A 144,179-nucleotide genomic window follows, 5' to 3' on the forward strand; every position below is an offset into this window, starting at 1 on the left:
GACAAGTGGTGGACCTTGGAACCAAACCCCCATGTTAAACCTATCATGGTCACTCCAACTAGTAAGAAAGAATAACCTTTAAGATGTATCCTTATAGGTTGGACAAGTGGTCGACCTTAACACCCACATATTCTTAATAAAAGTGGTGAATCTTGAGACCAAACCACTCAGGCTACTAGCAATAATAGCTTGGACAAGTGGTGGACCTTGAATGTAAACCCCTCATCTACGAAATATCGTGGGTTTAATGTATTTCGATGGAGCCTAGCATCTTGGAGACATGGTGCATCTTGCTTCTCGTCATGTTTCAATGGATCCTATCTTGGACAAATGGTGGAGCATCCTTCTCTCCATGTTTCAATGGACCCTAGCTTGGACAAGTGGTGGACCTTTGTTTCTCTCTGTGTTTCAATAGAGTTAGCTTGGACAAGTGGTGGACCTTGGAAGCAAACCCCCTTGTAAAACCTATCATGGTCACTCCAAGTGGTAATAAAGAATAACCTTTAAGATGTAGCCTTATAGGTTGGACAAGTGGTGGACCTTAACACGCGCATATTCTTAATATAATGACATAGAGTGGAAAAGTGGTGAATCTTGAGACCAAACCACTCAGGCTACTAGCAATAATAGCTTGGACAAGTGGTGGACCTTGAATGTACACCCCTCATCTACGACATATCGTGGGTTTAATGTTTTTCGATGGAGCCTAGCATCTTGGAGACATGGTGCACCTTGCTTCTCCTCATGTTTCAATGGAGCCTACCTTGGACAAATGGTGGAGCATCCTTCTCTCCATGTTTCAATGGACCCTAGCTTAGACAAGGGGTTGACCTTTACTTCTCTCTATGTTTCAATAGAGTTAGCTTGGACAAGTGGTGGACCTTGGAACCAAACCCCCATGTAAAACCTATCATGGTCACTCCAAGTAGTAAGAAAGAATAACGTTTAAGATGTAGCCTTATAGGTTGGACAAGTGGTGGACCTTAACACCCACATATTCTTAATAAAAGTGGTGAATCTTGAGACCAAACCACTCAGGCTACTAGCAATAATAGCTTGGACAAGTGGTGGACCTTGAATGTAAACCCCTCATCTACGAAATATCGTGGGTTTAATGTATTTCGATGGAGGCTAGCATCTTGGAGACATGGTGCAGCTTGCTTCTCGTCATGTTTCAATGGAGCCTATCTTGGACAAATGGTGGAGCATCCTTCTCTCCATGTTTCAATGGACCCTAGCTTGGACAAGTGGTGGACCTTTGTTTCTCTCTATGTTTCAATAGAGTTAGCTTGGACAAGTGGTGGACCTTGGAAGCAAACCCCCATGTAAAACCTATCATGGTCACTCCAAGTGGTAATAAAGAATAACCTTTAAGATGTAGCCTTATAGGTTGGACAAGTCGTGGACCTTAACACGCGCATATTCTCAATATAATGACATAGAGTGGAAAAGTGGTGAATCTTGAGACCAAACCACTCAGGCTACTAGCAATAATAGCTTGGACAAGTGGTGGACCTTGAATGTACACCCCTCATCTACGACATATCGTGGGTTTAATGTTTTTCGATGGAGCCTAGCATCTTGGAGACATGGTGCACCTTGATTCTCCTCATGTTTCAATGGAGCCTACCTTGGACAAATGGTGGAGCATCCTTCTCTCCATGTTTCAATGGACCCTAGCTTAGACAAGGGGTGGACCTTTGCTTCTCTCTATGTTTCAATAGAGTTAGCTTGGACAAGTGTTGGACCTTGGAACCAAACCCCCCTGTAAAACCTATCATGGTCACTCCAAGTAGTAAGAAAGAATAACCTTTAAGATGTATCCTTATAGGTTGGACAAGTGGTGGACCTTAACACCCACATATTCTTAATAAAAGTGGTGAATCTTGAGACCAAACCACTCAAGCTACTAGCAATAATAGCTTGGACAAGTGGTGGACCTTGAATGTAAACCCCTCATCTACGAAATATCGTGGGTTTAATGTATTTCGATGGAGGCTAGCATCTTGGAGACATGGTGCAGCTTGCTTCTCGTCATGTTTCAATGGAGCCTATCTTTGACAAATGGTGGAGCATCCTTCTCTCCATGTTTCAATGGACCCTAGCTTGGACAAGTGGTGGACCTTTGTTTCTCTCTATGTTTCAATAGAGTTAGCTTGGACAAGTGGTGGACCTTGGAACCAAACCCCCATGTAAAACCTATCATGGTCACTCCAAGTGGTAATAAAGAATAACCTTTAAGATGTAGCCTTATAGGTTGGACAAGTGGTGGACCTTAACACGCGCATCTTCTTAATATAATGACATAGAGTGGAAAAGTGGTGAATCTTGAGACCAAACCACTCAGGCTACTAGCAATAATAGCTTGGACAAGTGTGGACCTTGAATGTAAACCCCTCATCTACGACATATCGTGGGTTAATGTTTTTGGATGCAGCCTAGCATCTTGGAGACATGGTGCACCTTGATTCTCCTCATGTTTCAATGGAGCCTACCTTGGACAAATGGTGGAGCATCCTTCTCTCCATGTTTCAATGGACCCTAGCTTAGACAAGGGGTGGACCTTTGCTTCTCTCTATGTTTCAATAGAGTTAGCTTGGACAAGTGGTGGACCTTGGAACCAAACCCCCATGTAAAACCTATCATGGTCACTCCAACTAGTAAGAAAGAATAACCTTTAAGATGTATCCTTATAGGTTGGACAAGTGGTCGACCTTAACACCCACATATTCTTAATAAAAGTGGTGAATCTTGAGACCAAACCACTCAGGCTACTAGCAATAATAGCTTGGACAAGTGGTGGACCTTGAATGTAAACCCCTCATCTACGAAATATCGTGGGTTTAATGTATTTCGATGGAGCCTAGCATCTTGGAGACATGGTGCATCTTGCTTCTCGTCATGTTTCAATGGATCCTATCTTGGACAAATGGTGGAGCATCCTTCTCTCCATGTTTCAATGGACCCTAGCTTAGACAAGGGGTGGACCTTTGCTTCTCTCTATGTTTCAATAGAGTTAGCTTGGACAAGTGGTGGACCTTGGAACCAAACCCCCATGTAAAACCTATCATGGTCACTCCAAGTAGTAAGAAAGAATAACCTTTAAGATGTAGCCTTATAGGTTGGACAAGTGGTGGACCTTAACACCCACATATTCTTAATAAAAGTGGTGAATCTTGAGACCAAACCACTCAGGCTACTAGCAATAATAGCTTGGACAAGTGGTGGACCTTGAATGTAAACCCCTCATCTACGAAATATCGTGGGTTTAATGTATTTCGATGGAGCTAGCATCTTGGAGACATGGTGCAGCTTGCTTCTCGTCATGTTTCAATGGAGCCTATCTTGGACAAATGGTGGAGCATCCTTCTCTCCATGTTTCAATGGACCCTAGCTTGGACAAGTGGTGGACCTTTGTTTCTCTCTATGTTTCAATAGAGTTAGCTTGGACAAGTGGTGGACCTTGGAACCAAACCCCCATGTAAAACCTATCATGGTCACTCCAAGTGGTAATAAAGAATAACCTTTAAGATGTAGCCTTATAGGTTGGACAAGTGGTGGACCTTAACACGCGCATATTCTCAATATAATGACATAGAGTGGAAAAGTGGTGAATCTTGAGACCAAACCACTCAGGCTACTAGCAATAATAGCTTGGACAAGTGGTGGACCTTGAATGTACACCCCTCATCTACGACATATCGTGGGTTTAATGTTTTTCGATGGAGCCTAGCATCTTGGAGACATGGTGCACCTTGATTCTCCTCATGTTTCAATGGAGCCTACCTTGGACAAATGGTGGAGCATCCTTCTCTCCATGTTTCAATGGACCCTAGCTTAGACAAGGGGTGGACCTTTGCTGCTCTCTATGTTTCAACAGAGTTAGCTTGGACAAGTGTTGGACCTTGGAACCAAACCCCCCTGTAAAACCTATCATGGTCACTCCAAGTAGTAAGAAAGAATAACCTTTAAGATGTATCCTTATAGGTTGGACAAGTGGTGGACCTTAACACCCACATATTCTTAATAAAAGTGGTGAATCTTGAGACCAAACCACTCAGGCTACTAGCAATAATAGCTTGGACAAGTGGTGGACCTTGAATGTAAACCCCTCATCTACGAAATATCGTGGGTTTAATGTATTTCGATGGAGGCTAGCATCTTGGAGACATGGTGCAGCTTGATTCTCGTCATGTTTCAATGGAGCCTATCTTTGACAAATGGTGGAGCATCCTTCTCTCCATGTTTCAATGGACCCTAGCTTGGACAAGTGGTGGACCTTTGTTTCTCTCTGTGTTTCAATAGAGTTAGCTTGGACAAGTGGTGGACCTTGGAACCAAACCCCCATGTAAAACCTATCATGGTCACTCCAAGTGGTAATAAAGAATAACCTTTAAGATGTAGCCTTATAGGTTGGACAAGTGGTGGACCTTAACACGCGCATCTTCTTAATATAATGACATAGAGTGGAAAAGTGGTGAATCTTGAGACCAAACCACTCAGGCTACTAGCAATAATAGCTTGGACAAGTGTGGACCTTGAATGTAAACCCCTCATCTAAGACATATCGTGGGGTTAATGTTTTTGATGGAGCCTAGCATCTTGGAGACATGGTGCACCTTGATTCTCCTCATGTTTCAATGGAGCCTACCTTGGACAAATGGTGGAGCATCCTTCTCTCCATGTTTCAATGGACCCTAGCTTAACAAGGGGTGGACCTTTGCTTCTCTCTATGTTTCAATAGAGTTAGCTTGGACAAGTGGTGGACCTTGGAACCAAACCCCCATGTAAAACCTATCATGGTCACTCCAAGTAGTAAGAAAGAATAACCTTTAAGATGTAGCCTTATAGGTGGGACAAGTGGTGGACCTTAACACCCACATATTCTTAATAAAAGTGGTGAATTTTGAGACCAAACCACTCAGGCTACTAGCAATAATAGCTAGGGGTAACCATTAAGATATAGTCTTTCAAGGGGTGAGAAACAATAACCATTAACATATAGTCTTATAGGTTGGACAAGTGGTGGACCTTAACACCCAAATATTCTTAATATAATGACATAGAGTGGAAAAGTGGTGAATCTTGAGAGAAAACCACTCATTCTACTAGCGATAATAGGTTGGACAAATTGTTGATCTTGAATGTAAACTCCCCATGTACAAAATAACGTGGGTTTAAGGTATTTCGATGGAGGCTAGCATCTTGGAGATATGGTGCAGCTTGCTTCTCTTCATGTTTCAATGGAGTCTATCTTGGACAAATGGTGGAGCATCCTTCTCTCCATGTTTCAATAGACCCTAGCTTAGACAAGTGGTGGACCTTTGCTTCTCTCTATGTTTCAATAGAGTTAGCTTGGACAAGTGGTGGACCTTGGAACCAAACCCCTATGTAAAACCTTTCATGGTCACTCGAAGTGGTCAGAAAGAATAACCATTAAGATATAGTCTTATAGGTTGGACAAGTGGTGGACCTTAATACCCAAATATTCTTAATATAATGACACAGAGTGAAAAAGTGGTGAATCTTGAGACCAAACCCCTCATGCTACTAGCGTTAATAGGTTGGACAACTGGTGGACCTTGAATGTAAACCTTCCATGTTTCAATAGAGTTAGCTTCGACAAATGGTGGAGCATCCTTCTCTCCATGTTTCAATGGAGCATAGCTTGGACAAGTGGTGGACCTTTTGCTTCTCTCTATGAGAAGAATAAAGTTAGCTTGGATAAGGGGTGGACCTTGGAACCAAACCCCTATGTAAAACATATCATGGACATTTCAAGTGGTGAGAAAGAATACCCTTTAAGATATACCCTTATAGGTTGGACAAGTGGTCGACCTTAACACCTAGATCTTCTTTATATAATGACATAGAATGGAAAAGTGGTGAATCTTGAGACCAAACCACTCATGCTACTAGGGATAATAGCTTGGAAAAGTGACTGGCCTTGACGTTAAACCCCACATGTAAACAATATCGTGGGTTTAAGGTATTTCAATGGATCCTAGAATCTTGGAGACATGGTGCAACTTGCTTCTTTTCATGTTTCAATGAAGCCTATCTTCCACCAATGAGGGATCATCCTTCTCTAAATGTCTCAGTGGAGCCTAGCTTGGACAAGTGGTGGACCTTTGCTTCTCTCTATGTTTCCATAGAGTTAGCTTGGACAAGTGGTGGACCTTGAAACCAAACCCCCATGTAAAACATATCATGGTCATTCCAGGTGGTGAGAAATAATACCCTTTAAGATCTAGCCTTATAGGTTGGACAAGTGGTCGACCTTAAAACCTAGATCTTCATAATATAACGACATAGAGTGGAAAAGTGGTAAATCTTGAGACCAAACCACTCATGCTACTAAGAATAATAGGTTGGACAAGTGGTGGACCTTGAATGTAAACCCCCCATGTACGAAATATCATGGGTTTAAGGTATTTCAATGGAGCCTAGCATCTTGGAGACATGGTGCAGATTGCTTCCCTTCATGTTTCAATGGAGCATATCTTGGACAAATGGTGGAGCATCCTTCTCTCCATGTTTCAATGGACCCTAGCTTGGACAAGTGGTGGACCTTTGCTTCTCTCTATGTTTCAATAGAGTTAGCTTGGACAAGTGGTGGGCCTTGGAACCAAACTCCAATGTAAAACCTATCTTGGTAACTCCAAGTGATGAGAAAGAATAAAGTTTAAGATATAGCCTTATAGGTTGGACAAGTGGTGGACCTTAGCACCCAGATATTCTTAATAGAATGACATAGAGTGGAAAAATGGTGAATCTTGAGACCAAACCACTCATGCTACTAGAGATAATAGGTTGGACAAGTGGTGGACCTTGAATGTAAACCCCCCATGTTCAAAATATCATGGGTTTGAGGTATTTCAATGGAGCCTAGCATCTTGGAGACATGGTGTAGCTTGCTTCTCTTCATGTTTCAATGGAGCGTATCTTGGACAAATGGTGGAGCATCCTTCTCTCCATGTTTCAATGGACCCTAGCTTGGACAAGTGGTGGACCTTTGATTCTCTCTATGTTTCAATAGAGTTATCTTGGACAAGTGGTGGACCTTGAAACAAAACCCCCATGTAAAACCTATGCTGGTCACTCCAAGTGGTGAGAAAGAACAACCCTTAAGATATAGCCTTATAGGTTGGACAAGTGGTGGACCTTAACACCCAAATATTCTTAATATAATGACATAGAGTGAAAAAGTGGTGAATCTTGAGACCAAACCACTCATGCTACTAGCGTTAATAGGTTGGACAAGTGGTGGACCTTGAATGTAAACCCCCCATGTTTCAATAGAGTTAGCTTCGACAAATGGTAGAGGATCCTTCTCTCCATGTTTCAATGGAGCCTAGCTTGGACAAGTGGTGGACCTTTGTTTCTCTCTATGTTTCAATAGAGTTAGCTTGGACAAGTGGTGGACCTTGGAGCCAAACCCCCATGTAAAACATATCATGGACATTTCAAGTGGTGAGAAAGAATACCCTTTAAGATATACCCTTATAGGTTGGACAAGTGGTCGACCTTAACACCCAGATCTTCTTAACGTAATGACATAGAGTGGAAAAGTGGTGAATCTTGAGACCAAACCACTCATGCTACTAGAGATAATAGGTTGGACAAGTGGTGGACCTTGAATGTAAACTCCCCATGTACAAAATATCGTGGGTTTAAGGTATTTCAATGGATCTTAGCATCTTGGAGACATGGTGCAGCTTGATTCTCGTCATGTTTCAATGGAGCCTATCTTTGACAAATGGTGGAGCATCCTTCTCTCCATGTTTCAATGGACCCTAGCTTGGACAAGTGGTGGACCTTTGTTTCTCTCTGTGTTTCAATAGAGTTAGCTTGGACAAGTGGTGGACCTTGGAACCAAACCCCCATGTAAAACCTATCATGGTCACTCCAAGTGGTAATAAAGAATAACCTTTAAGATGTAGCCTTATAGGTTGGACAAGTGGTGGACCTTAACACGCGCATCTTCTTAATATAATGACATAGAGTGGAAAAGTGGTGAATCTTGAGACCAAACCACTCAGGCTACTAGCAATAATAGCTTGGACAAGTGTGGACCTTGAATGTAAACCCCTCATCTAAGACATATCGTGGGGTTAATGTTTTTGGATGCAGCCTAGCATCTTGGAGACATGGTGCACCTTGATTCTCCTCATGTTTCAATGGAGCCTACCTTGGACAAATGGTGGAGCATCCTTCTCTCCATGTTTCAATGGACCCTAGCTTAAACAAGGGGTGGACCTTTGCTTCTCTCTATGTTTCAATAGAGTTAGCTTGGACAAGTGGTGGACCTTGGAACCAAACCCCCATGTAAAACCTATCATGGTCACTCCAAGTAGTAAGAAAGAATAACCTTTAAGATGTAGCCTTATAGGTGGGACAAGTGGTGGACCTTAACACCCACATATTCTTAATAAAAGTGGTGAATTTTGAGACCAAACCACTCAGGCTACTAGCAATAATAGCTAGGGGTAACCATTAAGATATAGTCTTTCAAGGGGTGAGAAACAATAACCATTAACATATAGTCTTATAGGTTGGACAAGTGGTGGACCTTAACACCCAAATATTCTTAATATAATGACATAGAGTGGAAAAGTGGTGAATCTTGAGAGAAAACCACTCATTCTACTAGCGATAATAGTTGGACAAATTGTTGATCTTGAATGTAAACTCCCCATGTACAAAATAACGTGGGTTTAAGGTATTTCGATGGAGGCTAGCATCTTGGAGATATGGTGCAGCTTGCTTCTCTTCATGTTTCAATGGAGTCTATCTTGGACAAATGGTGGAGCATCCTTCTCTCCATGTTTCAATAGACCCTAGCTTAGACAAGTGGTGGACCTTTGCTTCTCTCTATGTTTCAATAGAGTTAGCTTGGACAAGTGGTGGACCTTGGAACCAAACCCCTATGTAAAACCTTTCATGGTCACTCGAAGTGGTCAGAAAGAATAACCATTAAGATATAGTCTTATAGGTTGGACAAGTGGTGGACCTTAATACCCAAATATTCTTAATATAATGACACAGAGTGAAAAAGTGGTGAATCTTGAGACCAAACCCCATGCTACTAGCGTTAATAGGTTGGACAACTGTGGACCTTGAATGTAAACCTTCCATGTTTCAATAGAGTTAGCTTCGACAAATGGTGGAGCATCCTTCTCTCCATGTTTCAATGGAGCCTAGCTTGGACAAGTGGTGGACCTTTTGCTTCTCTCTATGAGAATAAAGTTAGCTTGGATAAGGGTGGACCTTGGAACCAAACCCCTATGTAAAACATATCATGGACATTTCAAGTGGTGAGAAAGAATACCCTTTAAGATATACCCTTAAGGTTGGACAAGTGGTCGACCTTTAGACATAGACATAGGGTGGTGAATCTTGAGACCAAAACCACTCATGCTACTAGGGATAATAGCTTGGAAAAGTGACTGGCCTTGACGTTAAACCCCACATGTAAACAATATCGTGGGTTTAAGGTATTTCAATGGATCCTAGAATCTTGGAGACATGGTGCAACTTGCTTCTTTTCATGTTTCAATGAAGCCTATCTTCCACCAATGGGGGATCATCCTTCTCTAAATGTCTCATGGAGCCTAGCTTGGACAAGTGGTGGACCTTTGCTTCTCTCTATGTTTCATAGAGTTAGCTTGGACAAGTGGTGGACCTTGAAACCAAACCCCCATGTAAAACATATCATGGTCATTCCAGGTGGTGAGAAATAATACCCTTTAAGATCTAGCCTTATAGGTTGGACAAGTGGTCGACCTTAAAACCTAGATCTTCATAATATAACGACATAGAGTGGAAAAGTGGTAAATCTTGAGACCAAACCACTCATGCTACTAAGAATAATAGGTTGGACAAGTGGTGGACCTTGAATGTAAACCCCCATGTACGAAATATCATGGGTTTAAGGTATTTCAATGGAGCCTAGCATCTTGGAGACATGGTGCAGATTGCTTCCCTTCATGTTTCATGGAGCATATCTTGGACAAATGGTGGAGCATCCTTCTCTCCATGTTTCAATGGACCCTAGCTTGGACAAGTGGTGGACCTTTGCTTCTCTCTATGTTTCAATAGAGTTAGCTTGGACAAGTGGTGGGCCTTGGAACCAAACTCCATGTAAAACCTATCTTGGTAACTCCAAGTGATGAGAAAGAATAAAGTTTAAGATATAGCCTTATAGGTTGGACAAGTGGTGGACCTTAGCACCCAGATATTCTTAATAGAATGACATAGAGTGGAAAAATGGTGAATCTTGAGACCAAACCACTCATGCTACTAGAGATAATAGGTTGGACAAGTGGTGGACCTTGAATGTAAACCCCCCATGTTCAAAATATCATGGGTTTGAGTATTTCAATGGAGCCTAGCATCTTGGAGACATGGTGTAGCTTGCTTCTCTTCATGTTTCAATGGAGCCTATCTTGGACAAATGGTGGAGCATCCTTCTCTCCATGTTTCAATGGACCCTAGCTTGGACAAGTGGTGGACCTTTGATTCTCTCTATGTTTCAATAGAGTTATCTTGGACAAGTGGTGGACCTTGAAAAAACCCCCATGTAAAACCTATGCTGGTCACTCCAAGTGGTGAGAAAGAATAACCCTTAAGATATAGCCTTATAGGTTGGACAAGTGGTGGACCTTAACACCCAAATATTCTTAATATAATGACATAGAGTGAAAAAGTGGTGAATCTTGAGACCAAACCACTCATGCTACTAGCGTTAATAGGTTGGACAAGTGTGGACCTTGAATGTAAAACCCCCCATGTTTCAATAGAGTTAGCTTCGACAAATGGTAGAGGATCCTTCTCTCCATGTTTCAATGGAGCCTAGCTTGGACAAGTGGTGGACCTTTGTTTCTCTCTATGTTTCAATAGAGTTAGCTTGGACAAGTGGTGGACCTTGGAGCCAAACCCCCATGTAAAACATATCATGGACATTTCAAGTGGTGAAAGAATAACCTTTAAGATATACCCTTATAGGTTGGACAAGTGGTGGACCTTAACACCCAGATCTTCTTAACGTAATGACATAGAGTGGAAAAGTGGTGAATCTTGAGACCAAACCACTCATGCTACTAGATAAAATAGGTTGGACAAGTGGTGGACCTTGAATGTAAACCCCCATGTACGAAATATCGTGGGTTTAATGTATTTCAATGGATCCTAGCATCTTGGAGACATGGTGCACTTGCTTCTCTTCATGTTTCAATGGAGCCTATCTTGGACAAATGGTGGAGCATCCTTCTCTCCATGTTTCAATGGACCCTAGCTTAGACAAGTGGTGGACCTTTGCTTCTCTCTATGTTTCAATAGAGTTAGCTTGGACAAGTGGTGGACCTTGGAACCAAACCCCCATGTAAAACCTATCATGGTCATCCAAGTGGTGAGAAAGAATACCCTTTAAGATATAGCCTTATAGGTTGGACAAGTGGTGGACCTTAACACCCAGATCTTCTTAATATAATGACATAGAGTGGAAAAGTGGTGAATCTTGAGACCAAACCACTCAGGCTACTAGTGATAATAGTTTGGACAAGTGGTGGACCTTGAATGTAAACCCCTCATGTACGAAATATCGTGGGTTTAAGTATTTCAATGGAGCCTAGCATTTTGGAGACATGGTGCAGCTTGCTTCTCTTCATGTTTCAATGGAACCTATCTTGGACAAATGGTGGAGCATCCTTCTCTCCATGTTTCAATGGAGCCTAGCTTGGACAAGTGGTGGACCTTTGATTCTCTCTATGTTTCAATAGAGTTAGCTTGGACAAGTGGTGGACCTTGGAACCAAACCCCTATGTAAAACCCATCATGTGCATTCCAAGTGGTAATAAATAATACCATTTAAGATATGCCTTATAGGTTGGACAAGTGGTGGACCTTAACACCCAGATTTTCTTAATATAATGACATAGAGTGGAAAAGGGTGAATCTTGAGACCAAACCACTCAGGCTACTAGGATAATAGGTTGGACAAGTGGTGGACCTTGAATGTAAACCCCACATATACAAAATATCATGGGTTTAATGTATTTCAATGGAGCCTAGCATCTCAAAGACATGGTGCATCTTGCTTCTCTTCATGTTTCAATGGAGCCTATTTTGGACAAATGGTGGAGCATCCTTCTCTCCATGTTTCAATGGACCCTAGCTTGGACAAGTGGTGGACCTTTGCTTCTCTCTATGTTTCAATAGAGTTAGCTTATATTAGACAAATAGTAACCTCGAATCTCTCCAAGTTGTCTAAAGACTTGAGCTGGGACAAGTGGTGGACCTTACTTCCCCTTCCCTTAGTTTACTAGCTTAAATGATCACTATTGTATACTGCTTAGATCTAGCTTGAACAAGTGGTGGACCTTGTTCCACACAAACTTAATCCATTACAAAAAAGTATATGATAAATAAAATTTGGTTTTTTTTTTTTTTTTTTGTTTATTTAAATTCAGGAAAGATGGCTCCATAGAAACAGGTTGCAAGGGTTGCTGTTCAGTTGACTATACTTGCAATGGTCTTAGAAATGGTATTTGGACATACATGGTATGAGAGGGTGCACAATTTCATAAGGAGCATCTAATTTATTTGCAAAAAGGAGAATGACCAGTCATAGTTTGAAAGATGTTGGACAAGTTTGTGGAAGCACCTGTCTCTGTAGTTGATAGTTCATCCAAGTGGAATGCATTGACATTCTAGTTCCAATGAATCTAGAATTTCAACTATCTCCAGGAGCATATGCATTTGGAGCGCATGTCTAGAAACAAAGAAGAGACAATGTTTTCTCGAGGATGGAAGTTTGCAGAATCAAATCCAAAATATCACACAATCAACTTCAAAGCTCCATCATTGCCACACTACAACGAAAGAAATGAAAGCTTCACGACCACCATCCACAAGAAGCAAGCAAAAGTGCAGAAAGTAGAAGCTAAGCGAACTAGTCCATTTTGGATGTAGACAAGGCATCTTTGGCATCCTCATCAACAGAGGGTTCAATGTCAAAGATGAGAATTGTGGATCCACATGTTAGAAGCTGAGGCCATGAAAGGACAAGAAAAAAGATACAGGTGGAATGAATAAGTACATAAATTATTTTCCTTTCCAATATAGGGAATTTGATATCCCTATTCAAAATTGTTGGCTTGCTCCTGATCACTATAATGCACGTATTATGGATAAAAAAACGCTGAAAGTGTGTTATTTGGATTTTCACGGAGTACGACCAAGCCTGCAGCATGTGCATATTTGATGCCTGTTCGAAATGCAAAATCAAAGAAGGGGACTCCTTTGGCAGTAGAAGAGGTAGAGGAGCAAAAAATTAAAGATTATCATTATTGGATTCTTGATGGGCAGCATTCAATCTATGCTGCAAAAGTTTTGCTTCACAATGAACAAAACAACAAAGAGATCTTTGAAAGACTGATTAGCGTGTATAAATTTAGAAAGGCTCGCATTGTTGTGAATGCTCCTCCATTTGTTGCAACTGCTATATCTGCCATTGCAAATGAGGAGGCTCAGGCATTGTATGTCAAGCAACCTTACAGCCAAATATTGAGACATTTACGGAGTCAATGGATCTTCTCAGGACGACCACCAAAGGCAGCAAGTGGAATTGCAGAGGGACATGCATCTCGTGCCGGATGGGATGTAAGTTATTTTCTTTGTCTTTTTGATAGTGTTTAATTAACAAATCTTGCTCAATAGTTTAATTATTTCTCTATTTCTTTTTAGGCTTTTCTTCGATTGGCAAGAATGAGTGCAGCAGCAAGTTGGATTGCTAAACAGGCACACATGGTCACGTACTCTGATTTAGTTTATGATTGCTGGATAGAAATCATTGAAAATCTAGAAGAGGAGAATAAGAAACCCCCAACAACTGTATTTAGATACCTTTGTGGCCTTGAGGAATCAGAGGTAAAGACTATTCAAGAAGAGATTAGAGATGAGAAGATTTTACTGTCAAAGAGTGCAAAGGATGGTGATGCAACTGACATGTATGATCGAATCAAGCAGTTGAAGCAAGACAAATTGATTCAAGATGCACTTCTTGAAGGCTTCAACAATTTGAATGAGTCTTCACCATGTAAAGACTGGGAGGAGGTGGTCAAAATGTATAACATCAATGATGTTGTTTATAAAACAATTTTAATGCTATGCGAGGAATGGATCAGATCTAGTTTGACGCGTGGAACAAAGAAAATGGCTTTTCCAGATGGAGCAATAAAATACATGCAATGGGAAATTCACCTTCAAAAGGAGAAAACTGAGCCTAGAGATTTGCCATGGTCAATCTATGTGGTGAGCCTACAAATGGAAGGCAATCTCTACTTGATGCGCCACTTCAATAATAAAGTGCCTATTGGCTTATGTGTTTTAGATATGACAAAAAACGTTGGAGGCAATTTGAAGTGGAGTGAGGAGACATTTAACAATGCTTTGGATGGGATCTTGGCTATTGCTGGAGGGTCAACAGATCCTGGATTTGTCTTTCTTGCATTTGTGGATTTCACTAACTTCACAAAATTGCAATGTGCCTTTGACGCCATGGGAGATAATCTGAGCTACCATTGTTGTGGTGCATTGCATCACTTTCCATCAGCTCCTTGCAAAGGAGAAATTCAATTCCTAACAGTTATTGCCTTCTTGGGACAAGGCAATGCATTTGAAGACCTGAGAAGAAGATTAGAGGAACATCCCATGCCAATTGATTGTTCTCTTCTTCAAGTAGCAGATAACGATATGTCAGATTTGCAATATTTGGAGGCCAAAAAAAGAGCTTTGGTCAAGCACTACATTCGTACATATTGTTTTGAAGACCGCAAGCTTGTTGATGTTTTTGGTGATGGCTCCTTGGTTGCACAAGAAGGAATACAACAGAAAAAAGAAGTTATCTGCTTAATTGATAGTGTGGAGGAGGCAAAAAGCGTGGAGACCATGCTGCTAGACTTTGTTAAGTCTCATGAAGATATAGAAAAATGGGCTGGACTTCAACAATCCACTTCGCAATCAGGCGACATTGTGCCTGTTACAGAGGAGTGCTCTCCACAAAGAGAAGAAGAACAACAACAACACCATCCTCTGTCAATGGAGGACTTTTTGGAAATGGAGACACGTATGTTTTGAGTTTCTTGTGCATGTTAGTGTTTCTTGTTACTGATTTGATACTCTTAATGTTAGATTTTGCTTTATATAGTATTGATTGAGTTTGTATTTTGTATCTCAAGCATTCAAGGTTTGAATGTAAATAGTAAATTACTTGAGTTTTTGAATGGTGGATCTGTAGACTAAAACTATAACATTTAATACTCACAAAGACTTAATTACTTAAGAGCTTGAACTCAATAAGTTTTGGACCTTTTATCAATACCCCCTTGATATGATACATTAGATCGTAGCATGGTTAAATGGTGATGCTTCATAAATTGAACCTAGCTTAGACAGGTGCTCGAGCCTAAATTTAAACTAACCTTGCTAGAAGGGAGCTTATGTTTGGACTTTGAGAACTAGCATAAGTAATCAATTAGAGCATAGATTAGACATGTGGTGGTGGCCGGCCTTAGAGACCAAAATCTTAATGAGCTTGGAAAGGTATTTAAGTACTGCAATTTACTTAGTTTTAGTACTCATTAAATGCATAGCTTGACAAAAGGTGGACCTTACATGGATCCTAATTTCAAGAGGTGTGGTAGACCTTCAAAACAAGCTCATATAGCTTGGACATGTGGTAGACCTTGCATGAAGACTAGTTTAGTCAAGTGTGGTACACCTTGTAACCAACACCCATTTGTTATATTAGCTTGGACAAGTGGTGGACCTTGCTTTTATGTTTCAATGGAGCATATTTTGGACAGGTGGTAGACCTTGTTTCTCTCCATGCTTCAATGGAGAGAAACTTTAGCTTGGACAAGTGGTGGACCTTGTTTTTATGTTTTAAAGGAGCATATTTCGGACAAGTGGTAGACATAGTTTCTCTCCATGGTTCAATGGAACCCACCTTAGACAAGTGAAGTACCTTGAAACCAAACCCCCATAATACAACCTACTAAATAGGTTGGAAAATTGGTGGGATATGAAACCATCCATGATAGAGCATAGTATAGGTGAAAACGTAGTGGTCCTTATATCAATTACCCATGCATAGCTTGGACAAGTGGTGGACCTTGATTCTCTCTATGTTTCAATGGATCCTATCTTGGACTAGAGATATATCTTACTTAGTTCCATGCTTCAATGGATTGTAGCTTGGATAAGGAGTGGAACTTCAAACAAAACTCCACAGCATAGCATATATTAACAATTCATGGGTTTTATAGAGATTGTCTTGCCTATTTTGGAGAGTTGGTACACCTTTATTCTCCATTCTTCAATGGATCTGAGGTTGGACAAGCGGAGCTGGAGAAGTGGTCAACCTTAAAATGAAACCTCCCATGCTACAACCCATCATAGATCGTATATGTAGTGGACCTTGAAACTCTTTTATGTCCCTAGCTTAGAGAAGCATTGCACTCTTGATTATCTCCATACATGAAGGCAAGGTTGGACAAGTGGTGGACCTTCAAACCAGAATCTCTATGCAATAATAGGCAAGTGGTGGAGCTTGTTTTCTCCATGTTCCAATGGAGCCTAGCTTAGACAAACAATGGAGCTTGCTTCTCTCCATGTTTCAATGGATCCTAGCTTAGAAAAGTGGTGGAGCTTTGGTTCTCTCCATGTTCCAATGGACCATAGCTTAGACAAGTGGTAGACCTTGAAAAACACCCCCCGTATACAACATATTATGGGGTTTTCATGTTTCAATGGCTCCTAGCTTGGACAAATGGTAGAGCTTGCTTCTCTTTATGTTTCAATGGATCCAATCTTAGCCAAGTGGTGGACCTTGAAACAAGAATCCCCCCCCCCCATGTACAACGTATTATGGGTTTTGAAAGCACTGGGAGAAAATAATAGCTTTGATAAGTGGTGGACCTTGCTTCTCTCCATGCTTCAATGGAGCCGAGGTTGGACACATGTTGGAGAGAAGATGGTTGCCCATGAAATAAGACCATGCATGCTATAATCAATCATATGTTGTACACATGGTGGACCTTGCAATTGTTTTATATGCCTAACTTGGACAAGTGGAGGACCCTTGATTACCTCCAGATATCAACAACAAGCCAAGTTTGGACAAGTGTAGTACCACCAAACCAGAATCTATATGCTACAATAGAGTATAGGTAGGACACGCGATGAACCTTGATATCAAACCATCCATGCTACTAGAGATGATAGGTTTCACATGTGGTGGAACCTTGTATCAATGTTCTATGTGTAGTTTTTGACTAGTGATAGACCTTGAAACTAATCCCTCTAGGCTACAAGAAAAAAGAGATGGATGAGGAGGCTAGACTACTTTTGTTGCATCAATGCATCCCATGTTACCACATATACTATAGGGTTCTTGGATAAGTGTTGGATCTTGTGTCAATGTCCATGTCTAGCTTGGACAAGTGGTGGACCTTGGTTCTCTCTATGCTTCAAATGGGCAATAGATTGGAGACACAGTGGCCTTTTTTTTCCAATGATTTTATTTTTTGGAAACCTTGGAGGCACCATGTAAGAGGCACTCTAAGTCTTCCATACAATGGACCTATTGGACTATAAAATAATGATATCTTTCTTTGATATTGTCATTATTTTATGCATAATATTTTCTTCTTTTTGCAGACACAAAGGAGTTAAGTGATATAAAAACTAGATGTATTTCACACTATGATTGGCATGAAGATCCTTTTGGGACACCAACTTTTCCTATTCCCAAAGATGTAATTTTCCATATTAACGGTGTGGATTTTGAAGTGCGACTTTCATGTATTGAAGGAGCTGGTTATGGGCTATTTGTGCATACTACCCTGGAAAGTGGTTTGACTATTCTAAACTATGGAGGGCATAAGTATAGATTTCAAGACTGGAAAAAGATATGCAAAATATTTCCAAGAGCTTATAAATATTCTCTTCTAGAGGATCCAAACATAGAAGAAGAGGAAGATCAATCATACATTATTGGTTGTGTAGAAGAAGGAAACATGTCGGGCTATATAAATAGTTCTCACAGTACAAATGTATGTCCCAACGTACGCTATACATTTGATCCAAATTTGCCACCTTGGCATAAATGCACCTCTTCACACATCAAGTCAGAAGAATATGGCCATGTATGCATTGAGACTATTTGTCAAGTTGAAGCAGGAGAAGAGTTGTTTGCTGACTATTACTTTACTTGACATTGTAAAGTATTGTACATGGATGGAAATCTCAAGTACATGCATCATTTTCATTTTTCATGGATGAAATCTCAAGTAAATATAACATTTGATTATTGTTTAGTTTATGCTCAACGAGAATCTAGAGTGCTCTTATGCTTTGTGTGTTGTCTAACATATTTGACTACCTTGGCCATAGAATCTTGATTCTACTCTAGATTTGTGATAAATCTTACCAAAATTTAATCAATGTCTAGGTTGGACAAGTGGTGGGGCTTCAAACATTACTGTCTTAAACAAGTGGAGTTATCTTACTTGAATAAGTGGTGGCCTTTGAATCCAAATCTAAGCCAAATCTCTAATTATTTTCTTGTAGTCTAGGTTGGACATTTGGTGGACCTTGTATCCATGTTTCCTCAACAAGGGTGGCTTTTAGTTTTCACTTTAAGTACTCATCTTTAATAAAGTGTAGGATGGAAAATGTTGAGTTAGTAGATTGTATTTTAGACAAGTGGTGTTTGGTGTACGAATGCTGAAAATGGTTGCAAGGATTCTAACAACGACTTTACCTTAAATAAATTTCTTACTAGGAGTTCTACATATAAATATGGTGAATAAAATTCTAGTGGTTTTGAGATACCATTTGTGTGTGTGTTTTCTTAGATTCACAAACTGGGATGGATAATGCTCCTATGGTTCAGTCAACAACTATAGAATCCATAGATTCTATGGTTTCTAAAGTGCCCAAGATGGATGATATTTCTATACTAGAGTCTAGTGTTGTGCAACTTGAGCAAGCTTCCAATAATGAGAACCAAGAAATCGATGCTTCAAAAATGCAACATACATCAAAAGAGACTGAAAAGTCCACTCACGAGCTATTGCCAATTGGTACTACGTCATGTAGCGTAGATGTTGAGAAATCCATGCTTACAATTATATTGGATTTAAATGGTCTATTGTTGAAACGTTCCCCTCAACCATCCTCACACCACAACTCAGTGCAAATGGATTCAAAAAGATATATTATACTCAGGCCAGGTTGCATCCAATTCTTGAAGACTATTTTACAAAGGTTTAATGTTGCAATTTGGTCGACAGCTACTAGGAATAATGTGTATCAAATCCTTGCAGCACTAAACAACTTAGCTGAGGATACATTGCCTTTCTTTGCAATTTGGTCGCAAGATGTTTGCTACACCGCTCAAACTCAAAAATTGTTTAGACCCGACAATCCAAACGTTGAGGCAATGTTCAAGCCTCTAGCCAAAATTGCCATGGGGTTTGAATGTGATCCACAAAGAACAGTGCTTATTGATGACTCTCCTTACAAGGGATGTATTTCACCAGCAACAATTGCATTTTTCCACCATAATTTGATGCTGAGAAGATGGTTGACAATATGCTCTTGGAGGAGCTACTGCCATACTTGATTCAGCTTGATGAGAGAAGGGATGTGCGTGATTTAATTGCTTCTAATTGTCATGGACAACCTATAGTGACAAATGATAGTGAATACAAACAAATCATGGAGTATTGGAAGCAGAAAAATGATGTTTGGTCAGCTAAGGTGTTCTTTACAAGAAGAATACCACCTGCAAAAGGTGACAGAGATGAAACTATCATTGAAGATGCAAGTGACACAAGCCACCACAATGAAATGAGAAGAGCCCAAATACAAGAGATCTTGGCAAAGGAGCGTACACCCATTGAAAGCATGAAGGCGTCACAATTGACCACTTTAGCTAGGCAATTGGGTTGTAACACAAAAGGAGTTTTGAAGGCAACCACAACAAAGGCTTATATAAATAAGGTGAAAGCTGAGAACAATCTTCTAAGGCTGGATAGAAAGCAACCCTAAGGTACTAGTGACATGTCATATATTCTTGATACACATGCTTGAACACTCATGTGCATGGTATCTAACAAATCTTTCTTTTTATTCCTTCTTGCAGGATCTTACAAAGGATACTACTAGATGGAGCTCAATCAATAGAGATTTTGATATTTTTGCTCAAAATAATGAAGCAGTCACCTACATTTTTTGTTTATCAATTTCTTGAGAGACTTTATTTTAGTTTGTAATCATCAAACGAAATGAAAAGTATCCTTCTTATTAAGATTGTTGATCTTTTTCTTGTTCAAACCTTTCAATTGTGATTTATAGTTTTGTTAGCATGAGATTGTGCTTTTTTAGTTTGAAAAAAACTGTCAAAGATCCAAGTCTTTTTGGCTTTACTTAAGTTATTAATTGTGAAAGATCCAAGTCTTTTTGCTTTACTTAAGTTATTGATTGCCTATGTAATAGTCCTTAAAACAATATCGGATGGCTTTCTTGCTCCCATGTCTCACATTGGTCTTTAGGTAAGACAAGTGGTGACCTTGAAAGTATGGTCTCATATCTCGATCAAGTGAAGAGACATGAAGCTTAAATATCACTACTATGTATCTAGTGTTAAACTCCATCGAGACAAAGACTAGATAGCCAAATTGCAGTCGAGTTTAAGTGAAAAATCCATTTGAGCTAAGGTAAAACTTATAGTGCCTCATTTTTCTAGGATTCTACCCCATCAAGGAAGTTAGAATCTAGCACAAACCAATTAAGACTCTTTTGGAGCCTAGATAGGACAATTCGTGGAACTTATGAAACTTATTATTGAGTTAGAGTCTAGTTTAGATAAGCAAAAGATCTTCAAACCAGCACTTGACTTTCTTACTATTCAATATTCAAAGTCCCTTGAGGCTAACAAATTACATACCCACTTGTAACCTAACTAATGAGTAATTATATAGATCTAAGCAAGTATATATAATGAGTCTTCAAACTAATAATCCAAGGGAAGAGAGTAGCAAGGTCCACTACTTGTCCAAGCTCAGCTCTAGACAACATAGAAAGATGCTAGTTCTACTAATTGTCTAATTATAGGCATGGAGAAATGATAGAAGGTTGACCACTTGTCCAACCTATCATCTCTAGTAAGATGGGAGGTTTGGCCTTAAGATTCACCATGTAACCAACCTATACATCATTGTATTATGAAGAGTAAAAAAGAAAAGCTCCACCACTTGTCCAAGCTAGTTCTAAAATCCACATGGAGATAAGCAAGCTCCACCATTTGTCGAATCTCTCTTCCATTAAAACATGAAAAAACTCATCTATGTTGTATAGGGGGACTTTTTTCCAAGGTCCACCACTTGTCCAAGCTAGGATCCCTAGTAGCACGAGTGGTTTGGTCTCAAGATACACCACTTGTACACTCTATGTCATTATATTAAGAAGAACTATGTATTAAGGTCCACCACTTGTCCAACCTATAAGGTTATATCTTAAATGGTATCCTTTCTCACTACTTGAAATGCCCATGATATGTTTTACACGGGGGTTTCATTCCAAGGTCCACCACTTGTCCAAGCTAACTCTATTCAAACATAGAGAGAAGCAAAGGTCCACCACTTGTCCAAGCTAACTCTATTCAAACATAGAGAGAAGCAAAGGTCCACCACTTGTCCAAGCTAACTCTATTCAAACATAGAGAGAAGCAAAGGTTCACCACTTGTCAAAGCTAGGCTCCGTTGAAGTATGGAGAGAAGTAACCTCCATCATTTTTCCAAGATAGGTGCCATTCAAACATGGAAAGAATCAAGATCTACCATGTCTCCGAGATTCTAGGCTCCATTGAAACACCCTAAAACCATGATATTTTGTACATGGGGTGTTTACATTCAAGGTCTACCACTTCTCTAACGTATTATACCTAGTAGCATGAGTGATTTGGTCTTAAGATTCACCACTTATCCACTCTATGTCATTATATTAAGAATAACTGGGTGTTAAGGTCCACCACTTGTCCAACCTATAAGGGTATATCTTAAATGGTATCCTTCACCACTTTTCAAGGTCCATCACCACTTTTCCAACCTATAAGGTTATATCTTGAATGATATTTTTCCTCATCACTTGTAATGTCCATGCTATGTTTTACAAAGGGGTTTTGTTCCAAGACCCACCACTTGTCCAAGCTAACTCCATTAAAACATAGAGAGAAGCAAAGGTCCACCACTTGTCCAAGATAGGCTCCATTGAAACATGGAGAGAAGGATGATCCACCATTTCTCCAAGATAGGTTCCATTGAAACATTGAGAGAAGTAATCTCCACCATGTCTCCAAGCTAGGCTCCATTGAAATACCCTAAACCCATAATTTTGTACATGAGGGGTTTACATTCAAGGTCCACCACTTGTCCAACCTATTATCCCTAGTAGCAAGAGTGGTTTGGTCTCAAGATTCACCACTTGTACACTCTATGTCATTATATGAAGAAGAAATATGTGTTAAAGTCCACCACTTGTCCAGCCTATAAGGTTATATTTTAAATAGTATCCTTTCTCACCACTTGAAATGCCCATGATATGTTTTACATGGGGGTTTCATTCCAAGGTCCACCACTTGTCCAAGCTAACTCTATTAAAACATATAGAGAAAGAAAGGTCCACCACTTGTCCAAGCTAGGCTCATTGAAACATGGAGAGAAGGAACCTCCACTGTTTCTCCTAGATAGGCTCCATTGAAACATGGAGAGAAATAAGATCCACCATGCCTCCAAGTTGCTAGGCTCCATTGAAATACCCAATACCCATAATTTTTTGTACATGGGGGGTTTACATTCAAGGTTCACCACTTGTCCAACCTATTATCCCTAGTAGGTTTGGTCTCATGATTCACCACTTGTCCACTCTATGTCATTATATTAAGAGGAATTAGGTGTTAAGGTCCACCACTTGTCCAACCTATAATGTTATAGCTTGAATGGTATTTTTTCTCACCACTTGTAATGCCCATGACATGATTTACATGGGGGTTTTGTTCCAAGGTACACCACTTGTCCAAGATAAATCTATTGAAACATAGAGAGAAACAAAGGTCCACCACTTTTCCAAGCTAGGCTGCATTGAAACATGGACCTTAATACCAAATTATTTCTAGTAGCATGAGTGATATTTTGTACATGGGGTGTTTACATTCAAGGTCCACCACTTGTCCAACCTATTTCCCTAGTAGGTTTGGTCCCAATTTCACCACTTATCCACTCTATGTCATTATATTAAGAATAATTGGGTGTTAAGGTCCACCACTTGTCCAACCTATAAGGTTATATATTGAATGGTATTTTTTCTCACCACTTGTAATGCCCATGATATGTTTTACATGGGGTTTTTGTTCCAAGGTCCACCACTTTTCCAAGATAACTCTATTCAAACATAGAGAGAAACAAAGGTCCACCACTTGTCCAAGCTAGGCTCCATTGAAACATGGAGAGAATGATGCTGCACCATTTATCCAAGATAGGCTGCATTGAAACATGGAGAGAAGCAAGCTTTACCATGTTTCCAAGCTAGGCTCCATTGAAACACTCTAGGGGGTTTTATTTCAAGGCCCACCACTTGTTTAACCTATTATCCCTAGTAGCATGAGTGGTTTGGTTTCAAGATTCACCACTTGTACACTCTATGTCATTCTATTGTGTTAAGGTCCACCACTTGTCCAACCTATAAGGTTATATCTTAAATGGTATCCTTTCTCGCCACTTGAAATGCCCATGATATGTTTTACATGGGAGTTTCATTCCAAGATCCACCACTTGTCCAAGCTAACCATATTCAAACATAGAGAGAAACAAAGGTCCACGACTTGTCCAAGCTAGGCTCCATTGAAACATGGAGAGAAGGAACCTCCACCATTTCTCCTAGATAGGCTCCATTAAAACATGGAGAGAAGTAAGTTCCACCATGTCTCCAAGATGCTAGGCTCCATTGAAATACGCAAAACCCATGATATTTTGTACATGGGTGATTTACATTCAAGGTCAACCATTTCTCCAACCTATTATCCCTAGTAGGTTTGGTCTCACAATTCACCACTTTTCCACTATATGTCATTATAATAAGATGAATTGGGTGCTAAGGTCCACCACTTGTCCAGCCTATAAGGTTATCCCTTGAATGGTATTTTTTCTCACCACTTGTAATGCCCATGACATGCTTTACATGGGGGTTTTGTTCCAAGGTTCACCACTTGTCCAAGCAAATTCTATTGAAACATAGAGAGAAACAAAGGTCCACCACTTTTCCAAGCTAGGCTCCATTGAAACATGGACCTTAATACCAAATTATTCCTAGTAGCATGAGTAATATTTTGTACATGGGGGGTTTGCATTCAAGGTCCACCACTTGTCCAACGTACTTTTCCTAGTAGGTTTGGTCGCAAGATTCACCACTTGTCCACTCTATGTCATTATATTAATAATAATTGGGTGTTAAGGTCCACCACTTTTCCAACCTATAAGGTTATATATTGAATGGTATTTTTTCTCACCACTTGTAATGTCCATGATATGTTTTACATGGGGATTTTGTTCCAAGGTCCACCACTTGTCCAAGCTAAATCTGTTCAAACATAGAGAGAAACAAACGTGCACCACTTGTCCAAGGTAGGCTCCATTGAAACATGGAGAGAATGATGCTCCACCATTTATCCAAGATAGACTCCATTGAAACATGGAGAGAAGTAAGCTCCACCATGTTTCCAAGATGCTAGAGTCCATTGAAATACCCAAAACCCCTGATACTTTGTACATGGGGGGTTTACATTCAAGGTCCACCACTTGTCCAACCTATTATCCCTAGTAGCATGAGTGGCTTGGTCTCAGGATTCACCACTTGTCCACTCTATATCATTATATTAAGAAAAATTGGGTTTCCATATCTAAATGGATCTTTGCTTGGATAAGTGGTAGACCTTGAGACCTAAATACCCATTCTACACTAGAGCATTGGTTAAGCCTTATACACTTCAAGAATACCTTTAACAACAAGTAGTAGTTATTAGTTGACTTAAGTCTAGTTGAACTCCATGGTATTGAGACTAAGAGAGAGTGTAGCATAAAAAAGAGTCAGGATTTTAATTTGACTTTCTTTCTATTAATGAGTAGATCATAGATGGATTTTGGTATCTAATAAAACCTTAGGGTAGACAATGTAAAACTCATGTCTATTGTTGTTTTTGCATTAAGTGTTCTTGTTCTTTAATTTCAGAACCATTACAGAAAAATGGATTGGCTATATGCTGGCATAAATTGAAGAAAACTATTGAATTACCCATCCAACCTCCTCCAAGACCTTGTCCAAGGAATGAATCACCTCTTTATCACCTACCACTTGCTTTCAAGGACATCAAAAGAGTACTTATCTTGGATCTAGAGGGGTTACTTCTCAAGACAGTTGAAATGAAACATGGAGATTCTATGCCATCTTGGGCTCAACACATGCGACTTGTGGAGGACAAAGATGAAGTTTATCATGTGGTGCGACCAGACGCACAAAGTTTTTTGGATTTTTGTGCTGAATACTTTGAGCTATGGATATGGAGTTGCTATAACTTAACAAGGGTGCAACGCATCACACAAAAGTGTTTTCCTGAGCAGTATACCAAGTTCAAGGTGTTTATGAGTAACAAAAATTGCCAAAATCCAAATATCATGTTAGGATTTACAAGGGTTTATCACAAAAATCTGAGTGATATTTGGAAGATATTTGAGGATTTGGATGCAAACAATACCTTAATTTTTGATGACACTCCATATAGGGTGATGTGGAACATGCCAGGGACATATCTTATATTTCCAAAGATGTGGAGGCAAACTTCCGAGCAACTTCAAAACTTCTTGCAGAGAACCATAATTCTATGGTTGGTAGGATGGTTGTATGCAAGAGATAAGAGAGTCTATACATACAACACAATTGTAAATCAGTATAGTGATTCTGAGACAAATTATGTCCTTGGTGTGTACTTGTCAACACGAAAGCATTGAATAAATATGGCTATAAGATGCTTTTTTAATTCTAGTGTGTATCTTTCAACATTTGTATAATTTGATATAGTCTTTTTTTTTTTTTTTAAAGGTGTGTCAATTTTATGAACACTTGAATGGAGTGCACCCTACTCTAAGGGGACTTCAATGTACTATTAGAGTGCATCCTATTGTAAGGGGACTCTGATGTATTGCTAGAGTGCACCCAAATTTTTGGGGACTCATTTTTTATTTGATTGGGGCCTATGTTGGGTCATATAGTAAAAGAAATTCATTTTTTGTCAATTCATATCGAGGTTGCATTTATTTGGAACTATGAAAGAATTGATGTTTGATGTCAAAATAAAACTTGTAAGTGTGGATCAGAGAATTCATGGACTTTAAATATGTGAGAGGGATCTTTTTCTTGGGCACAAATGTTTGCTTCAAGAATTTTGTCATTACATACTTTATGTGAAAGAGTTTTAGAACCTAAAAGACTTTGAAAACAAAACTATGGAATCTAAGTGCATGTATTCTTGAATGGCTTGAAAGTTGATGTATACATGCATGTCGCCTTGATGAAGATTTAGATCTGACAAGATGGAAAGATATAATTCTTGGACGTTACCTTTGTCAATTTGGTAATAACATATTTAACTTTCTTTTAATATGGGTGGAAAATATATTATTATGTGCATTTGGAACCTAATTGCTTGACCTTCAAACCAAGATTCCTATGTTATTTTTTCATATACTTTTTTGTACTGAATTAAGATTGTGGATGCAAGGTCCACCACTTGTTCAAGCTAGATCTAAGAAAGTATATATATTGAGTCTTCAAACTAGTAAACCAAGGGAAGAGAGAAGCAGGGTCCATCACTTGTCCAAGCTCATCTCTAGACAACATAGAGAGATGTTATGTCTACTAATTGTCCAATATAGTCATGGAGAAATGATAGAAGGTTGATCCACTTGTCCAACCTATCATCTCTAGTAAAATGGGAGGTTTGGCCTTAAGATTCACCATGTAACCAACATATACTTCATTGTATTATGAAGAGTAGAAAAGAAAAGCTCCACCACTTGTCTAAGGTAGTTCCAAAATCAACATGGAGAGAAGAAAGCTTCACCATTTGTCCAAGATAGGTTACATTAAAACATGGAAAACCTCATATATGTTGTACATGGAAGCTTTTTTCCAAGGTCCACCACTTGTCCAAGCTAGGATCCATTAAAACATGGATAGAAACAAGGCTCCACAACTCGTCCAACCTTTATAGCTGCGAAGTGTACCGGTTGTCTAAACTAGGCATGGGAAAATAATAGAAGGTCCACCACTTATCCAATATATTATCTCTAATAGCATGGGAGGTTTGGTCTCAAGATTTAGGAATTGGCTGACCTGTATTTCATTGTATTATGATGAATTTGGTTTTAAAGTCAACTACTTATCCAAGCTATAAGTTTATATCTTGAATGGTATTCCTTCCCATCACTTAGAAAACCAATGATATGTTGTACATGGGAGGGTTTGTTACAAGGTCCACCACTTGTCCAAGCTAGTTTCATTGAAACATGGATGAAGACAAGCTCCACCATTTGTTAAATCTAGACTCCATTGAAATCTAGAAAATCCATTCTATGTTGTACATGGGGTTTTTGTTTTAAGGTCCCAACACTTGTCCAAGCTAAGATCCATTGAAACATGGAGTAAGTAACCACTCCACCACCTTGTCCCAAGCTAGGCAACATTGATCCAGTAGTTGTTTAATTTTTGAAAGATCCACCACGTGTCTAAGCTAACTCTATTGAAACATAGAGAGAAGCAAAGGTCCACCAACTATTCAAGCTAGGCTGAGCAAGCTCCACCATTTCTCCAAGATAGACTCCATTGAAACATGGAGAGAATCAAAGGTCCACTATTTCTCCAAGCCAAGATCTAGTTGTCCAACCTATAAGGTTATATCTTAAATGGTAATCTTTCTAATCACTTGGAATACCCATGATATGTTTTACATGGGGGTTTTGTTCCAAGATCACCACTTGTCCAAGCTAACTCTATTGAAACATAGAGAGAAGCAAAGGTCCACCACTTGTCCAAGCTAGTCTCCATTGAAACAAGGAGAGAGAGCAAGCTCCATCATTTCTCCAAGATAGGCTAGCATGGATAAGTGCACCTTGAAACCAACCTTCCTATGAGGCAATAGAGCATATGCTACATATTTTATGTATGCCCCATGCCTCAAATTAAGAAGTTATAGATTAGAAGTGGACCTTGCTTAAATGTCACATGCAATAAATTAAGGAAAAATAGCCAAGTGGATTGTATTCCTCAATGGATCCTTGCTTTCACAAGTTGTGAACCTTGAGTCACTTTTACATTAACTTGGACAAGTGGTGGACCTAGAAACCAAGCTCTCCATGTTGAGATAAGTTGTAGGTAGGACAGTAGAACATAGACAACGATAATGGATGCAATATACTCCTCTCCTAATAATCCAATTGATTGAAACCATGATATTTTAGTTTTTTTCATTGTGTATTGTATGTGCATAAAGTGGAATGAGACCTAAAGAAAACTCAAATTTTTGACAAAATCTCTATATTTTATACATGATATATTGAAAGTTGTCCAACCTGGGAATTGGGATTTTCCCACTTTACCTAATATGGTCTTTTTTCTATATCTTCTTTGATCTTCCTGGTAAATGTTCCATTATAAGTGTATGGATTTTGTCTACTTGGTTTTGCATCATCTCTCATAGGTATGGTATGTTAACAAATTTTTGGATCAACACCCTTGAGATCTTTATAAGACCAAGCAAAGATATCTCGGTATTCTTTCAGTAAGCTTATAAAAATCTCTTCTTCTTCTTTAGTCAAGTCGTTTGCAATGTAGGCAAGTCTAGTTTCTTCTCTTGGTTCGGTTAGATCTATCTTCTTTGCATTTTTAGGTCCTTCATAGGACTCACCGTGTTTTCCTAGTTTCTTAACAGGTTGTTCAACTATGATCTTTCGGTCTTGGATAGTATATTTCTTGTAATGGGATGGAACACTCATTACATCTTTACTCTCTAACTTGGTTGTTTCCATTTCAGTGGTATACATCTCCTTTAGAGCTTTCTTCAACTCTTCATATTTCTTCTTTTGTTCAACTCATGTCATGGATGAATCATCCTCCTAGTATTTAGGTTCTAATTGAGTTTCCTTTCTCATTTTTCGTGATGTCTTTGATGTTCCTTGTTTGTTTTCTGGAGGATATCTACCTATAATTTAGTCTTTGACACAATTATGTGCATCCATCTGCATCAGAAATTGTGTTTTACAAGAAACTAATGGCATAGGTCTAGATTTGAAGTTTTTGATGTCTCTTTTTCTTCTATACCATTTCTCTCTTCTTGTTTTTGGGTTTGGAAATTCAAAAAACTTTTCCTCCCCTCATTTTAGGAGTTTTTATGCTCCAACATATTCTTCTTCTGACCCAGAATCATCGAATGTAGCTCAATGTTCTTCAAACTCATCAGTAGCATCATAATAGAGGCCTTCAAAGACTTATTTAGCTTTCAATAAGTCCTTGGGTTCATGAACTTCATCTTCAATGTGAAGTGTTAAGATAATTTGTATGGTAATAATGTCATAACCATCCTCATTGCATAATTGAGTAGGCATAGATGTATTCACACATCCATTGTTGCCAAAATTTGAGTCCATTCAAATGGCTCAAACAAATGCTCCGGAAAGGATTCTAGTATATATGCTTCATCTGTGCAATCCCTTTCTAAGATACATTCTTCTCATTTTGAACTCCCATTTTCTAAGGCTCCACACGTCCAAATAGGTGTGTCTTTGTTTAATCAAGATGAAGGCTTTGATTCAGCTAAAGAGACTGAGTCAAATTCTTGTATGGGCGTTTTTCTGAAATCTCTATAAGTGTGATCTTTCAAATTAACCCTTGTGATCGATCTCACTTGCTTCAAATACATGTAATTGTTCCCCCAATCCTAAATCAGTTGTACTTTTTCCGCATGAATGTTTTTCCCAAGATTATTTCATGGTTAAGTTTCTTTCCAAAGTCCGCTATCGGAAAAGTATGTTGATAATCAATTCCACAGGAACTAACTATCACTTTTTTCAGCAGTCCTAGGGGGTTTTCTATATGTCCATCCACCAATTGTAATTTCATTTGAGCTTTTCCAATGGATGGTTTTTCCCATGATTCCCATATTGCTTTTGTGGCTATGGCTATGCTTGCCCCACCATCCAGTATTGCCGTGGTTTCTACATCATTATACCTCACAAGAAGGGTTGTGTTTCATTCTTACTCCTCGTAGTATTCTTCGACTTTGTTCATAGGGATGGATCTAATATCATTGTTATCCAATTCATGTTTCAATTTTACCAAATTTGTCGAGATTAGCCCCTCCATCTCACACCAAGTGGCTGCATCTACCTCATCTCAACTTGTGCGTGAGAGGTGCATAAAGAGACAACTTGATATTTTGCATAAAGTTCAAGAAATACCACAAGTAAGAATGATTTATTGTCACAGACATGTGCTTGAAAAACTAATCTTGTAACCTTTTTGAAATTTGTTGGTAGATTATGAGTGTTTGTCATAAATTTTGGTGGTAGACATCCACACTCTTAGCGAGGGGTCACATAAGCAAAAACCTTGATTCTCACAAGTCACATTTATTTTTTAATGCTTTTATTACATAATGACACCTCTTTGATTCTTTCCATACAGTGTGAAAATTTTTCTAATTAAAATAGCTGCATCATTATCTCACACAGTCTCTCCCTCAAACACAGTTTCTCGTCTTGTGTGGGCTGATTTTTCTACGGGTTTACGAGTGGTAGATGTAGATGTAGATGATTGTCCCCCATGAAACAAGATTAGCACGTGATTTATACATGCCACACTGAGCTTTGCTTCCTTTTTCATGGCTGATGAGGGATGGTTTGTGTGTTTGAGGCTTATGGATCACCTTCCTAAAATACACAAGCTGGGAAGGAAGGTTGGGTTGGTCATGCATTAGACAATCTCTCTTCATGTGCAATCAAGTTATTTATACAAGAATGTAGAACAAGTGAGTACATACATCTTAAATCTTAGCTTTCACCCATGTGTATGTGTCTATACTATAGAGATGATAACAAGAGACGTTTTTTGTAGCTTTCACCCATGTGTATTTATTTATACTATGGAGATGATAACATTGTCATTATGCAACTTTCACCCATTTTTGTGTAAATGTAGCTTTCACCCATGCGTAATTGTTTATACTATGGAGATGATAACATGATAAGTTTTTGTGTAATTGTTTATACTATGGAGCTGAAACATTGGCACTAAGTATGTTCTATCGAGAACGTTGTAATCTTCCTCTAATTGATCGTGAGGCAGGTGAAGAGGTTACAAGAAAATTATTCAATGCTCAAAGAAATATCATTGTAGAGAACAAAAAGAAGAGTCCATTTCCACACACTTTGGTACATGGACACTATATTCGAGGTGGTGCAGAAAGGTCTCCTATGTTTTTTAGGTGAGATGGGAACTCATCATATTTATTTATTGTTGGTTTAAAAACTTTCTTATCATAGAAGATATCTTTTTGAAATTTATTTTTGCCACAGATGGTTAGTGCGGACTTTCACGGATGAAGGAGATGCTATTTTGGATATTTTTGCTGCATGTGGAGACCAAGGACATGCATTCAAGAGCTGAAGAGGCATTATCTAGGGATAGAGGATGATGCTAAGCTGGCTAAAGCATGCCTTGCAGATTTTGCATAAGATATGAGAGGAAAAAAATGTGCTTTCTAGCTACCTTTTTTGGATTGAAAAACTACTTGTTTTTGGTAACAAACACTCTTTTCAGGCAACTTTAGATTTTGTACCTTTGAAGGTTTTCATTACCTTTTTCTTCTTGTGTGTGTATTTAGTCATTCCTAAATCTTATAGTTACATGTATGTGATGGTGGTTATTGTGTGACTATATGTTTAGCGTGGATAAAGACCTTTTTCTTTACAAGAGACTTGCTTTTGTCTTAGTGCTTATGTTTGTGAAGGATAATTAATACCTTTTTGGTTATATTTTTTATCTATGTTGAGTTATTCCTTGATCTTATTTCCTTGCATATAGGATGGTAGTTGTTGCCTTGGGGCATTCGGATTTGGAAACAAAGGTTGTGTTTATCTGAGGAGAGTTTTGTTTATATTTTGGCTTTTGTTATTTGCAATATGAGGTTGGCTTGGATTTTGTTGGGGCTCCCAATTATACTAAACATAGAGCTCAGTAACAAAATAAATAGAAGTAATTGATTTGCAATGAGAAATGTCCTTGTTCTATTTATCAAATTTTTATTTTAGCGTTATCCCTCAAAGTGAAGAAACTAATGCTAGGTTGCACCTAGTTCACTCCTTTAGGAATTAGGGATGGCATATGGAAAGGAGAACATACATGTCATCCCTCCTCATGTGTTTAGACTGGAGAAAAGCTAGCACAAAAAATCCAATTGCCAATAAATTGAAGTAAGCTCACAAAAAAATATCCCCCCGTCCTTCAAGCATTCCTCCACTAGAATGGATAAATTTCCTTGGCCTATCTTTATACCACCACAAGTAAAATCTTCATTGGTTGTGCACACACAACCAACATCAGTAATTTCATTGTCAAATATCATGTGCACATTCTCCCTAGATTGAAATTCCATACTGCAAATGAGAAATACTAAATTTTTGAAAGAAAAATTAAGTAGAAACTATGTCAAAATTACATACAAAAGAATGTTAAAAAAGTCTCTAAATCCATAATTTACGTATTACAATAGACTATAGGGTAGTGTTGGACGGACACGCTGCGACGGACATTAGCACAGCAAGAACTCACCTAACAAGATTTGTCAGCTAAGGACGAAGCTCAACCCGCAGGTGCGTGCAAGCAAGCATAAGGTGTCAACCTACACTCGACCGACTCCTAACTAATTCCTACAGAGGTCTCTACCGAATGTCTAAGTCACAGCCTTCAAGAGTGCATAAGAGGAAACCTCCACAACGCTTTCTAGAGCCGAACAACCATCAAAGTACAATCTCAAAACACCACAGAACTTGAAGGAGACCCTACTATCACCAATAGGTCGCTCTCCCTAAGGTTTATGAACCAAAACCCCAACCCAAAGCACCCGGTGCAGAATCACGTAGGATGTCTGGCCGAAATTTGCAGGTCTTTGTTTCCAAAATCTAAAGTGTCTAATGTGTAGCTCTACTCAATGTGAATGCGTGGATATGCTGCAATGCAAAATCGGACAACGTATGCTCACCAAATCACCAGATGAAGCTCTCATCGGGGGAAACACGCTGCACTTCTCCGCACTCGATTCCGACCACCGGTGCACACGTAGCGTCAAGATGAAGCTCACACTCTCTCTCGTACACAGTACACTCACTCACAGACTTCAAAACTCCTTTTTTTAAAATGACAAAAGGTTTTTCCATTAAGGTCAAAAAGTGGTATATATACCTTACAATTCTCAAACCCTAAAGTTCCAAATCAACCATCTACTCAATCTAACTATCAAAACTGGGATACAATCTGGAAACTTCTGTAAGCCCCAATATTTACAAGGTGAAAAATCACGTTTCCTCAATAAATGAAATCTTACAAAAAATGATAATCTTCTGAGTAGTCAGTTTCCACGGGGTCTGTCCAGCTTCTAACACTCCCCCCCTCCTTGCTCATGTCATCCCCGACATGGCCATTGAGCTGCGTCATCATCGTATGTTTTCACGCATCTTGATCAGTGATTCGTATAGTGCATGTAGATTCATCATTGTTGGGCCAAAAATATCAGTGTTTATTGTGAAGAAGCCGGTGTAGAACGCTTCTTCAAAGTCCTGGAGGTCATAGGATGGCAGAAACATTATCCTTTGATACAACGCATGTATCACCTCCTTGGAAGGCTGACCAGACAGATCATAGGCACATCTGTAAGTATCTTGATTTTCTTCATCATGATGCACGTAAGTTCAGGTGACCCAGTGAACAATTTGATGGCATCCGGTAGGGTTTTCACCATGTATTGGACACTTATTCTCTCACCTGCCTTCAAGCCCGGCAGCTTAGGATAATTCAGCCAAGTGGGTTGTCTCCTTTGTAATATCTCCTGGGCCTTCCACGTCCTGATCCTTGGTAGAGGACAAAAGCTTGGGTTGTCTCTGATGTTTTTGGGTGCCTCTACCAAATGGATTAGGTACTGTGGGTACTTTGTCAGCCACGCCTTCCTCCATTTTGGCTGAGAGTCAACTATTAACCTGGCTCCTTCTAGCTGAGAGATATATGCATTGTAGAGTGGCACTATTGGCTCTTCTCTAATCCTCTTATTGATGGTGGCGGCTTAATATTTTAGCAAAGGATATGGGAGAGAGGGCTGAAGCCATTTGCACCTCAGGTTGCTCGCGTCAATATTCTGGATGGTCATGGACTTGAAAACCCTTTTCTCCCATTTCAAGGCTTCCTTAGTCGTTTCTCTGATCTCCACCTCTATTGCTTTACGCAACTTTTCTTCCTCTTCCTGTGTCAGATCTTGTGGCTCTTGAGAGGATCCTTCTAGGATTTCCTCTTGCATAGGTGTGTCCATAGGATCTGCCACATTTTCTAAATCTATGCCCTCAGTGGCCGCTGGCCCTGTGCCTTCTTGCTCTCCGGCTTGCTGTCCTCTCAGCTCCTCAATCTGCTTTAGGAATTTTTGTTTTTTTGTTTTAGCTTCTTCTCCCATGTTCACGAGGAGGTCGTTCAACTCGGCGTTTATCTTGTCCACCTCCTCAAGCTTTCTTCTGATACTTTCTAATTCCTCTTGCATGTTTGGTCTTCTTCCATTCGTGTTTGCATAACAATTGACCCTTCTGCCATCATCAATCAAAGAAAATGTCTTACCGTCGAGGGCCACTACCACCCTAAAAAACCACATTTACCTCTTTTGTACAAACCGTTTAGCCAAATCGGTGTACCCTTTGATGCAACTAATACACTACTGATTGATGATACTCCTGAAAAGGGAGAACTAAATCCACTGGGAACAACTATCTCACCACCTTCTTTCGAGGGGCATTCCTTTGATTTTTACCTTGAAGACATTCTGATTCCATACTTACAGAAATTGTATCTCAGTCCATTGTTCACGGATGAGTTTGTACTTTCTAATGAATTAAGATGACTCTTCTATCATGTCTTTGTCTTGTCTAACATTGAGAGAGAGAGAGAGAGAGAGAGAGAGAGAGAGAGAGAGAGTGAGAGAGAGAGAGAGAGAGAGAGAGAGAGAGAGAGAGAGAGAGAGAGAGAGATTTGACATGCTAAAGAAATGTATTTCAAGAACACTTATATTCACAGGGCACAATTGACAAATGAGCTCAAAAAACTTCATGTATTGAAAGTCATTCGTGTACACTTGGGTTCACAAGAATCTCTGTTACATTGACACTATTTCAACCCGGCCATCCAACTCTTTGCACAAAATATCTTTTTCCCTTCACCGTATCAGCTTACGGCCAGCTAGGAAAAAGGAAAAATCTGAAAGGTCCCTGTCCATTGACTCTTCAATTATTTCATGTCGCAACTGCAGAAGACTGTATAGCTCCCTTATTGTAACCACCAACATTAGGCCATGCTCTTTATCAATCACTTCCACATCCACAGTAGGATTATCTTCCAAACCTGCAGAAACCTAGTCCATACGAATGTACTTACCTTTGAGCATTTGTGATCGCATATACCAAAAGGAGACTAACAGTGATTGGCTTGCAATCATGTACTTGACAACTAGAGTATCAAGCACGACCTCGCACCGTATGCCAATCTCTTCCTTTACATACCATCCTCTGTCAAGAAGTTTGTCACAGGATGACTGCTAAAATGACTTGCACATGAACATAGTTTTCGTAACACGGATATTGTAGCTATGAAACAACTCTATGAAGAGTGCAACATGACAAAAGTTTGCAATTCTAACCAGTTTGGTGGGAATAGAGCTACGTAGAGACCTCTGTATATCCTTGTAGAGCTTACTTCGCATTGCCTCCACCATTGTTTCCTCGGGAACTGGCCAGTCCACAGTGTTCCAATCGGTTGGTAGAGGTAGTTTCATCATCATGCCATTCTTATTCCCTGAGATGAGTTGGTAGAAGTGGTCATAGAAAAATATTCCTTCATCAGCCAGGCTTTTGCTGCTCCTCCCTGAATACTGTAGAGAACCAATGTGGGCATGAACTACAAGGAAGAGGCCTATTATGCACTCCACAAACTCCCATTGCTCATAAGAAGAGGGATAAACATCTGCAAAATATATAACAAGAGTTAAATTAAGAGTATCAATAAGTAAAAATGACAAATCTAATGTAGTTGAGCTGTGAAGAATGGAGACATTGCTCATAAGAAGAGGGATAAACGTTGCAAAATATATAAGAAAAGTTATAATGAGAGTATCAATAAGTGAAATGACAAATCAAATGAAGTTCAGATGTCAAGAGTACTTACAATTGCAATGTGGTTGATGTATATCTGATACATTTCCACCGTTTGCTATCACGTCTAGATGGGTAAACACATGCTGAACAAGAACTTCCTTTACAGATCTTTTGCCGATTTCAACTTTGAAATCCAACACTCTGGCCTTCCATGTTGAGCGGTAAACATTGATACCACTAGACCTCTTGGGTCTTCTTGGCTGCATGAGGACCCATGAACATTTGTTTATCCTTTCTCCAACCCATTGGTTCTCTGCCCTTATTGAAGTTGATATTGTAATTGAGGATATGCTACTACTTGGCCTTCTAGGCAAAGTGCAGCTATTGGTTGTTGGTGTGAGAGACAATAAACACCTAGAGCTTCTTGGGCGAGAAGACGTGGAAGCCATAGCTCTCAGAGAAAAGCTTTAGTGGAGGGAGATTCACTTTGAAAGCATTCTAATGGAGGGAAAGTGTTTTAGAATTCCAATATCTTGTGCGGGCTTAATGGTCACCCTCCAGTACGTTAATGACCATAGGAGAATATCAGCAGTGGGACCACTGGCAAGCACCTAACAGCTCGGTAAAAGCAAGGAAGTTACGATGCCACAATCCTAGATTCGTGAAAGTTTTTAGGCTATTTTCCTATTTTTTGAGTCTTTCCACGTACTTTCCTACGTAACATAGCCCTCCTGCTCATTGGACGTGCTCTATTTTTCTCTCTCTTCATATGGCCCTCCAAATGACCTCTGAAATTTCCTAATGGTACTGTTTCTAGCATGTTCAAGGTGGTTTTTGCTCCTTTGCTCGGGTTTTTAGGGCAATCGGGAATCAATGAGCAACTCCACACTCGATGCAATATGCGTTGACTCTAATGATTACATCATGAGGACAGTCTCTTAGCCAATGGTCTCCATCCACCGCACTTGTAGCAAGGTCCCTTGGGTTGTTGAGGTGCTCCTTGAGCTCCTCTTTGTTGGTATGCATGTCTCTGTCCGCCCATGCCTCCGTTGGCTACGAACAACAATGTTCGTTCATCTAAGCTATATCTCCCTTGTCTTGCTGCATGTGCAGCTGTTGGTGGTCCTGTACTTCCTATCATGCTCCATGGTTCTGGTGTCAAGGGTGCTTCCGGTGGATAAGAGGCAGATTTTGCCGCATATCCATTGGGATCTTCATAATATGTATGCATAGGCACCAAAGCCTTATCCTATGATTCGGTTATGGTTGGTGTGTATCTTATACCGACTGGTCATAATCCTGGTAGGGGTGGTTGTTGCCCCAACACCGATTGTGGTCTTTCTACACCTACAGGTCCTGGTAGGTTGCCTGCTTGATACCTAGGCATGGGTGGAACTTGAGGAGAAGCTACCTGAGCTTGGGGAGCATAAGGTCTCTATCTCAAATATCCCTTGTTACAATAACATTCCTCGGTCCCATGGTTTGTCCATTTTTGTTCAATAGCACACCACTTGGGCTGTTTAGCCTGAAGTTTGGCGTACGAGTTAATCTTTTTTATCACTTCATCTACAAGCAGCTCTTGGTTTATAGCTATTTCACCTTCTGGTGATTACTTAGAAGACTTGCTTCCACTTTGTTGTGAAGATGAATCGTCGTCAAGGTCCTTGAACTCCCCCTCTTTGTAGACCGCACAATTGTCCACAAGGTAAAGAGCCTCCTTGGTCAATTCATTCAACGTCGTGCTCCTCTTCATATGTAAGTCTTTCTGGAGATCCGCATTCCTTAGTCCTTGGATGAATATAAGCATAAGTATGGACTGAGTTGGCAGTTCTTCCACAGGACAGAACTTAACATATCGTTTTAGTCTTAGGGTTGCCCTTCCTACAGATTCCCCATATTTTTGTTTGAATTTATGGATTTGTGAGACGGTATTATGAGCGATCCCCCTTTGTGACAATTCCTCGATAAATTCGTCAAACACTTCCTCCATAGACTCAAAGTCTCTACGCTCTACAGAGTCAAACCAAGTGGCAGCATCATCCTCTAGGGTTAGTCCAAACCCTGCAAATTGGGTAGGGAAGTATAACACCTCTTTCGCTCTAATTACACGCACAAAGGCTGCTACATGATCTCTTGGGTCTCTGTTTCCTGTGTATTTCTTGTTTACCCATTTTTGCACTTGAGAAGGTCTAATTGTACGATGGTCTACAAACCTCATCATTGGATCTCCACGTCCTAATCGATATACCTCCTCAGGTCTTCTGTAGTAGGTTGGTTCCTCTCGTAGTGGTGCTTCTAAGCCATAATTTCTAACAGTTCTCGCCAGAGATGGTTCATCTCTTTGAACTCGTTCTATGGGTGGACCTCCAGGCTCTGTTGACCCTGAGTCTTTTGCGTACTCTCTCCTTGATACCTTGAATAGAGTGGTGATTCTTGCAAATCCCTTAGCCCTCGTGCGTCTTGATAACCATCTCGATTTCGATATTGCTCCATTGTTGTCGACTATCGAAGCTATGCCTGCAATGATGGTTGGTTTGCTGGTTGGTTTTGGTTGTTGAATGTCTGCGGTCGGGTGGAATGTGAGGTAGCGTCATACTCTTCAAAAAAGGGATTTGTCGACTTGCTTGGGGTGTAGGTGGCTCTTGGAACTTCCTCTGGGGCATATGCTGATGCTCTTGGACCTGCTACGTTTTCTACCTCCTCTGGAAGAATACGTTGGTATTCTCGCCCGTATCTATCAACAAAAACTATACGCTTCCCCATAGCAGTTTCATAAGAGAATAAGTAAAGAACCTTGTCTTTGCTTAATTCCTTTAAGTATGGTTCTTTGCTGCAAAAGTAAGCGACTATACCCTCACTCTCATGCTTGTAGATTCCCACATTCTCATTATAAGTTTTCTTATCATACATAAAAATAGCTCCGGTCCGATCAATGTTTGGTGGTGGTTCTTGAGCTTCTGAAACCATTCTCCCTTTCGCCACATTATCTGCATATCTGTTGTAATCTTCAGGGTTACTGACTATCACATAATGGTTTCCCTTTTCGTCTCTGAATCTATCTCCGTCATCATAGACTCGGATTATTTCCAATCTCTTAGCTGGCCTCTCTTCGATACAAATGCACTTGCATCCTTGATAGTTAGAATAGACTAGGGGTCCCCTCGAGTTTGTTCCCTCTAAGAAGATCACAGTGAGCTTGGAATCATTCAAAGGATTTAGGGAGGTGCTTTCTCCTAGCATTGGTCCGTCAAAGGTGAAACCTCCTGGCTGTTGACTACCCATCATGAAGAAAGATTTGTCTGACAAAGTGTCAGTATCACTACCTTCCTCAATAATCGGTGCTAGTGGATCTAGCCTTGCCTGAGTTACACTCTCCTCGGTGGACACTAAGCTACCTTGGTCACCTGCCACCTTCTGGTCTCTAAAAATGTATCTTCATTCATCAAACTTATCAATGAAATTTATCACAGATCCAACCACTCACCTGGCAAAGGATCAGTCTCCGCACAACTTCTTGCTTTGCTGCTGAATATACCTGTACACAAGCGTTTGATTTCGGCAATCGAATCAAAGCATTTATCTTCTAAAGGTTATCTTAGTAATGATTGGTATAACTGGAGAGTTAATCTCAACCACTACTGTATTTTATACACTGCCAATGTTCTGGATTAGGTTTGCTAATCTGGAACTGTACTTCCCTCGGATGTTGGTCAATTTACGTGAAAAAGTTTGAATTCAGTCTTTGCTCCGTCAAATGGACAAACAAGGTCCAAATTCACTTCTAAAAGAAGTTTTGGAACCCTTAAGCCAAATGGAATCTCACAGTGTAAGCCCAGTCAAATTTTCTCTTCAATAGGCCCCAATAGACACCCTACACATAGGATGTCTCCTGCTTTGTTTTGCCTGGATTTTTGCACTATGGATTCCCCTTGATGTGCTGAGTCCACAACTGTTTTTACTTTTTGATTTGGACACCTATAAGCAGGTCAATGGATCAGAAATATGTTCCGACAGCCTGTTGCTGATCTTGATCAGTCTAAGCACTCCAATTTGGACCAAAATTGACTAGGAGGCTTGCCTCAGGCTATACAACACCTTGCTATGCCCAATGTCAGTATCTAGCTTTAATTTCTTGCTTTAGACATCCTACGCGTAGTATGTCTTTTTCATCATAATGGCTTCAAATTCAAAACACAGGCTCCCCTTGAGTTGCTGACTACTTTGGTATGCTCAAAATTAGGTTTGGAGTGAAAAATCACACAGTAGACATCCTACATGTAGGATGTCTTTTTGGCGTGTTTGACCCCAAACTTGACCCACTGCTTCCCCTTGATGTCAGCAACCCAGTGGTATGCTTAGATTTTGGTTTGGATTTCAAAAGTCCCCAAATTTAGCTGTTCTTGCCTTTTTCAGTCAAAAGTGCTAAAGTCTTCTTTGAACCCAATTTTCTCGCCCAAATGAGATGAAACCCCTCTCAATCACTCAATATATCATGCAAGTCATGCTCATGCAACCATCTTATGGTTTTGGTCTTAAAATAATGCTTTGGGACAATTTGAGTAGGATGTCTGGCAATTTCAGTCTATCTAGCCTTATCCTATCGAGATATGGTCAAATTTCCACTTTCTAGTTGAAAATAGGGTAAACCCCACCTTCTGAACACACTGGTCAACTCAAAATCCCAAAATTCCCACCAAATTAGCGTGTAGACATCCTATGCGTAGGATGTCTCCTGGCTTGAAATTAATTTTTTGCTTGACAGAAATGCTCCTGATGCTCTACAGCTCTATCAGAAACACTCACGGTAACCTTTGGACTTCACTTCAGCTTTCAAACACACTTTTGCGTCTTTTTGCATCTTTTACAAACTTGTGATGAATTTACCAAGCAAGTATACATACATAATGTGCTCTATATCCTGAATCATGATGTCCTACTTATTCTACTCCTACTCATCATATGAAATGGTGATAATGGTGTTTTGGTTTCTTTCTGGCCTCCCCAGACTCTCAAGCTCTCCTCTCACAGCTTCTACCACTCCAACTCCTACTCAAGAACTCAACTAATACCTAAAACTGTCTTAGTCTACCTAAATCTACTAAGTGGATGGATCTAGGCCAGACACACGCTTCCTAGACTCCCTCTAAGACCTAGAGAGTCCTCCACCCTCTGACTCTATCTAAATGTAAAACGAGACTCTTGTCAAGCCAAAAGTCCCTAGTATCCTCAAGGACTCGTCTCGGTCACCTACCTAAGGTTTTCGTCCTCGCCAACGGCGCCAATGTTGGACAGATACGCCGCGACGGACGTCAGCACAGCGAGAACTCACCTAACAAGATTTGTCAGCTAAGGACGAAGCTCAACCCGCAAGCGCATGGAAGCAATCATAAGGTGTCAACCTACACTAGATCGACTCCTAACTAATTCCTACAGAGGTCTCTACCTAATGTCTAAGTCACAGCCTTCAAGAGTGCATAAGAGGAAACGTCCTACAACGCTTTCTAGATCCAAACACCCATCAAACAATCTTGAAACACCACAGAACTTGAAGGAGACCCTACTATCACCAATCGGTCGCTCTCCCTAAGGTCGATGAACCAAAACCCCAACCCAAAGCACCCGGTGCAAAATCACGTAGGATGTTTGGCCGAAATTTGCAAGTCTTTGTTTCCGAAATCTAAAGTGCCTAATGTGTAGCTCTACTCAATGTGAACGCATGGATATGCTGCAATGCAAAATCGGACAACGTATGCTCACCAAATCACCAAATGAAACTCGTAGAAGGAGCTCGCAAAACCGGACCGTATGCGCACAATGTAGGTGTCGGCGCGTAGCTCTCATCAGGGGCAACACGCTACACTTCTCCGCACTTGATTGGGACCACCGGTGCACACGTAGCGTCAAGATGAAGCTCACGCTCTCTCTCGTACACAGTACGCTCACTCACAGACTTCAAAAATCCTTTTTTTAAAATGACAAAAGGTTTTTCTATTAAGGTCAAAAAGTGGTATATATACCCAATTCTCAAACCCTAAAGTTCCAAATCAACCATCTACTCAATCTAACTATCAAAACTGGGATACAATCTGGAAACTTCAGTAAGCCCCAATATTTACAAGGTGAAAAATCAGGTTTCCTCAATAAATGAATAATTACAAAAAATGATAACCTTCTGAGTAGTCAGTTTCCGTGGGGTGTGTCCAGCTTCTAACAGATAGACAAGTGGTGGCGATTGCGAACAAATACTCCATGATACTTTAGGTTGGAGAAGTGGTGGTTGGAAATGCAATTGTTAGGCAAATACTTGGGGGGAGCAATACATACTGGGTCTATTCACCTTTTCATTAATTAATTAACGTTGAAGATTTCGTCGACCCTAAAAGCCTAATGCATTTTAGCATCGAGATGTAAGGTGGAGGCAATGCACACATGCCACTGCTCCTCATTCCCTACCCGACCACCTGGAAATCTCCATGGTTCAAACACACACACAGAGTCGGCCCTCCTCCTTTGTCCGCCCAGCTGGGGCTGTCCTATTGCACGCGCACTTGATGCATGCTCTGAACCTCCCTTGCTTGCCTTAGTCCTACCATGCAGACCCTTCGCTCACTGCATCCCTCACACATGGCCTCCCCTGCAGATGATGAGAGAGAGAGAGAGGGAGAGAGAGAGAGAGAAGATAATCTCCTTCTCCCTCACAACCTCCGTCCTTATCCACCATCGCCTACACTCGTGAGTCGTGGCCTTACTAGCAGATGAACCCGACAAAGAGAAACTCAAGGGAGAGGCGAAGCGCGGTGCTGTATACCAGCCCAAGCCAATGACCGACCCCACACACAAAGATCTCCCCGCTCCTCTCCCTCTCCTCCATGTGCCATCCTGTCTGTACCTTTTCATAAGAAGAGTGAAACTATAATTTGAGTTGGTTATTTAGGCTTTGGAGACAAACAACTTCCTTTTTTTTTAACATAACTCACTCTCTCCGCCACTTGCGATAACCCTCCTTTTCACCCTAAAAAGCCTAAGAGGATCTTATGAGATTTCTACAAAAAGAAATGGGGAAAAGATTAGAGGCACATACTCATGTTAATGTATAACATAAGCTCAAAAGGAGGGGTTTTAAAATGTAAAAGTTTTAGGAAATTTAACAGAGAAACATTAAAATAAGGATTTTTTATATACCATTTTGGAAAAAAATCCTAAAATAAGGGGTCATTTTACTCATTCACACATGTTAAAAGAGGGATTTTTTTAATACCCCATGAATGCACATTATATAGGGGGTATTGAATGATGAACCCCTTGAGGGAGAATAATCCATGATACTTATGGTTGGGCATATAATGGAGCTTGAGAGCAATGAATGATTGATATTAAAGATGATATATTGGAGATATGATGGCCATACAATGTATCTATCTATTTGTATGCTTAAATATAGCTTAGTTTGGACAAGTGGTGGACCTTGTGGCACTTTATGCTTCAATGGAGCACAACTTGTACAAGTAGTGGGCAAAAGATGTTATGACCCTCTATGCTTCAATGAAGCTTAGCTTGAACAAGTGGTGGACCTTGTGGCTGTTTATGCTTAAATGAAGCTCAGCTTCAATAAGTGGTGGACCTTATGGATATCTATGCTTGAATGGAGCATAGCTTGGACAAGTGGTGGACATTATGGGCCTGTATGCTTCAATAGAGCATAGTTTGGACAAGTGGTGTACCTTGTGGACTTGTATGCTTGAATGGAGAATAGCTTGGAAAATTGGTGGGCCATATGGATTGCTAAGCTTCAAATGCGCATACATTGGACAAGTGGTGGACCTTGTGGCTATCAATACTTCAATGGAGGCAAGTGGTGGAGATTATGGCTCTATATGCTTCAATAGAGCATAGATTGAACAAGTGGTGGACCTTATGGTTATCTGTGATTGAATGGAGCATAGATCGATGGGTCTTATAGATCTCTATGCTAGAATAGAACTTAGCTTGGACAAGTGGTGGACCTTTTTGCTCTCTATGATTGAATGGAGTATAGCTTGGTGGACGTCATGGATTCCTATGTTTCAATAGAGCATATATTGATCAAGTGGTGGATTCTCTATGGTTGAATGGAGCATAGCTTGGACACATGGTAGACGTGATAGCTCTCTATGTTTTGATTGTGTATACATTGGACTAATGGTCGGCCTTATGACTCTATATGATTCAAAAGATCTTAGCTTAGACAAGTGGTGGATGTTGTGGATCTTTACGCTTGAATTGAGTTATGCTTGGACAAGTGGTGGACCTTATGGTCCTCTATGCTTGAATGGATCATATCTTGGACAAGTGGTTTAGCTTATGGCTCTATATGCTTTGATAGAGCGTAGATTGGCCTTGTGATCCTATATGATTCAAAAGAGCTTAACTTAGACAAGTGGTGTACATTGCTTCAATAATGGACCATGTGGCTTTCTCTACTTCATATTGAGCTTAAAATTTTGACCTTTCATCAATTGTCCATGCCTAACCTAAATGTTGGACATTGTGGCATGGATTATAGGTTGTGGCATATGGAAGATCTTGAGATCAATGAATCCATGTTAGTAGAGATGGTAGATTGGAGATATGATAGGAGCTTGGCCATAAAGTGTGTCTCACTTTGTTTCATCAACTTCCTTTGAATAGTTTGCACAACAAACAAAGTAAAAGGCGTTAACCTTAGGCATTTGAAAATCTTGGAAGCCATTTCCTAACAAAGTAAAAGGCTTGAACATAGCAACAAATCAAGCAAGAAAGAAAGTGTGTGTGTGATGCACACACACACATTCACATAACTTTATTCCAATAAGCAAAGAAGTGAAACCATTTTTTTTTAAAGAATAGTGTGCACAAGGATGTGTTCATACACTTGGGCAAGGGTGTGAAGAGTTGATTCTAGAGATAGAGAGAGAGAAATAGCGAGCAAGTGAGAGGTAGAGATTAAGTCCGCCTCTTTTGGCGCATGCTCAGGTACTGGCGAGTAAGCCACCCAGCATCGACCCAATTTTGTTGATTTTTTTGATGATTTTTCTCCCTCTTCTTGACTTTATTTTTTGGTGACTTGACATCGCTTTCGACACCGATCGACGACTATTCCGCTAGCCACTCCTGACCGATGGCGGGAGATGACATTTGACACCAATTCTCACATTTTGACATTACTCTCATTACAAACGGATTTTAGAAATCTGACCCAACACCGATTTCACACAACATTTTTCCATGATCAACAACTATACTTGCCACACGCATGGGTGAGATGCCTCTACCATAGAGGAGTGACACCCGACATCGGAACCGAGCACACGATCGTGCTGTACGGTACAATTTTTTACTACGACACCTTTGGTGGCTATTCGACTAGCATATTTTTTCTCAGCAACAACGGAAATCAGCACATAGCAACATCGACATGCAGGTTACAGGTTACAAGGGATTTTCAACCGATTTACACACAAATTTTCTAGGCTTTCAGACACAACACTTTCACAGTCAATTTAACTGTCTTTTTAGCAGCAATTTCTCAGTAGACAGATGCTCTTTTTTATGAGCACATCTAGTGCTACTGCAGGGATCACTTTTATTGCATGCAACAGTTCTTGGCGCCTATTTGAGTGCGGTTCACTCATGTGCGTTCAGTTGCAGACACTGCACACTGTACTACGTGCGGAGTCACTTTGGCTATTTTGGCAATTTTCCCGATCGTTTTTGAGACTCGGACCGAAAGAGCCCTTTTTGAGAGTGTGGCTAGTCCATTTGTGTCTGCATTAGCCTTTGGAGGGTCGATAGCGTGATTTTTCTTTGAGCTAGGGTGTGCTCAAATATTGAGACACCTTCATTGATACAAGAAGCTGGAGTTCCTCACTTTTGATACCCTCGTCATAGGAAATGCGTTCATATGCTTTTGATGCCGAGTTGGCGATCACATTGGCAATGACAGGATCAGTTTTTTTATGCCAGTTAGTGCAGTTGGCACATCTATGTGTATTTTGAGTTGAGTTTTGACTCCTCATACAAAAAATACTTTGCCAAAATTTTTGCAGCTTCTCGCCATAGTTTGGCACGTCTCAAACCCTCTTGTCAAGTGATGGTGGCTTCTTATAACAAGGAGGAGTATTTCATTTGCAAGTTGAATGGTAGCAACTTCACCTTTTGGAAAGAGTGCATGAAAGATGTTTTGACAAACAAAGGCCTATCAAAATCGTTGAAAGAGCATGGAGAGGATCATGACTATATGCAAGCTTAGTGGGAGCTTTTGGATGCGTGAGGCATGGCTACGATACGTCTACATCTAGCAGAGTCATTGGTCTTTACTATCATAGAGAAGACAACAACCAAGGAGCTTTGGGATAGCTTATGTTCAGGAGGAATCCCAATCCTCGAGCGAGTACTTCCGAGCGGACATGAAACCGAGCGAGCATGAGCAATGAAAAAGATTAGATCAAGATCTCAATAGTCACTCTATAGAGTATAGTGTAGCAAAATAACCATGTTGCATCTCAAATAGTCTCAAACAAAAGAGCCATTCTCTCCCTTCAATGTGTTCACACACATTAAAATATTCTCAAACAAAAAAGCCGTACTCTTCCTTTAAGGTGTTCACACACACATTGATACACAGTCATATCCTTGCTCGGAACCATCTTGTTGAGCATATTCCAAAACTCTATTTGTGCAAACTTATTCTCCATGGTAAATTTACATGTTTCAGTTTTCATAAGTTTGTGTACAAATAGATCAAAAGATGGTAACTCAAATGCCACATGTCCATCATAATGCATAGCTAGCTCTTGAACTTGAATGATATCCTTTGCTTGCTTAAGTTTAGTGAAATTACCTCTATGTTTCTAACATGTAAGTTTAACAAGTTTTGGAAAAACGTTTTTTTCGAGCACTAGTCACTCACTCTTAGCTGCCGAGTTTAGTGAATTTTCAGTTTCTTGTCTCTTGTTCACTCGCACACACTCTCTCTCTCTCTCTCTCTCTCTTTTGAAAAAACTTTAGAAAGACATTAAAACAATATCAGATACAAGCCCGTCCAAAAGACTCAAAAGTCCCTCAACATCCATCTTATTGATGGCTTCAACTACAGTGGCAATGCTCGTAGCATGCGTCTTCTAAGAGTTCTATGATAGAAGTAAAAATTCATGAGCCTTCTTCCTCTCCTGGCTTATGCACTAATTAGACACCTCTTCACTTCGTAACAACAGAAACATTGGTACGCTGATTCTGGTTCTTCATATCCTCCTTGCGTCTAAACCTTTGTGGTGGCTCCCAAACTCTTCTTCTTGTGCCGGATCTCACACGGACAACATGAGAGAGAATGGTGCATGAAATGCAGTACTGCATATGGCACAAAGCTTGGGAAGTGTGTACCCATAATAAACAAAATCATATCACAGTTCTCACAGAGACGCCCTATAGCGATGCCCGGCTGCTTGCGATTCATTATTAGATCAGGGCAATGCTTCACCATGGCTACTCGTGACTGTCCGCGTGTACTGAGAGACTCTCTCACTCTCTCTCCCTCTCTCTTTTTTTTAATAAAAAATTCAATAAATCTTAAAACGATGGAGACTGTACAAACACAGTGGGCTCCTTCAGCGGTAACAAGTAAATGCAGGCCGCATAAGCCTTAGACTGTAGGGGTATTGGCAGGAGTAGTGGGAGCGGGCGCGCCGGCAGTAGCATACCTAGTAGCGTTTGCATTGACGCCTGTAGTAGCAAGCGGATCATTGCCATAATTCGCCCCTGGGGTGTTGCTGTTGAGAGGCTCTGTGGCAGCAGGTCTACTTGAGTTATGCACATCTGCCATGGCAGTGTTCGCAGCTGCATGCAGGCGGTCAATGTCCGCCCGCATATTTGTCATCTCAGTGGCATTCTCTGCTTTCTTCTCATGCTTCACTTCCTTGGCTACTGCTTCCTTTGCCTCCTTTCTTTCGTGGGAAGCCTCGCGGCCGGGTTTGTCATGGGCCATAACCTTATCAAAATCCTCGTAGTCCTAGTAGACACACGAACTCAAGTAGAGACCGCAGTGCCAAAAATGTCAAGTGTTACTATTTCCATAAAAAGGGCCATTACAAAAAGAATTATTGTAGTTTCCTAAGAGATCAAAAAAACATGCAAAAATATAACTCTTGCAAAGGTAAAAGTACGGTAAAGATTGAGGAGCTCAATGTGGTTGAGTCTCCCATACCTGTCACTACAGTAAAGGATGCTCCTCCTCCAGTGATAAGCATTATGCCAACACAGATTCATGCAGAGGTGACAAAAAATCCCTCAGATGTTCTCATTTTCATTTTAGATCTCACTCCACATGCTTTGGTTGCACAGGATGAGGGTAATGCACATAGTTGGATTCTTGATTCTGGTGCAAGTTTTCATGTGACACCACATAGAGAGTGGTTTCCCTCTTATGCATTCATGCATGGCATAGTCAAGCTTGGTGACTATGGGATTTACATTATTGGCATTGGTGATGGGAAACTTCAAATGCATAATGACACTACGTTTTTGTTGCAGAATGTCAGACATGTTCTTAAGCTTACATAGAGCTTGCTTTCTACAGGGCAATTGGATAATCTTGGCTACACTATAGTTTTTGGTAATCATTCTTGGATGGTCCCCAAGAACAACCTTGACATGATGAAAGGTCGTAAAAATATATCCGTGTACCTATGCTTGTTTTAAGCATCAATGAAAGCTCTATCTATGTGGCTGAGCTGCCGTCTACTGAGTTGTGGCATAGCCGGCTAGGGCATATTAGCCAAAAGGGAATGAAAACACTTCATTGTTTTGGCTACTCACTTGTGTTAGATTACAAGAACTTTCCATTGTGTGAGCATTGTCTTTACGGCAAACATAACAGGTTCACATCTTTACCATTGAACAAGAAACTAGGCAAACCCCTAGATTTAGTGCACAGTGATTTGTGTGGCCCAATTCCACATAAAACTCTAGGGGGGGAAACTACTTTCTCACATTCATAGACAATTCTAGCAAAAAGGTGTGGGTGTATCTCCTTGAGCATAAGGACAAGGTCTTTTCTACATTCCAAAAATTCCTTGCCATGGTTGAGGACCAATCAAGAAAAAAGCTCCAAGCTTTTTGAACGGACAATGGTGGAGAATACGTCTCCACAAAGTTCAAGGATTTTTGGAATCGAAGAGGCATTCATCCACTATTTATTGGTCCATATACAATTGTACAAAAAGGGATAGCTGAAAGAATAAATTGTACGATTCAAGAGCGAGTTATCTCTATGATGTCTATGGCAAAGCTTACTCTAGAGTTTTGGGGAGAAGCTTCTCTAACAGCAGTGCACATCATCAACAGGTCACCTGGTTCCTCTCTCTCTCTCACACACACACATACACACACACACACATAGTGGTATGTAGAAAAACACACATAGCCTACAAAAGTATAGCCTCTCCTTTGGCCCCTATTCATGTACACACTTTCCTTTTGTATGTGCCAGCAAGATCCTCCTGTGTGTGACAACCATTGACTTCAGACATGCACACAAACCAACTCCAGTTAGGGGCTATCCTACAGACAAGCTCTTGCTACACTCTAATCTTCTACACACAAACCAAAGGGGGCCACACTATTTCCTACATACATGCACATGACACTGCAACTGAGGGTTGCCCTATAGAAAAATGAGACAGAAAGTTACATCTCTCTCATTCTCCGTATCCTCTCTCTCTCATCATCCATTTATATATATATATAGACATACATACATACATACATACATACATACACAGACACACACACACACACACACACACACTCAATGTGCTACTAGATCCTCCCTCAAGTGATGGTAGCCCTCCCTCGCCAACCTATGTGTGATGTTCTCAATTGAGACCATCACCACCACCTCTCTCTCTCTCTCTCTCTCTCTCTCTCTCTCTCTCTCTCTCTCTCACACACACACACACACACACATATGAAGTACCTTTTGACACATTGGTGACATCGGTTCTTCTTTATGGATTTCAAATGTTGGGTGGGAGAATCTCAAAGCTTACTTGGAAAGAGTTTGAAAATGTCCAAAATCATTTTCATACAAAATTTCTCCAAGTTAAGACACAAACACCATATATGCTCTTACTTCCTAAGTGTGGATCTCTTCCAATTGAGATTATAGGCATGAAAGGGTTGTGGAGTACATGATAAAGATGCATCAAAACCCCTCACATTGACTTCCTACTGAGATTATGGGCATGAAAGGGTTGTGGAGTACATGATAAAGATGCATCAAAACCCCTCACATTGACTTCCTACAACTGCATGGGAAGCAAGCAAAAAAGTTTAAAAGATGCATAAAAGCAAGATCTTTGAGCACAAGATGGATGCAAGACATAAAGAAGTGGTTTTGGAGATGGGATGCATTACACTTGCTACATGATGTCTCAATAGACTCCCAAGTGAATGAATTTTTTTAACAATACCAATGTATTACGGCTTGGGAGCAATCCAATGGGTCACACTTCCATGCATTACACCACCCATATTGCCCCTAGCTATAAAACCATGTTTTTTGTTGAAAGAAAAACAAAATTACCCTTACATGCTTGAGACTATCCCTTTGTCAGTGATACACACTATTGCAACCATTTGGATTAGCTCCCACTCCCTTCGATGCGAGAAAAGGCATTGGGGCAATGGAGAAGAGTCAAATTGATTGTGCACATTGTGCTCATTGCAAGTTCAAGAATCTGAGTACCACACACTACTAGAGTGCTCAACTTTTGGTCACATCCGAACTTGCTTCCGTCACATTTTTAGCCATCATTTAGACCTATACACTTTCCTCTCCCAACCACAATGTGGGCTCTCTTCATTGTGGCTCTCATCACCATAGCTTTAGAGCATTGAGAATCACTGATCAGCCCCACACATACTATATCACATGTAGCTGTGGTCCATAGTTCACATTTGACCTTCGACGACGATGTGTGTGTGTATGTGTGTGTGTGTGTGTGTGTGTGTGTGTGTGTGTGTGTGTGTGTGTGTGTGTGTGTGTGTGTGTGTGTGTGTGTGTGTGTGTGTGTGTGTGTGCACGTGCCTTCATGCACACACATGGAATCTCTATCTCTCTCCCCACTATGCCTATCCTTCATGTGGCACCTTGTAGCCTGCTTTGGTTTGCATTATTGTTGCAAACACCCTCCCATAGAGCTACAAGCAAAAAAATAAGGTGAAAGTTCACTATGGCCTACATAATAAGAAATTTCTTTGCGAGCGAGAAAAATAGAAAGCGTGGCCTCCTCTACATGATCTACTAACAAATCTTGCAGATTCTCTAGCTAGAGGTTGAGCTGTTCGTTTCTTTTTTGTAGATCTTGTTGAAGGGCCATTAGTCTCTCTTCAACAGCTAGGGAACCTTCTGATATGTGTAGTATTTGCCTTTGTTCTAGCCATAATTCCCACAGAAGTCCTGCAACTTTGGGCCTCCAAGACTTGTATATCCTCATTGTCTACTCCTGCACTTGATTGTGCAGACCTTGGGGTTGATATAAGTCTTTGGATTGTCACATCTTGGAGCTATAATTTGTATTTTAGCTCCATTACTTCATCTTTAGTCGCCTCCAGTCTGTCTTTCCTCCTTTTCTTTTCTTCATGTAAACCCTTGACTTTGCTCGAGATCACTACAATCTATAGTGTAAGTGTATATCATTCTCTCTCTTCATCCCTTAGATTTTAATGAGAGTTTCAAGATATCATCCTGCTTTCTTAGCTCTTTGATTTGATGTTTGTAAAGTCCTTGTGATGCTCTCATACTCTTCCTGTATATTTCCTTCCCTGGTGTGTAGCATGTTGTTTTCTTCGGCAAGTGTGACAAACCGCGTTCTGATCCTATCTAATATTTGATGGGTGTCTCTCACATCTTCTTCTTTTGCACCTATTATGTATCTTGCTGATGGTCTAGGGAGTGGGACAAAAAATGGAACTTGGTGTCCCATGCTTAGCAATACTCCTACCAAAGGAGGTCTCCAAGCACGCTCCACTAGTCTCCGTTGTTGTATAGGTGAAATTTGTACCAACCCTGGTACTTTAGGTTCTGGTGGTCTTCTTTGTGTGTCTTGGTCCTTAAGCTTTTCTTCAGGCTTCTTTTTGTCTTTTGTAGCCCATGGTAGTATAGAGGTGGCATACACAGCCGCAAACGCATCCTCATCCAGCTGTCAGGAGGTCTTCATAGGTGCATCTCTTGTTCTGTTGTTTCACTTCTAGCACCAGTCACAGATCCTGATCTCTTCTTTGGTGGATCCTTCTGTTGAGATGTTGGTGGTTCAGGGCTTGTCGGTTGGATGTGTGCAAGGGGAGATTTTGGTGGGGTTGAACTCCGTTGTTTGTACTTAACATCTTCTTTCTCTTGCATTTGCAATGATTTAAGGGGTAATTACCACCTCAGTCTTCTAGCCATCCAAAGCAATAATCACTTCTTTTTCAAACTTTTGAATGGAGCTGGCTAGCTTGTAGACCCTGTATGTATCCACACCTGTGGTCTTGTTGCAAAGAAATTATGCGGATTGGCCCTCTCTAGGTGGTTGAGAATGCCTTCCTTGCTGGCATACTCACTAAGATCTCTTGGGACCATGGGCACATCTATTGTATTTCCCTGCAGATCTATGAATGTATCTTGGTATAGTATGATTCCTTCAGCTTTTAGTGTGGCTTCACCCATCCAAGCTTTGGTCAATTTCAGTGTTTTGTGAGGGATAGTGTAGGGTTCTTCCGCCACAATGACGTCTTTCAAGGACAACCTCTTCTTCTTTTCTCGTGATTTGTTGGCTTCCATTGATCCTGCGGGCACTCCAAGTGCAAAAGTTAGTGTTGTTCATAAAATCTGGTATTTTCTCAGTTTCTAGATTTCCAAATGACTTCAAATTTCAAACACAAGCTAATTAGGGCCTAAGGGTGCTATGCATGTGATAAAAAATGCATTTTGGATGCAAATTCATGTTGTGAGACATCATACATGTATGATGTCTAAGTGCTCAAAATGGATTGACTTTTCATATGTGCATAGTCCATAGTATGTACATCATGTATATATGCTTGGATTTCAATTTGGATGTCATTTGGACAAGCTGTGACCACTAGAACCCCTTTCAGACTTGGAAATTGGATTATGGCTTAGTTTTGAGCAAATGAGGTTTAAAATGGGGTGAAACTTGGTAGGTACTCTCATACTCATGTGGTAAAGGCTTAGAAGGGGTCAAGTTAGCTTTTAGGTTTATCTCAAGCTAGTGAGACATCGTACACATATGATGTCTATTTTGTCCAAAAGGGCTCAAGCTTGTATTGGAACTAGGCTTTAGCATGGTATAGACTCCTGTGGCATCAGAAATTGAATTGGAATTACTCTCTTGTGTTTAAAGCCAAAATTCAGGTTTAGAGCAAGAAAGTGCCAAGACCTGGGTTTAGATGGATATAAAGAATAAAAACTTGATGAAACTTGATATGTGGGCTAACAATAATGGGATAATGGCATTGGAAGAGAGAAACCCCCCCACATTGGTCATTATGGCCTCTAGAGACAGCCTCTATTGAGATCTTGGGTCCAAAATTGATCTATAGTGTCCCCAGGTGATAGGTAACACTCTAATCATCTTAGATTTTGATTTGAAGATGAGTCATGTGGTTGGGACCATGTAATGTGTCCTTTGCCAAGAGTTTTTGATTTTGGTGGTCACAACCTTGACTCAAACTTGTCCAAATTCAATGCATGGCCTTTATATTATGTGATGAACATGCTCATGATAAAAGATGTGGAGTTTGGCATCTGTATGAGAGAATAAACAATATACACATATGATGTTTGTTGATGCAAAAATGCTTGAAAGTCATTGGGTAAGATGTGTATAGCATGTGCATGGTGCCCATAACCCCAGATTTGAATTTGAGCTTGAGAATGGATGTCAAAATCCATATAAAGGGTTTTTGCATCTAGATTTCCACCTTTTGGGTAAGTGGAGGTCAAAAGATGTCCAAATGTTATGAAAATTTTATGGGGAGCTCATAATGATGTGTATAAAGTGTTAGAGTTTCCAAAATCACAGCATCATGTCAATTCAAGGGGTCTAGACATCATAAGCATATGATGTCTATGTTGGCATTTTTGGCTCAAACTTGGTGTAGAGGTAGCTCATGATGTGTTTATGCTTTAATGTATGCAAATATGAATTTGTACTAGTGCTCATGTGCCCAAGTCCATAGAAGGGGTATAGGACACTTTGATCTGGAAAATGATGAGGATGGTGATCAAAACATCCCCAAAAAGGTGCCCAAACTTGGTGTAGATGCTATATGTATCATACTTTACAAATTTGGATGCCCAAAATGTTAACATAAATCCTCTGTGATAGGTCTAAACACTATACTAGAGAGATTGAGACTTTAGAGCCAATTTGGGAATCATCAATGTCTTAAAGATTTGGCCATATGGACAAAATCTCACACTATTTTTTGAGGCCAACTCCTTCCACAAGGTGGTACTTGAAAATCTCTTTCAAGCGTCTATGTTTGGAAAATGGTCATTTGAGCATAGGGGTATGATGTGCAAGCTATGTGCGTCACTTGTGTGAAATTTCACTTGGTTTTGAGCACTTTTGGTAGGTCTAAGGTCAAATTGTGGGATAAGGCCTAGACTTTGTGTTTTTTGGGCATTTGACACCCTAACCAGGTCCAAATCTTCTTAATTTTTTGTGTATTTCATGTTGAGAGTATGCACAATATGGTGGTGAATTAAAATTGGTAGCTCATGTGCAAAATTTGGTTGCGAGACATCATACGCATATGATGTCTGTTTTGATAAAAATAAGCTTTGATGCTTTGAAGTGCTTTGTGTTTGTGCCTTAAGCCCTAATAGCTAGTTTTCATCTTAAAAAGTTAGTTGTTAGCTTAGAAACTCCTTGTTTGGCATTTCGGTCTTTGAAAGGGATTCCTTCACTTGGAGATGACTTTCAGTGGTGATTTCTCTTGAGATCAATCTCCTAGGCTTGTTGATGAAAAAGGGCATCTTTCCATGGCTTTTGTGAAGCATTTGGCCCTACCAATACCCTTTTTGGCGATTTCTTGCTCAAATAGCATCCTTTTGGAAGGATATGGTTGGCGACAATTTTTCTTATTGTCTCACCATATATGTTGGTTGTTGGTGACATGTCAATGATGTCGGTGTTTGGTGGCAAACGGGCGCACCGTTTGGTCGTGAAAGTCAAATGACACTTTGCGTGTCCGAAGCCTAGCTTGATGTTTTGACCAACTCTTCGTAGTTTGACTTTGGAGGAAATTACATATGCTTGTAGGCACCCTCGAGGAGCACCTATTCCTGAAATTTGGTAGTTACATTCTAGCAACTTTCTTTTGGGTCGACTGCTGCAGACTCGAAGAAATTACATTTTTTCCAAATGGTTTAAATCAACATAGGAGGTCATATACGTGCTCCTCTAGCCTAGGGGTTAACCCCCTATCAAGTCTCATAGCTATCGAGTTAATGATTGTTGCGTTGCAGCCCCATTTCGGTCCTTTCCTGAGGATGCCCCATTGCCGTTTCGTAGGCTTTTTCGATGAAGTTAGTGTAGAGCAAGGAGAGGACATGGTGAGGAGACATCCTTCATATATAGAACCAAATGGTGTCCTTTGTGTGTCATATGAAGCCATAGATAGTCCGCGCACTATAGTTCTCTCTAGCTCTCTCTAATTTGTGAATAGTAGAAATGGGAAAATAAGAGAGGCCAAAATATCTTATATTCGGGGTCCTGGACTACTTGTCATGAAATTTGACATGTGCTCTTATCTCATTGTGAATTGCACTTTTGGCCTCAAAAATTTCCCATTTGGACTCCGTTTGACCCATTTTTGGATAATTTGCCCTTTCGTCCAAAAACTGGTCGGATTGGGATTCCGCTACTTTTTTCCATAATTGTTTCCACGCTTCACCATATGATGTCCTTTGCTTACTAATTAGTCTTGTATTTTTCTTTTTTCATCTTGACTTCAACTCACCCACCTTTTCTATTTTTCTTTATTTTTTACAAGAAATTAGCAAAAATAAAAGAAAAATTACTAAAGTAACTCAAAAAATACCAATAAATCCAAATAAATAAAAAACAGCACAATGAACCATTACGTACGGTTATCTATAATATTTTTGGCCTAATTGCTTTGTTTTTCTCACTTTTATGCATGAAAATTGTTATCATATATACACACACACACATGTAGAGGCTCATACTGGTGTTTGTCCTCATGTCTCTGTAGAATCACATTAGATAAGGGCATAAATACTTGGTTTCACCAAAATTTTACAATCAAATGCAATCAAAACCCATAAACATAGAAAACAGTGCCCTTTTAGTATTTTGCTTGGTCTGTTGCTCCCCCTCCTAATCGGAGTCCTCCCGGATGACGGTGTATCATTGGAGGGTAGGTGGTGTGCATAGGTTACCAAGAAATTCTAATGCTGGACATTTAGTGCGTCTCTATATGCATACTCAATCAAAGCATAGGAAAAGTTAATGCAGTGCAAGAGGAGGGTAAAAGCAATGTGCTTATTGGCATATGATGTTCAGGTTTCCTGTTAAGTTAGTAGGTTAAGAAGATAGTGGTGAAATAACAATCGTTCTAATTTTGATACTCATTATTTGATTGACAATGGTTGCTTTGGTACTTTTAATATGTGTTTCTAGTGTTGTTGACAGTCTTGTTTGAATCCGTAACTCGCATGTGGCATTTGTGTTGGTCTTTGTTCAAGCACCCAAATTTTTGTCTCGTTCTTTTGAGCTTTTGTAGTTGCTTGGGTACCCAAAATAGTTGTATCTTTGGTTGTGGATCATATGAATTTGCTCTTGGTGTGATCTTGTAGGGAGTTCCTTGTTGTGCTGCTTTGGAATCTAGATTTGCTCTTGATTATTGTGTGCAACAAGCAATTTCCTCGGCACCATACTTGATTATACCTTTGGTTTGTTGTCGTAGTTTTTCATTTGTCTTCATCAAGGTAGCTTGTCATTGGTTCGGCTTAACTTGTGCAACCGCTTTCTTTTTTACCCAAACTTGCTTCGGTGCTTTTTGTGACTACCATGGTGACTGCTAATTGGTGGTTTTACCGAATAGATTCTTTGGACTATTCTTGTTGCTCGGATTTTCAGTAGTAATGTCCTTGATTTTCTCTTTGGAAGCCATTTTTTATGTGTTGTACATAAGGGTTGGTTGCCCTTAGCTTATAGGTTTGTTACCAGTGGTTTGTCATTTTTTTGTTGCAACTAAAACTATTTGTTTTCTGGTTGCATCTGAATATGGATTATATCATAACTCCCATAAATTTTTACATTGTACTTTTGTTGCCATGGTTGGCCCAATAACAATGGATGCTTGTGCTGGCTTATCTTCTACCACATAAAACTTATGCAAATAGATATATTGATTAACCTATACATGTATCACCATCCATCACATTGCTTTGATTGAGTGCTCTAAAAAACTTTTGAATGCCTTGATGTGTCGGGTGAAGCTCTTAATCAAGTGCTAGCTACCTATATAGGTTGTACAAAATGAGATTTCCTTCCTTGAGCTATGGAATCTAGGATTTCCTTGGCCTCCACTTGATGACCTCCAAGCTTGATTTTTATGGTTGGATCCACGGTATGCCCCTCTTTGACTTCGATCACTTTTATTACATCGATCCATAGTGGTGGTCCATGTTGTTGCTGATATTGTAGAAGCTTCTATTTTTCCATGCGCTCCCTACCTTCTTCTTGAGTTTGTTTGACCACCCACTGCTTTTCTTGAGATTGTTTCTTTTTCTCATGTAGTTGTTGAAGCATGCTCTAGGTTAGTGGTATATAATATTTTTAAGGTGACAACCACTAATCCAGTTTGGCATTGCTTCACCCTTCAATGTAGAAAGGTCGACGATTCCACTTGGTGATATATCAGTGATCATCAAGGGTCTTATCCCTTTCTTTTTAAGTTTTTTTGCATACTGTTTCAATGTGAAAACCAGGACATAGTCTCCTTTTTAAACTCTTTCGAGCATACATGATTATCAAAAACTCTTTTCATCTCCTTTTTTGAGCGTAGATAGAGGCTATGTCCTTCAAGAAAAGCTCACCCAATTTCTCAAGGTCATTGAATCTAGAAGACAATTCATGGCCTATCCATCTAACTCGTTTAGCTGCTCTTAGAGTAGGGACCATCTCAAGTGGCAAACTCGCATTGATGCCAAACACCCTGTTGTACGGTGCTGTCCCAATTGAGGGTTTTTAAGCTACCCTATAAGCCCAAAATGTGGGCGTATAACTATTGGTCCCAATCTGCTCTTGGATCAGATACTGTTTTGGTCAAAACCATGCATATAATCTTATTGGTAGCTTCAGCCTGTCCATTAGCCTATGGGTGGTGTGGAGCATACTTACTGTGAACTACCATGAATTTTTCCAAAATATTTTCAATAACATCATTGAGGAAATGTGTGCCATGATTATGACAATTTCTATAGGTAGGCCATATCTAACAAATTCATTTTTGGATAGAAATTGTACAGTGGTCCTTGCATCATCTTTCCGTGTGGCTTGAATTGGAGCTGATCTCTTGAGACAGCTTATTCTAGTGTTAGAAGATTTCAGCTACTAGTGTTAGAGGATTTCAGATAGTAGACTGGACAGAAATCAGAAACTAGACTGGAATCTAGATACTAGAATAAGAATCAGACTTATGTACTAGAAATAATGTTCAGTCAAATTCAGAGTACTAGACAAGAAGTAAGTGTAGCTGAAATATCTGCCATGATTGGGATTATAGATAGAGATTACATTGAATATGATATGATTTCGAGAAAGTACAGTTGACAACAACTTCCAATGATTCTCAAGTACAAGTGTAGCCAAAGTGCTAACCCAAATGATAACAATTGCCAACCCGATTACAATGTAATGGGCCCTATTTATACATTTTGGGTTTACTGTAGTAATTACCATAGTAACTACTAAGCAATTTGCTACCCATCTCCTAAGAGAACGTTCCCACATAGTGAAATTATCCAGCCATCTACATCCTTCCCTTCTTTCTTGAATTTTGGCAAGATTCCAAAATTTTTGAAAAATTCCCCTGTCTGATTCTGATGTGATACTGAAATATCCATCATCTGGTTCTGATGTTGGGGGTCGGGTTTGACCACTGACAGGGTGGCCATTCAAAGATTGTGAGAGGCAGCTGAAAAGGCCAAGGGACTGCAAGAGGCAGCTGAAAAGGCCAAGGTAGAGCTCTCATCAGAACAAGGTAGAGCTCTCATTGTCTACCTTCCAGCTGAGGAAGAAAATTCGGCATTGAATTCGGAGATGGAACTACCCAGTATCCTTCCATTGGACTGTCTTCCATTTTCCCTTTGACCTGGAGGGTGCCTGAGAAGTCCGAGTACTAGCATTCTCCTTGTGAATCAATCGGTAAATGGCCTCCTACTCAAGCTGATCCCGCCTTTCTGTGGTCATCTCTACTTCATAAGGCATGAGGGAATGATAGGTTTTTGTGTCAGGATCATAGAGTGTACGCCTACCCTTGGTAATCCTGGTTCTGGCCAGCTTATGACAATGCGAAGCAGTATGGATCCATCTTTCTAGAAGAGGCTGATTAGTTTTGACTCGAGCTTTGAAAAGAATCTCAGCCATCTCCCTATACTGTGGTGCCAGGCCCGCCTTAGCTTCAATATCCTTTTCAGGAAATTTAGAAGATTCGACAGTCATTAGGAAATTTCGAAGGTCATTTGGAGGGCCATATGAAGAGAGAGAAAAATAGAGCGCGTCCAATGAGCAGGAGGGCTACGTTACGTAGGAAAGTACGTGGAAAGACTCAAAAAATAGGAAAATAGCCTAAAAACTTTCACGAATCTAGGATTGTGGCATCGTAACTTCCTTGCTTTTACCGAGCTGTTAGGTGCTTGCCAGTGGTCCCACTGCTGATATTCTCTTATGGCCATTAACGTACTTGAGGGTGACCATTAAGCCCGCACAAGATATTGGAATTCTAAAACACTTTCCCTCCATTAGAATGCTTTCAAAGTGAATCTCCCTCCACTAAATCTTTTCTCTGAGAGCTATGGCTTCCACGTCTTCTCGCCCAAGAAGCTCTAGGTGTTTACTGTCTCTCACACCAACAACCAACAGCTGCACTTTGCCTAGAAGGCCAAGTAGTAGCATATCCTCAATTACAATATCAACTTCAATAAGTGCAGAGAACCAATGGGTTGCACAAAGGATTAACAAAGGTTCATGGGTCCTCATGCAGCCAAGAAGACCCAAGAGGTCTAGTGGTATCAATGTTTATCGCTCAACATGGAAGCCCAGAGTGTTGGATTTCAAAGTTGAAATCGGCAAAAGATCTGTAAACGAAGTTCTTGTTCAGCATGATTTTACCCATCTAGACGTGATAGCAAACGGTGGAAATGTATCAGATATACATCAACCACATTGCAATTGTAAGTAATCTTGACATCTCAACTTCATTTGATTTGTCATTTCACTTATTGATACTCTCATTATAACTTTTCTTATATATTTTGCAACGTTTATCCCTCTTCTTATGAGCAATGTCTCCATTCTTCACAGCTCAACTACATTAGATTTGTCATTTTTACTTATTGATACTCTTAATTTAACTCTTGTTATATATTTTGCAGATGTTTATCCCTCTTCTTATGAGCAATGGGAGCCTATGGAGTGCATAATAGGCCTCTTCCTTGTAGTTCATGCCCACATTGGTTCTCTACAGTATTCAGGGAGGAGCAGCAAAAGCCTGGCTGATGAAGGAATATTTTTCTATGACCACTTCTACCAACTCAGCTCAGGGAATAAGAATGGCATGATGATGAAACTACCTCTACCAACCGATTGGAACACTGTGGACTGGCCAGTTCCCGAGGAAACAATGGTGGAGGCAATGCCAAGTAGGCTCTACAAGGATATACAGAGGTCTCTACGTAGCTCTATTCCCACCAAACCGGTTAGAATTGCAAACTTTTTTCCTACTGCACTCTTCATAGAGTTGTTTCATAGCTACAATATCCGTGTTACGAAAACTATGTTCATGTGCAAGTCATTTTAGCAGTCATCCTGTGACAAACTTCTTGACAGAGGATGGTATGTAAAGGAAGAGATTGGCATACAGTGCGAGGTCGCTCTTGATACTCTAGTTGTCAAGTACATGATTGCAAGCCAATCACTGTTAGTCTCCTTTTGGTATCTGCGATCACAAATGCTCAAAGGTAAGTACATTCGTATGGACTAGGTTTCTGCAGGTTTGGAAGATAATCCTGCTATGGATGTGGAAGTGATTGATAAAGAGCATGGCCTAATGTTAGTGGTTACAATAAGGGAGCTATGCAGTCTTCTGCAGTTGCGGCATGACATAATTGAAGAGTCAATGGACAGGGACCTTTCAGATTTTTCCTTTTTCCTAGCTGGCCGTAAGCTGATACGGTGAAGGGAAAAATATATTTTGTGCAAACAGTTGGATGGTCGGGTTGAAATAGTTTCAATGTAACAGAGATTCTTGTGAACCCAAGTGTATACGAATGACTTTCAATACATGAAGTTTTTTGAGCTCATTTGTCAATTGTGCCCTGTGAATATAAGTGTTCTTGAAATACATTTCTTTAGCATGTCAAATCTCTCTCTCTCTCTCTCTCTCTCTCTCTCTCTCTCTCTCTCTCTCTCTCTCTCTCTCTCTCTCTCTCAATGTTAGACAAGACAAAGACATGATAGAAGAGTCATCTTAATTCATTAGAAAGTACAAACTCATCCGTGAACAATGGACTGAGATACAATTTCTGTAAGTATGGAATCAGAATGTCTTCAAGGTAAAAATCAAAGGAATGCCCCTCGAAAGAAGGTGGTGAGATAGTTGTTCCCAGTGGATTTAGTTCTCCCTTTTCAGGAGTATCATCAATCAGTATTGTATTAGTTGCATCAAAGGGTACACCGATTTGGCTAAACGGTTTGTACAAAAGAGGTAAATGTGGTTTTTTAGGGTGGTAGTGGCCCTCGACGGTAAGACATTTTCTTTCATTGATGATGGCAGAAGGGTCAATTGTTATGCAAACACGAATGGAAGAAGACCAAACATGCAAGAGGAATTAGAAAGTATCAGAAGAAAGGTTGAGGAGGTGGAGAAGATAAACGCCGAGTTGAACGACCTCCTCGTGAACATGGGAGAAGAAGCTAAAACAAAAAAACAGAAATTCCTAAAGCAGATTGAGGAGCTGAGAGAACAGCAAGCCGGAGAGCAAGAAGGCACAGGGCCAACGGCCACTGAGGGCATAGATTTAGAAAATGTGGCAGATCCTGTGGACACACCTATGCAAGAGGAAATCCTAGAAGGATCCTCTCAAGAGCCCAGGAGATATTACAAAGGAGACAACCCACTTGGCTGAATTATCCTAAGCTGCCGGGCTTGAAGGCAGGTGAGAGAATAAGTGTCCAATACATGGTGAAAACCCTACTGGATGCCATCAAATTGTTCACTGGGTCACCTGAACTTACGTGCATCATGATGAAGAAAATCTGCAAAACTCTTTTAGCAGTATTTGAGACATTCAAGCATGGCTAGATGACAGACCAGGTTACAGACAATATCTTCTTCTTCCAAGATACTTACAAATGTGCCTATGATCTGTCTGGTCAGCCTTCCAAGGAGGTGATACATGCGTTGTATCAAAGGATAATGTTTCTGCCATCCTATGACCTCCAGGACTTTGAAGAAGCGTTCTACACCGGCTTCTTCACAATAAACACTGATATTTTTGGCCCAACAATGATGAATCTACATGCACGATACGAATCACTGATCAAGATGCGTGAAACCATACGCTGATGAAGCAGCTCAATGGCCATGTCGGGGACAACATGAGCAAGGAGGGGGGGAGTGTTAGAAGCTGGACACACCCCGCGGAAACTGACTACTCAGAAGATTATCATTTTTTGTAAGATTTTATTTATTGAGGAAACCCGATTTTTCACCTTGTAAATATTGGGGCTTACAGAAGTTTCCAGATTGTATCCCAGTTTTGATAGTTAGATTGAGTAGATGGTTGATTTGGAACTTTAGGGTTTGAGAATTGTAAGGTATATATACCACTTTTTGACCTTAATGGAAAAACCTTTTGTCATTTTAAAAAAAGGAGTTTTGAAGTCTGTGAGTGAGTGTACTGTGTACGAGAGAGAGTGTGAGCTTCATCTTGACTCTACGTGTGCACCGGTGGTCGGAATCGAGTGCGGAGAAGTGCAGCGTGTTTCCCCCGATGAGAGCTACGTGCCAATACCTACATTGTGTGCGTACGGTCCGGTTTTGCGAGCTCCTTCTACGAGCTTCATCTGGTGATTTGGTGAGCATACGTTGTCCGATTTTGCATTGCAGCATATCCACGCGTTCACATTGAGTAGAGCTACACATTAGGCACTTTAGATTTTGGAAACAAAGCCATGCAAATTTTGGCCAGACATCCTACGTGATTTTGCACCGGGTGCTTTGGGTTGGGGTTTTGGTTCGTAGACCTTAGGGAGAGCGACCTATTAGTGATAGTAGGGTCTCCTTCAAGTTATGTGGTGTTTTGAGATTGTACTTTGATGGTTGTTCGGCTCTAGAAAGCGTTGTGGAGGTTTCCTCTTATGCACTCTTGAAGGCTGTGACTTAGACATTGGGTAGAGACCTCTGTAGGAATTAGTTAGGAGTCGGTCGAGTGTAGGTTGACACCTTATGCTTGCTTCCACGCACCTGCGGGTTGAGCTTCGTCCTTAGCTGACAAATCTTGTTAGGTGAGTTCTCGCTGTGCTAATGTCCGTCACGGCGTGTCCGTCCAACACTACCCTATAGTCTATTGTAATACGTAAATTATGGATTTAGAGACTTTTTTAACATTCTTTTGTATGTGATTTTGACATAATTTCTACTTAATTTTGCTTTCCAAAATTTAGTATTTCTCATTTGCAGTATGGAATTTCAATCTAGGGAGAAAGTGCACATGATATTTGACAATGAAATTACTGATGTTGGTTGTGTGTGCACAACCAATGAAGATTTTACTTGTGGTGGTATAAAGATAGGCCAAGGAAATTTATCCATTCTAGTGGAGGAATGCTTGAAGGACGGGGGGATATTTTTTTGTGAGCTTACTTCAATTTATTGGCAATTGGATTTTTTGTGCTAGCTTTTCTCCAGTCTAAACACATGAGGATGGATGACATGTATATTCTCCTTTCCATATGCCATCCCTAATTCCTAAAGGAGTGAACTAGGTGTAACCTAGCATTACTTTCTTCACTTTGAGGGCTAACGCTAAAATAAAAATTTGATAAATAGAACAAGGACATTTCTCATTGCAAATCAATTACTTCTATTTATTTTGTTACTGAGCTCTATGTTTAGTATAATTAGGAGCCCCAACAAAATCCAATCCAACCTCATATTGCAAATAACAAAAGCCAAAATATAAACAAAACTCTCCTCAGATAAACACAACCTTTGTTTCCAAATCCGAATGCCCCAAGGCAACAACTACCATCCTATATGCAAGGAAATAAGATCAAGGAATAACTCAACATAGATAAAAAAATATAACCAAAAAGGTATTAATTATCCTTCACAAACATAAGCACTAATACAAAAGCAACTCTCTTGTAAAGAAAAAGGTCTTTATCCACGCTAAACATATAGTCACACAATAACCACCATCACATACATGTAACTATAAGATTTAGGAATGACTAAATACACACACAAGAAGAAAAAGGTAATGAAAACCTTCAAAGGTACAAAATCTAAAGTTGCCTAAAAAGAGTGTTTGTTACCAAAAACAAGTAGTTTTTCAATCCAAAAAAGGTAGCTAGAAAGCGCATTTTTGTCCTCTCATATCTTATGCAAAATTTGTAAGGCATGCTTTAGCTAGCTTAGCATCATCCTCTATCCCTAGATAATGCCTCTTCAGCTCTTGAATGCATGTCCTTGGTCTCCACATGCAGTAAAAATATCCAAAATAGCATCTCCTTCATCCGTGAAAGTCCGCACTAACCATCTGTGGCAAAAAGAAATTTCAAAAACATATCTTCTACGATAAGAAAGTTTTTAAACCAACAATAAATAAATATGATGAGTTCCCATCTCACCTAAAAAACATAGGAGACCTTTCTGCACCACCTCGAATATAGTGTCCATGTACCAAAGTGCGTGGAAATGGACTCTTCTTTTTGTTCTCTACAATGATATTTCTTTGAGCATTGAATAATTTTCTTGCAACCTCTTCACCTGCCTCACGATCAATTAGAGGAAGATTACAATGTTCTCAATAGAACATACTTAGTGCCAATGTTTCAGCTCCATAGTATAAAAAATTACACAAAAACTTATCATGTTATCATCTCCATAGTATAAACAATTACGCATGGGTGAAAGCTACATTTACACAAAAATGGGTGAAAGTTGCATAATGACAATGTTATCATCTCCATAGTATAAATAAATACACATGGGTGAAAGCTACAAAAAACGTCTCTTGTTATCATCTCTATAGTATAGACACATACACATGGGTGAAAGCTAAGATTTAAGATGTATGTACTCACTTGTTCTACATTCTTGTATAAATAACTTGATTGCACATGAAGAGAGATTGTCTAATGCATGACCAACCCAACCTTCCTTCCCAGCTTGTGTATTTTAGGAAGGTGATCCATAAGCCTCAAACACACAAACCATCCCTCATCAGCCATGAAAAAGGAAGCAAAGCTCAGTGTGGCATGTATCAATGACGTGCTAATCTTGTTCCATGGGGGACAATCATCTACATCTACATCTACCACTCGTAAACCCGTAGAAAAATCAGCCCACACAAGACGAGAAACTGTGTTTGAGGGAGAGACTGTGTGAGATAATGATGCAGCTATTTTAATTAGAAACATTTTCACACTGTATGGAAAGAATCAAAGAGGTGTCATTATGTAATAAAAGCATTAAAAAATAAATGTGACTTGTGAGAATCAAGGTTTTTGCTTATGTGACCCCTCGCTAAGAGTGTGGATGTCTACCACCAAAATTTATGACAAACACTCATAATCTACCAACAAATTTCAAAAAAGTTACAAGATTAGTTTTTCAAGCACATGTCTGTGACAATAAATCATTCTTACTTGTGGTATTTCTTGAACTTTATGCACAATATCAAGTTGTCTCTTTATGCACCTCTCACGCACAAGTTGAGATGAGGTAGATGCAGCCGCTCGGTGTGAGATGGAGGGGCTAATCTCGACAAATTTGGTAAAATTGAAACATGAATTGGATAACAATGATATTAGATCCATCCCTATGAACAAAGTCAAAGAATACTACGAGGAGTAAGAATGAAACACAACCCTTCTTGTGAGGTATAATGATGTAGAAACCACGGCAATACTGGATGGTGGGGCAAGCATAGCCATAGCCACAAAAGCAATATGGGAATCATGGGGAAAACCATCCATTGGAAAAGCTCAAATGAAATTACAATTGGTGGATGGACATATAGAAAAACCCCTAGGACTGCTCAAAAAAGTGATAGTTAGTTCCTGTGGAATTGATTATCAACATACTTTTCCGATAGCGGACTTTGGAAAGAAACTTAACTATGAAATCATCTTGGGAAAAACATTCATGCGGAAAAAGTACAACTGATTTAGGATTGGGGGAACAATTACATGTATTTGAAGCAAGTGGCATCGATCACAAGGGTTAATTTGAAAGATCACACTTATAGAGATTTCAGAAAAACGCCCATACAAGAATTTGACTCAGTCTCTTTAGCTGAATCAAAGCCTTCATCTTGATTAAACAAAGACACACCTATTTGGACGTGTGGAGCCTTAGAAAATGGGAGTTCAAAATGAGAAGAATGTATCTTAGAAAGGGATTGCACAGATGAATCATATATACTACAATCCTTTCCGGAGCATTTGTTTGAGCCATTTGAATGGACTCAAATTTTGGCAACAATGGATGTGTGAATACATCTATGCCTACTCAATTATGCAATGAGGATGGTTATGACATTATTACCATACAAATTATCTTAACACTTCACATTGAAGATGAAGTTCATGAACCCAAGGACTTATTGAAAGCTAAATAAGTCTTTGAAGGCCTCTATTATGATGCTACTGATGAGTTTGAAGAACATTCAGCTACATTCGATGATTCTGGGTCAGAGGAAGAATATGTTGGAGCATAACAACTCCTAAAAGGAGGGGAGGAAAATTTTTTTGACTTTCCAAACCCAAAAACAAGAAGAGAGAAATGGTATAGAAGAAAAAGAGACATTAAAACTTGAAATCTAGACCTATGCCATTAGTTTCTTGTAGAACACAATTTCTGATGCAGATGGATGCACATAATTGTGTCAAAGACAAAATTATAGGTAGATATCCTCCAGAAAACAAACAAGGAACATCAAAGACATCACAAAAAATGAGAAAGTAAACTCACTGATTAGAACCTAAATACTAGGAGGATGATTCATCCATGACATGAGTTGAACAAAAGAAGAAATATGAAGAGTTGAAGAAAGCTCTAAAGGAGATGTATACCACTGAAATGGAAACCGAGCTATTAGGTGCTTGCCAGTGGTCCCACTGCTGATATTCTCTTATGGTCATTAACATACTGGAGGGTGACCATTAAGCCCGCACAAGATATTGGAATTCTAAAACACTTTCCCTCCATTAGAATGCTTTCAAAGTGAATCTCCCTCCACTAAAGCTTTTCTCTGAGAGCTATGGCTTCCACGTCTTCTCGCCCAAGAAGCTCTAGGTGTTTACTGTCTCTCACACCAACAACCAACAGCTGCACTTTGCCTAGAAGGCCAAGTAGTAGCATATCCTCAATTACAATATCAACTTCAATAAGTGCAGAGAACCAATGGGTTGGACAAAGGATAAACAAAGGTTCATGGGTCCCCATGCAACCAAGAAGACCCAAGAGGTCTAGTGGTATCAATGTTTACCACTCAGCATGGAAGGCCAGAGTGTTGGATTTCAAAGTTGAAATCGACAAAAGATCTGTAAAGGAAGTTCTTGTTCAGCATGTGTTTACCCATCCAGACGTGATAGCAAACGGTGGAAATGTATCAGATATACATCATCCACGTTGCAATTGTAAGTACTCTTGACATCTGGACTTCATTTGATTTGGCATTTCACTTATTGATACTCTCATTATAACTTTTCTTATATATTTTGCAACGTTTATCCCTCTTCTTATGAGCAATGTCTCCATTCTTCACAGCTCAACTACATTAGATTTGTCATTTTTACTCATTGATACTCTTAGTTTAACTCTTGTTATATATTTTGCAGATGTTTATCCCTCTTCTTATGAGCAATGGGAGCCTGTGGAGTGCATAATAGGCCTCTTCCTTGTTGTTCATGCCCACATTGCTTCTCTACAGTATTCAGGGAGGAGCAGCAAAAGCCTGGCTGATGAAGGAATATTTTTCTATGACCACTTCTACCAACTCAGGTCAGGGAATAAGAATGGCATGTTGGTGAAACTGCCTCTACCAACCGATTGGAACACTGTGGATTGGCCAGTTCCCGAGGAAACAATGGTGGAGGCAATGCGAAGTAAGCTCTACAAGGATATACAGAGGTCTCTACGTAGCTCTATTCCCACCAAACTGGTTAGAATTGCAAAGTTTTGTCCTACTGCACTCTTCATAGAGTTGTTTCATAGCTACAATATCCGTGTTACAAAAACTATGTTCATGTGCAAGTCATTTCAGCAGTCATCCTATGACAAACTTCTTGACAGAGGATGGTATGTAAAGGAAGAGATTGGCATACTGTGCGAGGTCGCGCTTGATACTCTAGTTGTCAAGTACATGATTGCAAGCCAATCACTATTAGTCTCCTTTTGGTATATGCGATCACAAATGCTCAAAGGTAAGTACATTCCTATGGACCAGGTTTCTGCAAGTTTGGAAGATAATCGTACTGTGGATGTGGAAGTGATTGATAAAGAGCATGGCCTAATGTTGGTGGTTACAATAAGGGATCTATGCAGTCTTCTGCAGTTGCGGCATGACATAATTGAAGAGTCAATGGATAGGGACCTTTCAGATTTTTCCTTTTTCCTAGCTAGCCCTGTAAGCTGATGCGGCGAAGGGAAAAAGATATTTTGTGCAAAGAGTTGGATGGTCGGGTTGAAATAGTGTCAATGTAACAAAGATTCTTGTGAACCCAAGTGTATACGAATGACTTTCAATACATGAAGTTGTTTGAGCTCATTTGTCAATTGTGCCCTGTGAATATAAGTGTTCTTGAAATACATTTCTTTAGCATGTCAAATCTCTCTCTCTCTGTCTCTCTCTCTCTCTCTCTCTCTCTCTCTCTCTCTCTCTCTCAATGTTAGACAAGACAAAGACATGATAGAAGAGTCATCTTAATTCATTAGAAAGTACAAACTCGTCCGTGAACAATGGACTGAGATACAATTTCTGTAAGTATGGAATCAGAATGTCTTCAAGGTAAAAATCAAAGGAATGCCCCTTGAAAGAAGGTGGTGAGATAGTTGTTCCCAATGGATTTAGTTCTCCCTTTTCAGGAGTATCATCAATCAGTATTGTATTAGTTGCATCAAAGGGTACACCGATTTAGCTAAACGGTTTGTACAAAAGAGGTAAATGTGGTTTTTTAGGGTGGTAGTGGCCCTCGACGGTAACACATTTTCTTTGATCATACAAAAAGGCAAAATTTGACGTGTGAGCGCCGCATACACCGCAAACTATTGTAACTAGTGGCGACAAGTTTTGCCTTTGCATTGAAGACCATATGACAGCTCTGAAGCGCGGAAGAAGAAACTAAATAAATTCTTTGGTTCCTGGACGAACCACGACTCGACAAGTTCCCATCCAAAATGTTTGCAAATCCTCAAAGGGTTCTGTGTCACCCAGAGGCACGCGCATCAGCAACAATCCATTGAGGTCCAAGATAATCAACCTCTGTAAAAGTTGACAAGTACATATAAGTAGTTAGAATCTAAACATATTTTTCCATACTTGAATAGACATTACCGGAACAACCGTATCTACAGGTAGCAAGGGTCCATATTGGGTCTCTGTAGTGTTGTTGTCGTTGTTGCTCTCCTCTGCTTTAGCTTCATCATTCACATCTTCATCAAGGGTCTCCCCCATGGCTCTTTCTGCCTCATTCAGGGTTTCCTCCAAGGTATTTTCCTCTGCCTCGGTTGGCCGGCTTGCATCATCCATAACCTTGTGCTCATCCGTATGCCTGCTTTCCTCATCCATCCTTGCCTCATCCGTATCAGTTTGCTCATCCCTAGGCCTGCTTTCCTCATCCATATCCTTTTGCTCATCCGTAGGCCTGCTTTCCTCATCCAGGGTTTCATCCATAGGCTCTTTTGGCTCCTCCACTGGCTTACTTGGCTCTTTCATTGTCTCCTCCATAAGCCCCTCTGGTTGTACACTAGCACCTTCCATATGCTCATTTGACCTTTCTTCATCCTTGGCTCTTTCATCTTCGGCTGATATGACCCCCTCAACCCGTTGTGATTCCACTGTATCTGATGCAGTGGTTTGTCGTGGTGGCACATCATGTATTGTCATATCAATTGTGCGGTCGTCCAAGCCGCTATCTTCAGGTTCTCTGGGGCTCGACATAGTAAGCAGGTGTTGTATTAGACTTACCCGGTATCTTTGCAAATATCATATGTGTAGTTTTTTAAAGCACTCTGCAAAATTGAAAGACCACATGGTGAGAAGTCTTGTATAAAGAAAACCAAAACTGACTGAATGCATTGCCAAATGGTTACCTTAGTCATGAAAGGCTTTAATGCAAAGTAGCTTTGCAGGACATATTCTGCATGGAGAAGACATCTCCAGCCGCAAGAATTTCCATCGATTAGATTTGGGACGGGTACATCTTTGATTGGGGCCTTGTATAGTTCATACCTTCTACATAGCTTGCCATAAGCAAGCAACAACCTCTTTATACAACTGCACAAAGCAGTATCAAGATGTTAGCTTGAGGCTTCAAATTTACATGGATATCTATAAGAAACACTTTTTGATACATAACACTTACAGCCTAATTTCAGGGTGGGTTCCTTTTATTGAATTGAACACCCACAGTGCTGGTTGGTCAACATCAAGGCATATGAGACTCCAGTGATGGTTGTTCTCATATGGAAAGATGATGTCAGTTACTTCTAGCATAGCACACTGGAGAAACCAACTCTCAAAGGTCCCAGATGGATTGTTCTTCTTTCTAATAATCACTGACATTTGTGGATCAAGAAGAAACACCTCCATGTGGCTGTGCATGTATGGAAAGCACAGTTCTATGCAGCTTCTTGGTTACAGCGATTCAGATTGGGCTGGTGATTTTGACACACGACATTCCACAAGTGGCAATTGTTTTTTCTTGGGAAATGCATGTATATCTTGGCTAAGCAAGAAGCAACCCACAGTGGCTACATCAACTTGTGAAGCTGAGTACAGGGCAGCTTTCATGGCAACAGTTGATTGTGTATGGATACGCAGGTTATTGGCAAATCTTTGTGAGTGTCAACAGGCACCCACTACCATTTTCACTGACAGTCAGAGTGCTATGGCAGTTGCAAGTTATCCAGTATTTCATGCAAGAACAAAGCACATAGAGGTTCACTACCACTATGTCAGGGAAAGGCTATGTAGACATGTAGTAGTGTTAGTGTGTATACGCGCTTCACCAGGGGCACTTTTCTCCCAGTGGGTTTTTCCCCCTGGACATCTGGTGTGAAAGGATACCTTATCTCTTAGGGTTTCATATAAGCTTTGTAGCTCTGAGTTTGTATACTCTATTATTCTAATACAGAGAGATAGACTACAGAGATCTCGTACACAAGCTCTGTGTCTTCTCCTTCTCCATCTTCTTCCTACTCTGAGTTGCTGTCTTCCTTCTGTTTCCTGTTTCATCATCTTCAACATGTGCGGTGGGAGTTGACTTTTGATCAAGCTGCAGAGAGTATACCTGAGTTAGTAAACCTATGATCTGAGTTTTCAAAGTTAGCAAGATAGTAACACTTACTTAAGACAAGCATAGATAATTGTGTCTGAGATCTGAGCATCTGGATTCAGCAATAAATTAATGTCCACTTTTTCCAGAGCGAGCTTTCTGGCTCCATCTACAAATGGTATCTCTTCAAGCAAACCATCCTTCATTGAAAGTAGAGTTTCTTTATTGCTTGCCTCTATGGACAGGGTCACATTGTATTCTGTTTTCCTTTGGGACTCCACTGCTACTTTTGCTTTCTCCTTAAGCTCTGCTTCCCTCATGTCCTCTGTTTGGCGAGCAACCGTCTCTGCCCTTGGCCCTTGTATTCACATCATGTGTGACATCTACAACTGTGAGTTGTGGGCTCTTTCGCGCAGGTAGCTCAGGGGGTTATAACAAAATTTCCCTCATTTTCTTATCCCTACAGACATTGGGGACCAGTAGTTTTGTCATACCTCTACCTTATCCTTTTTAGTGTCTCACTATCTTGTCCATTACAGTCACCATGGGCATGGGCTGCTACAATGGTCCATGTCACTGAAGTACTTGAGTAGGAAGTCTGTGCTACTTCTTGTAGAGCCATCAATGCCACCACCTTCCCCACTATTTAGTGCCCCAGGTAACTTCTTCACATATGGACCTCACCATCCTCTGAAAGGGCAACTTTGGTATGCACAAATCTACACATTTCCTGTGGCCTTTCAAATTTCTCTGAAAAGTCCCAATGCAGCTCTGTAAGTTCCTTCACCCTTGGACCTTTCAAAATTTTTATTTGGTTTTCCAGGTCTCTTCTTTGGGTTGCAGATCTGCTACTTTGCCTTAACTGATAATCCTGGTCCCTTGCCCGCCTTCATTGCAGTGGCCTTTGTTCTAGCCATTTCAACTATATAAAAATAGAGGAAGTCTCTCTCTCTCTCTCTCTCTCCTCTCTCTCTCCTTATCTCTCTCTCTCTCTCACTCTCTCTCTCTCTCTCTCTTCCTTTTCTATAGCCTAGCAATATTTAAAGAGAGAGAGTGAGAGACTCCCATTACTAACGGCGCGCGTGAAACAGTTTTGACCCCAAAATACACCTCCGCGCGCCGTTAGTATAAGGTACAGAAAGACTCTCTCTCTCTCTCTCTCTCTTTTCTTCTCACCCCGCCTTCCCCAATCTCTACACTTTTTCTTCCTCTCTCTAAAACACACACACATACACAACAAACACACAATCACTCGTGGATACATCCATCTCTCTCACTCGGGAAGCACATTACTAAAGGCACGCAAAGAGACATACAAACCGAAGTGCCTGTCTACGTGCGCCTTTAGTAGAGAGAGAAGAGAGGGGGGGGGGGGGGGCGTGTGTGTGTTGTGTGGTATGATATATTTGTGTGTGTATGTTATATTTGTTTGTCTTTGTGTTTGTGTGTATGTTTATATTTGTGTGTGTGTGTGCGGTGTGTGTGTATGTTATATTTGTGTGTCTTTGTGTTTGTGTGTATGTTATATTTGTGTGTTCGTGTGTGTGTGTGTATGTGTGTGTGTGTGTGTGTGTGTCTGTGTGTATGTGTGTGTGTGTGTATGTTATATTTGTGTGTCTGTGTGTTTGTGTGTGTGTGTGTGTGTGTGTATGTGTGTGTGTTGTATTTGTGTGTGTATGTGTGTGTTGTGTGTTAAGACAGAGCTAGATATGGAATAAACTCTGAGAGAAACAGAGAGAGTAAAATAGACAAAGAAAGAGAGAGAGAGAGAGAGAGAGAGGGAGAGGGAGAGGGACGTTTCAGAAACAGAGAGATAAGAACAGCCTGACCTTTTGGAAAGAGAGAGAGAGAGAGAGAGAGAGAGAGAGAGAGGGCCAAACCTTTTAAGGACGCAGACCTGCGTTATGTCGAAGATGGGTCAAGTCAATCTTGCAGGTGCTTTCTGTCGGAGACGCAGACGACGGCTCTCTCTCTCTCTCTCTCTCTCTCTCTCACTCTCTTTGACGCGGTGTGGTTTTTCTCTCTCATCACCTTTATATGTGACGTACAAAAGTATACGGGCTCAATAAATGACCGCACGTGCGGCATCATGCAATTATATTCTATTTTTTAGTAACACATGGGGCGTAGCCGTGTGTATTCGTTATAAGTGTGATTTTGAGAGAGAGAAAGAGAGAGAAACATAGAAAGAGAGAGAGAGAGATGAGAGAGAGAGATGAGAGAGAGAGGAGAGAGAGAGAGAGAGAGAGAGAGTGAGAGAGAGAGCCTCATTACTGCCAGAGAGTGATAGAGAGAGAGAGAGGGACCTCATTACTGTCAGAGAGAGAGAGAGAAGACAGAGACTGAACAGAGAAAAGCAATGGAGTAAAATAGACAAAGAAAGAGAGAGAGAGAGAGATGAGAGAGAGAGAGAGAGAGAGAGAGTGGGAGGGGGGGGGGTGGGGGGGGGGGGGGGGGGGGGGGGGGGGTGGGGGGGGGGGGGGGGAGAGTAGAGGGACATATAGAGGGACGTTTCAGAAACAGAGAGATAAGAATAGCCTGACCTTTTGGAAAGAGAGAGAGAGAGAGAGAGAGAGAGAGAGAGAGGGCCAAACCTTTTAAGGACGCAGACCTGCGTTATGTCGAAGATGGGTCAAGTCAATCTTGCAGGTGCTTTCTGTCGGAGACGCAGACGACGGCTCTCTCTCTCTCTCTGACGCGAACGACGGCTCTCTCTCTCTCTCTCTCAGACGACGGCTCTCTCTCTCTCACTCACTCACTCTCTTTGACGCGGTGTGGTTTTTCTCTCTCATCACCTTTATATGTGATGTACAAAAGTATACGGGCTCAATAAATGACCGCACGTGCGGCATCATGCAATGATATTCTATTTTTTAGTAACACATGGGGCGTTGCCGTGTGTATCCGTTATAAGTGTGATTTTGAGAGAGAGAGAAAGAGAGAGAAACATAGAAAGAGAGAGAGAGAGAGAGAGAGAGAGAGAGAGTGAGAGTGAGAGAGAGAGCCTCATTACTGCCAAAGAGTGATAGAGAGAGAGAGAGGGACTCATTACTGTCAGAGAGAGAGAGGAGAGAGAGAGAGAGAGAGAGAGAGGGACTCATTACTGTCAGAGAGAGAGAGAGAGAGATAGACAGAGGCTGACAGAGAGAAAGCAATGGAGTAGACACCTCCCATGGAGTTTCTGCAACCTCCACCAACAAAAGGTGATCTCTCACTCTGTCTCTCTGTATTTCCAACAATAGGTAGCAAATTGTGTGTGTGTGTGTCTATGGAAACAAAGAAAAACCCATACTGTTGTTCAACACACACACACACACACACCTCAACACATCTTACATAGACCACACACACACACAAACTCTCTCTCTCTCTCTCTCTCTCTCTCTCTCTCTCTCTCTCTTCTCTCTCTCTCTCTCTCTCTCTCTCTCTCTCTCTTCTCTCTCTCTCTCTCTTTGTGTGTGTCCCCGTGTACTAACGGCGCGCAGAGCCAACCAAACACTGGTTGCAGCTCTCTCCGCGTGCCTATAGTACATTCATGACACCTGCCATCTCTCTCCCTCTCTCTCTCAATCTCTCTCTCCCTCTCTCTCCCTCTCTCTCTCTCTCTCTCTCAATTGTACTCAAGCGCTTTAGAGAGTTTTGCAAAGAGTATGTTTTTGTCTGTGTGCCATTAGTACAAAGAGACACAAAGAGAGAGAGAGAGAGAGAGAGAGGAGAGAGAGAGAGAGAGAGAGAGAGAGAGAGAGAGAGAGAGTGTCTATGTGTGTTTTTATTTTCTTTTTGAGAGAGAGAGAAAGAGTAGAGAGAAGAGAGAGAGAGAGAGAGAGAAGAGAGAGAGAGAGAGAGAGAGCGAGAGAGAGAGAGAGAGAGACTTGCATGTTTCCTGATGAATAGGATTAATAAGTTAAGGTCCAGTAGGAAGAAGAGGCTGAAACCAACCCAAAGCTTGAGCAGGATTTCAGCCTTTGCAGAGCATCAGTTGCTTAATGTTTCTTCCAAAAGAACTGTTGACTTTTGTCAGACATATATGAAGAAGAGTCAATTGGTGAAGATGAGTCAGAGAGGTCACCAGGCCAAGAGGATCCCTCACCCTACAAGGGTCCCTCACCCTCTACAGTTACTTGTCAAGAAAAATACATAAAGAAAGAGGAATATAGACTTCTTTCCTCAGATGATGCAGATGTCCCAAAAGCACTCCATGTGCAAGTAACCCAAATTTGACATTGAAGACCTTTTACTCAGCACAGTGAATTCTTGCAGTCCTACAGAGATAAATTTGAAGTGATGGTGCAGGTTGGAGGGGTTTGTTCTGCCCAGTATGACTGTTATGCATTTTAAATGACTATGGTGGAAAGGGACCAGGATTGAAGAAGTATAAGGAATTACCACCCTGCTTGCCGACATTCCAGCCTGCCCTTTTGCACCAAAAAGAGTGCAAACTTATTCAGGAATCCTTTGGCTTTATGATTTACCTAAACAGCCTGTTTGGATTCCTCATGCAGAATCTTGATGAGGTTTTAGAGGAGCATGGGAGCAGCACCAGATGAAGAATGCTAGGAGACAACCCATATACAAGACTCGAGAGGTTGAAGAAACAGTCGACCTTGAGGTTGAAGGCAATTGAAGTACAAAGAAGTAACATGCTCTCTGTGAAAACCACAGAAATCAAACTATAACACTAATACCTTTGGAATGGTCAGTAACTTCACTGAGAAGCATGCTCAAAGATGCTGCCTGTTGTGACTGACTTCATGTTGGAACATGACCTATATCTTTTACATGATGTGCAAAGCAATTTTATTTAAGGGCAGACTTCTCCTGGCTATCATTTCCAGAGTCCAAGAGGAGAGGAGTGGATTTGTTTCCAGAGGATAGTAGTGATGATGAGGCAATGGAAACCATCCAGCAATCAATGGAATGCCTCCGAAGATGCTTGAGAAAGCTGAAAAATACAAGCAGACACTACCTGATGAAGCCACCTTCCAAGCAATAAACAAAGCTAAGACCATCAACAAGTAACAAAGAAGTGGAGGATGTTTAAACCATTCAGTCAGGGTCATACATTATAGACCAGTGGCAGGAAAACCTCTTTTTGCAGGATGAGAGCTTCATGTAACTCACTCTCTCTCTCTCCTCTCCCTCGTCTCTCTCTCTCTCTCTCTCACTCTCTCTCTCTCTCCCTCTCTCTCTTCTCAGTGTGTGGTGTGTGTGTGTGTGTGTGTGTGTGTGTGTGTGTGTGTGTGTGTCACTTACTCATACATGATATGTGCAGTCTTGGATTGCTGACAAGGATACTTCCTTCGACGGCGGACTTCGAGAGTATAGTGGAAGGATGCAGCCCTTGCGCAGTACCTTTCAAAGCTTTTCGAGTGTCGCAATAGTAGCTTTTCACAATTGCATGTCCAAGAGGGTTCAATAGCAACTACACATTTAAAGCACTATCACGCTTCTTGGGTGGACCCGTGCTGCCAAAAAGTGCAGATAAAGTCATTCTTGTGGGACAAAAGTGTTTTCTAGAGATTGTTTTGGTTACTAAACTACTACAATCTACGGGCTATACAAAGGTCGAGCAACGTATTACTACAACTTACACATGTTAAGGCGGTTACGCCGCTAGCGGAAGCTAAATAGCGAGAACTCAACCAACAACAGAATTTGTCAGACGAGGACGGAGCTTGACCCGCAGGCGCATGGAAACAACTAGGTGGGTGTCAAATCACCTACTCGACCTTCTAATGACAATCACTACTAAGGAAATCAAATCTAAGTTCTAAAATACGCAAGTGACTGAAATCCGTACTACGAACGAATGCTATACGAAACAGGATCTAGAATCATTGAATCGATCTCAAACTCAAGGGGAAGTCTATACACTAGGTAAGAACAACACCCTAAAGACTTGAACTGCAAAATCAACCTATAACCACTCCGTGCGGCAAACGCGTATGAAGACAGGCCGAAAAATACAGGTGATCGAAACTTGACCCCGATGGTACCAATGTGTAGCTCTACTCGTTGTGGTTCTATAGATATGCTGCACGCTCCATTCCGACACACGAGTTGGAAGAAAACTCACACCGAAGCTCGTAGGAACTTACCACACATAGAAGCCGATAGCGCGCACTCTTGGTATCTGTGCGTAGCTCTCGCCGTTGCTAACACAATGGCGGTGTCGCTTCTCCAATGGCGGCTCCGTAGCTCGCGTAGCAAGTAGATAAGACTCTCTCTCAGACACAGTCACGGCGCTCAAAACTCACTTTGATTAATAAAATCTGAATCCCTTAGGTTACAAAAAGTTGGCTTATATACCTCAGCCTTGGAGGTGAGAACATCTCTACTAATTACATCAGCAAGTGAAATTACTTCGGGATTACAAGCTGGAAACTCAATTGAGTCCCGTTACTTAATGAATGGCTCAAATCAAAATCAATGTCGGAAAGACATTTATTACAATCAATGGTTACAAAAATGATGAGTGTGAGCAAAAATGTGGGTGTGATCCTCTGCTGGCTCAACACTCCCCCCCTCCGCGTTCATGTCGTCCCTGACATGACTTTTATGCTTGGTCAATAAAGTCCTGTCGTCTTGAGCATCTGCAAATGTGATTCGTATCGTAGGTTGCCGATGGTCAAGGTTGGGCCGAATATTTTGCTTTCGTGGGTGAAAAAGCCGGTGTAGAAAGCTTCTTCGAATGTTTGCATGTGGAAGCTAGGCAAAAACATAATCCTCTGGTATAGGAGGTGCAACACTTTTGGAGAAGGCTGCAATGAAAGATCATACATCATATCAGTCACTGTGGTCGGCCGTCGATAGTAGACTCGAGGTCGTGGCTTTATCTGGCGCGAACACTTCAATGCAAGCTAAGAGAGTCCTGCAATTTTCTTGAGCATCTGACACGAAAGGTCAGGAGAGCCAGTAAAGAGCTTGATGGTGCCCGTTAGGGTTTTCACCATGTAGGCTTTACCTATTCTCTCTCCTGCCTTTGGTCCTGGCATCCTGGGGTAATTAAGCCAATTTGGCTTCTTTTCTGCAATCCTGCCATGCTCTTTCCAGCTTCTGACTCTTGGCACCGGGCAGAAGGTTGCATCCTCCCGAATCTCCTTTGGTGCCTCTACCAAGTAGATGAGGTAGGCTGGGTATTTGTTCAGCCAACCTTTCCTCCATCTAGGTTGCGAATCTACAATCTTCTTTGATTGTTCCTCTTTTGTGATGTCGCCTTCGTAAAGAGCGACATACTGCTCCTCCTCTATTCTTTTTTCGTTTTTATCACTTCAAACTTCATCAAAGGAAAGGCAGGCTGGGTTGCATCCACTCTTCATGGAGCACTTTTGTGTCTAGTCCTTGAAGTCTAATGAAATTAGAGTCTCCTCTCATTCCATTTCCGCCTTGGCACTCTCCTCTGTTGACTTTTCTATTTGGTCATGGAGCCTTTGTTATCATTCTTCATAAAGTCTTTGTATCCATCTTGGAGCACTTTTGTGTCTAGTGAAGTCTAATGGAGATTAGCTCCTCTCCCATTCCATTTCCGTGGCACTCTCCGTTGACCTGCATGCACTTTTGCATGGTGCACTTTTGTGTATTCCTGAAGTCTTGGAGATTGGAGTCTCCTCTCCCATTCCATTTCCGCCTTGGCACTCTCCTCTGTTGACTTTTCTATTTGGTCATGGAGCCTTTGTTCTTCTTCTCAGAGATTCCTGAAGTTGAGGTCACTCTTGAATAGGGTGGATCTTCAATTGTGGTTGCCTCTCCAGTTTCTGGTAGCTCTATGGCTGCTCCACCTGATTCTTCTTGTGGTGTCTCTGTCTCTCTTCTTTGTTGCTCTTGTAGATCTTGGAGCTGTTTGCGGAGGGTCTCATTCTCTGTTCTTAGTGTTTGATTTTCTAAAGTGAGCCTCTCCTCTGCGGCCAATGATCCCTCCGCAATGTGCAACCTTTGCACTTGCTCTAATCTTAGCTCTCTTTGTAAGCTTCGGACCTGGTCTTCCAGAGCTGGTACAGAGCTCCCTCTTGTTCGGTTCCTGCTCTGCTAGCTCTAGGGGTAGTCCTGAGTCTAGTGATTGTTCTTTCTTGGAGCTCGACTCTCTCCCTTAGCTCAATGAGCTCATCTTAGCCGCCTCCAAGTCGTCTTCATCCGCTCCCTTGCTTCCTGTGCACTTGTTACTTCTCTTGAAGCCTCGGCTAGCTGGAGTATCAAGCCGTCTCTCTCGTTTTCCGCGTCATAGAGTGATGCTTTATGACTTTCAGATTCAGTCATAGCATCTCTAATTTTCCTCTGCAACTCGGCTTCCCTTTGTTTGGCTGTCTCAATCTCCACTTCCTTTGCCTTGGATCTTTCTTTGATCTTGCTGAGCAGTTCATGCACCATCTTGTGAGCAGTTCATGCACCATGTAATGTCTTTTTCATCTTCATCTGTCAACTCTAAAGCTTTTTCTGCCACCACCTCCATTGGCTTTGGCTCTTCTAGTACGTTCTGTTCATCCAGTTTCTCTTCACTTTCTTTTGTACTCCTTTTTTTCCTCCGTCCCTCTCCGATCATCTTGTTTTTGTAGGGTGATCCCATAAACTGCCTCAAGGGCCTCTTCTTCAGTGTACCCTATCGCTACCAGATCCTCATAATCATTTTTCTTTTGCTGAACTGGATCTATCTCCTTTTCCTTGGTCCCGGCCTCCGGCTTTTCCATACCAGCTGTGTCCATCTCTACTGTGGTCTCTTCCACAATGATTTCCGTCTTCTTCGGGCTTGGTACATCAGTAAAGGAGGGCTGATTGTCCTCAGTCATCTTGGCTTTCCCTTTGTTTGCTTGCCCGTCTTTCTCTTGAGGTTCAGTAGACTCATCTACTTTCTTCTTCCCCTTGTCGTCCTTTTTCAGCTCAGCTTTTAAAAGCTGTACTTCCTCTTCAGTGTATGGCTCGACAGGTTGCTGCTCCAGTATAGCCTCTGACTCCTCATAAGCTCTAATATATTGATCATATTGATCAACATGTGGCCTGGCTGAGCTAGTTCCGACTTTAGTGGGGTCTGGCACCCACTTTTCTTCAAAGTCCCCCTTTAGAGCTCTTTCCGCTCTAAACTGCTCCACCAGTCTTTCCATTCTTGCCGCTTTCTGACTTTTGGTTTGCTTGGGAGCAACCTTCTTCTTTGCTTTCTTCATAAGCGGCTCATCCACATTCTCTTCAGGTTCTGAAACTATTTCTAGTTTCCTGCGTGCTCTTGTGGACGCCCTCTTGGATACTTCAGGCTGTTCTTCCTCCTCATCGGCTTCTCTAAGCCACTCATTCTGGGAGGGAACCTTTGGCCATTGATCTCTGGCTCCAATAGCTTCATAAGCTATTCTTGTCAGAACTTCAGCTCCTCCTATATACTTTGGCTTCTCGTTGTGCATGGCAATTACTTGCTCGTGGATGTGTTGAGCGTAATTCACCTCTTTTGGCATATTGCTCTTCAATGCCCATGTGATGGTAGTTGCAATGGCATGGGGTGGTGTCGTATACTTTTGCGGTCTTTTACTGCAAATATGGAGAAACTGGTTGTACAGTCGGCAAAGGGTTGCCGCTCTTTGGTCTGCCATATCTCCATAGGTTGCATTCTGTTTCTTGGACCCATAAACCTCTATAGCCTCCCTTCTTTCCCTGACAGAGCTCCCTTTGTTGTGCAGCTTCAATGCATCTGCAATGAGCTGTGGAGTGATCTGTACCTCTACTTTCTCTCCATCTATTGCTGTCAATGTGGCTTTCCCATCCTTCTGAATGGAGGTTGCCAACTCATACACTCTTCTTGTATCTACACCTGATGGTCTCGAGGTGAAGAATCTGTGCAAGTCTGCCCTTTCCAGGTACCTGCTGATGTTCTCTGACCTGCTATAATCCACCAATTCTTGTGGGATCATCGGTACATCCACCGCTTGCCCTTGAGGATCTCTGAAAGTCCCCTGGTAGATCTTTATTCCCTCTTTCTCCAGTACTGCTTCCTCCACCCAAGTTTTGGTTGGCTTGAGGGTTTCTGCTGGAATGTCAAAGGGTTCTGCTTCTGCAAGAGCATCTTTGATTGTCGGTCTTTTTCTCTTGTTGCTGATGACTTGGCGGAATCCATGGATCCTGTAACTCCAATTTCAGAAGTTAGCGTCTTTTTAGTACTGAAAGCCGAAATGAAGCTTTTAACTATTCAAATGACTTGAAAATTGAAACATGAGCTATTCAGGGCCTAAGGATGCAGGTAGGTGAAAAAATATGCAAACTGGGCTCAAAATCATGCTGGAGACATCATACGCGTATGATGTCTTTTGTGTCAAAATGACTTCATATTGGTTGTGCTTGTAGCTGATAGTGTATACATGAGTATCATATGCTTGGATTTGAGTTTGGATCCCATTTGGTCAAGTTTTGGCCAGTTTAGTCCAGTTCAGGCTCTTGGCAAAATTTTGAAAGGGAATTGGATTTTATGATCCAAATTGGATAAAACTTGGTGGTTCACCTTCAAATGGCATGTAGATCACTTCTGTTTGGTGGTTGAAGCCCTGAGGTGCCAAAATCACATAGTGAGACATCATACGCGTATGATGTCTTTTAGTGTATTTTTGGACCAAATTTCTCTATAAGCTTGGATTTGGCTTTAGATAGGCTTATTCAGTGGATTTATGAAGTTTGGATAGATTTTGGGCTAAAAATGGCTCTGGAGACATCATACGCGTATGATGTCTTTTTCATCAATTTTGCATGGGATTGGTTCTGTGGACTCCCCATGTACTAGTGAAGGACTGTATCTACTCAAATCTTGGTTTGGACTTGAGTATGTTGGATTTGGGCCAAAAATAGGCTTTAGGTGAAGGATTTTCCCTCAATTGGGCTAATGGGGTGATCCACTTGACCAAATGGTTCCAAATTTCATATGTAGCATGTATTAGATATATATAATGGATGTATGATGACAAATGAGCAGTTTTGGCTCTGTAAGTGCAAATAGACATCATACGCGTATGATGTCTTTTGTGTCAAAATGGTGCTTTTTGGTTCCAGATAGCTTGTAGATGTGTTAATCAACAATCCTACAAAGTTTCAATGAGTTTGGAGTTATTTTGACAAAATTAGGACCAAAAATCAATTTTATGGCCTACTTTGCGTCTTTTTGGTTTTCCTTGGGTTTTCTAACTCCAATTCTCATGATACTTGGTTCATAGGATGTGATTAACATGTGGAATGAGGCTATGCACTCAAATGTTGAAATGGATGTGAAAATCATGCTGTGAGACATCATACGCGTATGATGTCTTTTCTTGAAATGTTGGTCTTTTTGTGCAAAGAATGCTTTGTGCTAGTGCCCTAAGCCCTGCTAACTAGTTTTCAACTTAAAAAGTCATCAGTTTAGCTAAAAAGCCCCCTTATAGGCATTTCAGTCTCCGAAGTCGTCTTTTTGCCTTGGAGTTGAATTTCTTCAACTTTTCTTCTCGAGAGTTGCATTTCCAGCTCATTGGATATGTTGTGAAGCCATCTATTTGGTTGAACTTGACTTTGGCTTCCCGTTCTCCATCTTTCTCCTTTTGGTTGCCCGAAAGCGTCTTTTTCACTATCGGTAAGTGAATCAAATTTCTTTGGGTTTTGCTTGCAAACATAAGTCATCCATGTATATTTGAAGCTGCTTGTGAAGTTTCATTTCATTCGGTCGTCAATTTCAGCCGTTATGCCAAAATGACGCTTTGTGTGTCCGCAGCCGAATCAGTTGTTCCGACCTACTTTTGGTGGTCCAAACGTGGAGATACTCCATGGTTGCATTGCCCTCGATGTTGTTAAGCTTTTTGAGAAGTTTTGTGTCGTTTCGACAACTTTTTCCTGTTTGCCTATTGCAGGCTCTGTTGACCTAGGGTTTTTCAAGTCGTTCTTTCTCGAGCTTTGAGTGTTAGAAACCCATCTTCTATGCTAGGGTAACCCACCTCTAAGTTCTTGCAAGGTTTGGTTAGGCGGTTGTGCCCCTAACTAGCGTTCTTCCCCATTCCCCGTCTGCTCTTGTTTCTTGGTTTTGGTCAGTTTTCGCGACAAAAGTTAACTATAAGCATCAAAAGCTTATGGCAACGAGTCTACCTCTCATGTCTGGTGTCCTCTGAGCTCTCGTAGCAGTCGTAGAAGGCGGTAGAAGGTCGGATGCTCCTGTGTGCTCTTTGCTCTCTCCAAGAAGGTAATAGTGGAAATGAGCTTGAAAGTGATGTGAAAAATACTTAACTTCGGGCTTCCCGGATCACTTGTTACCAAATTTGACATGTGCTCCTATCTCGTCGTGAAATGCACTGTAGGATTTGAAATTTCTCAATTTGGACTCCGTTTGACCTGTTTCTGAGAAATCTGTCCACTTTGCCAAAATTCTATCATTTCGGGCTTTCCGCAACTTTTCCCGAATTGTACTCAATTTTTACCATGGGTTGCCCTTGTCATTAGGATCATCAACATCTATTCTTTTCTTTTTTCTGATCTCGTTTCACTTGCTTTTTTATTTTTATTTTACTTTTACTAAGAAAATCATAAAAAATAAAGGAAAATAGCAAATTGAAGCCAAAAAATTCCAAACATACACAATAAATAGCTGGTAACTCTGTGTATATGAATATACACTTATTTGTGATTTCTGGACTTGGATTACCACTTTTTTCCACTTTTTAGCTCCAAAAACACTCTTATTTAGTGATATTTACACGTCTAGAGACCCAAATTCATCATTTGATCTCTTCTTGTTGCAAAACAAGGTATATAAGGGCATAAATATTATCAATATCCGCAATCAAACATAAAAATTGCAAAATCATGTAAGACACTGCCCTTGTAATATAATTTTTGTTTTTCTTTGTTTTTGGCGCTTGTAGCTGCTTTGTAACTCCTGTATACCTGTATACCTCCCCCCCTCCTAGTCTGAGTCCTCCCGGACGACTATGAAGTGTCTGTGGGCGAAGCATTGTAGTTGTTTTGGTCATAAGTTCCAATGCAATTGTAGAGCGATGATACAACAGTCTTTCCAATAAAGCTGCTCTTTGTTTGATTGAAGGATTGGTGGTCGGGTTTTGGGTTGGTTTTGCACTTCGGTAGTAGAATCAGTAGATGGATTCTTCTTTACCTTGTTGTTCTTTTCACAATCCAAATCTGCTTCCGCTTCGCTTGTGCTTGCCACAAACTCTTTGCGACCCAAACCTGCTTTGTCCTTTGTGTTGATTTCCTCGCCTTGAAATACCTAGGAGTTTCCGTTGATTGTACTGAAGGGAGTTCCTGTTTACAAATCTTTGGGATCCAAATTTGCTTGCTATAGCTTTGTGCCGTCATGAACTTCTTTGGAATCCCGATCTGTTTCACTTTTCTTGATTGTCTGGAATCACTCTGTTGTCTGGTATTGAAGACTCTGTTTTCCACCTTTCTGTTCTCTGGCACAACCTTTTTTGGTCTCCATACCAATTTTGACTCCGTTTTTTCCCAAGGTTGAAGCTGTTATATTATTGTTTGTCTTCTTTATCCACTGTTGAGAATTCCTCGTCGAAGAGCAATCCGGTTGTATAGAAACTTTTGGTTGCCATTGCTTCTTCTTTTTCTCTGGTTGTTGTTTACCTTTGTTCTTGGATTCGTCCTTTGGAGTTGTCTCTGATCCTTTGGTGAACTTAACTGATTGACTTTCACCTTCGTATTTGATAATCACTGATTTAGAACTCCAGTCAATCATTGCATTGTATTGCTTCTGCCATGGTTGTCCTAGCAATAATGGATGTTGTGTAGCTTGGTCTTCAACCACGTAAAACATATGAGGATACACATATTGGTTAATCTGTATATGTAAAACTGTGCATCCGACAGTTTTGATTGAATTCTCAGAGTAACTCTTTAACTCTTGCTTGGCAGTTTGTAGTTTAGTGTCATTTGTCAATTGTCTATACAAACTGAGTGAAAGTACGTTAGCTTGAGCTCCTGAATCCAATAGTGCTCTGGCTTTTATTTGGTTGGTTCCTACTTTGCATTCAATGATGGGTTCTTCTTTGTCATTATCCATTTCTGTTATACTGACTGCGTTTATTCGTATTGCTCCTTCATTGCGCTGTTTCTGACGCAGTAGTCTTCTTTTCTCCATTTTTCCTTCGCCTCGGCTTGCGCTTCCTCCACAATCATTTTCTTTTTCTGGACACGCAGCTTTTCTTGATGTATTTTGAGAAGCATGTCTTGGGTTAGCGGCAAAAGATACTTTTTCACTCTGCATCCACTAATCCAATTGGGCATTTCTTCTCCGTCTAATGTAGCAAGCTTGACGGCTCCACTTGGTGATAGATCTTTAATCACCAGAGGTCCCATCCCTCGCTTTTTAAGCTTCTTAGCATGCTGTTTCAGAGTGTAAACTAGGACATAGTCCCCAACCTTAAACTCTTTAGTCCGCACATGCTTATCAAAAAATTCCTTTTGTCGCCTTTTTTGAGCGTAGATAGAAGCTACTGCTTTTAGGCGAAGCTCGTCTAGCTTTTCCAGGTCATCTATTCTATCAGAAAGCTCGTGCCCTGTCCACTCTAGATCCTTAGCCACCCTTAAGGTTGAAATCAAGAATTCTATTGGTAAGATAGCATTTAGCCCAAAAACCATGTTATATGGGGTCGTTCCTATTGATGTTTTATATGCTACCCTATATGCCCATAATGTTGAATGCAACTTCTGGTCCCAGTCAGTTCTCGACTCAGATACAATCTTCGTAAGGACCGTGCATATGGTTTTGTTTGTTGCTTCAGCTTGTCCGTTTGCTTGTGGATGATACGGGGCTGATTTCCTATGGATTACCATGAATTCATCTAGAAGGATCTCTATCACTTCATTTATAAAATGTGTGCCTCGATCACTCACAATTTCTATTGGCAATCCATATCGTACAAAGACGTATTCATATAGAAATTGTGCCATGGTCCTGGCATCCGCTTTTTGAGTTGCCTTTGCTTCGACCCACTTTGTTAGATAGTCTGTAGCCACAATGATGTATTGTGCATGAGTCTTATATGCAGGAGGTGAAATGGGTCCGACATAATCAATCCCCTATTTTGCAAAAGCTCTTGCCCCCATCATTGGTCTAAGCGGCATATCATCTCTTTTAAGTGGTACTTTGGTCCGCTGACAGTCATCGCACCGTTTAACGTATTCCTCAGCGTCCATATGTAATGTTGGCCACCATATTCCTGCGGCTAAGACAAGTTTTGTTGTCTTATCACCTGAGAAATGGCCTCCACCTACTCCTCCATGAGCTTGCTCTAGGATTATCACATACTCAGACTCTAATGCGCAAATCCTAAGCTGGTTGTCTTTACCTCTCTTATAGAGTTGATCTCCTATTAAAGCGTAATCTCTAGCTTCTGTCTCTACAGATTTCTGACGAGCTTTTGACGTTCCTTCTGGGAAAGTTCTATTTGTGAGATATTCAACAATATACTGACTCCATTCCGGAGCGATCATTATCTGATATAATGTCGAATACTCTGCTGGCGGTTTTGATGAACATACAATACATACAGTGACATATTCATGTACGCTTTCTTTCATTCCTGGCCAATAGACTCCCAATTGTAACAAATTCCTATATGTGTTCCTTCTTGAACAATGAAATGCACATTCCTGAACATGTGCTTCGCGCAGATATATATTATATTCCTCAGGATTGATGCATAGTCGTAAAACATGATCATTTCCCAATTGATACAACCTTCCTGCAACCAATTGAAGATTCTTGGATTGCTGAATAGCAATATGTTTCTGGTTGTATTCTCTTCTATCGAACTCTCCTCCATAGGTTAATAGGTTAACGACATTTTGAGACCACTTCGGTATCATTTCTATGTTGAACAAGTACGCGTCTGGCATGTCGTCATCTACTCCTATAGGGTCTTCTCCATTCGTCAATCGCGAAAGATGATCAGCTCTAAGATGTGTTTTTCCTTTCTTTACTACTACCGTGAAGTCGAATTCCAGTAAGATAATGAACCATCTCACTATTCTCCCGGTATTGCATGGTTTATTCACTAGGTAGAGCAAGGCTTGGTGATCCGTAAAAAACACAAACTTGTTGGCTAGAAGATAATGCCGAAATTTCTTCACAGCATATATCATTCCTAATCCCTCCCGCTCTGTTGTGGTGTAATTCTTCTCTGCATTGTTGAGCTGTCGACTGGCGTAACAGATAGGAAAATCCATGTTTCCTTCTTCTGGCTGAGCCAGAATGCATCCTATTGCATATGTTGAAGCATCTATATGCACATGGAATATCTTCTCCCAATCTGGTGATTTCAAGACTGGAGGAGTAATGCGTGCCTCTTTCAATTTCTTGAACGATTCCTCACACTCCTCTGTCCATTCAAAGTTCACTATTAGCCTGTAAAGTGGTTGGCCTATTATAGCATACATGTAAATGAATCGTCTATAATATCCGCAATGTCCCATAAATCTCTGTACTTGTTTTGCATTGGTTGGTCTAGGCATATCCACTATAACTTTTATCTTCTCTAAATCCGTGGATATTCCGTTTTGTGAGACAATATGTCCCAGAATTCTGCCCTGTCGGACCATAAACACACATTTCTCAGGATTGAGACAAATGCGATATGTCCTACATTTCTCAAATACTTTTCTTAGGTGTTCTAGATGCTCATCTCTCAGAAGAGAATGTACACATAAGTCATCCATGTATATTTCTAGAAACAACCTTAAGTATTCTTTGAAAGCATGCGTCATCAGCCTCTAGAAGGTTGCGGGAGCATTGGTTAGACCAAAAGGCATAACCCTATAAGCATAGATTCCCCACTCAGTTGCAAAAGCAGTTTTATGTTGATCTTCCAGTGCTATGGCTAGCTGGTTATATCCTGAAAAACCATCAAGAAAAGAGTATGCTTTTTTCCCTGATACACGCTCTAGAACATGATCAGTTATTGGCAGGGGATAATTGTCCCTGATTGTTGTAGCATTCACTTTCTTTAAGTTGACACACACTCGGAGTTTTCCGTTCTTCTTGGGTACTACCACAATCGGAGATACCCAATCGGTGTGTTCAATCTCGTATATGAATTCAGCTTCCATTAGCTTATCTATCTCTTCTTTGACTCGCTTAGCAAATGTATCATTATATGTGTATGGTCTCTGTCTGCTAGGCTTTGCGTCTTGTTTCAGTGGGATTGTGTGTTGGCATATCGATGGGTCAACTCCCTTTAAGTCCTTATAAGACCATGCAAACACATCCCTATACTCGCTGAGAAGACTCAAAAGTCTCTCTTCCTCGCCTGGAGACAAATCTGTGGCTATGTACACCGGTCTAGGTGTCTCACCTGGAGCTGCTAAATCAACTTTTTTTGCATCCTCCGGTCCAGCATAAGATTTGTTCTCCTTTCTCTCTCGAATAGGTGGGGTTAATACCACCTTCCTATCCTCTATTGTGAATTTCCTATAGTGAGAGGGAATATCCATGTTTTCCTTGATTTTGGCGTTTTCGTCCTCTCCACTCTCAATTTCTGTCGTCGAAACTTCTTTCAGAGTTTTCTTGAGCTCTCTGTACTTGTTTCTACGTTCTAGCTTGGACTCCGTGTGTTCTCTATTGCGCTTGTTCTTTTCTGATTTTTTAGTTTCAGTTTTCATTCCATTCCCTTGAACTCGATTTCTTGAGCCTCTTTTGTTTTTTCGTAAGCTCTTTTGATCATTGCCTCTCATTCTTCCAGAAACCTTGTCCTTAACACAATCTTCCGCCTTTACTAGCATTAGGAATTGATTTTTTCCTCTTATTCTAGGCATCGGATTGGTTCTAATCCCCTTTGTTTTTTTTTTCTCTATAGCGTTTCTGGCGTTGTTTAGTTTGGTTCGGAAAATCATAAAATCGGACATCCGTTATAGTTTCTTCGTTTTCGCTTGAATTGTCCGTTGACTCGTTGTCTGCTTCATTTCCCCACTCTGGATGATCGGGAATGTCGTGAAACACCTCTTCTTCATCTTCCTTTTCCAGTGTATCGTTCTTTTCAGTTTCTTTTTCGAGTACTGTTCTCATCATGAAGTACGGAACCACGTCGTACCCGTCCTTGTCGCAAAATTTCGTTGTGGGACCATCCGGAATTGCACAAACATCTAGGGTTGCTAGAATGTGTGTCCATTCTAATGGTTCAAGTGTGTCCTCTGGAAAGGGTTCTCCTATATAAGTTTCGTCTTCGATACCCCTTTCTAAAACACATTCTTCTCGTTTCAGACTTCCACATCTCGAAGCTCCACACATCCATAACTCCTTGGGTTTACCTAACCAAGCTGGAAATTCGGATCCCGCCAAAGTAGCTGAATCAAACTCCTCCACCGGTGTTCGGTTCACATCTTTGTAGCTATGGTCTTTCAGGTTCACACGTGTAGTGGTTTCCATATTTCTCAGGTATATGTGATCGTAGCCCCAATACTGGACCATTTTCAACTGTCTCATGAATGGTCTTCCCAATATGATATCATAGTTATTCTCCTTGCCAAAATCAACAATAGCAAAAGTATGTTCGTATTCAATGCCGCAAGAAGTCACTACAACTTTCTCTAATAACCCCATAGGTTTCTCCATGTGTCCATCTGCTAATTGGAGTTTCAACCTAGTCTTCCTTATTGCTGGTTTCCCCAATTTTTTCCAGATTTCTTTTGTAGCAATGGCTACCCCAGCTCCGCTGTCTAGTATTTCCATCGTGTTCACTCCTTGGAATTCAACTGGTAAGGTTGTATTCCCCTCTTCACCTTCGCAATACTCTCCGACCTTGTTTAAGGGTACAGGCTTAGCGTTCTTTTGTGGTTTACTCAGCTCTTGTATACCCTCTTGCAGTCTCGATGTTGGGTCTTTTATCCCAAATTTCTCCAAGCATTTTCCTACAGTGGTCCACATATGTGGTCTTAGCCTCAAAAGCTCAGCTAGAGTGATAGTGCATGTTACTGGTGTTGACAAGATCTCTATCAATCCTTGCGAGTCCATGACTTTTTCTGATGAGATTCTTCATGAGGGAAGTGCTCTAATCTCGGATTTTGCTTCATACTCTCCTAAGTATGAAGGTAAGGTATTCAGTGAATGAGGTTTGCTCTCCATTGTTCTAACAGAGCCCCCATCTCCCCAGTAAGATTGCAGATCCAAGTCCACTTGAGATTCTGCCTCAAATTCCACTATGGGAGGATTCCTGATGTCCTTTTCCCAATTTGTCTGATTAGCTTGGCAACTTAGCTCGTTTGCAAAGTTTTCCTCTCTCACTTGTTTCCAGAATTCATTGTAATCCTCATCTCTTCCATAAGACCTCTGTATGACTGGATGAAAACTCTCTATCTCCCGATCGGTTGTGTTCAACACTATGCGGTCATCCTTGTGTGTATTTTCAGGCTTTTGTGCACTGAGAGTCTTTTCAGCTACCCGTGAAATGACAGTCTCTTGCTGAATTGGGTTTTCCGTTGCACAATTCATTGTTTCTTTTGGTGGTTCTAATAAGGCTTGTGCAGTTTCGATCATTCTCTGGCACATTTCAAGTCTCTGCTTTTCCAATTCCGCGTTTGGGTAGGTCATCCACCTCTGTTCTTGTGTTTGGTTGTTCTTTAACCTAGCTTCGTAAGCTTTCATCAGTGCGTCCAATGGTTCGTGTACTTTGTCGACTAGCACTGATCCCCCTGAGCTTAAGCTCGTTGTTTCTGTGATACTCTTTTGTTTCGTCCTTTCCGGGCCCATCTCTCGTGTCCCGTTTTGACTCTCAAGTTTTTCTAATCTATCTTTAGTTTGCTTTAGTTCCTCAGCTAAAATAGTGTCTTCACGTTCTTTTCTCAACTTCATGCGTGCTTTTCTAGCTTTCCATGTGTTTCTCTGACTCCGCGGTCCTTGACTAACCACTTCAGACGCTAACTTTCCATTCTCAGGTTCTCTAGTGGTTTTCTTAGCTTGAGCTCTAGTAACAACTTGCGTTGGTATCAGAGTTTCATTTTCAGACCCACTGCTGGTAGGAATACTTTCTAGCATATTCAATGTCGTCTTTTGCACTTTGTTTGGATTTTTTGAACAATCCTCAATGAAGTGAGTAACCCCACACTCAGTGCAATAAGCGTTAATTCTAATGATTTCCGTGTGTGGGCAAACATTCATCAGATGGTCACCTCCGCACTTGTAACAGGGTCCTAGTGCTGGTCTTGGTCCCATTTGATTCGTCCTTTGTGGATAGGATGGTCTTTGTCCTGTTAACCCTCCATGAGCTATGAACATCAATGTTCTTGCGTCCAAATTGTATCTCTCTTCATCAGAAGCACTTGTAACTGTTGGTGTTCCAACATTCCCAATCATGCCCCATGGTTCTGGTTGTTTGGGTTCTTCTGGTGGGTAATACACAATTGGAGACATGTGTGCACCAGATTCTTCATAATAGGCTTGAACAGGCACTAAGGCTTGTTCTTCCTGATTCTTTAAGGTTGGTGCATATCTAATGCCCACTGGTTTTGCTCCTGGTAAAGGCGGTTGTTGTCCCAATACCGGTTGCGGTCTTTCTATCCCCATAGGTCCTGGTACATTTCCCGTTGGGTATCGAGGTACTGGATGTACTTGAGGTGGTGCTAATTGAGCAGGAGGTGCATACTGACGCTCCCTTACATACCCTTTGTTGTAATAGCACTCCTTTGTTGGATGGTTTGTCCATTTTTGTTCAATAGCACACCATTTCAGTGTTTTTGGCAATGGTTTTTGGTATGGTGCCATCCTTTTTAGAGCATCTTCTATCATTTGCTCTACATTTGGCATGGTTGTTGTTTGAACATTCTTTTTAGTGGTAGTCTCGCTCGCTACGAAGGAAGAGCTACTGGATGCAAAATCTGTATCCGCTGACACCTCTCCATAAACCGTACAGTCATCCACTAAGTACAATGCCTCTCTCGTTACTTGCTCGAAACTTGTACAAGCTTTCAAGTGCAAGTCCTTCTTGAGAGTGTCGTTTCTCAGTCCTTCAATAAAGAGAACAGATAGTCTGTCATCTTGTGGTCGTTCACGTACTGGAAATCTCTCAATGTATTGTTTGAAGCGAAGTGAAGCTTCCTTCACTTTTTCGTGTTCTCTCTGTTTAAAAACATATATTTGTGAGACCGTATTGTGCTTAATCCCTCGTTTTGAGAATTCCTCAGCAAACTCTCTTAGCAAATGGTCAATGTCATGGAATCCCCCTATGTTCAGTGGTTGAAACCATGTCAATGCCGTACCTTCTAGAGTAAGACCAAATCCCTCGTATTGTGTATGGAAATCGGTTATCTGCTCAGCTCTTAAGACTTGCTTAAAGAGTGACACATGTGCATACGGATCTCCCGAACCACCATACTTCTTTGGCATACACTTCGCTACTTGAGATAGTCTCATACGTCTATGGTCTGCTACCAATCTCATTGCTCCTGTGTCTCGGCTAAAGCTTTCTCTAGCATCATGGACTTCATGGGTTACCCTTGTCGGTTCCCCTGCCCTGAATCTAGTACTTGGAGGTAAATGTGATGGTTCCGCTTCGAACCTTGGACCTGGAGTGGTATATGTGGGGATTGGAACTGCACTACCTCGATTCGTATCCATTGAATCTCTGGAATGTAATGATCCCATTGGTCCGGGCTTCGAGTACTGAGGTTGACTGAAAGAGTCAGCAGCCTGAGTTCTTTGTCCTCCTGTCGTCATTGGGTTTTGCCCTCCATTTGTTGGTGCTGGTCTTTGTGAGCTAGAAGTAACATAATACTGATGTAGTGGTCCCCCAAAGTATGTATATCCTTCTAATTCTTTCTTGCCCATTGTTGAGTATTGCCTCCCATACTTGTCGTAAGCGGCAATTTTCACTTCCGATCCCTCTCTGTAGGTAAAGACATAAAGTCTTTTTTGGTCTGTCAACTCTCCGGTGTAGGGTTCTTCACATCTATAATAGAGATCTTGCTCCCCATTATTATATTTGTATAGCCCCACATAGATGTTATCAGTGTTGAGCCTTGTAGTTCATTCTCTCTTCTTAACCTCGCATCAGGGAAGTTCATTATTGGTGCCTTCTCCTCAAGTTCTTCATCTACTTTGGCTTTGGTGCCCATCAATCCCCACTTGTCCACAATGTTAGGGTTTAGGACTACCAAGTACATGGTACCCTCGTCATCTAGATATCTATCTCTGCTATAGCTCACAGGCACTAAGTCCTTGAACTCACTAGGTCTCTCTTCTATCTTTACACAATAGCGGTCCATTCCATCTTTGTAGATCTTGGCACCTTGCTCATTGTAGTACTGGTATTTTATGAACAATAGCTTTATTGTGGCGGAAGGGTTTGATGATCCTGCTGCCATATTTTCTCTGTTGTTCAGGTTCAAGTGTTCCAAGTGTTCAGTGAAAATCTCATAAGATCTCTCCAAAGAAGTATCAGAGACACTTCCTTCAAAGATCGGCTCTAATGGTTGCACCCAACTTTGGTTTACACTTCCCTCGGTTGATATGACACTTGCTGGTTCCCCTTGTTTTGGTTGGTTATTCTGGAGGTTCTTGCCCGATCTCAAATTCATCAATTCCCCTAAAGGACTTTAACTTTTCCGTCTCGGCAATTTGTTTTCCCAAGTTTTTGTGGTCAGAATTGATCCAAACTGATTGATACTTGGTCAATTGTTTAATCTTGTCAGTTGGACAACTTCTGTTTCATCAAGTGAGAATTTTGTTGCAGTTATGTTGAAAAAGACATTATACGCGTATGATGTCTTTTTTCAGAGATTTGGACTATTTTGGTTATGCTCACTCTCAATAGCCCCCTTATGCTCTTTCCACTCACAAAATTCAGTTTGAACTTTGTTTGAGCAAGTTATGGCTAATTTAGGCTTTTCTTGGCAATTTTCCTCTTTTGACTTGTTTTGGGTCAATTGTGATCCAAATGGGATGAAACTTGAAATATAACCTCTAGACAGCTATTACAATGGATCTGTGTTGGCAAAGTATCAAAATATGTCCAAAATTAGGTCAAATACATCATACGCGTATGATGTCTTTTTCATCAATTTGGGTCAAGACTTGATATTTATGCTTCCTACAGTGCCTGTAGCAATCTTGTTAGGTCAGATATCAAAAATAAGCAGTGGATGTGCCAAAAGACATTATACGCGTATGATGTCTTTTGTCCCAGATTTTGACTATTCTTGGTTTTAAGCCTTCTCCAATGTTTACAATTGAGTTTCAAGTGTTTTTGTCAGGTTTGAATGTAAAAACAAGATCTGAATCCAACATTTCCTCTTCTTTGCGTTTCTTGGACTCTGACTTGTCTTTTTGGGTTTCTTTGAGTGTTAATGCTCTTGTTTTAAGTTGAAATTAGGGTATAACTCCCCTTTTGAACACTCTGGTAAAGTCAAAATTTCTGTTTTGGTCTCTGTTTGGTCATTTAGACATCATACGCGTATGATGTCTAAAGTTGCAGATTTCCAGTTTTTTGGCACAGAATCCTTCCTAAAGCTTCCTCTAGTGCTCAGCAACTCCCAGATACACAGAAAATTTCTCTGACTTTTGTTTATTGCAAGTTTCACTACTAACTCGACGGTTTAGTGATCTAACATGCAATCAACCATATCAAGCAAATACTCCAATGATTACTAGCTCTAGATCAGGATCAAATGAAGTCCTACCTAAGCTATTCCTAATCATAAAATGGGTTTGGTAATTGTGATTTTAAAGAGATCCACTGCCACTCACGGACTAGCAAATTCTTCTTCTATCAACAACTACTCAACACCAACAAAACAACAAACAAATCTAAGCTAAACTAAAAATACTGTCAACACGGAAGACCCAGGAATACCCCACTTCCTAGTATCTCTCGAGATCTTCGGAGTCCACCACTCCTAGATCTTTTCTAACTAAAGTATACAAAGTAGTTTATACGACTCACCTCGTAGGATTAGTCTAAGGTCACCTACTTAGGGCTCTCGTCCCCGGCAGCGGCGGCAAATGTTAAGACGGTTACGCCGCTAGCGGAAGCTAAATAGCGAGAACTCAACCAACAATAGAATTTGTTAGACGAGGACGGAGCTTGACCCGTAGGCGCATGGAAACAACTAGGTGGGTGTCAAATCACCTACTCGACCTTCTAATGACAATCACTACTAAGGAAATCAAATCTAAGTTTTAAAATACACAAGTGACTGAAATCCTTACTACGAACGAATGCTATACGAAACAGGATCTAGAATCATTGAATCGATCTCAAACTCAAGGGGAAGTCTATGCACTAGGTAAGAACAACACCCTAAAGACTTGAACTGCAAAATCAACCTATAACCATTCCGTGCGGCAAACGCGTATGAAGATAGGCCGAAAAATACAGGTGATCGAAACTTGACCCCGATGGTACCAATGTGTAGCTCTACTCGTTGTGGTTCTATAGATATGCTGCACACTCCATTCCGACACACGAGTTGGAAGAAAACTCACAACGAAGCTCGTAGGAACTTACCACACATAGAAGCCGATATCACGCACTCTTGGTATCTGTGCGTAGCTCTCGCCGTTGCTAACACAATGGCGGTGTCGCTTCTCCAATGGCGGCTCCGTAGCTCGCGTAGCAAGTAGATAAGACTCTCTCTCTCTCTCACTCTCTCTCAGACACAATCACGGCGCTCAAAAACTCACTTTGATTAATAAAAACTGAATCCCCTTAGGTTACAAAAACTTTGGCTTATATACCTCAGCCTTGGAGGTGAGAACATCTCTAACTAATTACATCAGCAAGTAAAATTACTTCGGGATTACAAGCTGGAAACTCAATTGAGTCCCGTTACTTAATGAATGGCTTAATTCAAAATCAATGTCGGAAAGACATTTATTACAATCAATGGTTACAAAAATGATGAGTGTGAGCAAAAATGTGGGTGTGATCCTCTGCTGGCTCAACACACAGCAATGGCACTAGCTCTTGGTAGACAAAACCCAGATGAACTTTTAGAGTATGGCAAACATCTCATGATTCGTTACAAGGGTGATGTGCCAAAAAACAAAATTGAACCTTCAAAATCTTGATACACTTCAAGTAGCAATTGTATAAGATCATGTATTACAGAAATTTTGTACAATGTCATCCACTCAGAGTATCTTTCTCCACTTGTGGTTCACATACACCATTGTCTCTCTCCACCTTCGTTGACTTTCACGAGCACCAGAGTTGTTGTATGCCATTGATCTTTTAACTTTTTGTTGTTGTAAATGTCTGGTGGCTCGTGCTGTTGCTGAAGAGGCCAAGACTTCTTTTGCCTGCATTCGATGAATGATTCTACGATAGAACCATTCAAATAGTTCTCTCAAACTATTAGCCTTGATTCGAGAGCCACCATGTCGTGTGTGCCTGAAATAAGCATTTCTCGCCATGTAATGAGACTTTTCCATCCCTTGGGTATTCCATATTGCCGGGTTCCCATACTTTTGTAGAAAATATGGTCAATGATTGAAAATGATGTGCTAGATATGAAAACAAATTAGTTAGAATGTTTTACACTCACATAGTTGCACATAAAAGAGAATCAAATACACCATAATACCATGTAGTGAGTAATCTGGGTGTCTGTCCATGCTGTCTTGAATGATTTTTTGAGAAGGTTGAGATTCTCCTTGAACTTGTTCATATCACCTTGTGACCAGTCATCTTTGTCGCACATCAAAAATAGGATGTCTATTGATCGCCAAACCTCAGCCTTCACGTTACGAGTAGTTGGTTCTTGGTCTTTGACTGCAATATGTAGCTTTTTCCAGCTCTGATACTCTACCTTGCTAACATAAGATGTGTTATATATTTTTCCATGTTTTGTTAGCTTTGGATCTCGTATTCCTTGGGGTTTAGATAAAAACCTCCGTGCCTTCACCCTACCGATGGATGGTTTGCATGGGACATCCTTCTCAGCAATTGATCTCTTTTCATCCCGCTGGATTTTCACATTGCCACCATGAAGCCCCATATCCGACAGTACCAATTCTAAGCACTGCAGGGCTACTTGTCGCTCTGCTGAGTTCTTAATTTTCCAAGCAAACCCGATATATAAGTAGACCAATTTCTCCACAATTCTACAAAGGGCATGCATTATACAGATGTGGACATTCACAAGTGGTATTTTCAAAACCGGTCAAAAAGCAGGGTCCTCAATGTGACGTGTTGGAGCTTTTCTCCACCACTTTGGGTCCATGACCTTTGCAGGGTCCATGACCTTTGCAGGCTCCATGCAGAACAAACACGGTGACTTTGCCATTGCACCCATTCCACAATTATACATGCACTTTAATGTTTTGAGGTCACCTGCAAGATGCCACTAAACTTGAAAGTCTCCCCTTCCATCTAGACGTAGTACCTCTCCCTGGTTAGTCTGTCGATCAATCACCTTGGGAATATTAGTTCAATGGAACACCCAATATAGAATCTCATGATCTTCTTTCTTTACCTGCAACACAAAATAAATGAGACTTAAGTAGATGTGAACATTTGAGATTACCTGAGAATCTCGCTTACCTCAAACGCACCAAGACACCATATGTTAGATTCTCATTGAACACTAAAATACAAAGGATCATCACTGGGACACTTTGAGAGGGCTCTATTCATTAAAGTAATAGTAACACGCTCTAGATTTTTCTCTTTAACAAGCTCACACTCATCCAGTTTTAACACAAAATGTAATACCCCTCGTGACTCTTCAAATGTGATGTTGTAAAACTCCACCATTCTCTTCTGTAACATCTGCAGGTCCATAAAAATATTATTGAACTCATCATATGCCATGTTTGCTCCATGGCCAGTGTAAGTTGCTTTAATATGAAAGGGCTGTCCAAGATAGTCTCCCTGTGCCTCGTTAAGCTGAAGCCTCTCTTTCCAAATACTTGAGGCTGATGGTAAAAGTTTGGATTTTATTCCCTTCTTAACAAAGATGGATGAGACAGATTTTTGTATAGCCGAATATCCTCTTTTGCTTACACCAAGTGAGTCAAGTGTGCCTTGTATCTCTTTTGTAGGCACTAAGTTCTCTGAAATAAAGCGGTCCACTACATTTCATTGTAGGACCTTAAACTTCTTGTCATGTACTATATCTGCTGCCAGGCTTCTACTTATAAGTGGCTTCAATCTCTTTCCTATATTGGCTTTGGGGTCAATGTTTTCCTTGTCAGGATAGATTGAATCTCTACATGAAGACAATGCATAAGTAAATAGCAGAAAATTTACTTCACTAACACTATTTAGGCACATGAAAACAATGCATAACAAGAAAAAACAAAAAGATTACTTAACTAAGACAATGTAGCCAACCAAGAAGCATCACCTTAATGCTCGGATTCTTTTCTTGAGACCTCTGGATGCAACCTGCAATGTTTCAAAATTGCGCAATTTCTTCTTTCAGATACGACCACCCAAGATGGTGTCCTTCATTTGACAACTTCATACCTTTCCTTTCAGTTCGTGTACCTTTGTTTTGTGTTGCAAAATCTTGGTCATGCCTCTGATCTGAATCTTCCACTGACCCATACACATGTGGATCCTATGCATCTCCTCTTTCAGTGCCTGAATATCATTGAGTTGGAGAGCATCATTGAACATCGTTTGCCAAGTCTTCCATTCCACAGTCGATCGCTCATACCAATCCTGAATCTCATCAATAATCTTAAAGTATGTAAGGTGGACATTGAAGATACAGTGCTGGAAAGAATCTTGGAAGCTCCGTCTCTCTTGCTGGAAGAGAATACAAGAGAACTGGAGAATCATGCACGAATTCTAAAAAATTGAGAGCAGCACGGTTCTCTTGCTGCATCATCTTTCTGGTGATTCTCACTAGCTGGAACAATTTTCAGAGAGCAGTTGCATGTGCTCTAACTGACATTCTAGTCTGAGGTCCTTTGCTAGTGGCTGTCTGATCCTCAAGAATGGCCCGTACTCTCTGATCCAAAACTCCCCTGGTAGTTTGCATCTGCACCAAAACCTCCTTTAACTGTTTCCTAACATCCTCCATACATCTGTAAGTTGGTTTTTTTCCCAGCAGAAGTTCTAATTCCAGGGCAAGAGAGCGACAATCTACAGTGGACTGTCTTTGCAAGTGTGGGTTGGTCCCTCTCTCTTCAGAAGTGAGTATCCATTCAGGAACTCTTTCTAGGATCTGGACGGGTTGGGATGCGCAGGCTAATGGCAAGCTTCTTGATCATGGAAAGCCGCTGATTTCCAATGCTCCACCATTTCCCTGGCTCCAACATACAGCTGCTGAAACCTTTCCAAATTAGACAGGAGATCTTCATCCTCCAGATATTGTCTGGTTATGGAGGCCTGCTGATGTCTCAATTGTCTGTTCAGGGTAATAAGCTGCAAAGAATGTTGATAATCAACAGCTGATCCCTCATCCTGCCCTTTCATTTTCCCTTTAGCCTCCCTACTGAGCTGGGACTAATCAACTGGTTGATTCCCAGTGTGACTAGACTGTTGTTCTTCAGACTGCTGATTACCCGACTGGTGCCCTTCATTTTGGCCTTCCTGTTGGACCTCATTCTGGCCTGGTTGTGACTGGCTTCCTTCAGTTGGCCCTGTACCACCAGTACCAAGTCCTGGAGGTGGAGATGGTGGTGGGGCAGCATCATCATCATTTGTATGCCTTTCTTCTTGGTCATCCTCCTCCTTATCAGCTTTGTCATCCTTGTCCTCTTCTGTTTCATCCGGGGAAGTCTGCTGCTCAATATAATCCAATATTGCTTGATTCATCAAAGCACTATTATACTCAGTCACTTTGTCCTGCAAATCACTCTGCATACTTTCCATCAAAGACTTCAAATTTTCTAAATCAAAAACAGCATTGCCTGCTGGATTTAGAATTTCAGCGAAGCTGTTATAAATGTATCTGTCAGTAAGAGAAGCCTTCAGAGCTGTATGGTGAATCAACAGGGAGTTGAATTCCACCCACTTCATTTTGAGCATTCTTTCAGCCCTTTCTGTAGCTCTCAGTGCTTCATTCCTTTGATTCTTGATTATCATTATCTCAGATTCAACCTTAGATAGCTTCTTGTTTAATAACTCATTAACCCTCTCTGAATGAGCTTCAAGTACCTTGTGTTGTATGTTCTACTCATCTTGTGATTTCTAGAGTTTCTGAATCTAATCTTCAGTCTCCTTCAAGTCAGCTTTAACCTTTTTCACTTCATCTTCTGACCCAGCAACCTCTATCAATTGTCCCATACAATTGACAATAGTATTCCAAGAAGACTATATGAGGACTGAACATTTGTCCTTTACTGTAGCTGGATCAGAATCAGTAGGCTCATATATTGTTACTGGAGCCATGTAAGGTAAAGTTGCATAATCATCTTTTCGTAGCAGAAGATGCCCTTTCAGTTGGTGGGTCTGCATTTGCTGCAACTTGTCCTGTTTTACTAGGTGCAGAATTTTTTTAGTATTTGGAGTAGAAATTCCACCTGGAAAAGTTGAAGAAGCTGGGCCTTTGCCTTTGTCCACTTGGCCCTTTCCTTTGTCCACCGACTGGTCTGCTACCTTCTCAGAAGTTGCTGCCTTGGCCTGATCTTTTCCAGAACCAGTAGCAACTGCACTTTGTCCTACTGACTGGCTAGGCATAGTATTCTGAGTAGGTTGCTTCTTTGTTTGGCTCACTATAGCTTTCTCAGTATTCACTGTCTTGACTTCGATTTCTATCTGCCTCAAAAACGCACTGCTCTTTGTCAGTGTAGTCTTTGGCTTCTTCGAACTGCCAGCCTGTTCCTCAATGGCTTTCCTTTTCAGATCTGTTGAAGTACTTTGACTGTCCGTTGCTTCGTCATCTGAGGACAGCTCAATGTTCTTGGGCTCAAAAATCGGCTTCTCACTCCAACCCTTTTTTACCTGCTCATGAGCATCTGCAGCAGTGGCCCAATACAAAAATTGCCAAACATACTAAGCTTTGAAAACATTTTGGGATTTTAGCTTGGCAGTTTGCTGGAGCACATTGTGTGACATGATTTGACAAAGGTTAATAGGAACCTTTGGATCCAATGTCTTGGCCAATAGAATAGCAAAAATTTTCTCAGATGCATACGTTGGATTGTTCTTAAGGCTTACTACTTCAGCCACAAACCTGTAAGCAGTGGAAGCTTCCAGTCCTGCTACTGGAACACCTTGACCACTTGCCTTGCGCTTACGCTTAGCCGCTTCATCTGCCTTCAAGGCTATACTTATCTGATGTGGAGTTGCCACTGATGGTTTGGGCTCATTGGGCATCCGGAATGCAAAAGCTATGGTCTCTGATGTAACCGACACCTTTCTACCATTCACCATGGCACTGCCATCTTTAGCGTCAAAAGAATCAAGAACTTGCTTGATGATGTCTGCGTCAAAAGCAATTCTTGTAGCTTGCAACACAACTCGGAGATCCCATAGTTGCAGCAAAGTCATTTCTTGGTCGGTGAATACATAACGCTGGATTTTACTGTACCGTATGATGGGAAGTCTTGCCATTGCAGCAGCAACTATGGCTTGGGTTTCCTCAAGAGACTCCTGCATCTTGTCTGAGCGTTTCCTTCTACCCATACACTATGAAGACGATGAAACATGTGAAGGAGAAGAAGACTTACTTGATGTGTCAAAGCCCTACCCTGGTGTCGTTGGCAAGGCTAGCTGACAGTCAACTGTCTCTTCAGAGGTCGAGGTCTGCAGTTGTAGCGAAGAAACCTCGGATCTCGGCAATGGCGAATGATTAACAGGAGGAAAGTGTCGCGCAGGGGATTTGTGAGGAAAAATGCCAACTCTCTTGACTGTTATACGTGTTCGCGCCATAAAAGCTCCACCACTCGCCGCTCCTAGACTTGTGTGCGTCACTGTTGTCGTGGCAGACATGCATTGGACAAGACTGCGACCCATCCTTAAAATGATTACTATTGGCGTTCCATTTGACCGTTGGGCGCTTAAAAATTGAAAAGTGTGTTCCCATCGATACTGGACTGGTTTTCCAGTCTGGCTCGATCATACTGGTATTGATTCTAAGATCAGTCTGGTCCGATTCTACTGGTACTGGTTCTGAAATTGATACTAGTTGCACATGAAAAAGCCCAAAAAATTTCTGATTCTGGTATCTCTTGCTCAGCAGTTCCCAGTTCCTTAGTACCTTGTTCTTGCTCAATCTCTCTAGCCTCTACATAATAAAGCTTGATCTTTGCACCATTATATACTCCTGGCAACAATAATCTAGATAAATATTTCAGTCTGACAGTACCATTGGAGAAGACCCAGTCTACCTCAAATGGTCCTGCCCAGGAAATCTTCAGGTTTGGCTTCTTTGGACCCAGTTTAGACTGATATAGAAGCACCAAATCTCCTTTCTAAAATTCCTAAACCTTAATTAGGTGATCATGCCAATGCTTCCTTTGTTGTTGAACAATTTCTTGTTCCAACATATCCCGTTGCCTGAGTTCATCTAACTGCATCAGTTCATCTAGGCGCTTTTTCAGATTGTGGTTGAAGTCTAAGCCATACTTCACAACCATTCTCAGACTTGGGATCACAAACTCCATAGGAACCACAGCTTCAGTGCCCTACACCATTCTGAATGGTGTCATTCTAGTAGTGACCTTATAAGCTGTCCTATACGCCCATAGAGCAGTCTGGAGTTTCAAATCCCACTCGTCTGGTTTCTTTTGCACCACCTTAGTGAGAATAGTCTTTATTGTCTTGTTGCTACTTTCAGCCTGTCCATTGCATCTGGGATAGTAAGGAGTAGATTTCCAATGCTTGACTGAAAGCATATCCAATAGGATTTCCATAGTGTCATTGATAAAATGTGTTTCTTGATCTAACACAATCTCTACTGGACATCCATATCGGCAGACAATATTTTCAAATAGAAACCTTGCAGTTGACTTGGCTGTGTTGTCAGGGAGAGCCTTAGCTTCAACCCACTTAGTTACATAACAAGTAGCCATTACTATGTACTTGTTCTTCTTGGGTGTAACCTTCTTAAAAGGTCCCATAAAATCTAGTCCCCATTTCATGAACACTCCCAGTGGTTGTACTAGGGTCAAAGGAGTCATATCTGCAACTATTTGTCGACCCATTCTTTGGCATATGTCACAAGTTTTACAAAAACTTCTGACATCAGCAATCAGTGTTTGCCACCACAGACCAGCTTGCAGAATCTTCGTGTAGGTTACTTCGTTGGAAAAGTGTCCACTAGATTCACCATTATGTACTTCTGAAATCTTGCATTCTTCCTTCCATAGGGACACAACGTCGAAGTATACCATCAACACCCAGTCGATAAAGTAATCCTCCGATGATAGTAAATTTCAGGCTTTTTATGATCAGATATTTCTTTTGGTTCTGCTTCCAGTCCTCTCGAAAGGCACCTTGGGAAATAAATTGATAAACATTGTACCATTCAGGATCAACTGATCTCATGCCTCTAACTGAAATAAGTCAGCGTCCACTGGGTCATCTCTCAAGGGTGATTCTGAATAACCTTCCGTACTTCTTGAGAGAAAATCATCTCCACGATGATTCTTGCTAGGCTTATGGAAAATTTTGAATTCAAACTCTATTAGGAACATCATCCATCTTATCAGCCTGCCTTGAATAATGACTTTATTAGTCAAAAATAGAAGAGCCTGATGGTCCAGATAAAAATGGAACAACTTTCCCAACAGGTAATGCCTGAACTTTGTAGCGCTGAAAACCATTCCAAGGGCTTCTCTCTTAGTAGTTGTATAGCCTTGTTCAGCCTGACTGAATCTTCAGAAAGGCAAAATAAACCGGATAATCAGTCCTTCAGTCTGGCTGAGCTAATATTGTCCCCATTGCCAATCCCAAAGCATCTACATGTACGTGGAAAATAATATCCCAGTTTGGCTGCCCAAGGAATGGTTTACTGATAATGGCCTTTTTCAGATTCTAGAAGCTCTACTCACATTCAACAGTCCAGTTGAACTTATTGGTTTTCTTTGTAAGCTCATATAGTGGTACTGCTTGAGAAGCAAACTTATGTACAAATCTTCTATAGAAATTCACATAACCCAAGAAAGAGCTCAACTCTGAAGCATTTTTGGGTGCTTTAGCTTGCTAAACACATTGAATTTTGTCATTGGCCATCTCTATTCTGTTTCAGGAAACAACATGTCCCAGTAGTTGTCCCTTCTAGACTAGGAAACAGATTTGAATGGATTCAAACAAATCCGCTTCTCCTAACAGCGTTTGAAAACCATCTCTAGGAATAGTAGATGTTGTTCCTCATCTGAATAGACAGTAAATTCATCCATAAAAATGGCGAGGAACCGATGAAGGAATTCATTAAACATCTCCATCATACACCACTGAAAGGTAGCTGGTGCATTGTACAGGCCAAAAGGAATCACCAGATACATGAAAACTCCCCACTCGGTGATGAAAGTGGTCTTTGCTCTATCTTCAGGAGCGATCTGTAATTGGTTATAGCAACTGTAACCATCCATGAAGCTATACATTTCATATCCTGCGATCTCATTAAGCAACATGTGAGTAAAAGGCAATGAAAATGGTTCTTTGATAGTTTGGGCGTTTAGTTTCCTATAGTCGACACAAACTCTCAATTTCCCATTCTTCTTGGGAACGACGACTATGGGAAATAGCCAATCGCTACTGACCACCTCTGTGATGAACCCAACCTTGAGAAGATTATCAATCTCCTCTTTGATCTTCTTTGCATAGTTGGGGCTCATTCGGTATCTTTGCAGTCATATTGGCCTAGCATTTGGCTTCAGCGGTATTCGGTGCTGACATACTTTAGGATCCACTCCCTTCAGGTCTGTATGTTCCCAGGAAAACACGTATTTATAGTTCTGGAACATCTTACGTGCCTTTTCCTTCATTGTCGGGTTGAGATGCTTGTTGACCTTGATCATCCTAGGACTATCCTCTGATCCTAGGTTCCATTCCTCCACTTCTTGGTCGTCTGGAAGCAACCAATTAGGCCCGCCTCCTTTTCGTTTGGTCGACTCTTCAACATAATCCCAGGATGGTCCATTCATTTCTGAATCAGCATTCTGATCCAATGGATACTCTTCAGAACGTACTGGTTCCTCTACCATAGCAGCATCAACTGATTCTACCACCCTTCTAGTTAGCTGAACTGTTCTTTCCCCTATGTTGATTTCAGTAAATTGTTCGGGGAATTGTCTTTTCTGCTTGTCAGCCTACTCTTTATTCAGCAAGACTGCATTCAAGTCAATCTCTGCCAAACGGAATATGTTCATGGCCACTAACATTCGCTCGATCTTCTTTGCTCTGTACTTTTGACATAACTCCTTTGGCCTGAGTTCTTTTCTTCATCTCCTAGTATTGTTTGTCTCGATTTGAATTCTGCCACTGGGCCCTTCTATGGTTAATGTTTGGTTTGCATAGTTATGAATAGCATGTGATGTTCTCAACCATGGGTGTCCTAGCAACATCCCATATGCCCCTTGCACATCCAGAACTAAGAAACTGGTTTTGAATTTTTCCCTCCCAATTCTTATCTGCATATTTTCAATCATACCCATCGCTTGTACCACTCTGTGATCTGCCATTTGCACTTTGAATGGTGCTGGCTTCAGATCAATGACACCCATTCTCTGCTGGAGATGAACTCCCATTATGTTGACTCCTGCTCCTCCATCCAAGATAACACTTGAGAGAGGTTCCCACTGCTTCCTAACCTTGTAGTCCACCTGAATAAGAGGAACTTCGTCATCTCGGACGACCATCAGGTTTTTTTTAAGGCCTCCGCCTCAGCTTTCCTATGCTGTCTGATAAAGGTGGCCACTTCAAGCAAGGTTTTTCTTATATCCTCCAGCTCTACAGTCAGCTTTTGAATTCTATCACAAATTTTCACATGAATTTCTTCTCTTTCTTGGTCAGATTGATTGTCAGAGCTTGAAGAACTGGTATCTTCACACTGCCATTCCTCTTTTGAAGTGCTTCCCATCCCTCCATAAATTCTCAGTTCATCAGCCATTCCTTGTATCGCAGCCAGCATGGTCTTAGGTATGGCCGGTACTGACTGATCCTTATCAGTCGATTGGGCTGGTATCCTCTAAATGACTCTAGCTTCAAAACTTTCTGGCTGCTCTGGCAACTTCTTGGCCAAATCCTCCATGATTTTGGCCGCTAGTTCCCTCTACTCTTGCCATTCATCTACCACCTCCTCTTTCCCTTTGGCCTTCCAAACTTCTCTTTGTTGAGCCCACTTGATGCTGGTAGGATTGACTGGTGTTTCTGAAGTATCTGGAATTTCCTCAATAACTACACCCTTGCTTCTAGTAACTACCCATACTGGGACTGGCTCTGGTGCCTTAGCCTCAGTAGTAGTAGTTGCAGGTGCATCTGGTCATTGAGCTGCAAAATGGCCATACTTCCTACAAGTGTAGCAATTCATGCTCCTATTTTGGAAGTTGCCACGTCCTCTTCCTCGGCCCATACCCGTTTGGAATCGGCCACGTCCCTGACCAGTACCACTAGTACCTGGTCTCTCCTCTTGAGCTACTTCGACGGGCTCTACCTTCATTGATTCAGTGTAGGCGACCACTAACAGATCTTTGCCCTTCTTAAAGTGGTGAATCCTGATGCCACAATTGTTCCATAGATGACCAAAAGCCTTACAGTAGGTAAATTGTGGAAATTCATTAGAGATATGGTCCTTGGATTTGCATTTTGAACACCAAGTCTCCATCTTCCGAACTGGCTATCTTGTGTGGCTAATTTCGGCAATCTGTCTAGCCATTTTTTCAATTTTCTTGGTCCAAGATCCCTTCTTTGACTTCTCCTTGGATCGTTCATTAGAGCTGCTTTTGGAGCTACTAGACATCTCACTGGAATCAGAACTTTTCAGTAGCAGAACTACTGCTACTGGACCTTTGCTTCTTGTGACTCTTTTCCTTCTTGGCCTGCTGTTCCAGCTTCAGTGCCCTTTGGACCAGATCATTGAATTTCTTGGTAGGAGCTGGTACCTCTTGCTTCCTAAGCTTTTTGATTCTGAAACCATTCAGAAACCATGCCCTCAACCTTTTCTCAGATGGCGGTTCTTCTAACTGCCTGGTTAGCTCCTTGATCTTTTCCACATAGCTTCGAACTGATAGATTCTGCTGTTTGATCTTATCTAGTTCACAGAGGATATCTTCATCCCCTATGTTGTCGAAATATTCGAACCTAAAGGCTTTAAGCAATTTGTTGTATGATTTGAGTTGGCAAGCGGGGTAATGGTAAGACCATTTCCTTGCTGCCTCCTTCAAGTTTGCGGGAAATATTCCCCCCAATCATCTTCATCAATATTTTTCAGTTCAGCATACTGCTCAAAAGCCTGTATGTGAACGTCTGGATCATATTTCTTACCTCCCTTGAATATTGGAAAAGAAATTTTTAGGGAAGCTGTGTAATCATTCCGATTACCACTGATCCTGCCACTTCTCTTCTTGGCTTCAGAATGGCGCTTGGAAGTCTTCATGCAATTGTCAGTGTCAGCATCCCAATCAATCTCTATCTCTATTTTGGTGTCAGTGTATTCTTTGGTCTGTCTTCTAGAAGTACGGTGACTACCTTTACTGTTGTGACTTGAGCTACGGGGGATGCCACCTTTGAGGCATGGTGTGGAGAAGATGCAGTAGAAGAGAACGAGAGCGAGAGAGATTCGACACAGTAAAATTCACGCTATATTCTTTTTCTTTAATGGAAGCCTTTACATAGCTTTTGCAAGATGATGTCTACCTCACCTTTTTCCACATGCAAACTCAACTAACTAATGGTCTATACCTGCATGCCTTGAGACTTGTTCTCACGGGCTGACCAATAAGGGCTTGAACCCAACAATCCCCCCCTCAAGCCCGAACTGGACAAGCAACTCATGATACCTCAAGTTTTTGGTATACTCGTCAACAGTGAGTTTTAGGTTTTCTCACAACCAAGGATTTTTGGTTTATCCATAACCTGGTGCTAGGTCAGTAACCCCCCCTTTGAACAGATAGGGTGTACGTCAAAAAAGTTAGCTACCAAAAGTGGAGTTTTTGGTTCACTTCCAAACCTTGGGTTTAAGGTGTACCCAGTAACCTCATGAGGAGCGGACAAAATGGTACTTGAGAACAAAAAAAAACTGATAAATTGGGAGGTCTTACCACTTATGGGTGGCAGTGTCTATAGCCCGTACAATTTATTTTGACTAAATAACATGAAAAGAGTTGATCTAATAAATTTCCTCATCAACGGAATATATTGGAGATTCAGTGTCTCCCTCAACCACACGAATTTGAGTTTTACCCTTTTGAAAGCACTTATTTGACGGATGATTTGTTTTACCACAGTGAACACAAGGATTCTTCTTGAAGCAGTCTTTCGTCTGATGATTGTTGCGCCCACAAATGGCACAAGTTCTGGTTCCATTGAATGGTCGAGATGAAGCTGCTGTAGCAGCACATTTAGTGACTGCATATGCACTGGAAGTATCAGAAGAACTGGTGGGTGACACGGCATTCGAGACTGTATATGCCCTGGGAATAATAGTAGAATTGGTACTAGGTACCCTGCGTTCTTCTTCCTGCAATGAGTTGATGATACCATCCAAGGAGGGCAGCGGATCTTTCTCTTTTAAAACAGTAACAATCTTATGAAATTTGTCAGTCAAACTTTTCAACAAAATGGCTATGAGATCTTCTTCTGGTACTGAAGCTTCGACATAAACAAGTTGAGTTCTAATACTCTTCAGTCTATTGGCTAAAGCTGCAATATTTTCATCTTCACGCATGCGGATGGAATATAATTCCATTTTTAAACTCATTTTTGAATACTTTGCTTTGGCACCAAACAACTTCTCTAACTCTATCCAAGCAGCACTTGAAGAATCGACATCATCCAAATAATGAATAAAATCATCTTCTAAGGAGGTTAGGATAATACCAAAAGCTTGTTCGTCTTTCCTCTGTAGCTCAGCAGATAGTGCCCTTGTAACTGCAGCGGATGTGCCGGATTCGTCGGCTGCAAGAGGCTTGACCACATTCCAAAGATTTTTCCGCATCAGATAACCTTTGACTTTGATCTGCCAAGTATGAAAGCCCGATCCATTGAACTTGTCGACTTTTGATGTCATATTGAAGTCTTTAAGAAGCTTGGTAACGAGGGTGGTCGTTGTTGGTTATTGCACGTATAGCTAAAAACGAGCGTCCTTTTGATATGATGCTACGCTCTCACCAGTTTTTAGAGTTATAACGTTGAAGACCACTTTGTGTTTGTTGCCATCCAAATTGGGGTTTATAAGCTCTGAATAAAAAACTTTCCAAGATGCTGTCAATTTTGGAAATTTTACTGTTATGTAAGCCTTCAGAAAACACCTGTCTATCTGCTATGACTATGAGCATTGACGAGCATCCGGCTTTTTAATGCTAAGTGCTGTATTCTAGGGTCGAGGATACTCGAGGTGGGAAGAGTACCTTGCTTGACAGGCCACTTTATTAAAGTGTGAAACCGGATGAAAACAAAACTTGAAAAACCAAACTGTCGATGGCGAGCTCTGCAGGCAACAGCGCCGATTGGCGGTTTGCTTCACAGCGGGCTCAAGAGGCAGAATTGGCAAGAGCTACAAAGTCAAAAGTTGTCCTTCAGCCCAGAGCAACCATGTTGATGGTGGGTTTGTGCGGTTTTATGCAGGTCGACAGGCACTCGTTTCCCTTCACAGGCGGCCTGTCCCACGCGACACTACGAACACGACCCTCGAGGCTCTGATACCAATTGTTGTGACTTGAGCTACGGGGGATGCCACCTTTGAGGCATGGTGTGGAGAAGATGCAGTAGAAGAGAACGAGAGCGAGAGAGATTCGACACAGTAAAATTCACGCTATATTCTTTTTCTTTAATGGAAGCCTTTACATAGCTTTTGCAAGATGATGTCTACCTCACCTTTTTCCACATGCAAACTCAACTAACTAATGGTCTATACCTGCATGCCTTGAGACTTGTTCTCACGGGCTGACCAATAAGGGCTTGAACCCAACATTTACTTCCCTTATTACCCTCATCCCCCTACCGGAATTGAGAACTCTTGGAAATCTTGGCTTTCTGTGCTTCCGGTTCTGCTCATCGGTGTCGAGAATGACTGGACTGTTGTGAGTCCTACGCCTCATTAGCCTGACTATGCTCCTCCTGAGCCTCAGTGTCAGTGATCTTCTCTTGCTTGGGGTCAGACTCTCTTCCTGACTCCTCAGGAATAGGGTCAACACGAATGGTGGATTTCCGGCCAAGACTGGATTTAGGTGCCATTGCTGAAAACTTCCAATTGGGAGAAGAGTCTTCCAGTCAACGAGCTTCAGCTCGAGCCACCGTGATCGCCAAAATGGAATTGGAGCTGATCTCTTGAGACAGCTAATTCCAGTGTTAGAAGATTTCAGCCACTAGTGTGAGAAGATTTCAGATAGTAGACTGGACAAAAATCAGAAACTAGACTGGAATTTGGATACTGGAATAAGAATCAGACTTATGTACTAGAAATAATGTTCAGATTCAGATTCAGAGTACTGGACAAGAAGTAAGTGTAACTGAAATATCTACCATGATTGGGATTACAGATAAAGATTACAGTGAATATGATATGATTGAGAGAAAGTACAGCCGACAACAACTGCCAATGATTCTCAAGTACAGGTGTAGCCAAAGTGCTAACCCAAATGATAACAATTGCCAACCCGATTACAATCCTATTTATACATTTCGGGTTTACTGTAGTAACTACTAAGCAATTCGCTGCCCATCTCCTAAGAGAACGTTCCCACATAGTGAAACTATCCAACCCTCTACAGTGGCCTTAGCTTCATCGCTATTCTGTAGCCATGATGATATATTGGGCATGAGTGTTGTAAGAGGGGGGTGAAATTGGTCCCTTAAAATCTTTACCACACTTAGAAAAAGTTCTTGATCCTATCATTGGCCTTAAAGTCATCTCATCTCTTGTCATTGGTACTTTGGTACACTGACATGCATCACATCTCTTAGCATATTCATCTGCATCGATGTGTAATGTAGGCCACCATATTATAGGGGATAAGACAATTTTTGTTGTCTTATCTCCTGAGAAATGGCCTCCACTGAGTCCTTCATGTGCCTTCTCTAGGATTGGTAAATACATGCTTTTGGTTGCACATAACCTGAGTTAATTATCCTTTCCTCTCCTATACAGTTGATGTTCAATTAGTACAAAATCTTGAACTATGTCCCATTGTCATGCTATAGAGTATGTTCCAAAAATGTTATTGTGGTCAGATAATCAGCAATGCACTGGCTCCATTTTGGTGCAATTATCACCTAAAATAGTGTAGCATGTTCTACCGGTGGTTTAGACTTGTAGGTTGCACAATTAGTAATGCACTCCTCAACATCAATGCGCATATTTGGCCAATAAACTCCTAACTTTTGCAAGCATTGGTATGTTTTCTTTTACGATCAATGAAATGCTAAGTTGTGAATATGTGCATCCAAAAAGATAACACTCGTATTCCTCTAGACTTATGCATAACCACAAAATGTTTTTCGAGCCCAAGTGATACAAACGTCCGCCAAGTAATTGAAAATACCATTATTGTTGAACCATTTGTCTTTTACTTGCCTGCCCGGTTCTATTGAATTCACCTCCATAGGATAGTGAATTGACTATCTCTTGAGACCGTTTTGGTATCATTCCAACGTTGAAAAGATATGCGTCATGGATGTCATCGTCGACCCCTTCTGGAGATTCTTTTTTTGGTAGTCAAGAAGGGTGATATGCTTGTAGATCCATCTTTCCTTTTGTGACCACAATAGTAAAATCAAACTCTAGCAATATGATAAAGCATTGTATAATTCTTTTGGTATTGCATGTTTTGTTTACGTGGTATAAGAGGGCTTGATGATCGTGAAAAAAAATAAATTTGTTTGCAAGGCGATAATGCCAAAAAAATTTAGTAGCATATATCATCCCTAGTCCCTCTCTCTCCATGGTTGTATAGTTCTTTTCAGCACTATTAAGCAGCCTGCTGGCATAGCATACTGGGTGTTGGGGTATAGGCGCCTGTGCCTTGCCCGGCCGCCCAAAGTATGGGCGCCCATTGACTTGTATACCTTATACATAGCATAAGTGTATAGGGGGCTGCTCACTCTTTAGAGTCTCCCCACCCACATCGTGTGTGTGTCTCCTTCTCTCTCTCACACTCTCCGTCTGTGGTGCTCCCCGATCCCCTTCAATTGGTATCAGAGCTATGGTGACCGCGGAGAGCACGACGGCTTTGAGAGCTTCGAGGCGATAGCTCGCTCGCTCTCGACGGTGGAGTTCGATCGCGGAGTTTCACGGAGAGCGATTTTAGCTTGAGGAGCATTGTCTTTGGAGCTTAGGAGCTTGGTGTGGTCAAGCTTGGTCGAGGAGGCGGTTGCGGCTTCCTTGGTGAGAGGAGCTTTTGAGCTCAATGGAGCTCGTTAGAGAAGTGCTCGGCGGAGGAGAGCTTGACATTCGAGTGCTTGGATGCTGTTGTGGCAGAGCTCTTGTGTTGGAGCTTGCATTGAGAGGGCATTGCATCACGCAGAGTGGAGCAGGAGCAGGTTCAAGACTGTGTGCAGCTCGTTTTTGCCATTTTCGGGCTCTAAAACGCAGTTTTTTGCGTAGCTCCGTCATACAGAGTCAGATCTACATGATCCAGGAGTCTAGGTCAGGGTTTTGGTACGCTCCGGACGCGATGGTGATGTCTATTTGCTGAAATTATGCTTTGAATTACAGCAGGTACAACCGTAAGTTTATTTGTGCACTCTTGGGTCCCAAAAACACTGTTTTTGGCATAGCTTTCACACCCGGACTCGGATACATATGATCCAGGAGTCTACCTTGGGGTTTTGGCACGCTCCGGACGCGCTCGTCATATCAGAATTTTAAAATTCTGAACACTGAATTTTCTGTAGCAGCAGCAGTTGTTTATTGTGTGTCGAGGATTCCACACATGGTTTGCTCTCAGATGTGAGAGTGATATTTGCTGCAAGTTTCCTCACAGGTGGGAGGATACGATGTATGCCTTATGTGGTTTGATGCTCAGGGAGACTAATGTGATTGCATTTTGAGCTCGGCAATGTATGCCTCGAGCATGTTTTTTGGCAGTCACAGGTAGAGCAGATATTTGTGTACTAGATTTGCAGGTGTTTGCAATGATGTATGCAAAGTGTGGAGATTGGTGCATGCATTTGGAGTGCGGTTTGATGCGCTTTGGTTGCTCATGGTTTTGAGCGTGCAGTCAATTTGGTTATTAGTTTTGTGGCCGTTTTACTGACGAAACTCTGGCGAAATTTTCCCAGGAGTTTTATGCGCATCATTTATGCGATCTAGGTAGAGATTGCGGGTTGCACTCAGCATTTGTGTGCGGTGTTCTCTGCAGGTGGGAGATTTGTGCGTGTGTATGCATCGATACCGCACAGTGTGGGCTTGGTGATTAGCTCACAGATTGCAGTGTGATACTAGAGCAGGCGAGGCTTGTATTGACATTGCGGGAGCTCTATTTTGGAGTGTGTCTCACAGGTTTTACATTGTGTTTCTGGCCATATTGGTAGACAGTTTTCAGGTGTTGTTGGTGAGATTTGTGCGTGTGTATGCATCGATACCGCACAGTGTGGGCTTGGTGATTAGCTCACAGATTGCAGTGTGATACTAGAGCAGGCGAGGCTTGTATTGACATTGCGGGAGCTCTATTTTGGAGTGTGTCTCACAGGTTTTACATTGTGTTTCTGGCCATATTGGTAGACAGTTTTCAGGTGTTGTTGGTGAGGTGGTTTTGCTTTCTAGTTTGCTACATTGTGCTCATGACAGAGACAGGTGATCGATCAGATTGTGACCTCTCACAGATGCTGTTTGATGGGTCAGACTTTGCGGCATGGAGAGAGTGTATGCTTGATGCATTGACACAGCGAGGGTTGCATCGACCATTGAGTGGTGATGTAGGTAGACCTTCAAACATGTCTGACGATCAGTGGCAGGAGCTAGAGGAGATGGCACTATCTACGCTCTCTTTACACCTTGCGAAATCTGTATATGCTCTTGTTATGTATGAGACTACTTCGAGAGCACTTTGGCGCAGATTACATGATATGTATGATAGATCTGAGTCATCACGGACTCGTGTGAGACATGTACATTCACGAGCACGCCGACAGGTAACATGTTGGTATTGTGGTCATTCTAAACACGTTAGACGGCGCTGTTTTCGTCGTATGCGACATCGTAGGAGACATGGCAGTCTCAGAGATGTATGTAGTGATGCCATGGACTCAGTTGCTTTGACAGTTGAGGCACATGTAGTGTCGGAGTATACTAGTGACGGGGATGTCACTTTTACCTCGAGCTATGCACGAGATGCTATACATGTGGATAGTGCACTCCCTTCGCAGTGGTTGCTAGACGCAAATGCTATGTTTCATGTCACGTCGCATCATGAATGGTTTTGTAGCTATTCTAGCGGGATGCTTGGCAGTGTACGTTTGACCGATGGATTGGTGCATGCGATAGCAGGTGCAGGAGATGTGAGACTGTCATTACCGAGTGGTGCATCTTACTTGTTACGACATGTGCGCTATGTACCAGATTTGACAGTGAGTTTGATCTCGATTGGTCAGCTTAGAGATTGTGGATGTCAGATTTCGCTACGAGAGCGAGATTTTGTGATGCATTTGGGTTCGCTAGTGATTGCGAGAGGTGCCAGGAGTGGTACAAGTTACCCATTGCATGTGGATCATGCGAGAGACGGTGTTGTCTCTGTGATCATGCAGCCAGGTACACAGCGAGAGAGCAGGCGAGTCTCTTTTGCTTGTGGGTTGCAGGATACTTTGCATGGAGTGCAGAGTAGTGAGCTCGTTGTGCACACAGTTGGGGCACGACTTGAGCAGTCACACAGAGAGGTGACAGAGTCAGACATGCATGCTTTGCTAGTGATTGAGCAAAGCAGAGAGTCAGTTGTGCGAGATACTTCTATACAGGATAGACAGGTAGAGCGGTCTTGCTCTAGTGAGTCACGACAGGAGGACGTTGTGCAAGAGTCTATGCATACGGAGTTAGAGCATGAGAGCTCTAGTGAGTCACAGCAGATTGAGTGGTCATGTTTGCAGTGGATGATTGCAGAGGAGACTGAGATGTCATCGATTATGCAGTCATTTCTTTCTATGCTCGACAGTGAGCATGGGGATATAGTTGTGCAGGATATGTCTTCCAGCAGACACCTAGAGCAGCTGGTTTGCTCTGAGGTTGCACGACAGGTTGATGCGTCTTTTGTGGACAGTCAGGAGATGCATGTGGCTGACATGCCTTGTCAGTCAGAGATGCCTATTGCCAGGGATATATATGTTGATGCATGCTCCGTAGAGCTAGCAGGGCCCGCTAGCATTGCATCGGCATTCGGTGGTCTCATGTATGAGATGCTGATCTTGAGACTGGATATCGCAGCTGCAGTGGGAGCATATGTAGTTGGGATTGTCAGTCGTTTGTTGACTGATGATGGCATAGTGCACGAGGGAGATATGCAGGTATTGCGAACATACTTGCAGTACGTGTGCGGTACGTCTAGTGGTGTATGGACTTACACGGGAGCAGGACAGCCGGATACACACGATCACAGCCAGCCAGTGGGTATCGGTTGAGAGCGGTTTTCTCTCGCCTTTTGTAGTCTTTAGACTAGGTTCTCTTGCTTAAAGGCACAGTCGCCTTTAAGTGGGAGGTTGTTGGGGTATAGGCGCCTGTGCCTTGCCCGGCCGCCCAGAGTATGGGCGCCCACTGACTTGTATACCTTATACATAGCATAAGTGTATAGAGGGCTGCTCACTCTTTAGAGTCTCCCCACCCACATCGTGTGTGTGTCTCCTTCTCTCTCTCTCACTCTCCGTCTGTGGTGCTCCCCGATCCCCTTCACTAGGAAATCCATATTTTTTTCTCCTGACTGAGCCAAGATGCATCCAATAGCAAATGCCGAAGCATCAATATGAACATGGAAGACCTTTTACAAATCCAGTGCTTTGAATACCGGAGTGAATATGAGTGTCTTCTTCAACTTTTCAAAGGATTCTTTCCACTCATTCATCCACACAAAGCTATTGTAATTCTATGTAGAGGTTGGCAAATGACAGCATACATGTGTATAAACCTCTTGTAGTAACCATAGTGTCCCATAAAGCATTGTACTCTCTTTGAGTTGTTTGGCACAGGCAGCTCTGCTCTACAATTACTTTTATATTCTCCAAAATGATAGATATGCCATCCTCCGAGACAATATGTTCCAAGATTTTGCCTTGTCTAACCATAAATATGCACTTTTTTGGGTTAAAACAGGTCCTATAAGTCTTGCACTTCTCGAATACTTTTTGAGGTGCCCTATATGCTTATCTCTCAAGAGAGAGTGCACATAAGTCATCCATGTATATCTCAAAGAATGTCCTCAAGTATTCTTTAAAGGCATGAGCCATCAATATTTGGAAGGTAGATGGGGCATTGGTCAGGTAAAAAGGCATCACCCTATACGTGCATATACCCCATTTTGTGGAAAACTCTTCTTGTATTGATCTTTAGGAGAAATGGTGAGTTGCTTGTATCCTGAGAATCCATCTAGAAAAAAAGTATGCTCGCTTACCGGCCACTCATTCCAATACATATTCAGTAATAGGTAAGGGATAATTATCCCTTTATATGATGGAGTTAACCTTCTTTAGTTTCACAGACACTCGTAGTTTTCCATTTTACTTAGGCACTACCACAATGGGAGATACCCAGTCGGTGTGTTCTATCTCGTAGATAAACTCAGCCTCATTTAACTTATCAATCTCCTCCTTGATGTGCTTAGCAAATGTATCATTATACATGTAAGTTCTCTGTCGGCTAGGCTTTGCATCGGGCTTTGATGTGATCGTGTGATGACATATTGTAGGATCTACTCCCTTCATGTCTTTATATGACCAAGCAAACACGTTGGAGAGGGGGAATGGGGGAACACACCCGGAAAAAACACAAGGGACTCTCTATAGCTCAGGGTATCCACAGCACCCCTATCCTCTCGAAAAACACCTTAAAAAAAACACACTTCACACTAGCAGACCACCGCCTGCACAATTTCCACTGTCCACACACTCCACAAATCCTCCAAACAAAGCACACCTACTGCCATGGCATGTCTCCACCCTTACACATGCACACAGCCGCTCAATCTCACTCTCTCACAAAAAACACCATCGGTCCGGGGGGCACACACTTCCACACAACTGGCACCAAGGGAAAACACCAGAGCAGGATAAAGAGAAAGGGGGGAGGGGAAACAACAACAAGACGGGGCAACAGTGGCTTGATTGCACTTCATCAAACATGCACACAGGCTTACACTGCCATCACCATGGCCATTTTCACGATAAAATACAAAGGGATTTGACAGGCACACTCCACTGTCAGAGAGCTCCATTTGGAGGCTTCAAACGCCACAAAAAAGCCCAAAAAAGACCCTAATTTGATGAAAATTTGACTTTTATAGGGGGGGTCTTCAACTTTGGAAATCACTCTCACATTTGAACATCTGGCATCTCAATTTTGGCATCTTTTGTAAGGGGTAGCCACCTTGCTTCATCTACTCAATTCCTCTCTCTTGCACTTAGGGAGGAGGGGGGGGGGGGGGGGGGGGGGGGGGGGGGGGGGGGGGGGCACACACTTCCCTGCTGCTGCGGACCCTCCCCTTAGCATAGCAATAGCGATGTCGCTATTGGGGGGGGGGGGGGGGGGGGGGGGGGGGGGGGGGGGTTGACTCCTTCTCTAAAAAACGGGGGCCGCAAGGGCCGTGGGCACAAGGCCTTAGATAATTTCCACGTCACCTCTTACATGCGCTCCTCCCAATCGCCCATCAATTGCAACAGGCTGCCGGCCATAGCCGCGCACCTCCAATTCCAACAAAAACCACCGACACTTCCGCCCCGCACCGCCAGGCCTATGCGCACATAGTGACGCCATTGCTATGAGGAGAGAGCTCTTACACTCCAGCTCGATACATTCAACACATGCCATGCTAGGGCCTATATAGACACAATTCCTGCCCTTTGACTTCGCATATGGGGACACTTTGTCGACAAGTGGCATCTCAATGGGGTCCAAGCCTCCTAAACCAAAAGTAACCTCTTTGAAAAAACCTTGGAAATGAAAATTATCCCTCCACTTTAGAGCTTTGCTCCTCCTAGCTCAATGATCATATGCCCGAATCGAGGAAACCCGCTGAAAACTGCCATTGTGGACTTTGACCCACTCCACCTTCACCACTTCCTGAGCCTTTTGAGGCCACAAATCGTGGTTGTCAAAACCAACCAAACTCATCTGCACACTCACTGCCACCAAATGCTCCCAACTTCATCTTGCTGTATCTAGCCGACCGAGCATCCGATTGAGGAGCCATTCATTTGTCCTAGCTCCACATGATGCACACTATCGCCAAGAACCTTGGAAAGGCCAAAAAATTCGAGATGACGCATCCCTCAATGCGGTCAAGTGGACATAGACCCAGCCCCCGAAAAAGTTTTTGATGGCCATAACTTGCTATTGAGAGCTGTGATTCGCAATCCAAGAAGAGAGGCATGCTCCATAATTGAAGCTCTACACTAGCATCCACTAAAATCAGTCTAGGCCACCTATCCCTAGCTGCCCTGCCCGTTGGGGATCTGCAACACCTTCCATCTTTGAACTTTCAATAACTTGCACACCGGGGCTCCGTTTGACAAGCCGCCTAGACCGGATTCTAGAGCACATCAAACACTACATTCCACATCACTAACTTGGCACTTTGGAAACCTTTACTTTCTATCCCATCTAGACCATCCTTTAGCTCTCTTGGCCTAAAAACCCGTTTAATACATACATTTATGCTATCCTTTGGCTGCCCAAGACCTTGGCACCTGCCCTAGCCTTCTGCACTGCACGTGCTGCCTGTAGCCTTTGCCTGGCATAGACCACTTCCTAGCTCAAACCAACTTTGGTTGCGCCATCATTGCCCATCGCCTCATTGAACATTTATATTCAACCACACATAGGCTTACTGGACTAAAAAAACTACACACCAAACACAAACTCTCTATACACCACAAAACCATCTAGCATATGTACAAAACTGGCACTGGCTACCCGCTGTTTTTGTTCATGTGGGTTGCCCAACCCCCTGCTTTAACTGTCATCAATTGCCTGGGTCAAACACCTTAAATTGGTCTCTTCCATCCACTTGTAACACCCTCGCATAGTGCCACACCAAGGCACATAACCAACCACATAACCAAATTGCCAGCATTATACTTCCACCACTCCAAGTACTTATTGGCAAACTGCCCACTCGCAACAAAGCACCTTCAAGAACGCCAAATAGAGCACCATCGTGCTCGCCATCCAAAGCTTTTCTTGCACCATTGCTCACACCAAGTAGACTTGACATACTTGAACCAATCTCCCAACCATGTAAAGCTAGATCCTCATCTAGCAGATCATATCGCACAACTGTCTTTATTAGCTTCCCCTTCAACCACCACTCACATACCTCCTTAGAAATCTTGGACATTGCCTTGGAATCTGCATCATCTGTCATAGAGTGCACCGACTACATAAGAAGCACCTCTAACTTTGACTCCACACTGCCTTTCTCACCTGCCATGCACTCAATTCTAGCATCGTCGAGCTCTTTCTCTTCAATTGGCCCTTCAAGGTTGATAAGCACCATCTGCTTGTTGGCTACAACTACCTACTCTTCTATCGCTGCATCATCAAGTTCCTCCAAGGAAGAGAGAAACTCGTTCTCTATTGTATCACCCTCATCTTCTTCTATGGGCATAATTGCTTCATCCCTTTTGACAAAACTTTGCACCTGTTGTACCACTATGGTATACTTCATTGCTACCTTCATTAACATGGCCATTAGCATGGAACTACACACCAGATTTACCTGCTCTTCACCACATGTAGGCCTAGACTGCTCCACTTGGTCTTCATTAGGCACCTCGGCTTGCACGTCAGGCTGCTCCTTGTACACACTCATTGCTTCTCCACTCACATGTAAGAGGTCAAACTCACCGTAACTGGATTGACACGACTTTATCTCCCAACTCGTATCTGCATCCATAGAGCTAATGTCACTCGACCCAGTATCTTCTTCGGTTTCTAGCTCAGGAGTCTCCTCTAGCTTCACCGCTTTGACCTTGTCTGCAACCTCACTCTTTGGCTTTTATCGCACTTCATTGGAGCTTCAAGAGCTACACTCAAACTTGATAGCACATCCTTTGTCCACTCTGGAACTACTTGCACTTCCTCCATAATCGGAGCCTCTCTAGCCGGCATCTTCGGCATAGGAACCACCCTATCTCTCTGTAACCAAAGAACCCCTAGTTCCTCTCGTACTTGCACCACCTGCCCAATTTCCACTGTCCACACACTCCACAAATTTGCCACACAAAGCACATCTACTGCCACCATCTATCTCCACCCTTACACACGCACACAGCCGCTCAATCTCACTCTCTCACACAAAATATCGTCGGTCCGGAGGAGCACACACTTTCACACAGTCGGCACCAAGGGAAAACACCAGAGCAGGAGAAAGAGAAAGGGGGGAGGGGAAACAACAACAAGACGGGGAAACAATGGCTTGATTGCACTTCACCAAACATGCACACAGGCTTACAAATTCCATCACCATGTCCATTTTCACGAGAAAATGCAAAGGGCTTTGACAAGCACACTCCTCTGTCAAAGAGCTCCACTTTGCAGGCTTCAAACGACACAAAAAAGCCCCTAAGTTGATGAAAATTTGACTTTTATAGGGGGGGTCTTTAACTTTGGAAACCGCTCTCACATTTGGCATCTCAATTTTAGCATCTTTTGGAAGGGGTAGCCACCTTTCTTCATCTGCTCAGTTCCTCTCTCTTGCACTTGGGGAGGGGGGGGGGGGGGCACACTTCCCTGTTGCGGGACCCTCCCCTTGGCTCAGCAATAGCGATGTCGCTATTGGGGGGGGGGGGGGGGGGGGGGGGGGGGGGGGGGGGGTGACTCCTTCTCTAAAAAACGGGAGCCCCAAGAGCCGCAGGCACAAGACCTTAGATAACTACCACATCACCTGCTACATGCGCTCCTTCGAGACGCCCATCGATCTCCACAGGCTACGGACCGTAGCCGCGCAGCCTCCAACTCCAACAAAAGCCTCCGACGTTTCAACCCTACGTTGCCAGGCCTGCGCGCACACAGTGCCGCCATCGCTGCGAGGAGAGAGCTCTTATATGGCCGGTATAGGCACAATTCCTACCCTTTGTCTTCACATATGGGGCCACTCCGTCAACATGTGGCGTCTCCACGAGGTCCAAGCCTCCTAAACAAAAGAAAACCTCTTTGAAAAAACCTTGGAAATGAAAATTATCCCTCCACTTCGGAGCTTTGCTCCTCCTCGCTCAGTGATCATATGCCCGAATCGGGGAAACCCACTGAAAACTGCCATTGTGGACTTCGACCCGCTCCACCTTCACCACTTCTTGAGCCTTCCGAGGCTGCAAACCGATGTTGTCAAAACCAACCAAAATCATCTGCAAGCTCACTGCTACCAAATGCTCCCAACTTCATCTTGTTGTATCTAGCCGACCAAGCATCCAATTGAGGAACCGTTGATTCGTTCTAGCTCCACATGATGCACACTATCACCAAGAACCCTGGCAAGGCCAAAAAAATTCCATATGGTGCATCCTCCAATGCGGTTAAGTGGGCATAGACCTAGCCCCCTGAAAAGTTTTTGATGGCCATAACTTGCTATCCAGAGCTGTGATTGGCAATCCGAGAAGACACGCATGCTCCATAATTCAAGCTCTATAGTCTGGGCCACCTATCCTAGCTGCCCCTCCTGTCGGGGATCCGCAACACATTCTATCTTTGAACTTCAATACTTGCACATTGGGGCCCCGTTTGACGAGCCGCCTAGACCGGCTTCTAGAGCACATCAAACACTACATTCCATGGCACTGACTTGGCACTTTGAAAACCTTTACTTGCTATCCCATTTAGACCATCCTTTAGCTCTCTTGGCCTAAAAACCGTTTAAGACATACATTTTCGCTATCCTTTGGCTACCCAAGACCTTGGCACCTGCCCTAACCTTCTGCACTGCACGTGCCTACAGCCTTTGCCTAGCATAGACCACTTCCTAGCTTGAACCAACTTTGGCTGCACCAACGTCCTTATATTCCTTGAGAAGACACTAGTAAGCTTCTCCTTCTGTTTCGGATTTAGATGTGCTGCTTTGAAGGCTCAACGTGGCTCTTCTCTAGGTCCTGCCAAGTCTACCCTTTTAGCATCCTTAGGCCCATCGTAGGACTCCTTTTCCTTTCTCTCTTGTAGAGGTTGTGTTAGCACTACCTTTCGATCTTGGATAATGAACATTCTGTAGTAGGATGACACACTCAAATTTTCCTCATTTTTATCGTCTTCTCCCTCCCCACTTTCTACTTCCGTTGTCCAAACACTCATGAGGGTCTTCTTAAGCTATCAGTACTTCTCCTTTCTCTCCACTTTGGTCCATTCAGTTTTCCCAAACTTGTTTAAGGCTGGTTCTTTTGTTGGTTTGGGTTTTGTTTCAAATTTTGACTTTTTGATTTGTTTTCGCAGGTCCGTTACACTCTCTTTTATTTTGGGACTGTAAGCTTTTGAGAACCTTCCATTTATCTTGTTCTTAACTCACTCTTGAGCTTTTACAAGCATTATAAACTATGCTTTGCCCCTTATTCTAGGCATAGGGTTCTCTCTTGTTGTGTTTTCAGCTCTCTTTTTCTTGTAGCATTTTTGACGTCTAGGTTTTTTATTTGAAAAATCATAAAACTTGACATCTGCTGGTGTACTCCGATGGCACTACCGACCACCTGTGTGGCTTTTCACTCCCCCCATTTCTTGATCCAGCCCCATTGTACATATGCTGGTTTTTTCATTGGGAGAGTCTCCCCATCATGGTTGTTGTAGCCATCTCCTGAAGAGGTGGTTGTAGCCCTATGGGCAGTTTCATTAACTAATAGAAGGATCTTTTTCTCAGGAAAAAAAAACGTGACATCTGCTATTGTTTCTTCATGCTCACTTGGGTTGTCAGAGCATTCATTATCCACATCATCCTCTCGTTCAAAATGTTGTGTGGAGCCATAAAAATTTTCTCCCTCTCCTTTGGCACTTGTTGATAGATCATTTTCGGGTCCCTCTAGGGCTAATGTCTCATCACTCGCATTTACTATGCTAACCATATAGTATGGAACCACATTGTAATCGTCTTTGTCACAAAATTGTGTTGTGGGGCCATCTGAAACAACACACACATCTAAGGTTTCTAGGATATGAATCCATTCTAATGGCTCAAGAGATTCTCTAGGAAAAGGTTCGAGAACATACTTTTTATCTTCAAGTACCCTTTCCAGGATACACTTTTCTCGTTTCAAACTCCCACATTGTGTTGCACCGCACATCCATAGATGTTTGGGTTTTCCTAACCAAGCTAGAAGCTTCAATCTTTGATATCGTAGCTGAATCAAATTTCTCCATTGGGATTTGGTTCACGTCTTTCAATCTATGGTCTTTAAGGTTCATGCGGGTCGTGGTTTCATGTGTCTGAGTTATGTATGATCATATCCCCAGTCTTGAACCATCTTTAGTTTTCTCATAAATGTCTATCCAAGTATGATATCATAGTTGTTCTTCTTGTCAAAGTCAACTATGGCAAAGATATGCTCATACTCAATGCCACTAGAAGTAACGATCATTTTCTCTTCAAGTCCAAGGGGTTTTTCCATGTACCCATCTCTTAGTTGCAATCTCATTATGGTAGCCCTCAAGATAGGTTTTCCCCATTTTGTCCAAATTTCCTTAGCAACATCAGCTCCACTATCTAGAATTTCCATGAATTTACACCTTGAAATTTTACTAGGAGCATACTATTCCCATCTTCACCCTCGCACTACTCACCAACCTTGTTTAGTGGTACAGGTCACGTGTTCAATTGAGGTTTTTCCAATTTTGGGATCCCTTCTTGAATCTGTGACATTGGATCTTTCACCCCAAATTTCTCCAAGAAATTTCCAACCGTTGTCCACATGTTTGGTCTTATTTGAAGGATCCCTACTAGTGTAATTGTACAAGTCACATGCATAGAAAACATGTCTATCAACCCCTTAAGAGTCCATAGCCTTTTTTGATGAGACCATTTGTGATGGCACTGCCTTCACATCTGATTTGGCTTCATACTCTCCAAAACTCAACAATCCTGTAAGAAAACCAACCTTTGCAAGCAACTACACATGCACGCACACACTACAACACCACAAACACCATCAACCACCTTGTACATCCCGATTCACTACATTCACCACACACACACAACCTCTCTCAATCCCTTTGTTCACAATAGACCATTAGGGGAGCACAACTGCTGACACACTAGAAACACACACACACACAAGCAGAGAAGAGAAGGGATAAGGGGAAAATAAACACAAATTATACAACAATGATGGCTTAACCCATGAAAAACACCATGTACATGATAGCTCCAAGCCGGCATACCCTTTGTGAGCACAAAACAACCAATCTGCAGCCATGTGGCTCTGCACCCCACACAGATCCTACCCCAAATTGGAAAAAAGATTTCCCCAGATCTCCTCTCTAAGCTTCCCAAAAACCCCGACCAGCTCTCGCTTGAGCCCTCTCCAAAACTGTCAAAAAATGAGCTCCCTAGGGTGTGTGAAGCCTTTTGTTCTATTTTCAACTCAAACTCTACATGTGTCCCCAGGCTTTCTATTCTCGACAATCTTTGGCCCCAAGACACTACATGTGTGCACCCTCTTTATCCCGACACCACTGCATGTGAGTCATCCCTTACTAAAGGGAACAGTCACAGTGCCGTGACTATCCCGATGGGACTCTTCTCTCTACTAAAAATTTGGGCCACATTTTAGGCAAGCGGGAACAAGCCCTTCAACAACTACCACATCATCCTCAACATTGACAGAGTGGTGATGCCCATCAATTCCCACAGGAATCTACTATGCCACTGCAGAGAGCAAAGATCACCCCTTGTGGCCGCGTGGAGCACCAACACCATTGCCAGGAGCTCATGGGAGCTCTCACTCTCCCATTTGATGCCTATAATGTGGTGCCCCTTTGGGTCTTCTTCCCCATAGCTGGGTGGCTTGAGTGCCATGTGTGGCTAAGGTGATGACATATGGCAAGACATGGAGCCTTGCTCTCCAGCCCCCTCCAAAAAGCAAGTAAACCACTTCAAAAAGGTTCTTTATCTCCCAATTGTCATGGATGCTTGAGAGTCAGTCGCTTATGACATCACTTACATCATCGCTAATGTCATTTCTTCTGCCATCGCCTGCATCATCACTAGAAGAATCTAGAAGGATCTAGAAGATTTGCACCTCCTCTTGCTCTCTTCTAGCTCTATACGCGCTCATAACAGTTTGGCAAGACTACCATCTCTTGAGATTTTCAAGACATCATGTAGCCGACGATGGAAGGTGTCATCAACTCATTGGAAAGCCTTCCAGCTCAATTACAAAAGCTTTGAAAGAGTAACTCTCAACTTCAAGCAGGGCAACCCCTAATCTTGGAACCGGCGTTGCAAGATCTTCAACGTCAAATTCAAGAGCTTCAAGAGAGAAGCACACATCAAGCACAGTCTGCAAGATCTAGTGATTCTCAACAACTTAAGAAGGAGCCGAAGGTCAGCATGCCTGAAAAACTTGACGGGACTAGATCAAAGTCTAGAGGTTTTCTCCAACAAGTAAGTCTCTTCATCTGAATGCAGCGAGAGCGTTCTCCAGATGATGCCTCTCAAGTAGCCCTTATTGGGACCCTCCTCTTGGGTACGGCTATCTCTTGGTATTCTCCCTTACTTGAAATAGAATCTCCTCTCCTTCATGACTTTGAAGCTTTTGTGCGGGAGTTCTCTGCAACCTTGTTGGGGATGTTGATAGAGCAAGGATTTCCAAAACCAAACTTCAAAATCTTTGCCAAGGGTCAAGACCTGTATTCGTCTATGCATCCATAATTTGACAACTCCCTTGTGATTTAACTTGGCATGAAGAATATTTCATTAGCCAATTTTGGTGGGGATTAAAGGATGATGTAAAATATCTTTTATTGACTATGCCAAAGGTTCACAAACTAAGCGATTTCAACTCTCAAGAAATAGAATGTGATAGCTGACCATTTGAGAGATGACAAGAGATGCGTCTTGGGGCACCATCATGGTCTGAAACAAAAGTGACACATGAAGGCTACACACCTCAAGAGGTCCATGAATCAAGCATTGAGCCCATGAAAATTGATTTAGTACGGTTTCAACCTCTCTCAACTCGAGAAAAGCAATGGAAAAACATTAATGGCTTATGTATGTATTGCGGAGAGCAAGGGCACATTGGTCAATAGTGTCCAAGGAAGAGAAGGATGAAGGTTCATGGTGCAACAGACTCAACGTGTTTGGAAAACATGGATGGCCAACCTCAATAGAGACCGGACGGCTAGACAAAATACACGCAAAAGAAGGTCTATTTCTTCTTGCTGATTCCACTTCAAGTTTCATGCTACCAATCAAGATCCATATGCTAAGTAGGCACATTTGATTGTGAAGCATTACTAGATTCAGGGGCAATGGTGTGCTTCATGGATAAAGAATTTGCAAAGGAACAAGGCATACCACTTGTGGAGAAGTATAATCCAACAATTGTAGAAGTCATTGATGGTCGTCCCCTTGCTTCCGGGGATGTTAGGTATGAAACTCACCCCATAAAAGTGACATTGAAGGAGCATGTTTCAAGCACAGATTCAATATCATACAAAGGCTTGAATTATATAATTGTAACATCAATTGGAGGACTCAAAGAGCCACGGAAAGTCCAAAAGAAGAAGGGAATGCATAAAAGGCCTATATATCTTGGAGCCAAGGTCTTCATGCGTGCGGCCAAAAAGCATTCAGCTTTCCTGATATTCGCAACACCGATCGACACGTGGACACAAAAAAGCAAGGAGGCACTACCATGTCAATATCAAGATTACAATGATGTTTTTGAGAAGAAGGATGCAGACCTCTTACTGAAGCATCGACCCTATGAGTTGTGCTATAGAGCTTCAAAAGGGAACCCAACCTCCTTTTGGCCCAATATACAAGCTATCTCAAGATGAATTGGTAGAATTATGTAAAAATATTTATGAGAACCTTGCTAAGGGGTTCATACGGCATTCAAATCCATTGCAATTTTCTCAGGTGAACAATCTTGGTCGGTAAGGTCTTTGGGCAGCTTTTTGCCTAGGCTCAAGCTGTACTCAGAATGTAGTTCAATAGTTGATTAGCAAGTTAAGATATCCTAGGTTACTCAGACGGCATTGAAAATAAGAAAGAGAACAAGAAAACATTAATTCTTGAGGCCCGGCATGCATGCACCAATAGGGTACTAATGTGTAAATAAAAATATAATGGAGGAGACGTGTAATAAGTGCACAATATCTTTTTCAGTATTTGATTTTGTATTCAGGGGAGCCATGTTTGTCAGGGAGGTTTCACTTTTCTTTGGAGGCAGTGAAAGCGTATGCATGACAGAGTCGTCAGCCTCTGAGCGTCTCTTGCTTCTCCTAGAGAAGGTGTTCCTCTTAGGGATGGTACCACTCATCTTTGTGCACAGAAGTTGGTGTGAGATAGCAGAGGGGTGGGTGAGCATGAAAGCGCTTGGCAAGAGGGAAGGTAGGAAGTGGGTAGTAGAGAAGGTATGACACACACATCCAAGTCTCAAGGTTAAAACAAGTAGGGTGACACGATAGGTGGATTAATGGCGGATGCATCATGCCGACTAATATGAGAATGAAAAAAACTTTGTCTAATGACTACCCACATGCATATAAAAAATAGGGAGAATTTTCTCTCCCTTTTACAACCTATACATGCTTGCAAGCATGTATAGGTGGTACCACTAGAGAAAATACATTAACATTACACTAATAAGAATGCATTGAATCCCATTCACTTGATATGTGTAAGACAATTGCTATTGCTACTGAAGCGGTCCGGGGCGGGCAACAAGAAGAGCAACCTCTAGACACCCTTCAAGGCTCCCGTGCTGCTCAATGGGGCTGGGGCACAACACAACACAAACCAAAACAACAAACCCCCAGCCAAATCCCAACTACACAAGGGGCACCACCTAGTTTAAGAGCAAACTAGGACGCAAAAGAGGAGAATCGTTAGAGCAACCCACAAACAAGCAAGGAATTTACACTAACCCTAACACCAATGGAACACTCTCACTCACTAAAACACGAGAGAGAGAGAGAGAGAGAGAGAGAGAGAGAGAGAGAGAGAGAGAGAGATGGTGCTCGGGCTGCTTTGAAGTGTATCATTAATGATCAAGCAAAAATAAATATATATATGTAAGAAAGAGAGAGAAGGGGGAAGGGGGTGCTTGTTGCACTAATGCCTTCTTACAAATCTATCCTGACCAATCAAAGTGAGATTAGTATTTGTTCAACATAGCCTGATTAAATTACACCACAACACATCACAAGAAAATAGCCACCCCAATCACTGTCTTAAGGCCAGGGGAGTCCTCTCCACCCTGTTGCCCTCTTACAGCATGTGGGATTTATGGCTAAATTGATAACAATACCCGGAGACAAGCTATCAAGAACTTAAATAAAACACCAAGACACTTACACATCATTATTGTCCATGACTTCACGTTGGAAGGGAGACAAGGTATCCATGCTTAGTCCAAATTCACCCTCCTTGATTCAGCAAATGTTGGGCTTACACTAGTAGGAGAAATGATAGATTTCCTACTCTCAATTTAATGATCACTCTCTCTTACAATGGCATAGAGTTCCCTTGCTAATCACCCCTAATACAACACATACATATGCCTAATGCCAATGAGATTCCACTCAAGAGCTCCTTCTCAAGAGGTTGAGTTTGGCTTCTCAAGCTATAGCATAGTGCTCTTTCTTCTCCCCCCTTTTTTGTGCTAGCTACACCCTCCTTTTATAGCAATTTTGAAGGCTAGGGTTACTCCTCTAACCATGGTTGGGTTAGATTTTCAGCAATTTACCTAATTTCTTTTGCTTGGAACTATCAAGAAGTTGGTGGGGAAAGAGAGAGGAGAGAAATGGAGGTGATAGGACTTTTCATAGTGGGTTAGTGTTAGTAGAGTTAGTATTAATTTACAAATGGAATTGGATATTTACAATGGGAGTATCCATGTAGGATACAAATAAGGAAGAAAAACTCTTAAGAGGTAAGAAAAGGTGGATTTCTTACAAGGCTGATGCTCCAAGTGTCTTGAGTAGGGCCAATTTTGACGCTTGTTGACGGTCCACTAGCTTTGACGGTACATTTTTTCTCCACTCTTGACCTTCCTTGAGAGACAAGGTAACTGAAGCTGAGTAATCAACCACCATGATGCTGTCTTTTAAGAGAAGAGGCTGAATTTTGTGGTTTTTTTGATAGATATGGGTAATTTGGAGGAGGAAAAATGAGACTAGGTGGTCAATTTTGGAACGGAATTGTGTGTGGGAGGTATGAGTTCACCATGGTTTCTGTTATTCTTCAAGGTTGAGGAGAAGGTGAGTAGGGTGCAGAGAGGAGTGGTGAGAGAGGTGGGGATGATGAGTGGAGAAGTGTGTGTGAAAGAGGAAAATGATAAAGTGGAAGAGAGAGTGTGGCTGCATAGCATGGGAAAACTGGGGTCCACTAATAAAATCATAGCTCACAGCTCGTAGCTCAAAAAAATATGAAAAAATTTGAGGCAAAATTTCAACCCACGAGCTACAACTTTTGTTTGTGTCACCTTTTCAAATTCGGAGAGCAAGTGATTTTTAAAAATTCAGCAAAACCGACCGTTTTTTTTCACTGCACAAGGTCCTTGTGGGGTCCTTCTTTGGATGATTCTTTTGAATACCTCCAAGAGTGAGCCCTCCATAGTGCATGTATGCATGCCACCTACCCTTGACCTTATTTGGTAGGTCTATAATTGAAGATATTGTTGAGATCATGATATAAGTGAATAGTACAACTAAGAAAATCAAATATTGAGGGGTCTAAAAAATATGTACATGTCAAATATAAATAATATAAGTGAAAAAAATATAAAGGGGTCAAAAGAATCTCTCTCATTATGAGGCTACCATAAAAAGATAAATATTTTTGGTGTTCTAATTTTTTAGAAAAAAAACAAAATAGATGTAGGAAGGGAAAAATCACAATAGTGAAAAAATATACACATAAATAAAACTAGTTTTTTTTGGATTTTTGTTGGGGTGGAGTTACACCAAATATAAGAGAATCTTACATGAAAATATTTCTATATGGAATAAAGAGTATGAAAAATGGTAAGAAAATTTGTGGTAATGGTGAGGCAGTGTACAGAGCATAAATAACACACACCTAGGTAGAAATATTTAAATAAATACCAAAATAATTATGAAAAAATATTTTATTTAGGCCCTATATACAAAGAAATATATTACATACGCATGGGCCATAATATACTTATATTTTTTATATTTTTGATTTTTTTGGCTCAACTAGCCCAATGACTAGCTAATTGAGGGTTTTTTATTTCAGTAAGGAGATATGGGAAAAGTCCCCTAACTCACACGCACCTATATACAATGAAAGGGTGAGGGTAACCACAGTGTTTGAGTGATTTGATAGGGTGAGATAACTCACTTTGGCAATTACAGAGAGTCGAAAAACGGCTATCATTAGCCCTCCCCCAGGATGATGGTATATTCATGTACCATCATAGAGCATCTTTTCCAAAGAGAGTGCTTCAGAGTCCTTGACGAGATCTTCATTGTTTGGCCCCTCAGAATTTTGGCTGGAGTTACACTCATGCTTCATGTAACAATACTTACATGAGACAGCGGCCTTTGGACAGATCTTTGGTAGATCCTTTGGTAGAAGGCGACTCAAATAGGGCTTCAAGCGATACCCGTTTACCTTCCTGGAGTGCTCTTTACCATTTAAGTCCATAAGCTGATAGTAACTAGAATTGAAAGCCTTCTTGACTATGTATGGCCGGTGCCATCTTGTTTCAAATTTGGCATCAAAACGATTATCGAGTCGATTGTCATACCTTAGCACAAGATCTCCTTCATTGATGCCTTTGTCCTTCAGTTTCTTGTCAAGCTTCTCCTTTGTCTGTGTGGCTTTCCTCTTATAGCACTCGTATGCTGCTTCTCTTTTCCACTCGAGCTCAGCTAAGGTAAGAAGTCGATCCATCCATGCTTCTTGATCATCTTGTGCTGATTTTCCATGAAGTCGCATTGTTGGAATGTTTAGCTCAATTGGCTGTAAAGCCTCTTGACCATAGACCAAGTGAAATGGTGTGAACTCCGTGGCTTCCCTATATGTGGTTCCATATGCCCACAAGGCACCATCCAAGAAGTCATCCCACAACTTTGTCTTGTTTTTCACCATCTTTCTAATGATGCCTGTAATGACACCATTAGCTTTTTCTACCAAACCATTTGATTGGGGATAGTAGGGTGTACTGTGACGATGTAGAATGTGAAGTTCTTCACAGACTTCTGTGAGCAATCCCTTTCTAAACCCTGGACCATTATCAGAAACAATCTCCAAAGGTGTTCCAAATCTACAACAAATGTGAGTGTAGACGAATTTGCTCATTGTCCTCTCATTTACCTTTGCCACACTTTGTGCTTCCACCCACCTAGTCATATAAGTCTACAACCACTAGAATGTAGAGTTTACCATTTTTTGTCCTAGGCAGAGGACCCATAGCATCAATGCCCCACTTTTCAAAGGGTCCATTTGCAATCACGATTTGCCTTGGACCATAAATCAATCTTCTATTCCCATTTACCTGACAATTGTGACAACTTTTACACCAATGTTGGACATCCACATGCAGACTTGGCCAAACATACCCCGCAAGCAAAATCTTCTTCAGAGTTGATTCTTGGGCAAAATGACCACCACATGCCTCTTCATGCAAACCTTTTAGAATGGCTAGAATTTTCTCGATAGTTGGTACTCTTCTGCACACTTGATCCTTCCCTCTTTGATAGAGGGAGCCTTCTAGGAAGAGATAGAAACTTGCCTTCTTCATGAGTCTCCTCTTCTGAGCCTTCGTGAAGTCTTGTGGAAACTCACCCTCCAAAATGTAGCCAATAATGGGAGCCAATGACTCCAATCCCTGGTATCTTGGTTGTTTGACAGCTGCTGCCACCATGATGACCTGCACTTCTCTCTCAACACATGTAACTGCTTGTTGTGCAAGTAAATCGGCATCTTCATTTTGTTTCCTCGGAATATGATATAGTTGCACTTCTTCAAACTGATTAAACATCCTACGAATGGCATGAACTTTTGTCCTTAAGCTTTCATTCTTGCATGCCCAAATGCCTAAAATCTGTTTAACAATGAGAAGTGCATCTCCCTTTACCATGAGATGTTTTATCCCTTGGCCAATGCACATCTTCAAACCATGAAGTAGTGTGTCGTATTCTGCTTCATTGTTGCTAGTTGACATTCTCTTTCATGACCACCTCTCCACTTGGGTTGAGCAACACTAGCCCTCCCCCTGCTTTCCCTGTGGCTCGTCGAAAAGCTCCATCAAAGAACAAGGTAAAAGCATTGGGAATACTTTTTGGTGGTGGCAATGGTAGGGTCTTTACTTGAGGTACCTTAATTTCCTTCTCATGTACCCTATAAGTGAGAATCCCTACCAATTGTGCACGCACACTATCTTCTATCTTGAAAGAGTATTGGAACTCTTGCAACTCCATAATCCACTTTGAGATCCTAGTACTAAGATTCATTTGAGATGACACCCAAGGGAACGAATTTTCTGCAGTGAGAACTACAAAAGGTTTTGGCAGCAGGTAGGATCTAAACTTTCTCACCACAAACATGAGAGAAAGCATCATGAATTCTGCTTCTGTGTAGTCTCTCTCCAAAGCATTCATGACCCTACTAGCAAAGTAGATGGGTCGCATCCTTGTACTGTGGGGATCTTGTTGTAGCAACACAGCACCAATTGTTTCCCTTCCAACACTAGAGCTAACAAAGAATGTGTACTCCCAACAAGGAGGCATGAGTGTTGGTAGCTCTGACAAAATGACTTTAATGTTACAAAAATACTCTTCAAGCTCATCAGACCATGCAAATTCTACTTGTTGTGTCAACTTTTGCAAAGGATGAAGCAACTCCGAGGCTAAGTGAATGAAGCGTGACATATACTTCACCTTCTGAATGAAAGAGATGACCTCCTTAAGACTCTTCGGTGATGGGAGCTCAATAAGAGCCTTTGACTTTGAAGGATCCACCTCAATGCCTTTATAGGAAACCTTGTGACCGAGCAAGATCACTTCATCCTCACCTATGTGGCACTTGTCGGGGTTGAGTTGACCTCCCATGTCGTAGAGCTTCTTTAAACCTTCTTCTACCCTTTGTAGATGCAGTGATTTTGAGCTATAAATGCAGAAATCATCAATGAACACCCTAATTGACTTTCCAAAAAATGCTTGAAACACCATGTTCATGAAACGTTGGAATGTTGTAGGAGCATTTGTCAGACCAAATGGCATGACTCTAAAAGCATAACAACCCCAAGGAGTGATAAAGGTTGTTTTCAATTGATCTTCCAATGCGATACCTATTTGAAAGTAGCTTGAGTAGACATCACACACAGTGTACTTCTCATGACTAGCTACTTCATTTAGTATCTCATCTTGAAATGGGAGGGGAAAGTGATCTCTTTTTGTTGCCTCATTGAGTGGACGGTAATCCACACACACCCTCCACTTTCCGTTTTTCTTAGGAGTGACAACAACGGGAGAGACCCACTCTGAATTCTCCACTGGATGAATGAAACCTGCTGCTAGAAGCTTTCTTACCTCCTTGAGTAAAGCCTGCTCCTTGATGACTCCTAGCCTTCGTAGCTTCTGAGACTTAGGTGTGGCCTCAAGCTTTAAATCAATCTTGTGTTGAACAACATCTACCCCACGCACGTCGGTGTAGTCTTTAGCAAAAAGCCTAGGAAATTTCCTTAGCACACATTTGAACTCCTCTCTTTCATCCTTTGTAAGTATTGTAGATAGCATACCTTCTAGCATACCTTCTAGCATTCCTTCATCTTGAACACCTTCGTTCTCTTGAGGACCTACCTCCTCCAAGCCTTGACAAGAGGTCTCTTGGTTGCTTGGCTTAAACCTTACCCCCATGACTTCGATGGAAGACTCCTCTTCAGTAATGCTGCCGCTACTTTCTTCTTCTGAAGTGCTATCGGTCCAACCTTCTTCCGTCTCACTTTGAGATGATTCTTCATGGAGCTCCTCTTGGCGTTGCTCCTTCATGTCAAAGACAACCTTCTTATGATTGTCGTTCCTACAAATTAGCTTTCCACTCTCCCAATCCTGCAAATCTCGCATTTTCATTAGCCATGGTCTCCCTAGGATAAATGGGTAACCATTTCCTTTGGTAGACATGATATAGAAATCCACTGCCTTCTTAAAGCCAAAGGCCTCCACAAAAACATTTTTACAAATGCCTACGCACCTAGCCTTGCTATTGTTTGCCATCTTGACCTTAATTTCAGGTGTCTCATGGATGTGCATGCCTAGTTTTTGCATGAGTCCCTCTGTCATGATGCAAATTTGTGCACCCCCATCCACTAGACCTTTCCTAACCAATCTCCCTTTTATGTAACAATCTAGCACAGGTGTAATGTCCTCATTCATTTCAGGTTGTGCAATTTTTACAACCGGCACACTCTCTTTTACCTTTCTCCTAGTGCTAACTGCCCTTGTTAAATCCCTCCTAACTTGTGGACATAATGCAAGAAATTGAGGCCATGAGATATCAGGACCCTTACCTCTCATGTCTTCCAACAGGTTGTATGGAGCCATTCCATGTCCAAGAGGAAAGTCTTGGAGGTTGATACGACGTCGAGTCCTCTTAGCTTCCTTGGTCTCCTTTGCCTTCTTTTTTCGTCTATGGTCACTTTGTGATGTAACTCCTTCTTTCTCCTTACCTTTCCCTTGGCCACGCTTAATGCCATTTTCTTCCATGTCAACCTCTCTTGAATTTGTCACCTCTACCACATGCACATTTGGGTCTGGCAAAGGTGGAACTCCTTCCACTCCTTGTGGAGGTGGTCTTGGTCCATTTGGCCTTTGTAGAAGCCTTGGTTGTTGACCAGCTCCTTCTCCTGCATTCATCACTGGGTAATTCAAGTTAGGTCTCCCTGGCTCTCCACGGGGCCAAGGGCAATTATACATCCCATGTATAGACTCTCCGCAATTCCAACATTGCAAGACACTCCTAGTTCGTGGCTCTCTCTCTTCTGACTTTTTTGCTTGTCCCTTTGGACCTACAGCTTGTGCAAGGTGAATTGACAGGCTGCTTAAAGATTCATTTAACTTCTCAATCACTTCAGCCGTTACCTCAGGAAGCTCCCTAGATGTTGATGCTTGTGACTTACCTTTGGGTCTAAAACCTTCTATTGGAACCTCTCCCCTTAAGCACTTGAGTTTCCTATACTTCTTAGCAGCCCTAGTTTCAGCTGCATCAAAAGTAGCAGGTGCACCCGCCTCAACTTTTACCTTAAGGTCAGGAAAGAGTCCGGCTATGAACCTCTCCTTCTTTATAAATCCTGCACCATCACCACGGTTAGCAACATTTCGTATCCATAGAGCCCAAAGACGTAGAAACTCTTGCTTGTACACGTAGTAGTCATCTAAGTCTTTTTGCTTATGAGAAACAATGTCTTGCCATAGTTTTTGAGTGTTTTGGGGATCAAAGAAGTATCTCTTAAAATGATTCAAAACTTCTGTGTAATTCCCCTTAACTTCCTCAGGCAAAGAGTCAAACCAAGTACTAGCATCTTTCCTAAGGACCACCTCAAACATTTCTACACGTTCTTGATCGGTTACTATCCTCTTGATATGGCAAGACATCTTGAAATTTGCTAAAAATAATTCTGCATCCTCTCCAGGCTCTCTAAAGAAAAGAGGATATCCAGACATTTGGCGTTGGCTCTCCATTATTATGAAAGATTACAACACGAGTTACAATAAGGGATACAATAGAGATTTAGAACCACTCGCCTGCAAATGAAGAAGTAAGAAAATACCACTCTAGGTTTTCTTCTTCAGCTATCCAAGCTTCAATGAGGTCTCGATTTGTTTGATCAAAACAAAAAGGTAGACTATTGATGAGCTCTAAGAAGGGTTGAAATTCTTCAAAGCTAAGGCGATAAACAGAAATCTCTAGAACTTCATTTTTTGGATCCAAAAGAGCAACCACGTCCCAAGTGATAAATTGCACTTGCTCTACAATTCCCAACGCACAAGCCGTTTGTATAAAAACTAGATCTTCATGCTCGTCGAAGGCCGTGAGAAAGTAGCAATTGACTAGGAGCTCCTTTCCTTCGAGTTCCACAGAGTCTGAGTGAGGCAACCTTCTCACAATTTCATAAAGAACATCCTCATCAAGTCCAATCAAGTTTGCAAGATTTAAAGACTCCACTTGTGCTACAAAATTCCTGGACAAAAACTCCTTAGGATTATGGTTAAATCATCCAAAAGCACAAAGAGATTTACAATGTCTCTATGAACAAAGTGTCATAGAAAGTAGAGAAGGATGAGAATTTATACAAATTTGCAATCTTCTCTATGCTCTCTTTATTAAGCCAAGCTCTGAATAGCTCCCTATCTCCTTTGTTGAAAGCGAAAGGAAGACTATTAATAAGACGCAAATGAGGGAAAAATTCACCAAATGTGAGTCTATGAAGCATGAACTCTGGCCGCAAGTTTCCTGAAGAGTCTTCCTCAATGGTGAAATGCACTCGCCAAACGCCAAATTTCACTCTATTTACCAATCTTAGGGCACACACTAGTTGGATGAATGCGCGGTCTTCCTTAATGCCCAACAACAAGAGGAAAATGGAATCCACGCGTAGGACCTTTCGTCTTAACTTCACCACCCTCTTGTTATGAGGGAGACGCCTTACTACTTGCTCCTGCAACTCAATTGGTAATAGAGCTAGATCTCTAAGGATTGAACTTTCACTGCACACACATTCCCTGTTAGAACAAATGATCGTTTTTGTTTCTTGTAACAACTTGGACAAAGAAAAAACAAACATACACACTATTTTGCCGGGCTGCACTTCATTTTAAAATAAAATGAACACATGTACATCAAAAGAAGTGTGGTAGTTGATGAGAGGTAGAATGACAGGGTTTGGTGATGCAAGAATTTCTCCTACTCTTTGGGCACCAAACATGAACACCATTCGTTGTTGAAAATGGATCTTTCTACTAATTGCAACGTTTATTCTAATGTGTGGAGTAAAATGAAAGGGAAAAACCTCTATTCCTGGGCCATTATCCATGGCCTATGCATGTCCTAATGCTTAAAATAACACAAAAATATAGACGTCCAAGCTAATATCGTACCTAATGAAAGGCAAAATAAAAGGATTTACCGAAGTGTTTATCTCGGCTAACCTAAGAGGACCTAAAATCCTACGAATTACCCGTTGAAATTGCAACTTAGTACTAACAATTATGTGTATCTTTTGCCTTGCAATGGGAATGAAAGGATCATACAAACTCTCATGATTCATGCAAACTACTTGACTATGCTAAAAGTTGATCTTACACAAAAACATACACGAGTTGTTGTCCTCCGTGGGGGCACCAATTTGAAGCGGTCAGTGGCGGGCAACAAGAAGAGCAACCTCTAGACACCCTTCAAGGCTCCCGTGCTGCTCAATGGGGCTGGGGCACAACACAACACAAACCAAAACAACAAACCCCCAGCCAAATCCCAACTACACAAGGGGAACCACCTACTTTAAGAGCGAACTAGCACGCAAAAGACGAGAATCGTTAGAGCAACCCACAAACAAGCAAGGAATTTACACTAACCCTAACACCAATGGAACACTCTCACACACTAAAACACGAGAGAGAGAGAGAGAGACAGAGAGAGAGAGAGAGAGAGATGGTGCTCAGGCTGCTTTGAAGTGTATCGTTAATGATCAAGCAAACATAAATATATATATGTAAGAAAGAGAGAGAAGGGGGAAGGGGGTGCTTGTTGCACTAATGCCTTCTTACATATCTGTCCTGACCAATCAAAGTGACATTAGTATTTGTTCAACATAGCCTGAGTAAATTACACCACAACACATCACAAGAAAATAGCCACCCCAATCACTGTCTTAAGGCCAGGGGAGTCCTCTCCACCCTGTCGCCCTCTTACAGCATGTGGGATTTATGGCTAAATTGATAACAATACCCGGAGACAAGCTATCAAGAACTTAAATAAAACACCAAGACACTTACACATCATTATTGTCCATGACTTCACGTTGGAAGGGAGACAAGGTATCCATGCTTAGTCCAAATTCACCCTCCTTGATTCAGCAAATGTTGGGCTTACACTAGTAGGAGAAATGATAGATTTCCTACTCTCAATTTAATGATCACTCTCTCTTACAATGGCATAGAGTTCCCTTGCTAATCACCCCTAATACAACACATACATATGCCTAATGCCAATGAGATTCCACTCAAGAGCTCCTTCTCAAGAGGTTGAGTTTGGCTTCTCAAGCTATAGCATAGTGCTCTTTCTTCTCCCCCCTTTTTTGTGTTAGCTACACCCTCCTTTTATAGCAATTTTGAAGGCTAGGGTTACTCCTCTAACCATGGTTGGGTTAGATTTTCAGCAATTTACCTAATTTCTTTTGCTTGGAATTGTCAAGAAGTTGGTGGGGAAAGAGAGAGGAGAGAAATGGAGGTGATAGGACTTTTCATAGTGGGTTAGTGTTAGTAGAGTTAGTATTAATTTACAAATGGAATTGGATATTTACAATGGGAGTATCCATGTAGGATACAAATAAGGAAGAAAAACTCTTAAGAGGTAAGAAAAGGTGGATTTCTTACAAGGCTGATGCTCCAAGTGTCTTGAGTAGGGCCAATTTTGACGCTTGTTGACGGTCCACTAGCTTTGACGGTACATTTTTTCTCCACTCTTGACCTTCCTTGAGAGACAAGGTAATTGAAGCTGAGTAATCAACCACCATGATGCTGTCTTTTAAGAGAAGAGGCTGAATTTTGTGGTTTTTTTGATAGATATGGATAATTTGGAGGAAGAAAAATGAGACTAGGTGGTCAATTTTGGAATGGAATTGTGTGTGGGAGGTATGAGTTCACCATGGTTTCTGTTATTCTTCAAGGTTGAGGAGAAGGTGAGTAGGGTGCAGAGAGGAGTGGTGAGAGAGGTGGGGATGATGAGTGGAGAAGTGTGTGTGAAAGAGGAAAATGATAAAGTGGAAGAGAGAGTGTGGCTGCATAGCATGGGAAAACTGGGGTCCACTAATAAAATCATAGCTCACAGCTCGTAGCTCAAAAAAATATGAAAAAATTTGAGGCAAAATTTCAGCCCACGAGCTACAACTTTTGTTTGTATCACCTTTTCAAATTCGGAGAGAAAGTGAACTTTAAAAATTCAGCAAAACCGATCGTTTTTTTCCACTGCACAAGGTCCTTGTGGGGTCCTTCTTTGGATGATTCTTTTGAATACCTCCAAGAGTGAGCCCTCCATAGTGCATGTATGCATGCCACCTACCCTTGACCTTATTTGGTAGGTCTATAATTGAAGATATTGTTGAGATCATGATATAAGTGAATAGTACAACTAAGAAAATCAAATATTGAGGGGTCTAAAAAATATGTACATGTCAAATATAAATAATATAAGTGGAAAAAATATAAAGGGGTCAAAAGAAATCTCTCTCATTATGAGGCTACCATAAAAAGATAAATATTTTTGGTGTTCTAATTTTTTAGAAAAAAAACAAAATAGATGTAGGAAGGGAAAAATCACAATAGTGAAAAAATATACACATAAATAAAACTAGTTTTTTTGGATTTTTGTTGGGGTTGAGTTACACCAAATATAAAAGAAGCTTACATGAAAATATTTCTATATGGAATAAAGAGTTTGAAAAATGGTAAGAAAAATTGTGGTAATGGTGAGGCAATGTACAGAGCATAAATAACACACACCTAGGTAGAAATATTTAAATAAATACCAAAATAATTATGAAAAAATCTTTTATTTAGGTCCTATATACAAAGAAATATTTACATACGCATGGGCCATAATATACTTATATTTTTTATATTTTTGGCTCAACTAGCCCAATGACTAGCTAATTGAGGGTTTTTTATTTCAGTAAGGAGATATGGGAAAAGTCCCCTAACTCACACGTACCTATATACAGTGAAAGGGTGAGGGTAACCACAGTGTTTGAGTGATTTGATAGGGTGAGATAACTCACTATGGCAATTACAGAGAGCCGAAAAACGGCTATCACTATAAAAATTTAGAAATTAAGAACATGCTTAATCAAGTTTATACTAGTACTTGACTTGATATGTGTAAGACGATTGCTATTGCTATAAAAATTTGAAAATTAAGAACATGCTTAATCAAGTTCATACTAGTACTACTGGGTCCGCTTTGTTTTATTAGCCGGAACCTCTCCAGATTCCTTTAGTCTCTTTTATTAGCTCCTTTCGCTCAGAGAGAGAGAGAGAGAGAGAGAGAGAGAGAGAGAGAGAGAGGCGCATTAAGCCCTTCTTTCATCGCGATGGCGAGCTGACGTGCCTGCTCTGCAACTTGTAATTCATGTCCTCCCCCCTTCTCTCCATCTACAGCTTCAAGAAAGGCCTGCAGTGCGCAGCTACAGGGTCTCTCTCTCTCTCTCTCTCTCTCTCTCTCTCTCTCTCTCTCTCTCTCTCTCTCTCTCTCTCTCTCTCACACACACACACACACACACACACACACACACACACACACACACACACACACACAGATCCTACTGTTCTAGCCCCCGGACCTTGCACATAAATGAGAGTTAGAGAGACATGTTGTAGTTCCACTCAAGTCAAACCCATTTTTTCCTGCAGTTTGGTGCATCGATCTACCTGCATAGATCTGTATAGTGCGTTGGCCTGCCATGGTTTGTGTGCAAGAGAGTTTGAGAGAGAGCAGACCCTGCGCAAGCCACCTTCGGTGCAGAAATAGAGCAAGCCTTTGCCTTGCAATTTAAAAAAAAAGGAATGTCCGTGCACTTCCCATGGCTTCTTCCCACCCTGTTTGCACTCGGTTGTAGTCCCTTGCGCAAGCTCTCCATGCAGTATAGCCGTGGCCAGACTACACAGGCAAGAATGGTGTGGCTGTGAAGCGATAGCATGGCTCCTGCGGATAGCTCATGTGATGTCATCAAGAGGAACCAGGGCACACCATCCATTGAACACTATCTCGATTGCCCCCAGCTTCTCCCTTGCACCCTGTCTGCACAGAGAAAGATGGCGCTCTGCACCCTGTCTGACTCCTCGTGCCCCACCGCGCTTGGCTCTGTCTCTGCGTGTTAGAAAAAAGTCGTGACTCCCCCTTTTCAACTTTCAAAAGAATCTCACTCTTTCTCTCCACGTGCCCTCCTCCTCTTTTTTTACCAACCATTTTCCACTTCATTGGAAAGTACTATCTTCTTAGATTCCCCTTAACGAAACACTTTGGCAAACCTACTAGCATTTTCTATGGGGAAAAGTGTGCCTCTAGTTAACCTTGAGCTAGCTATAAGCTAAAAGATGAAAGAGAGAAAAGGGCTTAAATATGATAAAAATGTATATAGAACAACATATTTATAACGAGAGTACTCCTGCGTCCAATGGAGAAGAAAAATTCTAAAGTAGTGATGCTTTGTATTGTATGTTTTTCAAGTGGAATTGAAAAATCTTACCTGTTGTTTCACTGGGCATGAATTTTGAAGGTCAACCTGACAAGACAACCAAGATTTAGACTAGAATCTAAGGTATTTACACGAATATAATAAAACTAAAATGCCAATTTGGACAAGACAACCAAGATTTAGACTAGAATCTAAGGTATTTACACGAATATAATAAAACTAAAATGCCAATTTGGACCTTAAAAATCAAGGCCAAGATTTTTTTTTAATATAATTAGGGTGCTAAAGCATGCATTTCTTTACTTTTAAATTTGAATTTTCCAACTTTTAAGAGAATCTTCAAAGGAAGGGCCTACTTTGTATGAATTCAACATGGTTTTGCATGCTGATGTCGGATAGCATTATGAAATGCAAGTTGAAAATTCCATATTTGTTGTGTGCAAGAGTTTGAGGTTTTGAGCGATGGTAAGAGTCAAGTCTTGAGCAAAAGTGCACAAAATAAACTTTTCTCGAAGAATTAGAAATTTAGGAAAATTAACTATAATTGAGAGCTTCCACATTGAATTATTCAAATTTGTCGTTTCCACCTTCAGATGTAGAATCCAGTGGTAAATTTGAAATCTCTAAGTGGGATAACAATAAACTTACATTATTTTGAGCACTAATAGGGCAAGAATAGATTACCCAAAGGCACAAATACAAGGCGATGAGCGTCATGAAAGTTTTTTTTTTCACCAGTTAGGTGTGTGTGATGTGTTTGGTAGTGCAAATAGTGCCCGTTGATTCTA

General features: G+C 41.4%; 1 protein-coding gene across 1 annotated transcript; it reads right to left on the reverse strand.

Moving 5' to 3' along the window:
• Positions 1-48,225: 48,225 nt before the first annotated feature.
• Positions 48,226-100,992, reverse strand: LOC147445553 (uncharacterized). Its single transcript, XM_086524601.1, has 3 exons — positions 100,838-100,992; positions 100,523-100,601; positions 48,226-48,591 (listed from the first exon to the last, which is right to left on the reverse strand). Exons 1-3 carry the CDS (start codon positions 100,990-100,992, stop codon positions 48,226-48,228), a joined length of 600 nt encoding a protein of 199 aa, XP_086380727.1.
• Between the last annotated feature and the right edge of the window lie 43,187 nt (positions 100,993-144,179).

Source organism: Adiantum capillus-veneris, chromosome 12 (genome assembly GCF_014529385.1).
Source record: "Adiantum capillus-veneris isolate H3 chromosome 12, ASM1452938v2, whole genome shotgun sequence".
Taxonomy (NCBI): Eukaryota; Viridiplantae; Streptophyta; class Polypodiopsida; order Polypodiales; family Pteridaceae; genus Adiantum; species Adiantum capillus-veneris.

Coding starts and splice junctions, on each gene's coding strand:
- LOC147445553 (XM_086524601.1), bottom strand. CDS start 100,992: ATGAAAGGGCAGGATGAGGGATCAGCTGTTGATTATCAACATTCTTTG. Junction 100,602..100,837: donor TTGGAAAGGTTTCAGCAGCT/GTATGTTGGAGC, acceptor ACCAACTTACAG/ATGTATGGAGGATGTTAGGA. Junction 48,592..100,522: donor GGGGAGTTTTGGATCAGAGA/GTACGGGCCATT, acceptor TGTGTCTACTAG/GACTACGAGGATTTTGATAA.